General features: G+C 37.3%; 15 protein-coding genes, 1 long non-coding RNA gene and 1 pseudogene across 31 annotated transcripts; 8 read left to right on the top strand and 9 right to left on the bottom strand.

The window, feature by feature from the left end:
* Positions 1-4,282: 4,282 nt before the first annotated feature.
* LOC111783582 (iron-sulfur assembly protein IscA-like 2, mitochondrial) lies at positions 4,283-9,920 on the bottom strand. Of its 7 annotated transcripts, none has more exons than XR_015414736.1 (7): positions 9,724-9,920; positions 7,941-8,158; positions 7,509-7,630; positions 7,309-7,417; positions 5,998-6,117; positions 5,049-5,227; positions 4,283-4,603 (listed from the first exon to the last, which is right to left on the bottom strand). XR_015414736.1 is itself a non-coding variant. In XM_023664508.2 (5 exons), exons 2-5 carry the CDS (start codon positions 8,121-8,123, stop codon positions 6,052-6,054), a joined length of 480 nt encoding a protein of 159 aa, XP_023520276.1. In that variant the 5' UTR covers positions 8,124-8,158; positions 9,724-9,919; the 3' UTR covers positions 5,726-6,051. The 7 variants fall into 7 exon arrangements, 1 of the variants encoding a protein (XP_023520276.1); XR_015414737.1 differs by having other exon boundaries at positions 4,283-4,586; XR_015414738.1 differs by lacking the exon at positions 5,049-5,227.
* Positions 9,921-14,831: 4,911 nt separating this feature from the next.
* LOC111782952 (kinesin-like protein KIN-5D) lies at positions 14,832-22,226 on the top strand. The gene is made up of 22 exons (XM_087120649.1): positions 14,832-15,708; positions 15,787-15,916; positions 16,130-16,285; positions 16,357-16,833; positions 16,963-17,060; positions 17,151-17,307; positions 17,426-17,495; positions 18,160-18,236; positions 18,327-18,380; positions 18,469-18,549; positions 18,651-18,762; positions 18,947-19,033; positions 19,132-19,307; positions 19,385-19,546; positions 19,613-19,720; positions 19,802-19,960; positions 20,040-20,123; positions 20,806-21,011; positions 21,099-21,200; positions 21,288-21,397; positions 21,474-21,625; positions 21,708-22,226. Exons 1-22 carry the CDS (start codon positions 15,536-15,538, stop codon positions 21,930-21,932), a joined length of 3,156 nt encoding a protein of 1,051 aa, XP_086976775.1. The 5' UTR covers positions 14,832-15,535; the 3' UTR covers positions 21,933-22,226.
* Positions 22,227-23,891: 1,665 nt separating this feature from the next.
* LOC111783242 (uncharacterized) lies at positions 23,892-25,544 on the top strand. Its single transcript, XM_023664151.2, has 3 exons — positions 23,892-24,025; positions 24,137-24,253; positions 25,240-25,544. The coding sequence occupies exons 1-3, from the start codon at positions 24,005-24,007 to the stop codon at positions 25,354-25,356; spliced, it is 255 nt and encodes an 84-aa protein (XP_023519919.2). The 5' UTR covers positions 23,892-24,004; the 3' UTR covers positions 25,357-25,544.
* A 2,210-nt stretch (positions 25,545-27,754) lies between these two features.
* LOC147786541 (uncharacterized) lies at positions 27,755-28,402 on the bottom strand. The gene has a single exon (XM_087120842.1). It carries the CDS (start codon positions 28,400-28,402, stop codon positions 27,989-27,991), a length of 414 nt encoding a protein of 137 aa, XP_086976968.1. The 3' UTR covers positions 27,755-27,988.
* An 11,631-nt stretch (positions 28,403-40,033) lies between these two features.
* Positions 40,034-40,954, top strand: LOC111783453 (uncharacterized). The gene is made up of 2 exons (XM_023664382.2): positions 40,034-40,166; positions 40,291-40,954. Exons 1-2 carry the CDS (start codon positions 40,131-40,133, stop codon positions 40,840-40,842), a joined length of 588 nt encoding a protein of 195 aa, XP_023520150.1. The 5' UTR covers positions 40,034-40,130; the 3' UTR covers positions 40,843-40,954.
* A 21,344-nt stretch (positions 40,955-62,298) lies between these two features.
* LOC111782525 (transcription factor MYB59) lies at positions 62,299-63,401 on the top strand. The gene is made up of 3 exons (XM_023663287.2): positions 62,299-62,486; positions 62,598-62,727; positions 62,801-63,401. Exons 1-3 carry the CDS (start codon positions 62,366-62,368, stop codon positions 63,177-63,179), a joined length of 630 nt encoding a protein of 209 aa, XP_023519055.2. The 5' UTR covers positions 62,299-62,365; the 3' UTR covers positions 63,180-63,401.
* A 4,757-nt stretch (positions 63,402-68,158) lies between these two features.
* On the top strand, positions 68,159-71,329 carry LOC111782523 (protein SOSEKI 5). Of its 2 annotated transcripts, XM_023663286.2 has the most exons (4): positions 68,163-68,486; positions 68,613-68,682; positions 68,762-69,628; positions 70,686-71,329. In XM_023663286.2, the coding sequence occupies exons 1-4, from the start codon at positions 68,264-68,266 to the stop codon at positions 70,873-70,875; spliced, it is 1,350 nt and encodes a 449-aa protein (XP_023519054.2). In that variant the 5' UTR covers positions 68,163-68,263; the 3' UTR covers positions 70,876-71,329. The 2 variants fall into 2 exon arrangements, with proteins under 2 accessions (XP_086976527.1, XP_023519054.2); XM_087120401.1 differs by lacking the exon at positions 70,686-71,329 and having other exon boundaries at positions 68,159-68,486; positions 68,762-69,632.
* Positions 71,330-78,370: 7,041 nt separating this feature from the next.
* Positions 78,371-80,125, bottom strand: LOC111783629 (small ribosomal subunit protein uS8z/uS8w). Of its 2 annotated transcripts, none has more exons than XM_023664545.2 (4): positions 79,990-80,125; positions 79,486-79,637; positions 79,231-79,391; positions 78,371-78,669 (listed from the first exon to the last, which is right to left on the bottom strand). In XM_023664545.2, the coding sequence occupies exons 2-4, from the start codon at positions 79,616-79,618 to the stop codon at positions 78,571-78,573; spliced, it is 393 nt and encodes a 130-aa protein (XP_023520313.1). In that variant the 5' UTR covers positions 79,619-79,637; positions 79,990-80,125; the 3' UTR covers positions 78,371-78,570. The 2 variants fall into 2 exon arrangements, with proteins under 2 accessions (XP_023520313.1, XP_023520314.1); XM_023664546.2 differs by having other exon boundaries at positions 79,486-79,633; positions 79,990-80,109.
* Positions 80,126-83,412: 3,287 nt separating this feature from the next.
* On the top strand, positions 83,413-85,349 carry LOC147786540 (uncharacterized). Its single transcript, XM_087120502.1, has 2 exons — positions 83,413-83,584; positions 84,817-85,349. The coding sequence occupies exons 1-2, from the start codon at positions 83,413-83,415 to the stop codon at positions 85,347-85,349; spliced, it is 705 nt and encodes a 234-aa protein (XP_086976628.1).
* Positions 85,350-92,273: 6,924 nt separating this feature from the next.
* LOC111783660 (histone H2A) lies at positions 92,274-93,450 on the top strand. Its single transcript, XM_023664577.2, has 2 exons — positions 92,274-92,595; positions 93,026-93,450. Exons 1-2 carry the CDS (start codon positions 92,386-92,388, stop codon positions 93,275-93,277), a joined length of 462 nt encoding a protein of 153 aa, XP_023520345.1. The 5' UTR covers positions 92,274-92,385; the 3' UTR covers positions 93,278-93,450.
* Positions 93,451-95,726: 2,276 nt separating this feature from the next.
* On the bottom strand, positions 95,727-97,952 carry LOC111783145 (exocyst complex component EXO70H1 pseudogene; annotated as a pseudogene).
* A 1,318-nt stretch (positions 97,953-99,270) lies between these two features.
* LOC147786539 (uncharacterized) lies at positions 99,271-101,121 on the bottom strand. Its single transcript, XR_015414733.1, has 3 exons — positions 100,496-101,121; positions 100,319-100,376; positions 99,271-99,518 (listed from the first exon to the last, which is right to left on the bottom strand). It is a non-coding gene; the product is annotated as an uncharacterized LOC147786539 (long non-coding RNA).
* Positions 101,122-104,245: 3,124 nt separating this feature from the next.
* Positions 104,246-112,437, top strand: LOC111782602 (uncharacterized). 6 transcript variants are annotated; one of them, XM_087120366.1, is made up of 14 exons: positions 104,248-104,623; positions 107,121-107,356; positions 107,453-107,850; positions 107,932-108,078; positions 108,387-108,471; positions 109,236-109,432; positions 109,769-109,854; positions 110,794-110,839; positions 110,924-110,980; positions 111,174-111,228; positions 111,346-111,446; positions 111,631-111,694; positions 111,769-111,902; positions 112,057-112,437. In XM_087120366.1, exons 4-14 carry the CDS (start codon positions 108,025-108,027, stop codon positions 112,222-112,224), a joined length of 1,047 nt encoding a protein of 348 aa, XP_086976492.1. In that variant the 5' UTR covers positions 104,248-104,623; positions 107,121-107,356; positions 107,453-107,850; positions 107,932-108,024; the 3' UTR covers positions 112,225-112,437. The 6 variants fall into 6 exon arrangements, with proteins under 6 accessions (XP_023519153.2, XP_086976492.1, XP_086976491.1 ...); XM_087120365.1 differs by having other exon boundaries at positions 107,121-107,850; XM_087120367.1 differs by lacking the exons at positions 107,121-107,356; positions 107,453-107,850.
* A 3,784-nt stretch (positions 112,438-116,221) lies between these two features.
* Positions 116,222-119,343, bottom strand: LOC111783402 (THO complex subunit 4A). 2 transcript variants are annotated; one of them, XM_023664328.2, is made up of 5 exons: positions 119,006-119,327; positions 118,672-118,818; positions 118,518-118,586; positions 118,251-118,432; positions 116,222-116,620 (listed from the first exon to the last, which is right to left on the bottom strand). In XM_023664328.2, the coding sequence occupies exons 1-5, from the start codon at positions 119,168-119,170 to the stop codon at positions 116,458-116,460; spliced, it is 726 nt and encodes a 241-aa protein (XP_023520096.2). In that variant the 5' UTR covers positions 119,171-119,327; the 3' UTR covers positions 116,222-116,457. The 2 variants fall into 2 exon arrangements, with proteins under 2 accessions (XP_023520096.2, XP_086976930.1); XM_087120804.1 differs by lacking the exon at positions 116,222-116,620 and adding an exon at positions 117,245-117,386 and having other exon boundaries at positions 119,006-119,343.
* A 2,924-nt stretch (positions 119,344-122,267) lies between these two features.
* Positions 122,268-124,333, bottom strand: LOC111782838 (actin-depolymerizing factor 2). The gene is made up of 3 exons (XM_023663656.2): positions 124,155-124,333; positions 122,770-123,035; positions 122,268-122,648 (listed from the first exon to the last, which is right to left on the bottom strand). The coding sequence occupies exons 1-3, from the start codon at positions 124,155-124,157 to the stop codon at positions 122,498-122,500; spliced, it is 420 nt and encodes a 139-aa protein (XP_023519424.1). The 5' UTR covers positions 124,158-124,333; the 3' UTR covers positions 122,268-122,497.
* A 2,988-nt stretch (positions 124,334-127,321) lies between these two features.
* LOC111782836 (protein NRT1/ PTR FAMILY 2.7) lies at positions 127,322-131,589 on the bottom strand. Its single transcript, XM_023663654.2, has 4 exons — positions 131,492-131,589; positions 131,189-131,406; positions 129,270-129,835; positions 127,322-128,332 (listed from the first exon to the last, which is right to left on the bottom strand). Exons 1-4 carry the CDS (start codon positions 131,568-131,570, stop codon positions 127,486-127,488), a joined length of 1,710 nt encoding a protein of 569 aa, XP_023519422.2. The 5' UTR covers positions 131,571-131,589; the 3' UTR covers positions 127,322-127,485.
* A 3,685-nt stretch (positions 131,590-135,274) lies between these two features.
* Positions 135,275-140,453, bottom strand: LOC111782837 (L-ascorbate peroxidase, cytosolic). Of its 2 annotated transcripts, XM_087120632.1 has the most exons (10): positions 140,297-140,453; positions 140,041-140,169; positions 139,773-139,947; positions 138,271-138,336; positions 138,135-138,183; positions 137,977-138,059; positions 135,935-136,014; positions 135,754-135,856; positions 135,601-135,659; positions 135,275-135,517 (listed from the first exon to the last, which is right to left on the bottom strand). In XM_087120632.1, the coding sequence occupies exons 2-10, from the start codon at positions 140,157-140,159 to the stop codon at positions 135,502-135,504; spliced, it is 750 nt and encodes a 249-aa protein (XP_086976758.1). In that variant the 5' UTR covers positions 140,160-140,169; positions 140,297-140,453; the 3' UTR covers positions 135,275-135,501. The 2 variants fall into 2 exon arrangements, with proteins under 2 accessions (XP_086976758.1, XP_086976759.1); XM_087120633.1 differs by lacking the exon at positions 135,275-135,517 and having other exon boundaries at positions 135,597-135,659.
* Positions 140,454-140,837: the final 384 nt, after the last annotated feature.

Below are 140,837 nucleotides of genomic sequence, written 5' to 3'. Positions count from 1 at the left end.
GAATTTTCTCTCTCTAAACGTTTTTATTGTGATGAATTTCTTTATTGTCTCTAAAAAAATATCAATATCTCTATCCCTTTCAATATAACTTGAAAAGGTTCTTCCTTCCCAATTCTTTTGGCATCCAATTTGTTCAAAACGGTCCAACTACATCGACTCAACGTCATGCACGAATAAAATCTAACACGACCGTTAAGGAATAACGTTGTTTAAAGAAGTCATCACTAGTAAAGAAGTCATCACTCGAGCCTTAGATTTGGAACCAAACTAGCATCACCAGCCATGCTTGTAGCTCAGTTCACGAACTAGCCTAGTATGTGCTTCAGTCTTCTCCTATAGCATCAAATCGAACGTGTGTGCTCTTAGTTGACCACACAAGGGTGTAGACGAGTGTCATGATGCGATTGAGGAGAACGGTGCATCATCTAACACATTATACAAAGTGGGCATTGAAGAGAAGAGAGGCATAAGTAAGTGAAGGGCAATGAGTAGACAAGATTTAAGAGATAGACTTGTTAAAGAGTCAAGTAGGGACTCGAACCTTAACCTCGAAAGTCAGAGATCTTGAGGGAATTTGGGAATGCAGTTCTGGAGTCAAGTCTGTCCATATGAAATATGAATGCTCACCAATGCTCCACGATACCTTTGCCAAAATGACGTTTACCGGAGGAGTATTAAAAATGACTTAAAATGTACTATAGGTGGAGGCATGGTGTCATCTCTTCACCACCCCTGGGCCCTATGGCCTAAGCTAACTACCCTGTAGCATATGTGTGTGTCACAGTAAAGGCGAGTGTTGTGAGACGAGTGTCTCGAGCGACTTCATTTGAAATGGGTCTTTCAAGAATAGTATCGGACGCCATGGGTGTGCCGGTATTGCACCTTAGCCCAAGTGTCAGAAGTTGGATTTTGCACCCACTATTTGGTAAGGTATTCGTAAATAACATGACATGGGCACAGGAGGGCCAATGCCTCGATTGAACTCGGATGGATGGATGTTCAAAATATCCTGAGATTATGAACGACACGTGGACCCGTTCTCAACGACATGACATATGGACTATGTTAATTGGGAACCAAGATGAGATGATGGGATGGGACGTTGCACACAAGAGACCTTGATCCCGAGTAAAGGCAAGGTCGAGCCGTATCACTTGGCCTAGTGTAGAGGCAAGTCGGTTGTGTCGTAGATGACTGAACATGCACGTGCAGGTGGCGTGTAGAGCCGAACAAGTTTAGATTCCGCAAAAGTAATGTTTAATGAGAAAAAAACTAATCTCGCCTAATTTCAGATGAAGCCACAAAACTGAGGCAAAATATGAAAATGGAGCTTGGGTTCTCCTTAAGGTTGGTCACGAGTGTGTCAAGATCATGACGTTGTACGGTTGAAAAAGTACGACTGTGACACCTGACATACGCTATAACGCCTCATATCCAAGATTTGGATCATGATTCGAAATCTGGATTCGATATTTGATGGCCCCGACATTTTCTTACAACATGATCACGTTACCTACTTCTCACTTCTTAAGTGTGAAAACTATCCCCACATACCAACACGATTTCTTCCGGCATGCTTAGCCCAAACTCACATGCATCCCAGAAAAATTCCTAAGAGGTCATTCAATATAGAATTGCTCCAAGTAAAGCACGTTTAATCATGAAGTTCTTATGATTGAGCCACCGAAAAGGAAGGCGCACCTTATTAGCATAGGTAGTGACTTCATTTTCTTTAAGCATTTCTTAATCATTTTATCTTCAGAACCTCTTTTATTCAAATGTAATCTCGGTTCATTCATGTATTCCTACTTTATTCGGGTCTTACTTATATGCACTCCCTCCAACCGTGACTTGCACCTAGCCACCTCCCTCGCACTCAACTCGACGTCTCCAAACATCTTTTCATTGGTTCGACTAGGCTTAAACGACTCTTCACTTTAATTCTTGCCATTTTCAATATTCAATTTTTTATCTTAATTTAAAAATATTCCAAAAAAAAAATGATCTAAATTAAATTGATAAATTACTCGAGATAATTAGATCGGTGTTAGCCAAAGATTAACGTGTGTTATCATGTGCTTCTATATGTACGAGTGTTCAAAAGACTCAGTAACCTAAAAAATTGAATCGACCCAACCCAATTGATACCGTTTGAGTTAGATTATCAATTTCATAATTATTATTTATGGTTTGAAAACAAATAAATATTTTACCTATTACCATTTTACTTTTATTACAAGAAAATTGAATAATGACTTGAGGAGCCCGACCCAGCCCGACTCAATATTTTATAATTGAGTTTGGTTCATTATTTAATAAAACTATTCGAATAGGAAAAATATCTTAATCCGACTGAACCCCAACTCATGAACACAAATAACTCTGACCTTTTCCTCGAGTTGGGTGTAGGCGCCAATCAAGTATTTTTGGGACAAGATACCATTTTCTTTTGTTCGTGGAGATAATGTACTTTTGGTCGTGGATAGGAGTTTCTTTTTTTAGGTAATTTTTATGAGCCTAAATAATTGATCTCGATCATTTTAAATCAGATACCACAGTAGTAACATTTTTTACAATACTCGATCATATTTACGATGTCTAGACACCAGCATAATCATCTGAAGGTTGATCCTATTCATCTAGTTGGTCATTTTTGTTTCACCATCTTTTTGACATGTTAGAGACATTCAAGAACATTGACTTAAAACGTTGTAAAAAGTCTACGATAGCATTCTGACTTACGTTAGTCTTGCACTTAAAAAAAAGCTTTATACACATGCGAAAGTGTGCACGACCTACTTTAAAATGAAATTCGAGAATTAATAAATAACATTTATAAATTATAAAGATTAAGAATTTTGAAAAAAAAAAAAAAAAAAAATTCTAGAAAGTGGTTCTTGAAGTGATATAGGTGATTTTGATGGGCCTACTTAGTGAGTTGGGGAAAGATGCTGTTTGAAGGTCCCCTCCCAATCTCTTTGCACCTCATTGCCAATTTGCATACAATTAGTATCAATTCATTTTAAACCCTATATTCAAATGTATATTCAAATGATAATCATCATGATTTGATATTTCCTCACTACCACATCTTAACATTTTATTACTAAATATCGTTCATTACTAATCTCTCATTTTATGTTATTCGAAAATGCTTTCTGTGATTTGAACTCTTATCGTTACAGACGCGTACTCCAAAATGAACTTTTGGAGAGAACCTTTAATTACAAGTTTAGTTCATTCATCATACTCAAAGTTGAAGTTACAATCAACATGGGAGCTTGAAAAAATAACGAGAATCGATGTCATGGTGGAAATACCATATGGTGATTATCATATAGAATAATAGGTTTGCAAACGTGTTGATTGACTATAAATGCGAAGATTATCTAAGAGTTCTATCATTCAAGGGCAAGGGAAAAACATGATCTCCTATTTCCCATGCATGATAGATTTTTGTCCTATACTATTCTAAAAAAATCAGGCTCGGAAGTAACACAAAAATACAGTTCTCCTCCAAAATCATCATTTTTTATGAAAGTACAATGCAATATAAAGTGATTTCTTGCACCTAAGCACAGGTTTTACGGCCCTTAAAACAGGAGTCTCAAACATAACATTCATTACTTAACTAAACCAAAGATTTCATTAACGTTTTCTTTACGAGTAGGTTTAAATGATCGAAATCTTCACTTAAAAACACTTATCTTTTCAAAATTCTTCATCTAAAACTAAGACTTATGATTGAAGTATGTGAGGGTCACATGGGGATATGTATTAAACTAATAGGGAAGTGGTGGTGGTGGGGCAAATCCTGTCTTTGTTTTTGGTTATCAAAAGCAAAAGGGCGGTAAGATTTGACATCATCATAAGCATATTCATACTCATGTTCATGTTCATGGTGGTAAGTGGAATACAATATTAATTTAACAAGGGAACTACCTGGCTAAGCTAGACCTATTACAAGGGAAAATCAATGAATTAATGGGAAAGGGCCCCCTCTCAAAGTTTATGCCTAAAAAATAATAATTATCCTACTATTTCCACTCCTCGTTGACCAAATCCTACATGGTTATGTGGCGATTTTTGTATCACAAGTTTTGATTTCTAGGGGTTTGTAAATTCTTTAAACTCGAGTTGTACTTGCTTTCCACTGTAATCGACTATAATCGAATGAGAGTGGATAAGAAGTTTGTGTGATTGATGTGAGGAAAACAAAAAAAAGCCTAATATAATCAATTGATGCATGTAATCAAGTTCTATACTCAACCCGTGCTTGATCTAACATCCTACTAAAAAAAAGCCTCACATTTACCTTAAGATTCAATGTGCACTAAAAGTACGTATACATGTTGGTGGAGATTTAATACCTTTTTTGATGGCAGCACAAGGGAGAGTCATGAAACGTTGGAAACTCCAATAGTGAAAAAACGGTAGCTATCAAAGTCAATAGAAAACGATGAAAGAAAGTGAAACTCTTCTACATTTGGGTTAATGGGAACCTCACAAATTTTGACGTCGTTAAACTCAGCTCCGGTGTATTCTATAAACACATGCACCGACGCCATCACAATGTGCGACAGAAGCTGTAGAAGAAAAAGCACTTACAAAAGACAGGAGTTAAGCTTTTGATTTTGTGTCTTAGACCAGCCATCAAACAAGAGCTAAGTTTATGATTTGATGTCTAATAAGCTTGCAAGAAAAAAGGCTCGAGAATGCTTAAAAATAATCATTTCACTACATGAGAGAAGAGAATATAGTTTAGTAGGTCACTTTTTTGCTAATCTAATCGTGAGAAGCAAAGGCATGCCATTTGAAGGTCCATACAAAATGTAATAATAATGGCATATTGAACCAGGTATTCCAAATAATCTCACAATATCTTCTAAGTAGTCATTACACATGTTTATAATATTCAAAATTAACCTAGAACAGCGTATATTGCTTGAAATGATATCCTCTTTTATGATAATATTAATCATTTTCATGATATAATATCAATATTAACCCCCCCAAATTCCAAACTCACATTTATATCACTGGCTTACCATAAAGTTCCCATTTTTACCAAATGAGAAAGTGAAAGTTCTAATGTAACTTCATAATGTGATACTATTTTGTTTTGCAGCATGTGCTTTGCCATCATGGCTTGCACCTTTGTTGTCCATAAATTCAGACCTTAGGGCATGTTCTTTTCATATCAGAGGACCCTATAAATTTCTCTGTCCTTGCAAAACAAATCATTGTTAATGTATAGAAAAAAAACATACCAATGTCAATATTTGCTTAATGACTCAAATACTCAAGGCGATGCCTAGGAAGAGTACACGGAGAAACGATAGAAATTCAATTGTCAACGACAAGCTCCCGCACCTCCTATCATTAGAAATCTAAATTGATTGTTCAATAGTAGAAATTCAACATCCATCGTATTAACATACCTTGTAATAGAGATAAATGTGGGATCGGGATTCTTAACAATTACAATATTGACAAACCTTTAATGAAGGTAAAGGTAAAAATATATTTTGATGCTTTTGGAGTAAAAGGATTGCTCCAAATTTTACCCATATAAGATTTGAAGCTATGATGCTAGCAACTAAATGCTCGATTAATAAGCTTCTAAGAAACAATGGGTTTAATTAAGATTCTTGAATAAAATAAGAATATACAGTCATTTATCCCCCAAATATAGTGATACTAATGGCCATAGGACAATTATAAGTGATAACAAAATTGGGAATGATTTTTTCAGTAGATGAATCCAATATCCAGAACATTTTCTATTTTCACAATGTAATAAATTATTGCCGACTCATCCTCAGAACAAGAGGAAAGTTTTAGATCAAGGACGATTACAATCAATAAGGTTATTTTTTGCTTAACGCTGCAATAATGATTGAAGTTCTCAGATGATAAAGAAGTGGAAGATGTACATGAAAATATAAAATGGCCTTATTATCAGAAGCAACCAAGTGATAAACATACTCATCATACCTTCAGGTTTTGATAACTACTTCTATGCCTTATAGGAAGCAAGCTTTGAGGTGATTATTGTTTGACCATGAAAGAACTTTTACAACTACACCCACCAACGGCACTTGGATTTGTACTCACCTGCACGTAATACAAGAATTCAACTTCTGCAATACTACTTATTCTATTATGATGGGATATCTAAGATTGCATAGGAAACTTTTGGTAAAATGTGGCTTGTAGGGCGTATTACTGCTCAAGGGTACATCACTTTATTTTTGATAGATTATAGATGATGCTTAGAGGAAAAATGTGAGATCCCACATCAGTTGGGGAGGAGAACGAAACACCGAAGGGTGTGAAAACCTCTCCCTAGTAGACGTGTTTTAAAAACCTCAAGGGGAAGCCTGAAAGGGAAAGCCTAAAGAGGACAATATCTGCTAGCGGTGGACTTGAGTTGTTACAAATTGTATCAGAGCTAGACACCGGGCGATGTGCCAGCAAGGAGGCTGAGCCCCGAAGGGGGTGGACACGAGGCGGTGTGTTAACAAGGACACTAGGCCCCAAAGGGGGTGGATTGGGGGGTCTCACATCAATTGGAGAAGGGAATGAGTGCTAGCGAGGACGCTGGGATCTGAAGGAAGGTGGATTGTGAGATCCCACATCAGTTGAGGAGAAGAACAAAACACCCTTTATAAGGGTGTGGAACCTCTCCCTAGCAGACGCATTTTAAAACCCTTGAGGGGAAGCCAGAAAGGGAAAGCACAAAGAAGATAATATCTACTTGCAGTAGTTGTTACAGAAAATTCCTAGAAATTCTAAGGTATCTACTTCCTCTGTTCACACAGTAAATTTTCCTTTCTATGTTATACCCCTATAGTTCACATATATTCAAAGGTAAAATGGTGAATGCCAACTCCAACAGTTAGAAGTCCAAGCGCATACATATGGGGAAGGATAGATGGGAGTGGACATGGTGTGTCTTTTCAGGTAGGGATCTACCGTATGGAGTGTTTCCCAGCCCAGGGCTGAAGGATTCGCACCTCTCAGTATACTTCTCAACGTAAATAATACTCTGGACACCAAACAGTAATTATGAAGGGAAAGAGACTCTGTAAATGGCATGATGCAACAGTCAAATGATAGATATTCTAAGTATGACATTAATGGAAGTTGGTATTTCAGTATTTCAATTTCTTTATCATGACTCCATTGATTGAATAGATGTCATAGAACTATAATTTGCAATGGTCTACACACTGCTATGGAAATAATAAACAAATCTAAGAAAAAGTGGTGAGCCAGCAATAATGAGAGATAAGTTTCACTTACAACAAAAGCAGAACGAATCAGCTCCTCGACATAATCAATTGTTGCTCCTTTTACAAAATCGTATGAGATATTATCGACAACCAATCGAACTCCCTCCTTCTCATACACCCTGCAAATATGAAAAGAGAGAAGAGTAAAAAAAAAATTAGGAAGTAAAATCAAACCAGTGACAGTCTTTAAGTGGATAATAATTGTTGAACCTATCATCAGGATTGGTTTTGTCATCCAAATCGAAAACATATTGAAATCCAGAACATCCCCCAGTTTCTACACTCAAGCGAAGCATCTTTTCTTCCTTCGGCGCTTGCAATTCTTTCATTCTCTACAAGATATGTCAAGAGTAAGCAAAAAAGTAAATCAAAACAGTTCTATGAACCCCAATATAGGCTGAAGTGGTAACAAGAGAAATGCTCAAAATTCAAATGCTTTACTCAAATTTCAAGAATCCAAAGAGCACAATAATGGATTAGCATCCTAAACCCAGAAACTATAGTCCCAAATGGTGCACAATAAGAGAATAGTCCAAAATCAAGAACTAAAACTAGAGGATGACAGTGAAATGGATGAAGAATTCCTAAGTTATACCATATGGTACTTGTACAAAAAAGGATAACATTATATGTATAGAATACCCGAATGCAATTATCAGTCATTTGAATGGTATCAATAGGCCCAGATGAAGATGGAGATGGAGATGCCAACAAAGAAGATGCTTCTTGATGAGCTGAAACAGAAGAGCTAAGAAGCCTCTGATTCTCTCGAATACGTGCCACCAAGAATGGTGTTAACCGCTGAATTAGCAATCTAGGGGCCATGCCTTTGCTCTCTCCTCTCAAATTTTGATCCTTATCTGCCCAAAAATCCATGTGATAATGGCATTAATATGACTAGTGAGGAAAATGCTTATCATAATTTACTTGATACCACATAGATGTAACATTCAATATGATAAGAGGAAAAGATTAAAAAAAATTATACAAATGAAAGCCTTCGGGACTTGTATAAAATTACAGTTTCCCAAGAAACTTCCCAAATTCCTAACAGGTTACAAGATGATTCATCAATTAAGATTATAAAAATATGGGATAACCAAACCAACACTTAATATACAAGTTAATTAGAAGACGAGAAACCCACCCATATACCACACAAATAACTACAATTGGTCATTCAAAATATGAACAAAAAATTAAACTTTCTATATTCAAAATATGAACATAAGATTATAACTTCTAAATTCAAACTACGAACAAAAGATAAAACTATCTATAATGAAAAGATTTTGGGTTCAATAGTTATTTAACATAATTTTGAGCAGCAAGTCATATATTCAAATCACTATAACATTAATTCCATTCAATTAATATTGTTAATCACTCGTTGGCCCTCATACTAATTTCCAAGCCCACAATGAAGAGGATTGTTAAGGAATATGAATAAAAGATTAAATTTTAGTGTAACCTATCAGCTTATACTTTTAGGTTCATTTGCCCTTGCCGTTATCTCATGGATACTGAAAAACAACCAGCCACCCAACAACTTTTTTTTTTAACAAATGTTGCAGGTACGGAGAAATGAACCTTTGACCTCAAGAAAAGGGGTAGATGTGATATCAAATGCCGTTGAGTTATGCTCATATTAGCATCCATTCAGCAACGTGTGGCAACACCTCAATCCTCCAATGTTATCAAAGCAACAATAAGGATTCAAGCAGGAGCCTTGTTCTCTAATAAGCACCTAAACTCTTGTCTATCTATCATAATATATGAAAGTAACCTTTTTGAAGCTATCCTACAAGGTTTGAGGCTGAAAGTATACATCGTTGAGACTAAATCTTGCCCATCTAATCTTATCACTAGCACTAACTAGGATAACTACAGATCAAGCTTTATGAGGACCACAATTTGGCTCAATGGAAGTCATGTTATATTATAACAAACTATATCTAGAGGCATTTGAAAAGTCGTAGGAGGACGGTTCGGTCGTACAAGGAAGTATACTCCAAAATGGTGGACCATCTTCCTAGAAGGAAACAATTGGGTAACTCAGACCAGTTCAAGCAGAGTGAAAGCTCAATAATTGTATTTCCAAAACATAATAATTGCAACATAGCTATGATGGTCGAAACAACATTGATAACAAACACTACATGCCGAAAATCACAAAGTTCTTCCTTCCTAAGTTCTTATCAATAACCCTCGATTTTAACTATTGAGTTAACTTGTTCCAAAAATCATGCTTATGAACAGTTTTCTTCCTACGCATATCGAAATTAAACAATTTTTATCTCAAAACTATCTTTTCTAAGTGAAGATTGAAGTAAAAATAACCAATTAACTCATCTGAGTAACAAAAGAAATATCATATGAATTCACAATCAGGTCTTCTAAAACTATAGTATACACAATTTAATACCTGATACGAAAGGATGGCAGCCGACAAAAATCAGAGACGAGAAACAGAGCTGCGACGCGGCATGAAGAGAGGAAGGAGAAGCGGCACCGAGCGCGAAGGAGGAGAAGGGGCGGCGCGTGAAGGCTGCGATGGAAACTTGCGGAAGCTACGGAGAGGACGATTGGGCAATGGGATTGGGCTTTGATTTTATTTCTTTATCATATTTCTTTTTATTTTGAGGAGGAAAATAAGATAGTTTTTTGCTTAATTATCTCTTAATTTTAATTTAAAAAATAATCTAAAAATGTCTATAAAATTATGTTTTATACATAAATAAGTTTTATTATTGCAAAATTAATTATAATATAATTTAGTCAAAATTAAATTTAACTAATCATATCATTTTTCTTTAAAATTCTATCAATTCTATAGTTATTTATAATTTATTTGTAAATGCTGAGATCCCCGCTAGCCGATATTGTCCATTTTGGACTTTCCCGCCCGGGCTTTCCCTCAAGGCTTTAAAACACGTCTACTAGGGAAAAGTTTCCACACCCTTATAAATGGTGGTTTGTTCTCCTCCCCAACCAATGTGAGACATCACAATCCACCCCCTTTTGGGGTCTAGCGTCCTTATTGGCACACCGCCTCGTGTCTACCCCCCTTCGGGGAACAGCGAGAAGGCTGGCACATCGTTCGGTGTCTGGCTCTGATATCATTTGTAACGATTCAGGTCCACTGCTAGCAGATATTGTTCTCTTTGAGCTTTCCTTTACGGGCTTCCCCTCAAGGCTTTAAAACGCGTCTGCTAGAGGAAAGTTTTCTCACCCTTATAAATGGTGGTTTGTTCTCCTCCCCAACCAAACCACCATTTAAATCTGGGTCGTTACATTATTGAACATATATTATAATATTTTTTTTGTAACGAGTTTTTTAATGAAAACCTATCTCGAGTTCAAGTTTAAAATTGTAACAGTTATTTCTTATAAGGGTGTAAAAACCTCTCCATACTAACGTGTTTTAGAATTGTGAGGCTGACGGCAATACGTAACGGGTCAAAAGCGGACAATATCTGCTAGCAATGGGCTTTGACTCTAACAAATGGTATCAAAGCAAACACCGAGCAGTGTGCCAATGAGGATGCTAGACTCCCGGGGGGGATAGATTGTGAGATCTCACATCAATTAGAGAAGAGAACGAAACATTTCTTATAAGGGTGTGAAAACCTTTCGCAGTAGATGTGTTTTAAAACAGTGAGGATGTTGGACTCCCAAGAGAGGTGGATTATGAAATCCCACATTGGTTGGAGAGGGGAAGGACCTTATAAGAGAGTGGAAACCTCTCCACAGTACACGCGTTTTAAAACCGTGAAGCTAACAGCTATACGTAACGGACTAATATAGACAATATCTGCTAACATTAGGCTTGAATTGTTGCATACTATTTTTATGCATGCATTTTAAAATTATGAGGCTGACGGCTATACGTAATAAGCTAAATACCGAAAAAAAGTGGTTAAAATTTGGTAGAAAACGAGATGGTGGGTTGAGGGTCCTAAGTAAAGGTTTGAAGAACTAAAAAGCTGCAACCCCCACGTGCGAAAAATTCACAATTTAAACACTTTTCAGAAGAAAGGGGTAAAGTAAAGCAAACGTTGCATGTGAATTAAGTAAGTCCCAAGCAAGGTTTTAAATATGCACCTAATACAACAATCGACCGCTTCGAAATTATTCTTATAATTTACCCTTTTTGGAGGCCAACGTTTCCGTTCTCTTCTCTAAACGATGTGGGATCTCAGAATCTACTCCCCTTGATCACCTTGGCACACCATCGTTCCCCTCCCAAAAAGATGTGAGATCTCACAACTCACTCTCCTCGAGTGTCCAGTGTTTGTCCAGTATTGTTGCTGGTCCTCGTTTCCCTCTCCAAACAATGTGAGATCTCACAATCCACTCCCTCTTGAGTACCTTAGCACAACACCCGGGTCTTCATTCTCCTCTCAAAACGATGTGGGGTCTTACAATCCAGTCCCCTTAAGTACCCACCCTGTGCCCAATATCCTCATTGGCACACTGCCTAGTGTCTGACTCTGATACCATTTGTAATAGCTCAAGCTCACTACTAGTAGATATTGTCCTTTTTTGGTATTCACTTTTGACTTCCGCTCAAAGTTTTTAAAACGTGTATACTATAGAGATGTTTCTACATCTTTAAAAGGAATGTTTTGTTCCCCTCTTGTACCGATGTGGGATCTTACTAGTATTTTGTTTCTTTTATTTCTTAATCTCTAAAAGTTCCCCGATTTCTTCTCTTTTTTTTCTCTTCTTAAATGTAAGACCGATCTTGAAAATATAATAACTAAGAAAGACTTAAAGTAAATGAAAGTTTATACCAATAAGATGTACCTTTCTTTTTGGTAGCTCAATCATAAGAACTCCATAGGTAAACATGTTTTACTCTCATAAACCAAATAGGGACATTTTTCTATATATATATATATATATATATATATATAGCAGCAAAGAATTGATCTAAGACGAAACATTTTGTTTATAGATATTGTAGTAGAAAAAACAAAATATAACTTTAATCGTCTTCTCGATTTGCACCAGTACGATGGATCGAGAGGGTTCGACAGAAGGGACTTTTTCAACTTTCTGCTCGCTTTTTCGTTGTTTCTGAGAGGTGTATGGATTAGATTTCACTCGGCTCGTGCACGACCCGTCCCCATTATAATATATATTGTAGCTATGAAGTCTTTGTCTTATAACAATTTTTGTGTATATACGACTCCAAATATACGTATTGATATATTCTGCATGGATTAAGAGGAAATTTTTGTGTATACCCTTATAACGATCCATGCTCAAAATTGGGAATCCGAATTTGACACAGGATCGCCTTAGCATTACCCTACTCCTCGCTTTTGAAGAGTGAAAACTATCACCGCAACCCAACAAATCGTAAAAGTAAGGTAGGGTTAGGTTGGACTGTAACCCTATTTTCGGGTTGATATGATTGATCCGACTAAAAAAATGTGAACCCGAGTTTTTAGTTTTTTGAAAATTGAACCCAACCCAACTTTTATGATTTGGGTTGAGTAGTCTAGGTTGGTCGGATTGTATTACATTGTGTTGATCTGTTTGAATAATCTCAAAGACGGTAGGGGCATATGCGTAAATTTACATAGATGAAACTAAAATGAAAGGGTAATGCAATTGAAATGAAAAGTAGATAATAGAATAGAAGATGCAGCGTGAGGCATGTGCCTAACTCACGTCATCCGTCACGCTGGGTTAGTTTGTTACCACACATGCATAACCCCACTTCACGTTCCTTTTTGTTATATTATTTTTTTAATCACTATTTATTTTTATTTTTTTCTCCTTCATATATGTTTAATTACTAAAAAATATAAGGGATTAATTAAAAATTTCTAAATAATAAAAAATAAATTGAAAATGTATTCCAATATTACAAACTTAAATATATATTTAATTACCTTAATATTATTAGGAGTGGGCTTTGACTATTATAGATAGTATCAGAGCCAAATATGCCAGCTAGGGCGCTAAGCCAAGAAGGGGATGGACACAGAACAGTGAGATTCCACATCGATTGGAGAGAGGAACGAGTGTCAGCAAGGACACTGGCCCCAAAGGTGGGTGGATTGTGAGATACTAAATCCTTTTGTTATAAGGGTGTGTAAACCTCTCTCTATCACAACCATCCATTTTCAAATGTACTGGTTTCTTTTTATAAAAGAAAATAAATAATAAATAATTATATGACGTCACCATGATTATTTTAAGGAAATTAATAATCTTGCCCCCAAATGTCGATAATTTCGCAATGGCCCCATCCAGCTGTTGGTGGGAGTAACCTGTCTCCCTCTAATGGCGCTTCTTAAGTTACCTCTTTCCAAATTTAAAATCAATTTCTTATCATTATTATTTATTTCAAAAATTATATTATTTATTTCCATGAAATTATATTTTATTCATGTTTTTTATTTTTATTCTAAATTTTTAATTTCATATAAAAAAAATCTAATTTCTACCGCTAAACTTAATATTTTTTTTTAATTCTAAGCAACTTGTTTCGTAATTAAGAGGCTGTGAAGATAATAAAACGTCTTTCAAATCTTAGAACGAAGGTTCACGAATTTCGAACGTTTAAGTATTTTTACTGTGAATGATAGAGTGCAATTGGATGTAGATATCATGAACGGAATGAGCAAGATATTAGGTCGAGAAATCCGGGCAAGTCCATCACTTCAACTAAAATTCTTTCTTTCAAATAAGTTGAATTTTAATATTTTTTAAAAATTTAAAATCTCGTATAATATTATTACATAAATTTTAAAGTTTAAGAACTTACATAATAATAGTAAAAATTTAGAAAAAAAAAACAATTTTCAATCTATTAGATATGAATTGAAAAATTAAAAAAAATTAAAAATTATAATTTGAACAAATTAAAGCTAAATTATAAAATAAATATAAAAAAACACCCACAAAATTTTGTGATTAGTTTAAAATCTATCATTTTTTTAATTTTGTAATATTATCCTTTGGTAAATATTTTAAAATTATAGAATAAAAATTTAATGGTAATAGTATGATTTTTTTTTTAAAAAATAAAAGTATTTTTATTATATAGAAAGCACAAAATCTGGAATATTTTTATAATTTAGCAAAAAATTATTTTAAAATAGAGAATATTTGAATTAATTGAGATGGGAGAAGGGGCAATTTTGTAATATCATAAAAGTCCAAGGGATAATACCGGCGGGGATTTCGGTTTGAATAATTTGTTATAAAAACAAATAACTAAAAAAAAAAAAAAAAGGATTAATAAGCTTAGCTTTTTATGATTTTTGTCCGTTTTTAACGGTCGGAAGCAAAAATTAACGGTATTACAAAACGGAGCCTTTTTTCTTAGTTTTTATATTCAACGCCGTTAAGCCACACCGTCTAATGCCGTCCGCCGATTTTGAAACCGGCCGTCTGCCGATTTTCAAACTCCTCGTAACGTCTTTTAAATATTTCATTTTCCCAAATTTCCATTATTTATTTATTTTTTTAAAAAATGATATAATTATTATTATTATTTTTTAATTTTTCATATCCAACTACTGATCCACACTCCATCTTCTTCTTCCTCACACCTCCCCCCATCTCTCTCTCTCTCTCTCTCTTCAGCCATTGAACGAATCCTCCAAATCCAATTCGTTTTCTTCATCTTCAGTCAGTGTTCTTCACTTTCTCTCTCCAAAATCATCGCCACTGATTCAGAATCTTATTCTCCTGGGCGTTCGAACCAACTCTTCCTTTGCTCGGCCATTGATTCACTGTGTTTTTCTCTTGTGTTTCATCTTCCTTTGGGGTACTTTTTTGTTTCATTTCCTTCTTCTTCGCCTCTTTCTGATTTGATCACAGGATTTACGGGTTCGTTCCGTCATTTTCAATCCAGCTCAGATTCAACCCCATTTTTTTTTTGTCCGACTCTGTTTCAGTAATCTTTCCTACGCCGTACTTTTTTACAGTGTTCTTTTCGTTTATGTTCTTGTGTAATTGTGAATGTGAATGTAAATGTAGGAGGTTGAGTTTGAGATTGTTTAGCTGAAGTGATGGTGGTGGAGCTTCACTAGTTAGTGGAGCTTCTGATTCCGCTTAATTTTGGGTTTCTGTACTTATAATTATCGGCATTGCTATTCAACTTGAGGTTGATCGGATTATTGTCTTATGCTTGGTAAACTTAGTACGAGTTTTGCTGACTTTGTTCTTCCTGGTTTTCAAAGGTTTGAGATCCAAAGGACGGTTGTTTTGCGATGGAATCAGCGCAATCGCAGCAGAGAAAAGGAGGATTAGTGCCGATATCGCCATCTCAAACTCCTCGTTCGAACGACAAGGCGGCTCGAGATCTACGATCTGGGGATTCGAATTTGAGTAATAAGCATGATAAAGAAAAGGGTGTTAATGTGCAGGTTATTGTGCGTTGCAGGTGATTTAATGCGGAGAATCTGTTGATTTATTGTCATAATTTTTTTTGTTTCTGATTTGGGAATTGTTTCCTCTTTAGGCCATTGAGTGATGATGAAAGTCGATTGCATACTCCGGTGGTTGTATCCTGCCATGAAAGTAGAAGAGAAGTCTCTGCAATCCAGACTATAGCCAACAAGCAGATTGATAGAACATTTGCATTTGATAAGGTTTCCTGTTCACCTTTTTCAATTAATGGATTTGCTCATTCTGTTGAACAACTTTCTTTAGCAGATTAGCTTTGTGTTTCAATGCTTAAACTAGCTAATCCTTGGTCGTGTTCTTACTTTATTAAGCTCAATTGTCATGGGTTCAGCTGATATTGAAAATTCTTTTAATGTTCATTGATTTCCTTTCCTTTAATGTTTGATTATATGGTTTAGGTGTTTGGCCCTGCATCTCAACAAAGGGAATTGTACGAACTGGCTGTGTCTCCTATTGTATATGAAGTTCTTGAGGGTTATAACTGTACTATCTTCGCGTATGGTCAAACAGGAACTGGAAAAACATACACCATGGAAGGTGGAGCAAGGAAAAAGGTTGAAGCCCACCTAAGTTTCTTTTTATTTCTTCTATTTCAATGTCTAATTGACTTTATTGCTAAACCCAGAATGGAGAATTTCCAAGCGATGCTGGTGTAATTCCTAGAGCTGTGAAACAAATTTTTGATATTTTGGAATCCCAAAATGCGGAGTATAACATGAAAGTTACGTTTCTGGAGCTATACAATGAAGAGATTACAGATCTTTTGGCCCCTGAAGAGACTTCAAAGTTCATTGATGAAAAGTCCAAGAAACCAATTGCTCTCATGGAAGATGGAAAAGGGGGTGTTTTTGTGAGAGGTTTGGAAGAAGAGATAGTCTGTTCTGCAAATGAAATATATAAAATCTTGGAGCGGGGATCGGCGAAAAGGCGTACGGCAGAGACACTTCTGAATAAACAAAGCAGTCGGTCCCATTCCATATTTTCCATCACAATTCACATTAAAGAGTGCACTCCAGAGGGAGAGGAGATGATAAAATGTGGAAAGCTCAATCTTGTTGATCTTGCTGGCTCAGAGAATATTTCACGTTCTGGTGCACGAGAGGTGTTGTGTACTTAACACTTTTGTTTATATCACCAGGCCATGAATGATACTGAATGTACAATTAAAGCTGAAATTTCACTTGAGAAGTTCTTCCACAAGTTCTTGATTATACTTCAAATATATTTGCAGGGTAGAGCAAGAGAAGCTGGGGAGATAAACAAAAGTTTGCTGACACTTGGGCGTGTTATCAATGCCCTGGTAGAGCACTCGGGTCATGTTCCATATAGGTAAGAATCGTTTCTATTTTAGTTCATTTTGTCTTTGATGAAAGGAGGGATGATGAAGTTAACAGTGTTAATGGAATGATTGAATGTCAGGGATAGTAAATTAACAAGATTGTTGAGGGATTCGTTGGGAGGTAAAACAAAGACTTGCATCATTGCTACAATATCACCCTCTATCCACTGTCTGGAAGAAACACTCAGTACACTTGATTATGCACACCGTGCCAAAAACATAAAGAACAAACCAGAGGTTCAGTACTTGTTGCTTACACATTTTCAGTTGTTTATGTTCATTTTTTGGTTTGATCCATCATACTGCTTTCCTCCCTTCCTCATGTGCATATTTTAACTGGCTCCTGATCATTCAGATTAACCAGAAGATGATGAAATCTGCTTTGATCAAAGATTTATATTCTGAAATTGATCGGCTTAAACAAGGTATTTACTGTGCATCTCTCTCTCTCTCTCATTATTTGAAACAAGTCATGTATTGTAATGGTCCAAACCCACCATTAGCAAATATTGTCCTCTTTAGGCATTCCCTTTCGGGCTTCCCCTCAAGGTTTTTAAAATCGTATGGTAGGGAAAGGTTTCCACACCCTTTCTTGAAGAATGTTTCGTTCTTCTCCCCAACTGATGTTGGATTTCACAATCCACCCCTTTCGGGGCCAACGTCCTCGCTGGCACTCGTTCCCTTCTCCAGTCGATGTGGGACCCCCAATCCACCCCCAATGGGGCCTAGCTTCCTTTTTAGCGCACCACCTCGTGTCCACCCCCTTTGGAGCTTAGCCTCCTCGCTGGCACATCGCCCGGTGTCTGGCTCTAATACCATTTGTAATGGCTCAAGCCCACCGTTAACAAATATTGTCCTCTTTGGACTTTCCCTTTCGGGCATCCCCTCAAGGTTTTTCGGGCATCCCCTCAAGGTTTTTCGGGCATCCCCTCAAGGTTTTTAAAATGTGTCTGCCTCTTTCCACACCTTTCCTTATAAAGAATGCTTCGTTCTCCTCTCCGACCGATGTGAGATCTAACATTTATGTTCCTTTTTCCCTTTATTGGGCATTTAGCTTCTGAAAATTATCTTAACTTTTCTATATTACAGAGGTATATGCCGCAAGGGAGAAGAATGGAATCTATATACCACGTGATCGTTACCTTAATGAGGAAGCTGAGAAGAAGGTTAGTTTTTGGACTATTTTGGATTTTAGGAAAACTTTTGGCCGTGTTATTCATATTAATCATATCATGTTCATAAATTTTTAACCCCAGGCTATGGCTGAAAAAATAGAACGAATGGAACTCGATTCAGAATCGAAGGACAAGGTGTGCTGACAATCGGCTAGATTTTATTTCTGGAGGTTCCATTCATATTGCTTATTTGGAACCCTAATAGTTTTCTACTTGTGAGCAGCAAGTGATGGAGCTTCAGGAGCTTTATGATTCTCAGCAACTTTTGACAGAAGAATTAAGCGGTAAATTAGATAGAACAGAGGTATATCCATGAGCTGGACTATCATATCATCGTTCAGTAGAACAATATGCCTCACTTTTTTGGAAAATGGTCCTCATAACTGTTGTTGTTTGTAACTCCAGAAAAAGCTCGAGGAAACTGAACATGCTTTCTTTGATCTTGAGGAGAAACACCGCCAAGCAAATGCAACAATAAAAGAAAAGGAATTTCTGATAGTTAATCTTCTCAAATCTGGTAAGAAAAGTTCTTTCTGACCTTAGCACTTTTTTATGTGTCTAATTTGGGTTTTCTTGAAATAAGTTTCTATTTCTCAAACTTTCTACTCTCTAATCTTAGATTTCCTTTATAGATGTTAGACTTCTTAGTCTCTAACTTTTTGACTTTATGTATGACTGTTGTGCTTTGTCAATTCCTACAGAGAAAGCACTTATTGAGCGTGCATTTGAGTTGCGAGCAGAGCTGGAAAATGCTGCATCAGATGTGTCGGGTTTATTTGACAAAATTGGTTAGTTATACACTTAGTGTCTTCTAAGCTTACCCTTTTTTTCCCATATGGTTGATTCAGAAGTAATGATTATGCTGATTATCATCTGATCTATCCAGAGCGCAAGGATAAAATTGAAGATAGAAACAAATTACTTGTCAAGAAATTCCAATTTCAATTAACACAGCAGCTGGAGTTATTGCATAAAACTGTAGCTGCTTCAGTTACCCAACAAGAGCAGCAACTGAGGGACATGGAGGAAGACATGCAATCTTTTGTTTCAACAAAGGCTAAGGTAAGCTTTGACTAATACCATTTCTTGACTGGACTTGCTCATGCTATCTCCATATAATTTTCATTCTGCTTCTGAAGGCTACTGAAGAACTTAGAGAACGGATTGGGAATCTGAAAGAAACGTGTGGTTCTCGAGTTAAAGCTCTGAATGATATAACTGGAGAGCTTGAAGGAAACTTTCAATCAACCTTTGGTGATATAAATTCTGAAGTTTCAAAGCATTCATCTGCTCTTGAAAACGTAAGCATTTGATTCCTCTATTTTGGTCAACAAACTTTCTCCTTGGACTGATTTTGGTCGATTCAGCTTTTCAATGGTGTTGCTTCAGAAGCTGAGGCATTGCTCAGTGATCTTCAAAATAGCCTTCACAAGCAGGAAGAGAAGCTGACTGCATATGCTCAAAAGCAGCATCAGGTTTTTGATAAATAACACTTCTTTATGTCGACAATTTTAATGATATTTTGAAAACTGCTCGACTTATGAGGATTCATGTAGGCACATGCTAGAGCAGTGGAAACCACACGCTCAGTTTCCAAAATTACCTCAAACTTCATAGAGACTATGGATATGCATGCGTCGAAGCTCACCCACATTGTGGAAGATGCGCAATCAGTCAATGAACAGAAATTGTCCGAACTTGAAAAGAAATTTGAGGTAAATGCATAAGACTTTATAATAGATTTAATACTTACTGGAGTCTTGTATTGAGCTTCAAATCATTTGGAATCTACAGGAGTGTGCTGCCAATGAAGAAAAACAACTGCTGGCAAAAGTGGCTGAGTTGCTAGCAAGTTCAAATGCGAGAAAGAAACAATTGGTATTTCTTAATAACTTCAGTCTGTAACTAAATTATCGAGGATTGTTGGGAGGGAGTCCCACATTGGCTAATTTAGGGAATGACCATGGGTTTATAAGTAAGGAATACATCTCCATTGGTATGAGGTCCCAAAAGGAAAGCCATGAGAGTTTATGCTCAAAGTGGACGATATCATACCATTGTGGAGATCTGTGATTCCTAACATGGTATTATAGTCATGCCCTTAACTTAGCCATGACAATAGAATCCTCAAATGTGAACAAAGAAGTTGTGAGACTCGAAGGTGTAGTCAAAAAGTGACTCAAGTGTTGAACAAATGGTGTATACTTTGTTCAAGGGCTCCTAAGAAGGAGTTGAGCCTCAATTAAGGGGAGACTATTCGAGGGCTCCATAGCCTCAGGGGAGGATCTATGTTGTACTTTGTTCAAGGGGAGGATTGTTGGGAGGGAGTCCCACGTTGGCTAACTTAGGGAATGATCATGAGTTTATAAGTAAGGAATATATCTCCATGGGTATGAGGAGGCCTTTTGGGGAAGTCCAAACCAAAACCATGAGAGCTGATGCTCAAAGTGGACAATATACGATTGTGGAGAGTTGTTATTCCTCACATAAATTGCATTGCATGCTGGAATGTACACAGATTCTTTTGGGGGTCTAAAAGGTTAATGGTTCATTTTCATAGGTTCAAACAGCAATCAGTGACCTGCGGGAGAGTGCTACAAGCAAAACCAACATGCTGCAGCAGGAGATGTCCACCATGCAGGAGTGTACTTCTTCAGTGAAAACTGAATGGGCGTTGCACCTGGAAAAAGCAGAGTCACACTACCACGAAGATACTTCTGCTGTTGAACACGGAAAGAGAGACATGGAGGAGGTTTTTCAAAATTGGTACGATCTAATTCAGCTAACTTATTTTGCTTGCAAATACTTTGTTGTTTGCCTCTCCAGTTAATAGGTGTTATTTGAACTGTTTAGCTTGAACAAGGCAAAAATGGGTGCTCAACAATGGAGGACTGCTCAAGAATCCTTACTCAGTTTGGAAAACAACAGTGTTGCTTCTGTGGACTCCATTTTTCGGTACACTTTTCGATACACTATTGATCTATGAAGAAACAAATGTTGTATTATGTTCAAGATCAGTCATTACTTTCTTATTTTTGTTAGAAATGGAACGGAATCGAATCAAGCGCTATGTTCTCGATTTTCCTCCTCTGCATCTGCTGCTCTTGAAGATGTTGATAATGCAAACAAGAACCTCCTCTCATCTATTGATCGTCAGTGTCCTACTTTATAGTAACTTCCATCTTTTTTATATCATCCCATCCACTTATGAATTGTCGACTCGTGCAGATTCGTTAGAACTCGACAACGAAGCATGTGGAAATCTCAATTCAATGATTACTCCTTGTTGTGGGGAGCTAAGAGATTTGAAAGGTGGCCACTACCACAAGATAGTAGAGATCACAGAACATGCAGGAACATGTCTGCTGACAGATTACACGGTATATAACCATCACAAACTGATACTATCCATTTTTTGTCAGCTTAGTTAGTTACTTCATTCATATTGAATTACTGGACCAGGTTGATGAACCATCATGTTCAACACCAAGAAAGCGACCATTCAACTTGCCAAGCATGGCATCGATTGAAGAACTTCGAACACCAGCGTTTGATGAGCTTCTCAAGTCATTCTGGGATTTGAAATACTCAAAGCAATCAAATGGAGATGTAAAACATTTAGCAGGAGCACATGAAGCCACACAATCAGTAAGAGACTCTAGACTTCCTCTCACTGCTATAAATTAAGGCTCATATATGTCTTGAAAAGATAATAGAGAAGAGACTGGCGATCTGTATGTATATATATAGGTTCATGTATGTCTTTGAGGGCAGTACTGCATTCATTAATTTTTTTCTTCTTCTTCTTCTTCTTCTTCTTCCACTTTTTCTTAGCAAAAATGAGAAGAAATATACCTTTTGAAGGCAGGAAATCAGGTTTTCCCCCAATTTAGTAACTAGTTTGTGCTACTTACCTGTTGATAATGTGTTTTTTGTTTAGAAAAATATACATGTTCTTCCACATCCTTGACGGATCCATTATTATTTTTTCCACTTGTTGACTTTTCCAGAAGCAGCTTGGCCTAAGATATGTTGTAGATTACACTGATTTTTCTCCACACTTGTGTTTGGTTTCAATTTGGAACCTATGATGTTAAGAATTTTGATTTGGTTTATATTAGTTTGGTTGGTTATATCTTCCAAAAAAAACCGAAACCCTTATTGGTCTGTTGGAAGCACGCTTGTGAAAAACTAAGTGAAGGTCGATATTTTTTGACATTGTTGCGAGGATCGTTCAAATTTGATGATTTCAACTCGTACGATTTGCAACCAACACCCAGAAAAGGTTTCACTCCAGCCAATTTTTGTTCGGTCGACGTCGAGGTGCAGTCAGCGGCTCTTGGGCAGTTCTCAAAAGCTATTTTCTCATTTCAATATCTCAATATTTCCTAAAAACAATACAAAGACTACACTGTACGGACGAGCATCTTTACTTCTCTTGCAAACTCTGTCATTTATTTTGAAAGTACTCTTACTCTTTCAAAGTTACAATATTGCATTTGATTTTCATAAACGTTTCAAAACTACTATTTGGAAGAGTGGGATTTTATGTCCAAATACCAAATAACCTTCTCCTCAAACTCGCATAAGAAATGCTAAACACGTTCTTGCACGATGATTCCCACAAGAAGAATGTGAAAGTATATATACAATATAGCAAGTGATAAATATATTGTTGTTTTCAATATCGACTAGGCTCTTTTATTTTTCTTTGTCTCATTTCTAAACTTCCATTTTAAGACTAATCTAAAGAAAATTTACGGACTCCATGTTCTAAATGGGATCCTTATCTCAATCCTTTGTTTACCGAGATGATTGATAATCTTAAGTCGTACTCAACAAGAGTTAACGTTGATTTGGACAATCGGTTCTCTCTCATTTTTTTCCAAAGCAGAAGAAAAAATACCAAGCATAACTCATGCTTTACGATTAGAATGTGGGATATGCATTTATGGATACATGAATTTGCAGGGATACATGCACATGAGAAATCCATGTACATGATTAATAATTGATGAGTCATGAAAGTTATCAATTTGATATATACATGTATTAGATTATTCATGTATCATCAGAATGATAGTAGATTCATTATTTAAGCTATGAAGAATGTTCCAAAAGGTACCATCAGAGTTTGATTTCATCGAGGAAATTACAAAAGTGAGAAAGTAATTTAGAAGAGTGATTCTTCATACAATGTAATGACCAAGTCATGGGAGAGTACTTATCAACAAATGTAATGAAATATCAAAGCTCGGTTCTCGATAAACTAGATAAGGACCTCAAATATCATAATAAACTAATTCAAAGAGAGAACTTGCTCGTTTAGCAACTCTAGAGCTCAAGCTAAGATGATGGCAATTGAAAAACTGATACGAATCACTATTTAATGAAGATAAATTATGACTGTCTTAGTATCGAGAAAGATGGGTGACTAAGATGACGATGAGCATCGACGGGAGAAACGACTCTCGGTACATAAAAGGTTTTATTTATTTATTTATTTATTTATAATTTTTAAGTTTTTGTTTTGAAACATTTGTGTTTAAGCTAATTTCAGCAATATTCCAACTTAAAAAGGGTATTTACCTAATTACCCCTGATAAAATGTTACATTAGAGAAACTATATTATCGGTGTTCTGGGTATTTTGGTCATTTTGCTCAGCCCTATTGTGGTCGACTCGTTTAATAATCTGTCCCCAAGAAGCCCTCTTTGTTTCTCTTCCGACGGAAATTCAGCCGTGAAGCTTATGTCACCATGATTTCCATTCTCGCTCAGGTAGCCAAGCTTCCTTGCTCCGATGAACTTTCAGACCTGATTCGATTTCCTTACCGATTTTTGGTGCGGTTTTATCTCACTTTCTTTTCATTTTTGGTGGTTTAATTGCAGGAGCGACTGCTTGGTGCTGCATTGGGGAGCGTGTTCGCCGGGGTTGTTGTTTTTGAGCAACGGAAAAGCTTATACGAGTCCGTTTCCAAAAACTATCCACCAACTACTCAATCTCCGGTAAGCGTAAATTTCCTTTTCTGTATCTGTAATGATCAACCGTTCCTTGTTTGTGTTTGACCATTGCTTTGAGACAATTACGATGGCCCTGAATTGAAATATATGTGAAAATGTGGATCTATGAACATTTGGAGGAATGAAATTGTCTAATTTTTCTAAATTAGTTTTACTTTTATAAATGTCTGACAATAATATTGATCTAATTATGGGTTGATTTATATAATTTTTTATGTTTTACTTTGTATATCAACTAGTTTTATCTTTTTAAGTTGGAATATTGCTGAAATTTATTGAAATTTTATCCAAACTTTGTATAAATGTCGACAATAACAGCCCAAACCCAGCTAGTACATATTGTCCTCTTTAGGCTTTTCGTTTCGAGCTTCCCTCAAGGTTTTTAAAACGCGTCTACTAAGGAGAGATTTTCACCCTAAGGAATGTTTTGTTTCTTTCTCCAACCGATGTGGGATCTCACAATCCATCCCCTTGGGGGCCAGTATCCTCGCTGACACACCACCCGGTGTCTGGCTCTCATACCATTTCTAACAAGCCAAAAACCGGACCATGTACCAGCGAGGAGGCTGAGGCCTAAGGGGAGTGGACATGAGGTGGTGTGATAGTAAGGACGCTGGGCCTCGAAGGGGGATGGATAGGGGGGTTCCACATCGATTGGAGAAGTGAACGAGTGCCTTCGAGGGCGCTAGTCCCGAAGGGGGGTGGATTGTGAGATCCTACATCGATTGGAAAGGAGAACGAAACATTCTTTATAAGAGTATGAAAACCTCTTCCTAGTAGACGCGTTTTAAAAACTTTGAGGGGAAGCCCGAAAGGAATAGCCCAAAGAGGACAATATCTACTAATGGTAGGATTGGGCTATTACAATAAATGTTGAATTCGTCGATGCAAGTTCTATCATCTCTGAATTTATACTTCCATCTAGCTGCTAATCCATTAATCTAATAGCATCCTCTTTGAAACTACTTTAGATGAGAAAACCTGTACTAGCAAAGAAATATGGTCCAGAGTTTTCGCACCTATGGAATAGCGCTGTAGACCAGACATTTGGACCTGTGATTCAGGCTCTCAGTTCACGGGGATGGTGATGCATCGAGAATGGTTTCGTTAGCAATGTATTTAAACACCAATTCATAAAACATGTAAGGAAACAGAATTTTAAATTCTCTCTTTTTAACATTCTAGATTATCAAAGAATTGATGTTATGACTGTGGAACAAAGCCATGAGTATGAAGGCCTTTAAAGCAATAAAAACAAATTATCTTTATTGCTAAACTGTACTTTCGTTTTTCCCATGTATTTCTATGAGAAGCCATGTGTTTAAATTTGTGGACTGCCAGCTCTGAACCCATCCTTTAGTTATCTTCTCTCCCTCCCCCTCACCCCCTATGTAGTCTTGCATTTCTTTAGAATCTGTGTATTCAAAATGGAATATCTGCACGAGTAATTTACCAATGCGTTGCATATTTACATGATGCATCAAGATTGAAGAATTCTGATGCAATGAAAATGCAACCAGTTATACAATGCTAATGCTCATGACTTGATGGCCAATTACTACTGTATAATAAACATTTAAAGGAGATGGTTAACTAGCACCTCTGATTTGTTGCTATGATGAAACACAGTCGTGCAAAAAAGTATCTAACCTTCTTCAGTTTCGTCAAGAACAGAAATCTAATTTCTCAAACTTCCATTTCACATTGGCAACTATGAATTTGATACTAAAGCTGCTATTAATTACTAATATTTCTAGGTTGGAATTTTTGGATTTTAGGTTGTGCTATTTACTAGCCAACAAGAGCAGATTTTTTTTTTACTTAATGTTGTTTGGCTAGTGGTTGGCTTAATTTGCTAGGCTATCTAAGATCATGTTATACATTATGTATGTATGAATGTAGGGCATCTATGCTAATGAACACCATGCATTCTTTGAAAAGCACTCTGATTAGGTTGATGAGTATTTTTGCTAGAATTTGGAAGGCTTCCTTTGAAGAGAGGCTTTGGAAATGCTACTATAAGATTGACCGAGGCTTTTTGGATGTGGTTATGGTGTCAAAGAAGTTCTGATATTATTGAAGGTGCTGGACAAGGGCTGCCTTGATTCTGCTGACTATTTTATCTTGATAAGTGGCAGGTTGAGACTTGAGAGGAAAAGTTGTAGCTTCTAGGGTTTAAGGTAGGGATCCACTTTCGGCTTCTCCTTTCGGGCTTCTGTTCAACGTTTTTAAAACGCGTCTGCTAGGAAAAGATTTCCACACCCTTATAAAGGATGTTTCGTTCTCCTCCCCAATCGATGTGGGATCTCACACTCACTCTAGTAGCAGACCCATTCAGTCATTTTATTTAGATTTGTAGACGAAAGAGCTTCATTTTATTTAGATTTGTAGACGAAAGAGCTTCATTTTATTTAGATTTGTAGACAAAAGAGCTTTATTGAGGGTTTTCTTAGTTGGGAAGAACTTTCAGATTGGAAGAGGTCGCATTGGTTTCTCTAGAAAGAGAGTAAAGGTTTGGGCAGAGAGAGCAAAGGGGTGTGTTGTCAACTCTGTATCCTCACAAAATCAATTGTTAAGGCCATTGCGTACTTTCCAATAGATTTTGGAAATTACAATCGGTTTAGCTTTCCAAATGTTTTTCCAAGGATCCTTGTAGGACTTCATTAATTGGTCATTTGGCCACCAATCTTAAGGGGAGGGGCGATCTTTGTTGAGGATGACTTTCATCTCCCTTCATGACGTTCTGCCTAATATTGGCTTAGATAGGGACAAGACTTTTACAAGCTTATTTTGGGAAGAATTCATCAAATGCCTATTACCTATAAACTCAGCTTAAAAGTAATATATCATATGATCTGTAAACTGATTGTTGAATGAAGATGGTGCATAAGGACTTCATAACTTATATTTGATGTTGTACCACAGGCACTCCCCAAGGGACCAGTGGTTGGCACGAGCTGAGTTTTTCTACTGTACATTTTTTTTTTTTTTTTTTTTACATAACTATTTGTCTGCTCTCTTGTTTGGTTTTCATTGTTCATTGCCCAATTGAAAAAACAATGGATATCACAGCTCTCCGATCTTTGATCGGGGAGTTTGAGTTTAGCTTGGGGAGGAAGGATGCTTGTTTTTCGAGTCCTAACCCCTTTGGGGACTTTTCTTATCCATGGAGGAGTCAACTTTCTTGATTAGCTGAGACAAATGCCTTCTTTGGTACAGCCGTTTTGTTGCATTCTTTGTCTGATGCAGAGAAATACTTAAGACCAAATCATTTGGAAACATTTTGTTTTCATCTTTTATCGCTTGGTTGTTGCGAACATTTTGGTTGTGATGGTAAATATATACTTTTTTTTTTCACTTTTTCTTCATTTGATTATTCCTTTGGCAGCATTGATTGTACGGCTTTAATTTCTCGAAGGTCTCATCGCAATGTTGTGAACTTTTTTTGACATTTGTTCATGTTTTCTTTATTAGTTGGACCAGAGCTAGAAACTTGGAAGGGGCAAAAAATTTTACAAACTAAATTTTACATGGGGGTAGAGGAGGGATGAATAGGAAACTTTTAGGGAGAATTTTGATGATAGCTCTAGATCAGCCTCTGCTTCCATGACAGAATAATAAACATGTAAAGCCATAGCAAGAAAGAGAGAGGAAACTGAACAGAAGAAGAGATGTGCCCAAGTTTTGTCTAATCTGATAAACATGTTGGCTTTGCACATGTCAAACGCTAGGTTGTGCTGACATAGCTCGGTTTGCGTTGGCTTGGCGAGTACGTAGTACATAGTATACTCCCATTGCCAAAAACACTGCAAATGTGATGCCAAACACAATTCCCAGAATCCCCCCAGCCCCGACACGGTGCGTGCCTTTCTGGATTGTTGTGGAGTATTTGCTTTCTTTTGCAGGAGTAGATTGCACTTGAGCTGCAAGGGGCAGTGGGGAGCATTTGGATGCACCACATGGATCTTTGGCATTGGGAGTCTGGGTGCTTGGATGGAAGAAATCATATGCCATTGGGGAGAAGGCGACCGGGCTCTCGTATACCAAACCGTGCGGGGCTCTGCCTTCAGCTCGGGCGATGGAAAGAAATGTGAAAGAAGAGAGACAGAACAGGAAAGTAAGCATTTGAGTCATGTTTATCGAGATTCCTCAACCAAGTGCCTTGAAGTAGAAGCAGAAGCAGAAGCAGAGGTAAGTTGTGATTATAGTTCCTTTTGAATACATTTATAGTGTCTTGGGAATTGGTTGTTGCTTGTACTTGAATTTTGTTGATGAAGTAAAAACAAAAGTGGTTTTAAAAGGAAGGGACACAATCATAAGAATGACAGTCTCTCCCTTCCATTGATGTCAATTTACCAAATTGCCCTAAAAATGACATGCTTGGTGGAGAAGCTACGTTTCTAATCCACCCTTGGGAAGGTCAAAAATGGTGGGACACCATCCCTCTCGGCCTCTCCTACCTCCTATCACAAACAATTGTGTAACCGCCTAAGTCCACCGCTAACAGATAATGTCCTCTTTGAGCTTTCTCTTTCGAGCTTTCCCTCAAAATTTTTAAAACGTGTTTGCTAGGGAGAGGTTTCCACACCCTTCCAAAGGATATTGTCCTCTTTGAGCTTTCCCTTTCGAGCTTCCCCTCAAAGTTTTTAAAACGTGTTTGCTAGGGAGAGGTTTCCACACCCTTCCAAAGAATGCTTTGTTACCTTCCCCAACCAATGTGGGATCTCACAATCCACCCTCCTTCGGGTCCCAGCGTCCTTGCTGGCACTCGTTCCCCTTTCCAATCGATGTAGGACCCCCCAATCCATTCCCCGAAGGGGCCCAATGTCCTTGTTAGCACATTGTCCAGTGTCTGGCTCTGATACCATTTGTAATAGCCCAAGTCCACCCCTAGCATTGAGCTTTTCCTTTCGAGCTTACTCTCAAAGTTTTTAAAACGCATCCACTAGAGAGAAGTTTCCACACCCGTCTAAAGAATACTTCGTTCTTCTCCCCAATCAACGTGGGATCTCACTAATTATGTCCCAGACTTGAGTGCTGGCCTATAGAATTCAATTTCTTCTATTCCAATAGAACATCCAATGAGTAAGATAATGCGTTGTTCCCGCATATATTTAGTTTTGATTACACGCTAATTCACTTCCTCCTTTGTTGAATCCCAAGCTTTTGTGTTAATCAAAGTGAAGCTAAAGCTACTCATCATTGACTCACATGCACAACCCAAAAGAGTGGTTTAACAAGTGACATTCTTTTTCCCTCTAGTTTTAATTAACCAAATCATAGGAAGGGATATGATAAAGGTTGCTTAGCTTTGAGGGTCAGCAAAAGTTCATTACTCTGTGTTAGTAGATGGATTACTTGGGCTATATTCATTATTGTTGAGGGCCACACGCATGCATTTCTTGAACTCAATACCCACAACCTTTCTTATTCTTGAATCTTCATTTCCACTGTCATGCTTTTCTTATTATCTCATTTACTTCCCTTTCTATCTTCTCAGCATTAGAATCTCTCCCTCTCTCTCTCTCTCTAAAAGGTCTATTCATTATTTTGCACAAGATCCCTGCTTGAGTCAGCATCTCATTTGGGGCTTCTTCACGAGAACAACCTTTATGATTAGTCAAGTTGCTTCATGTCAGCACCAAGTTCAGAGGACTTGTCATTTTTAAATATGAAGTTGGGCTTTGAATGAATGCCCATGATTGATATCTGGGCCTAATCCACTTTTTGAATGATCTACTGTTCTGCATTTTTTGGTGTTACAACTTCAGGTTTGGTATGCCATTTTTTGTGATCTGAAATCTATCCTTCATGGAGAAGAACTAGAATTGAACAGCAGTTGTTATTACCTGTTATGGTCTCTGTGTTCTCTGGGTTACCTTATTATTATGCATTTGATAGCCATTTTACCCGCCTCCCCCCGTTTCCATTCCACCACCTCTTAATTAGAAATGTTTATTTTATTTTTAGGGATACGCCCCAAACGGAAGGAGATTCCCCGTTTAGACGGAGAATGGGGAGGGAGTGGGAAACATTTTTTCCCCCTTGGATAAATGAGGCCAGAGAATGGATTATATTACCTTTCCTCACTCAAATTCTCGCTCTGCCCCGTTTAATATATATATATATATATATATATATATTAAATTAGTTAATTTTGAGGCACTAATGGTAGTATTTAAACTAAAGACTATGTTGTAATGTTAAAATTTGAATTTTTAGAAATTATGTTGGTAGAATATTATATATATGTTTGTTTATGAAATATATGGATAAACTTCCTTTTGTATCAAACAAGTTTTCAGATTATTTCGTTTCATCCAACCTTCCTTTTGACGTTAGGCAACACCCACTTCTTATTCTCGTATTTGATTTGATTATTATTTCCTAGACTCAAGAAGGAACTTCTAAATCTGTATACGACCAAATAAGTTGCAGGAGAACTGTATTAACCATTCATTGTTGTTGATATTAATGCAATAGTCTCGCCAATGGGGTTACCTCGTTTTAGTTACATAGGACTATGATCCTAGCTCTAGTAAGCCCTATAAGTAACTCACTTTGGTGTAATGTTATACCAGACGTTGATGATGCTTAAGTTAGTATTTAGATTGAAGTAATGCTAGTCTTATAATAAGTCAGTTGGAGAATCAAAGGGAGGAATATCGTGCTCCTCGATTTAAGTTTTCAGTAGCTAAATAGGTTGTGTCACCCTCTTCGCTATAATCTCCCTAGTTTTTCATATCTAAATTTACAGATTTATTTCATTTTCGTACATAGGATCTTATACCATTTGTTTTCATAGACCAAAACTTTGTTTTATAATTAGAAAAATTTGAAGAACAAAACTATAGCTTTAAAAGACATGATTATGATTATGAGTTTGGTGTCACAAACCTACCCACCAAACAGCCTCCCCATGCTTCAAATGTGGGTGATGAATCTTCAATAATGCATTAAATGCATGCCTTTAGTCTCTTTACCAACAAAAAATGGATATCATCCCCATCCCTTTCCCTTTGTCTTTGTCTTTCCTTTTCTCTTTTCAAACTTTTGACTCTTTTTTTTGTGAAATATCTTTTCCCAAACTCATTGGTCAATCTTTGTGCAGACCATGTGTTTTGCTTTGGTCAATTTTCTTTGTTCAAAATGGGTACCTTTTTTTCTTTCCCTAGTTGAATGATATAATGAAAAACGTTTAAATCGTATTTCTTTGTTGTTTAACTATGATTATGTTACCAATTGTCACAATCGTACTTTTTTTTTTCTTTTTGTACCAGACTCTTGCGATTGTGCGACACTTATTCACAATACCGAGTGAGTCAAGTCAATTTGGATTCACATCGCCTACGGCGGGGCGATGTATGCTCAAGCCTCTGACTCCATTTTGAGAAGAAGATTTTAGAAGACAGAAGAAGCAGAGAAATTTTTGAAAGAGAGTTTGGAAGTAAGGTTGAAAGATAGTTTGAAAGTCGTTATATGGCGATAAGCAAAGAAAAAATCACCACATGTTAAATATCATATAACTTGAGTAGTAAGAATTGACAATTAGCCACATCAGGTCTGACAAGCCTAGATATGATTTCGCCGTACAATCATTAACAAAAAAGACAGAAGTATGACAATACAATATGAAATCAAATAAAGGATTTGGCGTGACATGGGCATGCGGCCATGGACAACAAACCCTGAACGAGCATGATTGTGACACCAATCATCCGAGGAAGATACTAACTCTATCAAAAGAAACGTTTGTGCATGGGAAGAAAGATCATTGCTTTTTCAAATTATCCCAATTAGAAATACTATTTGTATCGTATATTAACTCGAGTTGTTACGTATTAATGATTTGGATTCAAAGTTTCTTAAATTTATGAGTATACCATGTGATTACAACATTGACTAATCTTTCACGTTAAAAAAGATTTCTAGACTTATCAAAATGAGTTACACTAATGTGAATAATGATGGTCCTTTACTTTGTCTCTCTTATCATTCTTAAAGAAAAAAGAATTCATCATATCATATTTTCTCATCCATAGATAACGGCTTAGTCGCAATTAAAAACATACATTGTAAGCCCATCACTAGTAAACATTGTCCGTTTTGACTCGTTACGTATCGTCATCAATCTCACGGTTTTAAAACGTGTCTATTAGAAAGAGGGTTTCCACACCCTAATAAGGAATATTTCATTCCCCTCTCCAACCGATATGGGATCTCACAATCCACCCTTTTAGGAGCTTAACGTTATCGCTCACACACCGTCCAATGTCTAACTCTGATACTATTTGTAACCGCTCAAGCCCACCACTATCAAATATTGTCTACTTTGGCATGTTACGTATCATTGTCAGCCTCACTATTTTAAAGTCTCACTAACCGTTCGTTGTGGCATTCATTTTAAATTTTAAATTTAGAATATAGTTGAAACGCTCTCTATAATTTACGGGTATTTTTTATAATTCAATTAATTATATACTTAGCTAATATATAAATAATATATATATATATATATATATATATATATATATATATATATATATATATAAACCACCGTCAAGGGAATGTGGATGTGAGACGGTGCCGTTTCAAAGCTGCTTTCTTGGCCAATTGCCAACCAAGAAGGGAAAAGCCCAAAAATTCCGAACATTTATAAATTTTCAAGAGCACGTGTAGTCGACGTGGCGTAATTGCACGTGCCACGTAACAAGGAATAACCGCCCACGTGTCGCACAGAAAGCAGTTGCGCGGCACGTGCTAGCGACCCAGTACGCGTGTCGATGATCCCATGGTCCCTACGTGGGGTCCACACACCATGTGCGTTTCGGCGGTTTGGATGACAAGACAAGCCACAGGTTTTCTGCCGCCATTGTATAATAGCTGTAACTAAATGACAAAGACGTGATTTTAATTATTATTAATTATTTTTCTTTTTGTCCACTTAGATTATAAAGTGCACACTCCTCCATTTAGGCATTGACATGTGGCACCGGCTTTTAATTGAGGTGGCGTTCATTTTTTTTTTTTTTTTTTTTTTAAAGTTTAATTATCATGGTCTATGGCGTGAAATCATGCTTGTATTAACATATTAGTATATATATATTTTAAACTATGTCGTTAATTTGTTAAAAATCAAATTAAAAATTCGAGCCAAAATAGACAAACTTAAGAATTTAAAGATAAAATTGAAATTTAGTATCGTCGTCAGCTTCACGGTTTTAGAACGCGTATTCTAGGGAGAGACTTTCACATATGCTTCATTTCTTTCTCCAACCGACGTGGGATCTCACAATCCACCCTTTTTGGGACCTAGCGTCCTTGTTGGCTCACCGCCCGATGTCTGGCTCTAAAATCATTTGTAACAGGTCAAACCCACCGTTAACAGATATTGTCCGCTTTAATCCGTTACGTATCGTCATGTCTCATGATTTTTAAAACGCGTCTACTAGGAAGAGATTTCTACATTCTTATAATGAATGTTTTGTTTCTCTCTCCAACTGATGTAGGATCTTACAAGAGTGATTTGAATGTTATCGAGCATAGTTTAATAGATAAAACATTTGAAAAAAATTAATGATTCGATCACGTACTGATCGATCTAAAAAAACGAAAGATGAAGTAGAAAAATATTAAATAATCGTAAAATGATGCAAGTCGACGAGTTTCCATAGTGATTGACAAGATATGGTGAGATTCTCGTCATCTTGGTTGCCAAATCGAGTCTAGACAAACTAATTGAACGACTATTCAAGCATTGAAACCCTTGTTCAAGTGCCCACATTTCAATGGAATGACGTTGAAGGAAATGCTGGAATCAAACGAATCATGACTTTCATTGGTACGAGAGATTTTTCATTTTCTTTTCTTTTACTATTTTTCTAGGAATATAGTAATACTTTCTCGATCTTCCCTCGATGATCGTAGATATTTGTCATAATCTTGATAGCTTTGACTCGATAGGACCCATTATAGTTGCATACCTGTAGAAATTAATAACTTATTCAAAAGTTTTTTCTTGGATCGTCAATGTCATCTGAATATTTTAACTGTCTATGAAACCAACATCGGTAGAAAGGGTTAATTGATACTTTACTATACAGTAAAAGCATCGATGCATGAAACAAGCCGTTTCGATCGGTATCAACAAAGGTAGGTAAACCCGATTACAATATGATACAAATATAATCAATAACATTACTCCAAAGTCCAATGTATAAAATAAAAGATAAATGATGATTAATTTTACATATTATCCAAATCTTAAAAAATTAAAACATTTAAAGTAACATTTGGGAATCAAGATCACATGAACATGTCTACCTTAATTTATAAAATATTGTGAATAAAACCAAACACACATGTATCATAAAGTGAGATTGTTTGTAACATTATTCCATTTAAATCATTAATCATTTAAGGTTAAAGTGTTTCCATAGATTGCAATACATACTTTTGTTTGGTCTCTCCTTTTGTATTTATATGAATTTTTTTTATCATTTTAAATTACACTAATTATTATTAGAATTGGTATTTTAATTCGTGTTTGATTAGGTCTTAATTGATATTATATCTATACTTTTCTTTTATCAAAGATAAAATTTGAATTTCGATCGAGATTTGTAATGATAAATTCTAGAATATGATATATTGCAACAACATTTCAAACAAAATTTACCCTAGAGCTCGAGAAGAGCCTATTAGTTCTGTTTTTTCCGTTGTAGAAAAGTTGTGAGATTCCACATTAGTTGGAGAGAGAAACAAAACATTCCTTGTAAAGGCGTGGAAACCTCTCCTTGGCAGACGTGTTTTACAACCTTAAGGGAAAGCCCAGAAGGAAAAGCCGAAAATAGACAATATCTACTAGCGATGAGCTTGGACTGTTACAAATGATATCAAAGCCAGACACTAGGTAGTGAGCCGTCGAGGATGTTGGGCTCCCAAGGGATGGATTGTGAAATCCCACGTTGGTTGGGGAGGGGAACGAAACATTTCTTATAAGAGAGCTTAGACTATTACAATTGGTATCAGATCCAAACACCAGTAAGCCAGACACCAGGCGATGCACAAACGAAGACGCTGGGTGTCACAGTCATGCTCGTCCAAGGCGTGTTGCCTATGGCCTTATGCCCATGACAAGTCAAACCCTTTATGTCTTTCCATGTTCTAGTGTTTTACTTTTGTATTTCTAGAAAGTATGACGTTTCGGAAAAACCATGTCTAGGGTTGCCAGACATGAAAGACCTATAGGGGGATATGACTAGTTGTTAACTTCTCCCTACCAAAAATTATATATTGTGAGCCATTGTTGTTACTCTCTTACTTGCTTATATAACGTCTCTTTCAAAATTTCTCTTTCGAAAATCTTTCTCTGCCCTTGTTTTCCAAAACATTCTTCTTAAACCGAGGCCAGAGGCTCGAGCATACGTCACTTGGCCGTAGGAGACGTAAGAACGAATTGGCTTAGCTCACTTGTCGTTGGAAAGTGAGTGCGGCACAATCGCAAGTCCGCTGCCATCAAGAGTGCGATTGTGACACTAGGCTCCCAAGGGATGGATTGTGAGATCCCACATTGGTTAGAGAGAGGAACGAAACATTTATTCTAAGAGTGTACACTAGGCTCCCAAGAGATGGACTGTGAGATCCCTCATTGGTGAAAGAGGGAAACAAAACATTTCTTATAAGAGTGTGGAAGCGCGAGAGAAATACAATAAAAATTTAGAAAAGTATAATTTATTAGTTGAATCTAAAAATTCAAATATTTTTAATAAAAAATATATTTTTTAATATTTATAAAGTAACAAAATTGAAAATCAACAACTTTATATTAAGAAAATATATTTAATTATGTAACAAATTGAAGTATGTTTCAAAACAAAGCCAATGATGATGAAATCAATCCATGTTCTAAGCTTATATTATATAGTAAGGTATTAGATTCATTGAACATTGAACCCCTAAAAAGCATATTCTATATTTAATTTAATTACCCATTTTGTCTTAACCCACCAACAATAAATAATATTAAGCATAACATAATTTCATTTTGACTTATTCCCTAAACCAAGCCCACAATTTTAAGCATAACATAATGTAATTAAATATTTATATTCAAATGTATTTATTCTATTTTTAATTCAAACCCTTTTCTTTAATTAAACAACACTTTACCATATATATATATATATCATAGCCTCATTGGTAGATAACATCATGAAAAGTAATTTTAAAATATATACACAAAAATTTGTAAATCTTTATAATTGTTTAATTGGTGTCTTCATAATTAATTAATAACCCATTTCATTAGTAAATGTTAATTCCAATAAAAAAAAAAAATTAGCATTGCTACACGGGTTAGCAGATATTGTTTGTTTTAGCTCGTTAGTATCGTTGTCAGCCTCACAGTTTTAAGCCGTGTCTAATAACGAAAGTTTCATACCGTTGTAAAGAATGATTTGTTCCCCTCTCCAATCGATTTGAAATCTCTCAAAACTCATGTTATATGTTGTTCGTACGTAACTTAGTAGGTATTAATTATTATTATCGGTAAGATCAATAATTCAATTATCATAATTTTTATATATATATAATTTTAGTGTCGAAAGAAATTTAAATTTTTATAATATGGAAAAACTTTTACGTCCTTGTCTCATGTTTCTCTGTTTCCGTCTCATCGACAATTAAATTTAAATTTAAAATATATTATTATGAGTACAGAGACTAAAATAATATTCAAATAAATGTCCGAGATAAAAGAGAGAAATATTCAATTTAATAATTAATTAGGGTAAAATAGAATCTAGTCGCCCATGTTTTTGTGGCTGTCGGATGATTCGGAAAAAACCATGTAACTTTTTTTTTTTTTTTTTTTTTTTTTTTTCATAATTAAATCGTTTTCTTAATGTTTTTTCATCAAAGAAAAAGAAAATGATTTACTTAAAATTAAACCTCAATTTCTCTAAATATTCAAACCTTTTTTGTTTTCTCTAATGTTTTAACTTTTTTTTTTAAAAAAATAAAATGTTATTTTTATTTTTCTATAGGTCAGATTCTTAAGCATAAAATTAAAACATTATAATATTATTTTATAAAAAATATATTAAATTTTTAGTCATTTAAATATATAGTTAGAAATTTAAAATCTATTAAATATTTTACATTGCTGTAAAAAAAGTACAAGACAATCTTTAACAATATACCCAAAATACCCTTTTTAAAAATTTTAAATTACAGAATTGTGAGGTTTGTATGTCGGTTTAGTCTCTGAAATTCTAAAATTACAAAATTACCCTCTCACTTTTAAAAATTTATATCTAATAAATCAATTATTTTTTTTAGAATTTCACATTTTTTCAATAACAATCTTACAGAGTATAAATTAAAGGATTAAAATAAGACGAGATTTAAAAGAATAGATTTGAATATAATTTATTGGGGAAAGGATAAAATGGAGGGAATAAAAAATAGGATAATAAGTCAAACTATAATATGGTTGGAAGTCAGTTTTCTTGGGCAGTTCACAAGGAGCAATCTAGGGCTACCCCTCCTTACAAATATATTTAATTTTATATAATTATACTCTGTCGCTCATTCTTTTTTTTTTTTAAAAGAGGTGTTCATATGACTCGAGAATTCAACTAATTCACACTACTCAACGAGTTAGATTTTTTTTTTCAATTTTTGGGTTGGATTGAGAATGAAACATTGAAAATTCGGGTGGGTTCGCAGATTGATATTTTTTTTATTACGTGAACAAGACCAATCCAAAAATAGGGTTACAATCCAATCCAACCCTACTTAAAAAATAAAACGTTGTGAACTCTATTATGGTTGATTAGATCATCAATCCAACCAACCCGAAATTTTTTTGTTGATCCAAAAGGTTTTTTTTTTTTTTTTTTCAAACTCGACTTGTAAGAAACAAAGTTTGATTTTTATTTTCTTCCACAAATATATATTTCAAAAAGAAAAAGTAAAAAAAAAAAAAAAAAAAAACATGAAAGGTGTAAATTTGATATATTTTTTAAACGTGGTTAATTGGATTTTGGAGAATTAGAATATAGCTTCTGTTGGATGATGAAGGTTCCACATTGGCTAATTTAGGGAATGATCATGAGTTTATAAGTGAGGGATACTAACTTCATTGGTATGAGGCCTTACTCAAAGCAAAACCATGAGAGCTTAAGCTTAAAGTGGACAATATCATACCATTGTGGAGAGTCGTGTTCGTCTAACAGCTTGATACCTTAAAAGTTGAAATTTTGAGTTGCTAACAAAAGAAGAGTACATAAATAAATAAAATGATTAAAGTTTTTTAATTTTTTGAAATTTCAACTAAACTTTATAAAAGTATTTCAAATAGTCCAACCACGTTTAAGGGGCGTTTGTTTTAAGGAAAAAAAAATTAATTAATTAAGGGAACACATTTAATTTTTTTTAAACTCCAAAAATAATTTTTTTATTTTTTATTTTTTTTTTACATTTTCGAGCTTTTAAAAATAACATTAAAAAATTTAAAATAATTTATGAGATATAAATAAACGGTTTCGTTCATATATTAATGGTTTGAATATTTTCACTCGTATTTTTTAAATAGAGCACTAACAGTAAAAATATTTTTAATTTTTTTTTAAAAAAGTTAACCGATATTAGTAATATTTTAAAATTTAAAGGTATTTTTTGAAATATTATTAAATATTTAAAGATATTTTTAAAACAAAATATTTATTGAGGATTTTTTTTAATATAAAGATATTATTGAAACCTTTTGAGACAAAATACAAAATATAAGAATATTTTTATTAATTTAATTTTTTTAAAATGTTTTGAAAAACTCGAAAGAGTTTATCTACCTCTTATAGATTACTTTTCTCTTTGTTCCAATCTATAACTTAAAATTTTTATATTTCTCATACGTTTTTTCCTCAGCTCTTCAATACGCTCTTAATCTCTTTCTTCCGTTTCTCAATCTCTAAAACGTCATCAATTCATCATTTCATTTCTTTTATCAACATCAAAACTTTAAGTAAAACGTGATTAACTTAAAAGACCAAACGATTGAATCCCAAAATATTTCTAACAGAACCTCTCGAGGTTAGAAAACCACGCTAATCATCGAGAGTATTTTTAAACATTAAGAAATCAAAATGTTATTTAAAAACATTAAATAAAATATATTTTGGTTGAATAATTTTTTTATTTTTAATAATAATATTTTATTTGTGTGTTTACTAAAAGTTCTTCCATAGTTGACTTTTATAAGTAATCTATTTTACAGAGTAATTATAGCAGAACATAAAAATATTTTAATACTAATTTTAAGTACAAAAATTATTTAAACAAAAAAAAATTAAAAAAAAAAAGAAAAAAAAATCATTAAAGATATAAAATTCCAAAAAATAATAATAACATAAATAAATAAATAAATAAATCATGAAAAGGCGTTGAAAATTGTCCAATTAACACAACCATACCCTTATCATTTGCAATCACCCCCCCAACCCTAGAAATTTTGACTCTTGTAAGGGTATTTCCGTAATTTCACCACCCCTGAATCCGCGTCACCCATTTACCGAAAATAAAAATAAAAAAAAAATTTACTCAACTGGAAAAAAGTAGCCGTTAAATATTCAATATAGGATGAGGAAAAAAAAAAAAAGGAAATTGCAGCCGAATTTTAATTAATTATTTAATTTTGTTTCCATTTGAGTATGAGACAAAAATGCAAGAAAAAGGGAAATGCTTTGATTATTATAAATAAATAAATAAATAAATAATTATGTTTTAATTTTGTTGCTCTATAAATGAATGAAAATTCCAGAATTCCCCATTCTTCAATTTCTCCTTCAAGCATTCATCAATGGAAGATTTGGGCTATCTCTGGAGCTACCAAGAGGTTCTTCCCATCTTTTTCTCTCTATTTTTCGTCTCTAAATTGCATTTTCGTTCATGGGTTCGAACAAATTCGAAACAAAAACAAGTTTTTTTCATCTGGGTTTTTCTTTGATCTGAATCTACAGGGCATTGATGAGCTAAAACAGAGGCTTCTCTACACAACAATTGAGCTCGAATCAGTAAAAATGGCGGCCAATCAAGAAATGACAGAAAACAAACAGAATCTAAAGAATCTCTTCAATCTTCTTCAAATTGCTTATAAAGAAAGAGACGAAGCAAAGAATCAGCTTCAGAAAGTGTTGAATAAAGCAAATTCCGGCATTACTGAGTCTAATAGCCTCTCCGGCGGCGGCTCCGACGCCGCCGTTTCGTCGCCGGATTTCTCGAGCGTTGGGGATCCGGTGATTGAGAATTTTGTGAAGGGGAAGAAGCTGCCGGAGAAGGGGAGGTTGTTGCAGGCTGTGATGGAGGCAGGGCCGTTGCTTCAGACGCTGCTTGTGGCGGGGCCGCTACCTCGGTGGCGGAATCCGCCGCCGGTGCAGTCGTTGAAGGTTGTTCCTCCGCCTGTTTTGATTAATAATAGTCCAAGAATATGTTCGAATTCTATGATGAATTTCTCTGATTCTTACAGTTTTGGGTCTCAGTTTCAGTCTACGAAGAGACAGAGATTACATTGATGTTCATATCATTGCTTATATTCTATTGTAAAAATTACTTAATTTTTTTTCTACATAATGTATTTTTGTTTTACAAAATATTGTTTAATAGTCTACACGTTTTTACCTTCAACTTTATTCGATTTGGAATCTTACCTACTCGGATAGATGAGAATCGCTCTAAAATGATCATGTAGCTATTAAGAACGAGAGATGTCCACGAGATAGAACAGGGACAAGGAAGTCTTTTGTTTTTTCGTCCCCATTTCATATTTCAATCTCTGTTCTCATAAAAAAAAACGCAAATCTCAAAATTGATTACTAAACTTGTAATTTAACCCATTCAAAATTATGAACTTTAGTCTAGACGTTTGTAATTATTGTATGAACATGGTCGGCCAAATCCCATAATTTTAATGTCTTAGGGATTGATTTAGCGCGTTGATTTTATTAAATGAATTGATTACGAGTAATGTTTCAACCATTGAATAGGAAGTGTTTTGTTTAAGAGAAGTGTCCTCGTTGTTAATAGATAAAGTTTAGAAAATATATTCTCCCCAGAGTTGTTATTTTTGTTTCAGTTATTTGTTTTGGTGTATTTCAATCAAGAATCAAAACCAACATTGGTATGAGAGGTAGGATGCCGAACAAAATATCGTCACCACAAAACGTCTTCAGAGGAGATGTAACAATGATAAAGAGTTGAAAGGAGGGGAGTGTAATTTTCCAATACCGTTACTCACGAAGAGTAACTACAAAGCAAGTTCGATACAGATGCGTGTTAATATACAGGCACAAGGTGACTGGGAGGGTATCGAGCATGGTGACAAATCGAGGAGCTTTTGCACATCTCTTTGTGTGTTAGATGATGCACCATCCTCCTTAGTTGCATTATGACACTTGTCTATCTTGGCCCTCTCGTGGCTAGATGGGCGCCAGTTGAGGGTCACTCCTTTGCTTGTCACTACATGAGGGTCACAACCTACTCCTTTTGTCATAGTCATGCTTGTCCAAGGCATGTCGCCCATGGCCGCATGCCCGTGACACGCCGAAACATTTGCCTTGTACTACTTTATTGCTTTCTTTTACCGCTTTCATGTTGTATTATTTCTTTCTTGTTTTCTTTAAGAGTATGGCCTTTCGGCGATGTCATGGCTACGCCTGGTAGACATCGAAATGCCTTACAATGTACTGTAGGGGATGCGACTAGTTGTCAGATTCTCCCTACCCGAAATAGTTATATATTGTTTAAGCCGTTGTTGTTGCATTTTTGCTTACATGCTATATAACACCTCTCTTTCTCTCTCTCTCTTTCAAAATTCTTTTTCCAAAACCTCGAATTAGGCTTGTATTCACATTGCCCGACCGTAGGCAACGTAACTCGAAGTAGGCTTGACTCACTTAGTGTAGAGAGTGGGTGCTGCACAATCACCAAATCCGCTACCTAGAAACCGCGATTGTGACACTTTTCATAGTATGGTTGTGACATCATGCACACTATGTTAGCATGATTACTTTAGGACTATGAAACACTTATACACCACAAATATATTCATGAAAGTTTTGTTTATGAAAGAGCAAATGTACGACATGCATCATACATTTATGTCATGATTTTGAGCTATGGGGACCTCATGCATCTTGTATGTTCACGTGCATCAGGATAATTTTCGTTATGATGAATACGGGCGTGTACATTACGATATCTATGTACACGATGATATCTAAATACAACATGAGCATGCGCTAGGTGAAAGGTAGGCTCAAGAGGTATGTATACACTTGCCTAGTGGGTCCATGTGCGCGTACATGGCCATGTGTGGAGAAGTACTACACATCTAATTTTAGCCCGGCCTAGAGAGCAGAATTGAAGGCCATGAAATGTCTTTATGAAAGGATAAGTCCTACCATCACTACTTGTGTATGCATTTCCCGACCCCAATAGTGGAGTTGCTTAATTAGTATTTCTTAAAACACCCTAGCCATGTATGTTAAGAAATTATTGGGATTTGATGGAATAGAAGAAAGAAACCTCTAGATCTAAATTATCTAGAAACACCAAAAACGATAAGGAATCAACACAAGAGAAAGTTTTGGAATGGATTACCTTTATGATCAAGATCAATAGTAAAGGAAATTCATTTTTAAACTCGTGATTCGAATTATTCCACAAGATAGCTTAATCAAGACTACTTGAATGACTCTAGCATGCAAATCTAAACACGAAAAATGTAAAGAAAGAAGCTCATGACTTAAAAGAAACATAATATGCCAAACTTCATTTTTAATAAGAAGATTGAGTCGTTGATATGTTTTTTTTTGTTTTCCTAAGCAGTCTCATTCAATGAAAATGATGTTCTTTACTTAAAATCTCACGATTTTTTTCCTTAATTAGCCAATATGAGACTATTACTCCCAATAATCCTCAACAATCCTCCACTCCAATAAAGTACACTATAGAGCCTCCGGTGTGAAGTCTCTGAAGCCTTCAAACAACCTTCCCTTAATGGAGACTCGACTCCTTCTCTAGAGCACTCGTATCTTTTATTTGACACTTGAGTCACTTTAGACTACACCTTTAAAACTCACAACTTCTTTGTTCAAAACTAGAGGATTCTATTAACATAACTAAGTTAAGGACATGACTCTCCCACTATGTTAGGAACCACGACCCTCCACAATAGCATGATATTTTCTACTCTGAGCAAAAACTCTCGTGACTTTGTTTTTAGTTTTCGCCGGCTTCAACCAATGGAGATAGTGTTCCTTATAAACTCATTATCTTTCCCCTTAATTAGCTATATAGACTACTCCTTGATCAATAAAGCCTCAATTAATGGAGATGATGTTCCTTACTTATAAACTCATAATCTTCCTCTCCTTAATTAGCCAATATGAGAATATTCCTCTCAATAGTTCTCAACAATCTTTCACTCGAACAAAGTACACCATAGAGCCTGAGACCTTTGGAGCCCTCGAACAATCTCCCCTTAATCAACTCCAATAGCATGTTAGGAACCACGACACTCTAATATGGTATGATATTATCCATTCTAAGCAAAATTTCTCACGACTTTGATTTTGGTTTTAGTTTTTCTAAAATATTGATAGTATTCCTTACTTATAAACTTATAATCATTCCTTTAATTAGCCAATATGGGTTATTCCTCCCTATAATCCTCGATAATTTTGTTATATCTGTTTGGGTGTGTTTGTAATAGTTTTGAAGTTTATTTGACATTTGTTATTCATATAATTGGAAGAGATGTTCATGTTTGTTATCTCAGATGGAGTTGGGTAGCTGCTAATCTCATATGTGCAATGAATGGTTCATCCTACAACGGAGGAGCAATAGGAGTTTTAATATTAGACAAAGGGTTGGGTAGACAAAGCAGCAAAACATTAGTTTTTACAAATTTCAATGTTTTAGAAACCTGTTGTGTTGTGTGTCGGAAAATATGTTGAATTGAATATGTTGAACATCAAGACAGAAGAATTATTGGAGCGTGAACGTGTGGAGTTCGAGGGCCGATAATTGTCATCGCTCCATCGCTGTGCTAGTCGTCGTTGCGTTGCCCGTCATCTTCGACGTTGCCTAGCTCTTTGCTAACCATCATCTCCACGCCTCTTCAGTTCAGCCGTCAACCTCAAGGCTATATAGTTCTACAAAATTTTGTTGTTGCTAAACTTGCTTCTCTTGTGTTATTCAGCCCATCGATTGAGAAATGAATGAATTGGGGTTTTTGGGAGAGAATGGTGTTTTATACCTTGTGGATTCGACTCGACCCGACCCGACCTAAAATTCAAGCGGTTGGGTTGCTCTCTTGAACAAAGATAATCGAGTTGGGGAACTATAAATGAAAGAATGCATCACTCGGACCAAACAGTTAAAAACAGTTTGAAGAGAAAGAATCTATGGTCTACATATTTTTATCATTAGATTGTGATATTTTATTTTTATGGAGTAGATCAAACCCAATTCCACGTGAACTTGATTATTTATTCAAACATATCTCCACCGTTAGATCAAGATGTTAGAAGACGATCCAATCCGACCTATCAACTCGAGACCGCATTTACTCCGCCTGTGCCTATGACCTGAACTAGCAACCCGAATCAATCACCCATGCCTCAACCCAACCTAGATTATTAGCGTGACTTCACTTCTAGAGACGTGTCGTACTCGGGTATGAGCCATGCACATGTAAGACCCATTTTGCCTTGTTCTACCTCCATTTGAATATTTTTCATCTTGGTTTCGATACTACCCTGTTATGACTTGAACTAGGAAAATCTTAGAAAATTTGGAGCTCCTAACACATGAAAAAGCATGCTCGGAAAGACACGCATCATCCATATAAGTAGCCACTTGAACTTTTCTCAAGTAGTACTTATAGGGATCGATAGGATGAGCTAGCATGCAAACTTATCTCACATTAAGTGGTTAGAATATGTATGATAAGGGCTCGGAATGGGCAATTTGGTAGAGAATGATATGTGTGTTATGGAAGATTACTAAAATACTCATAGGATGAGAATTTAAGTTGCTCGACTATTTTAATGTTTTGGACTGTGTAAGAAAGGGTGATCTATGCACTGAGTGTTTGATGAATGTCATCACCCCGTTGAGTTTGCATGAATGTTTAGAATAAAAGCCGCCTTGAAAGGGGATCGGGGACTATATAAGTAAATAACATGAGAAACCATTATTGTCTGTGGAATATAACCCACCTTGAGAGCAGAAAAGGGACTATATAAGTAGATAACATGAGGAACCACTACTACGTATAGAATAAACCAGCCTTAAGAGAGAACAACGGACTACATAAGTAGATAACATGAGAAACTACAACTATGTAGAATAAACTCAGGGGACGAGGGACTACATAAGTAGATAACACGAGGAACTGCTGTAAGTATAAATAAATTTCTTGTTTAGCTCATGTTAGGTGTCACTATCATACATTGTAAAAGTCGAGGGAATTCTTGGACTGAACCCAAACTTCTTAGAGCCCAAAAAAGAGCTCGTGCAAACTTACTGAATATTTTTCTGCTAACCCCTTTTCTCTTCTTTTTTTTTTTAGGTGTCTGTAGGCTACCAGTTGGGGTAAGGGAACATTTGAGAGTTGTATAGTCACAAAGCGGTCATTCTGGAGCATTAGCCCTTTTTTGTATTTTGAGTCTCTTCAAACTCGTTTCACCGAATGATAAATTTGAATACCATCGTCATGTAATTGGATTTCATTTGATATTTAAATGTGGTGCTATTTGTTGATCTTAAATTTAAATTTAATTTTACCATATTTTTATCTTTTATTTATTTGCTTTTGGTCTTTGTCTTTGAAAAATTGAGTCATGACAAATTGATTTCGAAACTTAAAACAACTAAACCCCACTCTCTCTCTTTCTAGAGAGGTAATTTGTATATGATGTTAGGATCGATATCAGTTAGCTCTAATACTAATTGTTAGAATCGCTCAACAACGCACACACTCGATCAAGATGAACACAAAAAACAGGAGAGAGAAAATACAAAGATGAATATTGGCTAAAGGTTTTATTATGAATGACTACAGGTATGTACAACAAGATATAACATAGAGAACGAAGAAAAGTACATTCCCACATAATTAATGAGAGGTATATATATGGTTTCAATTTACTAAATATAGCTTCATTTAAACCAAATATAATCTAACAAATATATCTCTATCAAATCTTTACGTAATATTTTCCAAATATATCTCTACCATATCTAGCATGAAGCTCCATATCCCAACAATCTCCCACTTGTAATCAAGCTCCATGTCCCAACAATCTCCCAATTGGAGACTGATCCATTCAACCCCAACAATCTCTCACTTGAGACTGATCTAGTCTACCAAGAATTTTATTCTCAATCTGTACCATATCACTCGAGGCTTTGCACAACCTCAATGTTACAACATCAACACAAGATGTTTGTTGGATTCCTTGCATCCTCTATCTTCTCCAAACATATCACCATCTTCCACTAACCTCCGAGTGAAATGGTATCACCTTCTGTGTTTTGTCTTTGAATGATAGACCGGGTTCCTCGCCAACTGCATGACACTCTAACTATCTACCTCAAGAATCTTCTTGCGCTGCTTCTTGCCTAATTCTTCTAGATAGTCTGTCATCCATATCATCTCCTTTCTAGCTTCAGCTATTGTCACGTACTCAGCCTCAGCAGAGGAAAGAGCAATGCATTTCTGAAGCCTAGACGTCCCATCATCCCTGGCTTGCTCCCACTTAGTTTTATCCTCCAACTGTAGGGCCTCATCAAGAGGCTTTCGTTCCCCTTCATCAGTCACCAACCGATAGTGTAAAGGAACATATCTATCTGGTACTCTGATGGCTCTGGATGATCTTTTCAACACTTGCTCAGGTGTCACTTGATCTGCTTCTAGTTTCTCAGCAACAGTCTCATGAGGTTCTTGAGTATCTGCTACACCATCACTAGGTGAATCCTTTAGCAACTCAACCTCAACTCCCACTTGTTTCGTTGTCCCGATACTTTTCTTCAATTCTCTAGCAGTCTTTGTGAAGCTAACTCATTTCTGTTTACTCATAGTGCAGTTCTCACAAGGACTCATATCAACAGATTTCAGACCTTCCAAAACTCCTTCTGCAGTCGGCATCTTCATTCCTTTAACGCTCATATGTCCAAGTCTATTGTGTCATATACTTGAATTTGAAGCATTCTTAGCAACAGCAGCTCTGTTCATACACCCTGCAGTGGTGTATAAAGTTCTAGATTTTGTGCCACGTGTTACCACCATAGCACCCTTCACAATCTTCCACGAACTCTTACCAAACATTGTTGCATAACCTGTGCTATCCAACTGACCAATAGAGATCAGGTTCTTCTTAAAACTAGAAATATATCTGACATTCTTTAATGTCCACTGATTTCCTGCCGGAGTTTTCATGCAGACATCCCCTTTTCCTTTGATCTTCAAATCTTTGTTGTTGGCAAGATACACCTTCTCGAAACTTCTAGACTTGAAATTTCGAAACAACTCTTTATTTGGAAACGAATGAAAAGATGCACCTAAATCCAAAATTCAGGATTCAATCGGATTGTCCACCCTGAGGATTAGAGCATCCCCAATGTCTTCTGCTGAATGTATCGAATAATCGTCATTCTCTGATTTGTGATTCTGCTTCCTCTTTGTACAATCTGCCCGAAAGTGACATTTTTCTCCACAACTCCAACACTCTACATTTGGTTTGTTTGGAGATTTTCCTTGGTTCATTGATTTTGATCACCCATTGCTTGGACCCTTTGATTTACTTCTTCCTCTTCAATCAACACTGAGAGCATTGCCTGATGAATCTCCGATTTTTCGTTTGCGAATACTTTCGCTAAGAACTACATCTCGAATTTCATCGAACTTTATTTTATTAGATCCTCGTGAACTGCTGATCACAGCAACAACAGTATCCCACGACTCGGGTAAAGATAACATCAAAATCAATGCCTCAATTTCATCTTCGAAATTAATATGCACCGAACTCAGTTGACTTGTAATTATATTGAATTCGTTTATATGACCAACAACAGATCCACCTTCAAACATTTGTAGATTAAACAGCCTCCGCATCAAATACACATTATTCATAGTCGACGATTTCTCGTACATATTCGACAGCGCCTTCAACAAATCTGACCTTGTCTTCTCCTTGATAATATTGAACGTCACGTTTTTTGACAGCGTCAATAGGATCAATCCTAAGGCCTGACGATCCTTGAGCTTCCACTACTCGGTGGTTATAGTATCCGGCTTCACCCCCAACAGGGGTTCGTGAAGACCTTTCTGGTACAGACAATCTTTAATCTGCATCTTCCAGAAACTGAAATCAGATCCATAAAACTTTTCAATTCCAATCTTTGAAATTTTCATCTTTACAGATCGTAGTGAATTTTGCCTCGCTTTGATACCAATTGTTAGCTCTTATACCAATTGTTAGAATCGCTCAACAACACACACACTCGATCAAGATGAACACAAAAAATAGGAGAGAAAAAATACGAGGAGGAATATTGGCTAAAAGTTTTATTATTGATGACTTCCAACAAGATAGAATATAGAGAAGGAAGAAAAGTACATTTTGAGAGCACTACGTCATGGGTATATATATGGTTTCAATTTACTAAATGTAACGGATCGGATAAAAAAAAAAAAGAAAAAAATTCGTCGGCAGAACCGAAAACTCCGGCAAATGCCGAAGTTTTCGTTGGCACACGACCCACAAAGGGTGGCCGAAGGCTGGGATGCCACAGAACTCGACCCCAACCTTCAGACACCTCAAAACAACCTGCAAAGAACAAAAAATAGAGAAAAACGAAGAGGAACAGAAAAATCCGACGAAACTCCAGCGTGGCCAAACCATACGAAATCGACGTCAAAACCTCCATTTTACGCAACAAAAGTAATCCCAGAACCTTTTACACACATCAGGAGTAGATTTAGACGAATCCTATACGTTGAACACCGTCGGTAAAGGAGACGGAACGTCGAATTTTCGAACTTCTCCAGATCCGGGAGTGTGAGACCTTTACAAACCAGATCTATACCAAAAACGGGGTTAGGGGGAAGAAGAGACTCGGGAACGGAGGAAAAAGGAGGGAAAAAGGACATCAAAATGACGTTAACGAGGAGAGAGGAAAGTCGCCTGAAAAACGCGCAAGCAACTGGGTGAAGAAGACGAAGTCCGACCCGAGGGCCGGATCCCGCAACCCGAACCGAACTCAATCACCTTAGGTCAGCCCAGTACCCGACGGTTCCCGCGGCCTAGTTGCTTCAGCCCAAAACGTGTAAGCCCAGTTACGGACCAACCCGACAGGCTCGACCCGAGACCCGTAAGCCCAGTCCAACGCCGACACGCCCAGCCCAGCCCACCTGCATTTTTCCTTCAGCCGGGCCGGCCTGTCACCCGCGAACAACCCGTCACCCGCGAACGGCTCGAAACCCAAGAGCGATCCGATAACCCGCGCCTCGACCTGAGCCCCTACACACGTGTCACCCTCTGGTTGTGCCACATGGCACGTCTGCAACGCGGCTCCCCTCGACTCCGGCGGCTTATTCGGCTCGGTAAACCTATTTCCAGCCCGTTTGTCACCATTTCGACCCTCTCGGACTTAGTTTCGGCCCTGTTTAAGGTAAAATAGATCATTTTAAGGTCGTATTTCACAAATTCAAGTTGAGAATTAATTATGTTTGTGAATAGGAACCAACCACCAACGGAAGGGTCGAAACGGTGACAAACGGGCTTCCGTTGGTGGTTGGTTCCGTTGGTGACGAATGAACCAATAGGAACCAACCACCAACGGAAGCGTAGAACGTTCACGAGGAGCTAGGAGCTTACGTTATATTCTAGGGAGTACTTCGGCTAAGGACTACCAAGTAAGTGGCTCACCCGTCGTAGGTTACGCGTTATTTCTTGTATGTTGGCACGTGCCCGTGGATTTGTACGTGTCATTAAATTGTATGCTAGTTTAATGTGCTTAAGTACGTACTCAAGTGAACGTGAATGTATGCTATGTATGCTGCTTAGTTTGATGTGATATGTTATGCATGTGACGATATGTTATTCTTGAATGATTATGGCATAATTGTATGGTATATTTGAATGTAAACAGCATGAATTGTATGACATGAAACACGGTAAGCTGTCTGGAATCATAATTTCGATAGGAATATGTATGAAATGTAAATTGAAAATGAGAATGACATGAAGCATGGAACGTGACAGGGGGGTTATGTTCATTAATGATAAATGTAGAAGTAGGGGGGACCTCATGCATTATGTGTATTCATGCATCTGGGGGATACTTCTATCCCATCACGAGGGTACGGACGCGTACATTCAATGGCAGGACAACGATCGTTATGCTTTGCATAGAGCTGCTGTGACGGTTACTAGTTTTAACGGGTCCCGGCATAAGGGGCTCCCAGAGTATGCCCACCGGATAAGGAAAGTGGCCCAGCGGTGTGCGAACTAGCTGGTGAGCCCATACTCGCACGTATGGGCTGTGTGTAGAGTATATGGTACACGTCCACGATTACCCGTTAGGACAACATCGTAGGAAAAACGAAACGAAACGAAAGATAGATCCCATCATTTTGTTGCATGTGATTGTTGCATAACCCCGATAGGGGTCACTTACAGAGTATTCTAGAAATACTCAAGCCTCGTGCTACTTTACTTTTTCAGATAAGGGCAAGGCACCCATGTGACATCGACGGTGGCATCGTACACCCCGGGACCGCGGCACATGCGTAGGGGTAGTTATTTTTTCATTTCATAGTCTAGGTTGAATTCGGTTTGCTATCATTAGTATAGGTTAGTATAGGTTGAATTGTATTTGCATAATAAACCATGGGGTAGTATAAGACATTCATTTCGGTTTTGTTCCTTTTCCTTTATTTCAATAATGTTCTTTTCCCTTCTTTCCCTTGTAAGCATCTTCTCTTTCACGAGGTAATAAGAGGTGAGTGTAAGTCCGATTTATGAACATGGCCCATTTAATGTATATTCCGCATTTCAAGGTAGAGTAATGACCTTAAATTAAATAGGTAAAATTTAGGGTCGTTAAAATATAGCTTCCAAAGATTTAAACCTACCAAATATAATCTAACCAATATATCTCTATTAAATCTTTACTAAATATCTACCATATATATCTATCATATCTTTACGAAATATCTAGGCATTAGGCTCCATATCCCAACATATGATTGGATCATAAGAAAATAGTTGAACTCATGGTGTAGCCTTCATATCCTAACATATGATTGGATCATAAGAAAATGGTTGAACTAAAGGTGTAGCCTTTCAAATGCCCCTCGATAAGATGATTGAGATATTGTAGTTCATACAATCATAACCTAAAAAGTTATCTAGGTTAAGAAACACTTCTTAGATCTAATTGTGATCTTTCATTACGAGACTAGTATGATCATGATTGGGTGAGTTGTCCCTTAACTCGTTGTTCTCTCCCACGTTGACCGGTCTTTCTCGATAGTTTCCCTACCTCTTGGAGAGCTAAAATGGAGCCAATAGTTTCTCGCTCGTCAACCGAGATGGAGTCCTAGTCTATGGGCCTCTATTACGCTTGAACTCACGTAGCTTAAAGCATTACTCGAGAGTCTTAGGATGGACCATCCAAAATCTAATTTTTTACGAACGCACAAAACATATTGAGATGGACTGCCATCGTTCGAATCAATTTGCGTGCAATTCAACTAATCTTTATTATATGTATGTAAAGATGACAATGATGACGCGATCGAGGTGGAAAGAATCTTGAATTAAATAGAATTTAAGTAAAGTTGAGAGAATTTTAAAATGGAATATGAGCAACAAAAATTCATTTCATAATGGACAGTTCAACTATTCCACTCCATTAAAAGGTCGCTATCTCTCTTTACCACCATTGCCCACTCACCTGATTGACAAAGACTACAATTGCCCACTCAGAGAAACACGTGTACTAGGGAAACTATCGAGACGGGGAAACTATCGATTGATAAATACTACAGCTAACGTTTAGTAGACGTGTTTTAAAACCTACTCACTTGATTGACAAAGATTTGCAGAACGAGGTAAGGGATTATAGAGTCATGATCGAACATTTTTAACCATGTGACGTCATGATATTGACACGCTCATGACAACTCTAAAGAAAAAATCAAGCTCCATTTTGGATCTTAGGCAAGGTTCTCTTTTGCCAACCGAATATAACATATGCAGAAACTAAACTTGTTTAGCCATACACACTGCTCGTGCGTGCACGTTCGCTTGCTTACTGCTCTAGCTGACTTGCCTCTACTCTAGGTTAAGTTTTTCTGTTCAACCCTGTCTTTACTCTAAGTGAAGTTCTTTCAAATGTAATGTCACATCTCATTTTGTTATCATGGTTTCAAACAATACGGTTCATGTTTCATGATGTCATTCCAAGGCTAGAGATGTCATCCACTTTCGCTTCTCGCTCGAATACATTTATCGAGAACTAACCCATAAGTCAATTTTATCATTAGAACATCCCGAACATCGCTATACGAATTAGGGTTTCTTGGGTGTGGGATTTGCATACTCTAAGATAAAAGAGACCACAACCCATGGCTTGCCCGGACCCAATCGAGTCTCGATTGAAGACATTAATCATATTATATGTTTACAAATTTGGAGTTGGAATATAAATCAAAAAGATAATTACAATTAATATCCATCCAAATGAATCTCATCAATAAAGAATTCATTGAAATAAATAATCAAAATATCTTTATAATCATACATTAAATATACTTTAGGTTTTAAATAGTGAAATCAATCTATTTATACAACATACGTCTACCAATGATTCATTTGGCAAAGTTCATTTTCTAGAAACTAATTAAAATGATTTATTAAACAATAGAATTCAAATTCCCCATGTGCTAATTTTATCTACCTAGTTATTTCATCCCAATAAATAAAACGGCACGGGGAGAAATTAGGAAAATCGAACTTCTAACCTCTTGAATCAATGGTATATCTGAGGTCCAACATCGGTGGGAGAGGGAAACGTATCATTCCTTACCAGAGTGTGGAAATCTCTCCCTATTAGTCACGTTTTAAAACCTTGAGGCTGATAGTAATATGTAACGGGCCAAAGCGAACAATATCTGCTCGTGGTAGCTTTGGCTATTACAAATGATATCATAACCAGACACGGTATGCCAGCAAGGAAGCTGGCTCAAGGGGAGTGTGAATTGTGAGGTCTCACATCGGTTGTAGAGAGGAACGAAGCATTTCTTATAAGGGTGTGGAAGTCTCTTCACACCGAGCGATATGCCAGCAAGGACATTGGCTCAAGGGGAGTGTGGACTGTGAGGTCTCACATCGGTTGGAGAGAGGAACGAAGGCCTCTTCCAAGTAGACGTATTTTAAAACTGTGAGGCTGACGGCGATACATAATGGGCCAAAGCGAACGAAATCTGCTAACGGTGAGCTTGAGCTGTTACATATATATATATATATATGTATACTAGTTGCACAAAAATCAAACACGAGATAACAAATCCAACTTTTCACTAAGATTTTGAATAGTTGTCTCAAATTCAATTTGATTGAGCGTTTCCGAAGAAAAACAATTAATCAACTCCCAATCATAGTTCTTATGGATCTGATCATCCATTAAAAATATATATATATATATATATATATATATATATATATATATATATATATATATATATATATGTATATATATATATATATATAAAATCCTGTTTTTTGGGATCTAGTTCTACCTCTATGAATCTTAGTTAGATTCAAGTATGCCCTCTTTTTCCTGATCTAGTTCTTCCACCTCGACGAACCCTAGTTAGCAGGTATGCCGCTCTTTTCTCTGATCTAGTTATTCCACCTCTACAAACCCTAATTAGATTTAGGTATGCCTCTCTTTTTTCAATCTCGTTCGTCTACCTCTACGAACTCCAGTTAGATTCAGGTATGGTATCGTTGTTGAAATGGTTTAATGGAGGCATGCTCATGAGGATGTTGACTTGTTTATGCCTATCAACATTATTATTAATATTATCAGCAAGTATGAGTTAGGTGAGAAAATGGGGAAAAGAAGTCCCCACACGCCATTTTATTGTGCGTTTTATCTCTAAACATTTCATGCATTCGTAAGCATTGCCACTATAATTCCCCACTTGCCTTATGCTTCTCTCTCTTGTCTCCATTTTCAAATATCTATTCTCTTTTCCTTTTGTCTTCTTCACAATTTCCATTAATAATTCTTTAACTTTCCTCTTCTATATACTAATTTATCACCTTTCAAAAGATATAACCCTTTTTTTGTTTTGAATCACCCTCTTAGATCATACTCATGAACGATGAATTAGGTCAAATATTACGACGCTTTCTCGATCCTTACTATATACTTCATCTAAATTACGTTATGATTTGAAGAAGATTCTTTTCGATTTGGTACTTATGTTTTGAAATGTTTCAGAGTAGAAATTGTGGCAGTCAAGTAAATGAGAGATATATGAATGAATCGATACCACATATGAATGAGAGAGGTCTTAAAGATAGGATGACTATGAAATGTTTAAAAGAATTGAATATTACTTCTTATACCAATCGCTCGATAATAGAAACTCTTAAATTAAGTGTATTTTATGTTGGATGAAAGGACTCATGTCGGCGTGTGGAGATAGCTTCTATAACAACCCAAACTCACCGCTAGCAGATATTTTTCACTTTGGCCCGTTACATATCGCTATCAGCCTCACATTTTTAAAATGCATCTCTGAGGGAGAGGTTTCCACACCTTATAAGGAATGTTTCCTCTCCAACTGATGTGGGATTTCACAATCTACCCCATTGGGAACCCATAGTCATCGTTGGCACATCGCTCGATGTCTGGATTTGACATCATTTGTAATAACTCAAACCCACTATTAGCAGAAAATGTTCGCTTTGGCCCGTTACGTTTGGTCGTTAGTCTCACAAATTTAAAACGCGTCTGTTTGGGAAAGGTTTCCACAACCTTATAAGAAATCTTTCGTTTTCTCTCCAACCGATATGGGATCTCACAGCTTCAATCTTAAAAGCAGGAGTAAGTAACCTAACCATGTCGCATGAGATGTAGGGGAATGTTGAGACCATCAGGTGCCGAATCAAAATTTTGAATCCTAAACATAGGTCGTTACAATAACAATGTTCCTCGAAACGACACTTTGTGAATCTTCACTTCATGCCACTCTTTTCCTTTATACTCTACCTAAAAAGGTCTCGTCTATAGAACTTAAAGCTTTAATTCGTGACGTCTGAATATAGTAACGATATTAATCGATGCCAACAAAGGCTACTCGTTGATAATCTATATATAGAACCACTTCACAAAGGTAATTCTAGATGCAATAATGTATTAGTGATATAGTTCCTTTGCCTTCAAGTTTGGGTTAAAGAACACCAAGAAAAGTGGGAAATGATGAAAGCCAATCATTCCAAATTTTGTGGGCTAAAACCCTTAAGACATCCTACTCCCTTCATTACCCCTAAAATAAGAGCCAATATTTCCCAATCTCACTAGATATGATTTAGGGTTTTTTTTTTTTTTCATAGTCTATTTCAAAGATGATGCAATTTGGCCTGTTTTCTTTCTATCTTTAGCCACCCAAATAGCTTTATTCCAAAGTGCTTACTCCATAACCAACAAAGACATCCAAGTCTTCCAAAATCCCTATTTGTATATTAGGGTGAAGCAATATAATAATGATTCCAAGGGTCGAGAGGGAGTCATTTCGAGTCGATTAAGCTATTTTAGGTCTTGTCGATGTGTCAGTATCGCAAGTTTGGCCTATTGTTTTATCAAATTAATTAAAATATATAAGATATTTCAAATCGTTCATTAAAATATATTTTAATGTCACACATATTTCGAATATTAATTTATGATACCGGAGTAAATGAGTACGTGAATGAACCAAAAACTACATCCAATGAGAGCGATTATTAAGACACGATGACTAAGAAAAACTTAAAAGAATTAAAAGTTACATAAGGATAGAATAAGAGTAAGTAATGTGACCATGTTGCAGGAGAATGTCAGAACCATTAGATGTCGAATAGAGGTTTCCACACCCTTATAAGAAATGTTTCGTGGCCATCTCCAACCGATGTGGCATTTCACAATCCACCCCCTTGGGGGCCAACGTTCTCACTACCACACCGCCCATGTCTGGTTTTGATACCATTTACAATGGTTCAAGACCACCATTAGCAGATATTGTCCACTTTGGCCCGTTACATATCGTCGTCAGTTTCACAGTTTTTAAAACGTGTCTGTCAGAGTGAGATTTCCATACACTTATAAGAAATATTTTATTCTTTTCTCGAGATCTCACAAAAATTGTATTTATTTTTACCACAAAAAAAATGCATATTCAATATAATCTAAAAGACAAAAGTAGAGCTTGGTTTTATAGAATCTTGATAAGATAAACAAAGATTATGATCATAATTAATTATTTTGTGTGGTAATGCACTAGGGTTCATAAGTGGGTACCCATTGGTAACGTTATGACCACAAGAATTTTTGGCAAGCTTTTGTTGGGCCATGCAATATTTTGGACACATTCTTCTTTATATTTTTATTTTTGTGACACTAATAATTGCATGGAATGAAAGTCTTTAGTGGACAAAGGGTTTTAGGCTCCCAAGATTTAAAACCATTTAGGAGACAAATAAAGGGAATTGTCCTCCAACAACAACCTATAGTTACGATCTCGATTCAGTAAGTAACTCCACTGTAGACGTGGTTTTATACCATCTTAAGACCTAAAAAACAAGAGTAACACGTGGCTTGAGTATTTTAAAAAATACTTAGTAAGTGACTCCACTGTTGGGGTCGAGAAATGCAATCACATGCAAAACGGTGAAACCTATTCTTTTATAAAAACATCATGGTATGGCTTTGGACTCCACTTTTCCTACACATGACCCCACACACGTGCATATGTTCCCACCAAGAGGGCTCATATATGTACCTCCTAGGCGTGGTTCGTTGGGCTAGTGCACATTCACGCTACCGAACACCACGAAAGGAAAGGGTCTGCATAATATCATGACAAACATAAATACTGTAAGGTACGCGTCCATACTAATCATAACGGAGAAGTATCTCGATGCATATCATACACAAAAATGCATGAGGTTCTCATGACTTAAAATCATGACATAAGTTAATGATACAAATCAACCTCCATTCATTTATAACATAACGAGCCTCATGCGTTTATCACATAACGAGCCTATGAAATATGTAGACATAATTCTTGTCGAATTTTTCATACTTAACCTAGCTTACATTGCATGGTGTATGGAGATTTATGCATCATCGATTATCAATATCATAAATATGGTTCTACAACATGACATAATCACTTTATAGCATAACTTATAACATGACATGACATAATATGGCATAGCATAGAATAACATAACAATGATAATCATAACACGTCTAGGGGCCACAAGGCACGAGTTATCATATGTCATACAATTCATCCAACCAAGCCAATAATAACTTGATTAATCTAAGTCACGGTCACTAATTTATTCTTAGTGCTAGCTTGGATCTGCCCCTAAATGTCTAACTCAACCTGCGTGGGTCTACGACATTGGATTAGAAAATGTTATCGAACTTAACTCACCAAAAGATATCAAATAATCCAATTTTCAGCTAAAAAATAATTTAAATTGAGAAAACATAGGTCATATTAACTTCAAATGCTTCCAATAATGTCAAAACGATTTCTGAAGGGTAAAATATGGTAGGAAATGATCTAAAAACATCGAACGTTGCTCAAAGCAAATAATTCGAGCCAAATGAGCTATCAGACCTAAGTTGAGCCGCCGGAGCTGAGCTTATCCATCACTAGAGAAGGGCGTGAGTCGAGATGGCAAGTCGGGTCGAGTAACAGGGTTAGGGCACGTGCGAGTCAAGTTTCGGATCGAGTGCACTGATTGGAGAAGGAAGAACACGAAATTGGGAGGAGCTCGTGGGTGGTTGTTTGGAGTTACGAAAACTCCGATGCCTCGTTAGAGTTCTCGCAATTCTCGTGGTAGATTTTTTTTTATTATTATTTTAACATAACTGATGTTACACATGTGATGCCAAATTCCACTATATCCTTTATTATAATATATGACCCATTCAAGTTGTCAGTCAAATCAGCGGTAAATAAAATAAAAAAAAATTAAATTAAAAATATTGTCTTAATTTTAATTTAAATTGGATATTAATGGTGTGTCTGTGTCTGTGTGGTCCAATAAATTCTTAATAAAGCAAAACCAAATCCCCATTAAATTAAATTAATTTCTCCTTTTAGTTCATTAAATTAATTTAATTTTTTAAAACAAAATATTTAATTGATTTCAATTAAAATACCATAATTTTTTTTTTTTTTTTTTTTTACTATCCTAATTTAGGTCATAGAAAGTGATTGCGACATTTCTAAGCTTTTTCTCGTTTAAATTTAAATTAGTTTCGATAATTCTAATGGTAAACGCAGAGTTGTTGATCAGTTTAGATAGCACTTTTTCGTTACAAATTTCTTGTTCCAGACTTGGAAAGATCGAAACAGATACAACACAAAGATTCAGTTGTGTTGATATTGATGTAGTAGATTTCTGTGATATTGAGTCTACTTTATCTGTTTTTTCTAATAAGTCGACAACGTTATACCATTACGAGATACTTCAAATAAACTAAAGTATTGTGACGCTCGAGTAAATAAAGGATACAAAATGAATTGAACTGTATCCAAATGAGAGTAATCTTGACAATATAAAATTACTCGTCTATATTCAACTTATTTAACCATAAAAAAAATGTAGTTATAAAAAATAATTTTTAAAAATATAATTTTTAGTTCGAGTTTTGAGCATGGTTTCGAGTCAGGAATATATTATTTATAAAATATATTTTAAATATTATATCTTATTGATTTATAATATATTTTATTTTATTCTTAATATTTAATTAACTTATATTTTTATCGGTAGATATTAGTTGATAGCTTGTATCCTATTTCTATTTCTGATTCTTAACCGGTCCTTAAATTTCAAAATATTACATTTTTTACCCTTGAATTTTAAACTTAGTTTCTACTCGATCCACGGAGTTCATGATTTTACACTTTTACCATTGAGTTTTCGTTAATGACGATTCCTAATTTTTCTGATAATTAATTTAAAATAACTAACTTAATTTGATTACTACTAAAATTAACTCAAAAATCCACATCATAACTATTTTAAAGCAATTAATTCAAAAATTAACACCAAAGACCAAAACGAGCTCGAGACATAAAGGATAAAAGTGTATTAGCGTTTTCTACTGCGGTTTGTGTGGCAAATAGTGTGTCCCTCTTCTCAGACCTTTGAATCCACAAGTACCAGCGGAAGACCTACCACCAACGTTCATCTTGAGCCAGGATCAACCCAGTAGCAACCCGTCGAAAAGAAACTAATTCTAGGACCCGTTATGCCAAAAACGAGAAACCTCATTACTCTCTTTTAAAATTGGCCGTTCAACAAGGCTAAAAGACATATATTGATTAATAAAGATAGAAACTAAGTAAATTGTATATTATAATTAAAAAAATAATAAATAAATAAAAAAGTAATGAATTAAATTATGAAAATATTCCGTTTGATCCAAATTGTGGGTGAGCTAATTCCGTTTGTCCTTTTCGCATAATATTAATTTATTCCTTATGCTTTTAGATATATATATACTTTTATTGAATCCCACAAAAACATTGCTCCAACCTGTTTAAGATAAGCACAATGCTCTCTCTCTTCTAATCAACATGATATCTCCTTTCACACTCTCACATATGTCCATCTCATTTTAACCTATGCTTCGTTTCTACGCTAAATTAATAATAAAAGTCCGTTACGTATTGTCGTCAGCCTCACAGTTTTAAAAAAGTTTCTACACCCAGATAAGAAATGTTTTGTTCCTCTCTCCAACCGATATGGGATCTCACAATCCATCTCCCTTAGAGACCTAGCGTCCTCGCTATGTAAACCGTCCAAGCCCACTACTAACCGATATTATCTATTATAGCTCGTTATGTATCACTGTCAGTCTCACAGTTTTAAAATGATCTACTAGGGAGAGGGTTCCACACCATATAAAGAATGTTTTGTTCTCCTCTCCAATCGATATGGGATCTCACAATCCATCTCTCTTAGAGTCCCAACGTCCTCGCTAGCACACTGCTCGTGTCTGAATCTGATACCATTTGTAACAGTTCAAGCCCACTGCTAGCAAGTATCATCTATTATAGCCCGTTACGTATCACTGTCAGCCTTATAGTTTTAAAACACGTCTACTAGGGAGAGGTTTCCACACCATATAAAGAATGCTTTGTTCTCCTATTCAATCGATGTGGGATCTCACAAATACCATTACTGTTACTTTTAGATGAAAACGTTTATACTTTGTTTATGAATATCTTTGAAATAGTAGGAACAATTTCGTCTATATATTGGTAAATGCTTTTTTTTACTTATAGAAAAAGTTAAAAAGGATATTATGTAGATTTTAAAAATTTTAAGGGTATTAATGAAATTTTGAAAGTCCATGGTTGGTTCATTTTTTCTTGAAATAAAGAAACACGATCTCTTTCTCCCTCTTTATTTTTCAACCGTGCACATTATGATCTTGATTTACTCATAACAAGCCTTAACAGGAACTCAAGCCTTAACGAATCAGACACAACTCAGGTAGAAACTAAGAAAATATACTACAGAAGAAGTCATGGTGTCACCTCTCTGCCACCCTCAAACCCTACAACCTAAGACGATAACCCCATGACACATAAGCTACACGTGTCCATCTCAAAATGTACTATAGAATGAGGCATGATGTCATCTCTCTACCACCCTGGAACCCTACAGTCTAAAGCTACAACCCCACGACACATAAGCTACGCGTTTCCGTCTCAAAATGTACTATATTAGGAGGCATGATATCATCTCTCCACCACCTTCGAACCCTACCGCCTAAAGCTACAACCCCACGACACATAAGCTACGCGTGTCCATCTCAAAATGTACTATAAGAGAAGGCATGATGTCATCTCTCCACCACCCTCGAACCCTACAGCCTAAAGCTACAACCCCACGACCCACAAGCTACGCTTGTCTGTCTCAAAATGTACTATAAGAGGAGGCATGATGTCATCTCTCCACCACCCTCGAACCTTACCACCTAAAGCTACAACCCCATGACACATAAGCTACACATATTCATCTCAAAATGTACTATAGAAGCTGGCATGATGTCATCTCTCTACCACTCTCGAACCCTACAGCCTAAAGCTACAACCCCACGACACATAAGCTACGCGTGTCCATCTCAAAATGTACTATAAGAGGAGGCATGATGTCATCTCTCCACCACCCTCAAACCCTACAACCTAAGACTACAACCCCATGACACATAAGCTACTCGTGTCCATCTCAAAATCTACTATAGAAGGAGGCATGATGTCATCTCTCAACCTCCCACGAACCCTACAGCCTAAAGCTACAACCCCACGACACATAAGTTACGCGTGTCCATCTCAAAATGTACTATAAGAGGAGGTATGATGTTATCTCTCCACCACCCTCAAACCCTACCACGTACGACTACAACCCCATGACACATCCGCTCGAATATATATATATATTTTAAGCATAAGATAGAAAGAGATATGGAAGGCCACACTATTATTATATTGACAAGGAGAGAGAGAGAGAGAGAGAGAGAGAGAGAGAGAGAGAGAGAGAGAGAGAGAGAGAGAGAGAGAGAGAGAGAGAGAGAGAGAGAGAGAGAGAGAGAGAGAGAGAGAGAGAGATTATGGCTATACACCTTTCCACCAAGGCTTATATAAATGCCACTACTACATACCCAAATTCCCCCATCATTAACAACAAGAAAGAGAGAAAAAAACAAAGAATGGTATTGCAAGAGGAAAGTATGAGAAAAGGGCCATGGACCGAACAAGAGGACTTCCAACTCGTCTGCTTTGTGGGTTTATTCGGTGACCGGCGATGGGATTTCATCGCCAAAGTATCAGGTTTGAAGGTGGCGGGAGATAACAAGTACTCCTAGGTAGGCCTTATTAGGACACACCATCTTAAAAACATCACCTTTTTCCTCTCTTTCTCATCTCTTTACCTCCTTCTAGGCTTGAAAAGAACCGGCAAAAGCTGCCGTCTCCGGTGGGTTAACTACCTCCACCCTGGTCTTAAGCGTGGCAAGATTACTCCCCACGAGGAGCGTCTCATTCTCGACCTCCACTCCAAGTGGGGAAACAGGTCAATTCTTCTTCCCTCCCTACTCGACTCGTTCATCCAATCTCGGGTTTTCATCATCTCTTTCAATTTTCAGATGGTCGAGGATTGCTAGGAAGCTTCCTGGTCGAACCGATAATGAAATAAAGAATTTTTGGCGAACCCACATGAGGAAAGTGGCCAAAGCCGCCGGTCATGATCATGTAGTGGTATCGCCGTCGTCCTCGGCTCAGATCATAGAGATCGGAGAAGAACTATTAGATCGTCGGGAGGAGGAGGACGGTTATTCGATGGATGATATTTGGAGAGACATTGATGATCAAAGTAATGTTATAAACCAAGTTTGTGATCAAAGTAACTTCGAGTGTGGACCGATGTCGATGCCGCCGTGGGATTACGGGGAGTACTCGCCGTGGACGGTGGTTGAGGAAGAGAACAAGGTGTTTGACTATGGAGAGGGTGTGGCTCTAAGTTGAAACTAAAGGATTTGATTCATTTAAATTTGTGAATAGAGTTTCAAGTTATGTTATAAAGCTGTGCTGTGATGGAGGATAAGGGAAAGCTGTGATTTGTGTAGCAATGGAGCTTCCTTGGCCCACTTTCTAAGCCACTGTTCTAGTTTTGTGTAATATCTTTCCACTTTTTAGCTGAAAGACAACATTTTAGACATCTAATAATAGTTATGTTTGTTGTGTTTTTCTAAGAATGAAGCATACTATTTGGTCTTGTCTAAGGTATGAATCGGCTTAAGTTTACGGTTAGTAGATATTGTTCCTTTTAGGTTTTTTGGGGTTACTTTCATGGTTTTCATATTTTTATAAAGAATGATTCATTCCCATCTCCAACCGAGGTAGGATCTCACAATTCACTACCTTTAGGTCCCAGCATCTTCGTCGGCATACCACCTCATGTCCATCCCTCTGGGGACACGGCATCCTCGCTGGCATACCGCCCTCTTGTCCATTCCCCTTCGGGGCTCAGCCTCCTCGCTAGCACATCATTCAGTGTCTAGCTCTAATACCATTTATAATAGCTGAAGTCCATCATTAGCAAACATTGTCCTCTTTGAGCTTTCTCTTTCTGACTTCGCCTCAAGGTTCTTTAAACATATCTGCTGGGTAGAAGCTTCCACATCCTTAGAAAAAAATGTTTCGTTCTCCTCCCCAACCGATGTGGGATCTCATAATTCATCTCTATTCAGGACCCACACTCTTATAAAGAAGGAGAGTGGATTGGAGGGTCCCACATCGATTGGAGAAGGAAACGAGTGTCAGCGAGGACGCTGGGCCACGAAGGGGATAGATTGTGAGATCCCACATTAGTTGAGGAGAAGAATGAATGATTCTTTATAAGGGTATGGAAACCTCTTCCTAGCAAACGCATTTTAAAAATCTTAAAAGGAAAGCCCAAATAGAAAATTTCAAATAGAACAATATCTGCTAGCGGTGAGCTTGAGCCGTTACAAGGTCAACTTTGGACTCTCGTGTAAATACAATTCATGTATAGCCATGACAATGGCCTTCATTCCCAAGTTGATGGTCGTGGTTTGGCCCTTGACTCTTCAAAGTTGAACATTCGAAGTCTAGTTTAGGAGTGTTATCTTATGTTTGGAGGCGTGTTTATGTATCACGGTCATGCTCATTTTGATAGGTTCGTGTTAGATTAAGCCCTTGTGTTTGGCTCAACTCAATTTTCGAGTTCATGTCCTTCACTTTGAACCAGGGTTCATGTGACATGGTTATGTTGAGTCTTGATGGGACTTGCTTGGGTGAATTAAGCTGGGCCTATCTCAAGGGGAACCTCAGATTTGGGCCTATCTCAAGGTGAATTAAACTGTCCATGGGACATGGTTGGGCTTATAATTGGGCTCCTCAATTTTCTAGCTCAAATATAAACTACCCTCCTCATTGCTACGATATTGTCTTACTTTGAGCATAAACTTTCGTAGTTTTACTTTTTGGTTTCTCCAATTAGTCTCGTGCCAATAAAGACAGTGTCCCTCACTTATATACTCATGATCTTCTCCTTAGTTAATCAACGTGGGATTCTACCAACCCTCAACAAATCAATCTTCTGTACATCTTATTCTCAACAACAGTGTTCATGGGTAGGGTCGAGTTGGGACAATTTTTTAGACCCAATTCAATTGTTCGAGTTATAAATTTTTTTAATTCAACCCAATCCGACCTAACCATAAATTTTTTGGTTAGGTTGGTTCGAGTCGTCCATGTAAAATTTTTTATAAAATTTTAAGATTATTTTTATTAATTTAGCCCCGGAAAAGTAGGTGGGGTAGAAATATATTAAAACAAAATTAAAAAAAAATAGGGGAGCGCCTGCCGGCCCTCTGCGCCTCAAATAGTCGTACTTGGTGGCTAATTCGACGTCGTTTCACATTGCCACGTACACCTCCCACGTGTGAATTCAATCCAATTTTCAACGCCCAATTTGAAAAAGTCGGATTTATCTTGCCACGTGTGTAGTGGGGGCCCACGAAGAGTACAACGTTTGTCAGATCAGAAAACCGGGTTTTAAAGGCTATGATAATGATTGATTACTATATTAGCTATTTTAGTCAAAGTTTGGTACGGCAAATATTAAACGACCGTTTAGTCAACTCACCTTCTTCTTTTTTTCAACTATATTAGATTTTTTTAAAAAAAAAACAATGAGACTTTTAGTTCCCTTTTCCACACACATTTCTACGATATTGTCGATTAAATAAATATTTATCATCGTCTCACGTTCAAAATTCGAAATTTTAATTTCATATTCCGCCCGTTTCAAATGACCCAACTAAAATTTTCAAATTCTGGTTCATGTTTAAACTCATACATGTCGAGTACCGAAATATTAAGATATTAGAAAGAGAAAGTAGCTTCTCGAAACTGCCTTAAAACACAAGATAAAGTTGTCAATGGTACATGGATGAAAGACGAACCGAACCTTGACGGCTCCAACATTTTCCTACGTCCATTACAACATAGTCATATTACTTACTCGTTGCTTCTAAGAGGAACAACTATTCCCACTGACCAACACGAGTAATTTCAGTATGATTTGTTCTTGCTCACTCATAGCTCTAAGTAAAACACGTTTAACTTTAAAGTTCTTATGATTAAAACTACTGAAAATGAATGTGCACTTTGTTGGTATAGATAGTAACTTTCAATTCTTTTAAGTCTTTCTTAGTCATCTTATCCTTAAGATTATTCCCATTTGAATGTAGTTCTCGCTTCATTCATGTATATCTCCGAGTGTCACAATAACATATGTGTTAGGTCATGATTTTAAGTCATGCATGCCTTCCAATAATATATGTTCGGGATAATGATAAATATGGTAACAATGTTCGACTATTAACCTTAATTTTTTTTAAAAAAAACGATAATAACAATTATAAAATAAAAACATAAATAGAAAAAGAAAATCCACTCCAACTAGAAAATAAATAGAAAATTTCACGAGAATGAATATTGAAATTTGTGGTAGAGATAGAGACGGAAAACCTTTCTTGTCATGTTCTCGTCCTCTCTCCTAGACATCTATTATCAAATGTTACCTATCTCGTTATTACCTGTCTTCGGTGCAACTTTTCTCTCTCCAAGGAATAGGGTTGAGATGTATAAAAAGAAATTAGGATACTCGGGGGATTTCGTCACCTTCCTTTATGTCGTACTTAGCTTATTGACGTGTAACGCCCATACCCAAGATACAAAATCCTAAATTCGGCACCTGTTGGCCTTGAAATTTCCTTGCAACATGATCACGTTATTTACTTCTCGCTTTTTAAGAGTGAAGACTATCCCCACAAACCAACCAAAGTCATTTGAGCCTGTTTTGTCCTCACTCACATGCATCTTGGAAAAATTTCCAACAAAACAGCTTAATTTTGAAGTTTATATGATCAAGCTACCGAAAAGAAAGATGCACCTTGTTTGGTATAGGTAGTAACTTTCAATTCTTTCAAGTGTTTCTCATTGGAACGTGATCTCGGTTCGTTCATTTACTCCTCTTTTACTTGGGTATCACAGGACAGGTCTTGTATTAAATACATACAACATTTTCTTTGACCGTTCTTGTTTGAGTTCGAAGTCGTTACATTTTAAACACAGACCGTTTTTCTTTGATTCTACATTTGTATTCGGAAGCAATGAATTGAGTTAGGTGTTTATTATTATTTTATATACATGGGGGTATTCACTGATTGACAACTAAGGAAGTGTAAAAAATAATGATTTATTTAATGTGAAAAATAGGAAGAGAAATTAAAAAATATTTTTGTAATCAGAATTTTAATTATTTAAAAAAAAGAATTTAAAAATGGTATATCCGAATCTTGTTTTTTCCGTTAAGTTCTCCAATCTATTTCACGGGATCCATCATAAGCTTATGCTAAAACCAAAACATAACTGAACATTTAAATATTAAATTATATATATTATATATATATATATATATATTAGAGAGAGAGAGGGTGTGGCACGTGAGGAGGAGAAGGTCGGTGCTTTGAAAATCAGATTTCATTTGAATTTTAAATTAGCTAAATTACTAATTTACCCTTCTCATTTCACCCACGTGTCATATAAGTTCGGACTAAATTTTTAATTTTGTGTTGAATAAATTTATTAGACGTGTATACCAGAGTTGGAATAGACAAATCATTTGAATTAGGATCGGTCGAGTTGGTGACTCGAGCAACTACAATAGAATCCACAATTCAACACAATTTTTTAAACTGGGTTGTCAGGTTGGTGACTCGAACAACTTGACACGTTTGGATTAGTCGAATCGTGTTAGGTTGTCACGATCAATGGTATTTAAAAATATTAAGAAAGTTACTAAATTTTCATTTTTTTTCTGTGTAATAAATTTTCTAAGAGCGGACATGAATTGAGAAATTATTTGGACTGGATGAATCAAGTTGGTAACCCGAACAACTAGCATAGAGTTTGCAATGTAACCCAACTTTTCGAGTTGGGATGTCAGGATATTCTAATTCTTATTATTATTATTTTAAAAAAATATATTATTCCTTATACATATTACATTAATAAATAAAATCTCATAAAATTCAAATATTAAACTTTTATAAGTCACGGTACATTATTAATATTCAGGCTGGTTGGGTTGACCCAATAAAAAAGTCAACCCATGAAGGAAATTAACAACAAAAAAAAAAAAAAAAAAAAAAAATCTAACCTAACCTAACTCAATCTTAGTTAAGTTTGAATTGGTCCGGGTATGGATGCTATGAACCCTAAAATAAAAAATAAAAAATAAAAAATAAAAAATAAATAGAAAATAATTTTTAATATTGTATTTACATTTTGTTATAAAAATAATTTATTTAAAAATAAATAATAATGATAAATTTAATTTTTGAAAAAAGAAAAAGAAAATAGAAATTGACATTTCAAGTCCTGAAATCAAAACGGCGGTGTTTTGTTACGTAGCTGTTTGTCCGTCGGATCTCTCCCTCCTTCCCTCTTCAACTCTCTCTATAAAACTCAAAATCCTTCCCCTTCTTCTTCTTCATTCTCCTCCCTTCTCCTCAACAATGGCGGTCGCTTCCAGAGACAGGCTCACTGACCTTCAAATCCCCAGGCTATGGAAGGACAGAGACGCCACCAGCCCTGACCGCACCAAGGTCTGGACTGAACCCAAGCTCCGCTCCGATAGAAAGGTTCCCGTCGTTTACTATCTCGCCCGAAATGGCCACCTCCAACACCCTCATTTCATGGAGGTTCCTCTTTCCTCCTCCGAAGGCCTCTATCTCAGAGGTTGTTCACAATCCTCTTCTTCATTTTCATTTTCATTTTCGTTTTTTTGTGTTTTTTCGATTTCTCCTGCTTCTTTGACTTTGATTCTCACATTTCACTTTCTTTTCGAATGTTTCTGTTCTTCAGATGTTATCAATCGTCTCAATCTTCTTCGTGGAAATGGAATGGCCACTGCGTACTCGTGGTCGTCTAAGAGGTGAATTAATGGCGGTTTTCGTTTTTTTTCGTTTCGATTTTGTTCATATTCTGATTTCTAGGGTTTTAATTGGTTTTAGGAGCTACAAGAATGGGTTCGTATGGCACGATTTGTCGGAGAATGATTTCATTTATCCATTGCATGGTAAAGAGTATGTTCTCAAAGGATCGGAGATTCTTCATTCCTCTTTAGAGAGCCGTGTTCAAGGCTCGGAATCTTCGAGGTCTTTGAGGCCGCCGGAGATTCATAAACTCGACGGCGAGGAGTCCGATTCCCCGATCCTCTCTCGCCGACGGAACCAGTCATGGAGTTCCGTCGACTTCCATGAGTACAAAGTCTATAAGACCGATTCGAGCTTTGACTCGTCGGCTAAAGCCGCCGCTGCCGATGCTTCGACTCAGACTGACGAGAAGCATCGGCGGAGGAGACGAGCGGTGAGGGAGGAAGAGAAGGAGGAAGAGAAAGAAACAGAGGAGGTTCATGGTGAATCAAACCCTACGCCGAGTACAGAGCTCAATACGGAAGAAATTTCTCCTCCGCTCTCGGATTCAAGCCCCGAAACTCTAGAATCTCTGATGAAAGCCGACGGACGTTTGATCATTTCCGAAGCCGCCAACGCTAATCGGACGGCGGAGAGTTTTCCGAGCGGGAGGATGAGGGCATCGGCGGTTCTAATGCAATTAATTTCATGTGGATCGATGTCGTTCAAGGACTGTGCAGCACCATCAATTGGGGATCAAGAATTTGCGCTCGTTGGTCACTGTAAATCCAGAGTACCTCGCATAGGCGGGAAAGAAACAGCAGCAGCGACATCGACGGAAATTATGGGTTTCTCCGGCGTACGGTTGGAAGACAAGGAATACTTCAGTGGAAGCCTAATCGAAACCCAGAAAGTAAAGAACGCTCCAGCGGCTCTGAAAAGATCATCTTCTTACAATGCAGATAGGTAAGGTTTCTTGTTTCTTGTTTCTTGTTTCTGTGATTGATTGATTACTTTTCAAGTCTGAAATATTTTTGATTCTCTGCCTGAGGCCTTCTGGGCCACCATTGGATTTGCCTGTAAGATTCGTACGGGACTGGGAAAAAGAAAAGATAAAAAGTAGACTAAAATCAACATTCATTTTGTTTGTAGCACTGCTATAGTTGATTCAGAAATGTACTGTTTTGATCCCATTTGAACTGTTTGTTTCCTCATCTAGCAAAACAAGGACTGTAGACTGCCCACCATCTACCTTCGTTCAGTCCATTTCATTTCATTCAATTTTCTGTCCCACAGTTCACAGATGATCTGATAATTTGATTGAATGCTCTGTTTCTGTTTGGTTTTGGGTCTTAAGTAGGAAGATGAATCCACCCAACTAGGGGAGTCTGCCTTCCATCTGTTTGTTTCTATATTCCAAAGAGAAGAGACTTTGATTGAAGAATACCATACCCAACTCCCAATCTAACATCACCATACGGCCTTTCATCCATTCTTCGATATTGTTTGCTTTAGCCCATTACGCATAGCAGTCAACCTCATGGTTTTAAAACGCCTTTGCTAGGGAGAGGTTTTCACACCTTTGTAAATGCTTCTTTTCCCCTATCCAATCGATGTGAGATCTCACAATCCACCCCCTTGGGGGTCCAGTGTTCTTACCGGCACACCGCCTGGTGTGTAACAACTCTGGTGTGTAACAACTCTGATACCATTTGTAACAGCTCAAGCCTACCTCTAGTAGATATTGTCCGTTTTAGCCCGTTGTGTATAACCGTCAGTGTATAACCGTCAGCCTCACAGTTTTAAAACGCATCTGCTAGTGAGAGTTTTCCACTCCTTCAAAAATGCTTCGTTCCCTACCTAACCTACGTGGGATCTCACACTTTTTGCTTTTGCTGCTTGCTTTGTATGGTTGTTTATAAATGTTCTTTAGCTAGTAACTACAGAAGCCCTGAATGATTGGGGAATGGTGAAGAAAGTCGAAACTCAAAATCGGTGAACGAATCATGTGTTTGAATTGCAGGGCATCACAGCTGCAAATGTCGGAGAAGGAGATCGATGCAGCAGCACGTGCAAAATGCATACCGAGAAAGCACAGGTCATCCGGCCAGGCAACAAAGAAGGAGACTAACAACATAACCGACGGCCCTTCCATCACCACCAGCAATACACAACATGGAAGCAAAAGACTCACACAGAACAACAATGAATAAGACAGACCACCCAATACACACAATCCTTCTGAAAATCTCATCAAACAAGGAGAAGAAGAACAAGCATCCGGCCCGCCCGCCCGCCCGCCCGCCCGCACCGGGCACCGTCCAAAGCAGACAAGAAAAAAGGTGCATTGTAAACTGAGAAATTTGATTTAGTTTTTTGCGTAGAGAGAGTCAACTTAGTGTTAGTGGGGGTTGAATTTTTTGCATGAATGTTGATGAAATAGAGGCATTAAGGCTCCCAATGTGACAACTTTTGTTTGACCAAGGCTACAATGGAGCGTTGGAATTGGGAAAGGATAGGTGGTGATAGGTGGTCACGGGTAACGAGTAGGGTAGGGGCGTCGGCAGTGGAAGGGCCGACAGTTGCCATATTGGAGAAGAGAAGACGTGACTTGTAAAATGGACATTTGTAATGTACTTGCTATTATAAATTATTGAGCATTGCTAATTGTTGTGGCTGTTTTCACAAGTGGTGCGAGTTTTTGCACCAAAATACAACAGCCGTGGAGAATAGGGACTTGCTCACTTGTCGAGGCTCGCTCGCTCTCTCTCGACCGTTGATCGAAACTTTATGCCCACATTCACTGCCTTATTAGGAATTTTTCTTCGAGGATGGAGAATAACTAGATAAGAACAAAATAGCAATATTGATAAGAATGTTGAGAAATGTCGATGATTTTTAGATATGATGGAAATGTCAATTTTGAACCTGTGAGATCCCACATCGGTAGGAGAAACGAACTAAACATTCCTTGCAAGTGTGGATATAACGATAAAAAAAATGCAAATTTTTTTGGAGATTTGCTGAATTTTTCGCATTTTCAACCTACGCGCAAAGCCCACGTTCGTTAACACTTCTCAACACCTCCAACGAAGTCACAATAGAGAAAAATACCCACGAAACCCTCCCTAGGACTGAATCTCCGACGAGATCGAAAGGTCCACATTTGAAACAAACGATGAGCAAGCTTATAGAGGAAGGTGAGCTCATGAGTTGCATGTGTTTGCATTTCATGACCATTGTTCTGTGAAGAGGAGGGTGAGCTCATGAGTTGCGTGTGTTTGCATTTCATGACCATTGTTCCGTGCAGAGGAGGGTGAGCTCAATGAGTTTAGTATGATTTCGGAATGTGTAATAACAGCGTTGACAAGTATGGGTTTAAGAAAAACGATAACGTCGGAAAAAATTCATGTTTTGTATGTGGATAAGGTATTACGATGCCGTAAAGGAGAGGAGGAAATAAATCGAGATGTTGGGCAACCTGATCTGGAAAGAAAAGGGATACTTCCCCATTTCTTATGATGAGTATCGATGCGTACGCTATGATGATGATGATCATCATCATGCCTCGCATGACAGTAAGGGGTCTGCTGACCTCCAGACGTCACTACGAAAAGCTAACTCGACTATGATGGGTCCAGGGAGGTGCGAACTGCTTGGGGGTCCACACTCGAACGTGTGGGTCATGTGTAGGAAAGTACTACACATCCAATTTTTGTTCGGATTGGAGGCTACTCCTACGATAGTTCTTAAATGATAGGTCGCTTAGATCATGAGTTGCACATGTTTGCATTTTCTGACCCTAATAGGGTTACTTATTAAGTATTTCTTAAAATACTCAAGTCGTGTGCTACTTTTTTTCAGGTAAAGGCAAGACATTCGTGTATGGCTGACAACAACATCCTAATTCGAGACCATGCTACATGCATAGGGTAGTTGTACTTGTTTTCATAAACTTAGATTAGAATATGGTCTTTTAATTTTAACGTTATTTATTTTATTTAACTTTTCATGTGTCATTTAAAAGATGTTTTCGAACACGTAAGTTCATGACAGTGTTTTAAGAGGAAGGTTATGTTTCATGATGAAGTTTTTAAATGTTTAATTCTGCATATGAGTATAGATGATGACGGTAGACTCTAAGTGAAAATTTAGGGTCGTTATAGTGGAAACCTCTCGAAATCCTTCCAGGAAAACCCAACTAAGACAATATACACGAGTGATAGGTTTAGATTGTCACAGAACTGATGGTCAAATAAAAATATCGAAAGAAATTTAAAACCTGCTCGAGATAAAGAACACGCTTAATTGCTCTTATTGTATCAAATTTTCAACCTAAACTTTTCAATTGATTAATTCACTTGTAATCTTTTAATGCCTTAAATTTCTCCATCTACCTTTCTCAAAAAGGGAATTTAAAAACAATTAATTAATAAAAGGAATCCAAAGAAAATAGTGAAAATTACTTAACTAACCGGACATCACAAATCAAACCGTAAACCCTAAACCTTAAAATAAGACAGAAATTGACGTTAGGAAATGCAACCACATACAATCATGTTTGAGATCTATCACTAAACATCATTTCATGGCCTTGTCTCAATTTTCAGTCCGGGCAGTAATGAATGCGTTATACTTCTCTAAACACGATCCACGCACATGAATCTCTATATGAGCTCGTATACATACTCCTAGACTTAGCTTTCAGCTAGCATACACTCACACTGTTGGTATACCATGGAGGGAAGGGAGGGAGCGTGCAGAGTATCATGGTGTACATATATCATATCGTAACATCATAACGAACATAAATGTCGTAAGGTACATGTCTGGACCGATCATAATGGAAAAGTATCCCCAATGCACGTAAACACACAATATGCATGAGGTCCCTACAGTTTAAATTCATGACATATATTTGTGGTGCAATATATATCTTCGTTCTTTTCATACATTACATAAGATAAAAATACTCTAAGGTACCTTACTTTCATAAATGATAACATAATGAGTAAACATGACAATCCGTGACATGACATTTATCATCATAACAACACATCATAACATATTAAGCAAACATAATAATTAACAACGCGTACAACGGCTACAGGACATTGCGCCACTCATGCTTCAAACAACTAATCCAACTCGAGCAATACTGAAGTCACTTACATAGTATGAAAGGTACTGCATTGTATTCTTTACTAGAATATTAGAGTTTGAATCTCCACCCCACTTTAAGGATGTTTCGGGATTAATTTAACACAGGTTGAAACTTTTTTAAACCTAACCCCATTGTTCGGGTTGTAAATTTTTTCAATCAAAATAATTTTTATTTTTTAAATTGTTTGGTTTAGGTTGTTCGGGTTGTTTACAATTTTGTTAGTAAAATAAAACACTAGTTCCTAAAATATATATTTATTTATTTTCAAACATTTAATTAAGATTTACGGCTTAATTTCAACTTATACCTTAAAAATTTCCTTCTAAATATTTAAAAATTATTTTAAGAGCTGTCAAAAATAAATAACCAAAAAAATAATTATGACAGTAAATAAAAAAAATTATTTGTCGTAAACAAAAATGTATTAAATTAACAATAAATTTGAGTTGGCTCGGTTTAACCCAATCTAGTTTGAGAACACATGAACCAATCCTATCTATGAAATTTTCATTTATTTGAACTCAATCGAACCCAAATCAGTTCATAACTCAACCTAAACCGTACAAATTAGGTTGGACCGATAGAATTTCTCAGTTGTTTTAGTTGTATGACTATTATTTCTTATGTCCTTGTATACATAGGATTAAAGTAGGGGTGTACATGGTCCGGGTTGGGTTGGGTTGGGTTGAGGGATTTTTTTGACCCAACCCAAAAGTTCGGGTTGGTTGGATTAGTAACCCAACCCAACTCAAAAATTTTCACAACCCAACTCAAGCCAACCTCTATTTTCAGGTTGGGTTTGAGTTGGGTTGTCTTAAAAAAAATTATTTTTACAAAAAAATTATTGATCTACAATTTATAATTATTCGGATACAATCTTAGATAAAAGATAATTAAAAGTTCAGAAATCAGTCTATAATTATTCACAAAAAAAAAAAAAAAAAAAAAAAACAATCAGAGCGAAAATAGTAACATATTAACATAGTTCAACATTGTCATAAAACTAAAAACAACTAAAATATCGACATTGGTTGAGAATGAGTTAAAGCAAGAAAAATATAAAGATAGATCATAAAATTAAAAAAATAAAATAAAATAAAAATGATTATATATAACAAAAATAAAAAATATGTTATATATTGTTATTTGGCTCGGATCAACTCGAGGGTTTTATCCCATGAACCCGAAACCGAACTGAGTCAATTTGGGTTCAGAAAAATGAACCCAACCCAACCCAACCCTTATAGTTCGGGTTGAGTTGGCCCAGGTTGTCGGGTTGAATGTATACCCCTAGATTAAACTGTCAGCTTAAGTATAGCTTAATAACTCAGGATATATACTCTCAACCAAATGTCAGCTCGAGACCCTCGATGCTTGTTATAAACCCAAAATAATTCTAAATAATTATGCATTAATTTATGAAATTGGGGTTTATTGAATTATTTAATGTTAAGGTTTACAACTTTAGGCACATAAATGCATGTGATTAATAATTAAATAAACAAAAAAGTTAGTATAAAGTGGAAAGAAAATGGACCAACTAGTTATTGCTTGAAGCATATGCTTAGAAGATCCTCTTCTCCCACAACATCATAAACCAACCCCCCACCACCTCCCATTAGAAGATCCTCTTTCCTCTTGGGACCTTTCAAAATCCATCCATGGCTTCCCCCTCGACCCCTTTTCCTCGGTCCGAGCTCGAGTTCTCGGTGGCTTCTCGGACGTTCTTCTTTGGGGAGATCAGTAGCTACGATGTAAAGAAACGAGAACGTGGGTTCTGATCGTTACACAACGATGGTGCAGCCACGTGCATCATTTTGGGCAACGACTACTCTTTGGCATATTAGAAAACTATATGAGTCAGACGACAAAATAACGAAGTCAACGTGTACAAGAAAAGCTACTTTTGTCCGAGATTTGGTATTTTGTTTTCCTTCTTCCTAGATGACTTTCTGCATTTTGTTATTTATCTTATTAACTATTTATATGTTCACGATTCTTCGTTGAGTTGAATCTCTATCGTTTTGATGGAATTGTTTGATTACTATATCGAGAGATTCTGGAATTGTGTTTATAATATTTCTTTGTAGCTTTTTCTAATTTGAAACGCCTATGAAAGAGGCTTTTTATTGTGGAATAATGATACATCTAGGAAGTTTCGTTATAATAATCTTAGATTTGTGTACAAAATTTTTTGAAAAGGACTTTTACCTATGCTTACTCATCTACCTTTTTGGTTATTTTCTATTGAACGTAACCTAGTTTATGATCCGACTTTGTAGGGTTATTGTAAAAGTATGAAACCATTCTTGTTCGTTTGGTTTAAGGTATTATACGTTTGTAATTCATATCGTTTATGCTATAAGTTTAACTGTTGTAATATGGGGATCGAATCATCTATTCAGGATGGTAATTTTTTACTTATTCACTGAGTTATGCTCGAATTGATTTTTTGGTAGAGGTTATGTCATTTTTTTTCAAGAAGGATAATATTGTACTGAGAAATTCGACATTAAAATTTTTGGGAAATATCAAATATCTACAAATGCATTTTCCTCTCACATCGATTTCCCCTCTTCGAATCAAAGTTCTCTAACTGTACGTAGATTCATCCTTATGTAAAGACGAATACATCAGGGAAGTCATTAGTGATAAGTCCTTCCCAGTTCACATTTTTCCCTCATCGTCAATGTTCACTATTATTTTTCCCAATTGTATTAAAGAGGGTACCAACTCTTTCTATGATTAGGAAACCTCTTACTCGAAGTCATCATCAAAAGTAGTCGAGTAGCGTGATTAAAAAGTGGCCATAATCACAAAGGAGAAAGAAAATAAATTGGAGAAGAAACTAGGTCAGAAATCATTCTCGAATATAGGCTTCAAGCTCGAAAACTTAACCAAACTCTAAACCTCAGCCTCGATGGCCCCACCATCCAAATCGCAAGCTCAAAACTAAACCACATCAGGCTCGGACTACCCATGCGATCAACTCATGAGAACACAACCATAGGTCACTCTCTCAAGCTGCAGCTAGTGTAACACGCCGACTCCCTTCTTCTCCAACTCGACTTAAACGACTTTGTATTGACATTTTGGACCCCGTTCTATCATTTTAGACCATTCTTAAGCTAATAAGGTAAATGAGCTTATTATTGAAATGTCCTCGAAATAGGTTGGGTGATGTATAGTGTATGATAACACATGCTATGTGGCTTCCCTACGTGTTATTTCTTGTAGTATTTTATATTTATGAACTTTCTATAGTGCCGATGTTATAAGATCTCACTTTAGTTGGAGAGGGAACGAAACATTTCTTATAAAGACGTAGAAACCTCTCCCTAATAGATGCATTGCAAAACCATGAAGTTAATGGCAATACGTAACAGGGGATAATATCTACTAACAATGGACTTGGGCTATTAGATTCCAGATGGTGTGCCAACTAGGACACTAGACCCCTAAGGAGAGTAGATTGTGCGATCCCACATCGATTGTGAACTTGATGTTGATTTATGTTTGCTATGATATCATATGATATCATGTTCACGTTATGCCCTATAAGACACTTGATGAATCATAGATATCATATGATATCATATTCACGTTATGCCCTATAAGACACATGATGAGTCATATATGATAAAAATGAAAGATATACCATGCACATGTATGTACATCTCATAAGGAGATTTGTCATGAAAAGTAAATCTAGTTAGATGCATTTCACCCGGGGTTACTTATTAAGCATTTTCAAAGTAAACGCAATTTACCGAATGCTAAATATTTTTAAATACTCAAACTATGTTTAACATTTTTCGAAGGACAAAGGCCCCATCACGAATCACGAATGACACTGAGAAGAAGATGATGGAATCAAATCATAACTAGATTTCTGAATTTAAGTTATAACTTTTATGCAAGACTTATCAATTGCGTTGTTCCTAAACTTTGATAGGAATTTTTTTTTACTATGTTATTTTTATGGTGCTATCAGGACATCTAAACCAAAATATTTTAATAACAGCCTTTAAGTTCATTATCATAGACTTGTTAAATTGTATCAATATCAAACCTAAACATGCAATTTCATCAAATTCAACCCCAAACTTAAATAAGTAATACAGTTTCTACTCTCCATTCAAATTTCACTAATTTTAGCTAATAAAAACTATACAAATCTTCATTTATTAGTTTCAATAGAATAAAGTTGCACAAAAATAAGTTCGAACGAATTACAAATTATTCATAAATTTTATTAAAAGGGAAAAAAGAAAAGGGAATTTGTCGATGGCAGCCATGGGAGGGTGTTGAAGGTTGAAGGATGAAAGATGAAGAGAGTGAGGAAGAAGCAAAAAAGAAATAATAGAAAGAAAATCAAAATCAAACTTGAAAAGAAACCCAAACCTTCAAATCAGAGAAAAAAGTGTAATTTCTCGTTTTATAAGGAAAAATTGGTCTCAAAGAGATCTATTATTGAACTTCAAATTGAAGTGAGAGATATCAAAGTTGTAGTAGTGCGTACCATATAGCAAGAAACTCAGAAGGAATAAAAAAGCACTAGTTCTCTTCCAATATAACTAAAAACCAAAATGTCTTCACCAAAACAATAAAAATTCTCTTGGAATTAACTTAAGAGACGACCAAAATCTAATCATTACAGAATAACATCATTCTTTACCGACAAAATGTAGAGTAGTATTTGAAAGCTATGTCAAAACTCCACAATGGATACTCAAAACCATGTTCAGTAGAAGAAACCAAGAACTTTACCTCCAACATTCTTCCTTCTAGCTTCTTCATGATCCATAATTCCCGCAGATGTTGTCAGCACGATGAATCCAAACTGCAGATTTCAATTTCATCAAACAGATCATTAACAAGTTTTCGAAGGCCACGTTACTCAACAAATCTCTATACAGTCAATACCCACATGTGAAAATAGAAGATATATTAAAAAGCTCTACGACTCTATTCATGTATTCAACACAAGTAGCTGATTTAGCATCTAAGAAAATGAAGGTCCCATGTTCGGACGGTTAGTGTCTGTTCTACATGACTCATGTTCGGACGGTTAGTGTCTGTTCTACATGACTCTGGAACGTTATAGCTAAGGAGCGGGTTTCAGGGTCCCTTGACTTTGTCCGTATCGACAAAGAATTCGAAATGCCTCAACTTCTATGGAACAAGTACGGGTTCACTAAAAATGATTCAAAGCACTGATTTTGACACTATTTAAGAAACCCAACGAGAATTGATTTCCAACCCTAGCAGGAAAGGGAGGGAAACAGAGACTCAATTTCGGTCATTGGCATCAACCAAATTACTGAACTTTCAATACGGGTAAATTTCGAATGACGAACTTCAAGATCACATTTAACAAAAGTAACAGGGATCGAACACTAACCTGTCTGGATGGGAGCAGCCTAGCAGTCCAGCCTTCAATTTCCTTAACACCGACATCAAAACGAGGACTAATAACCCCACATTTGTTCAGCCTGCCGTTCAGTTCAACAACAATTTTCCCAGATCTATGATCATCAACATACTCAAATTCCCCAATGTATCCTAAATATTAAAGCAAAAAAGATAAAATTAGATAACCTCCGTAGAAATTGTTTAAAATGAAGTCAAACCATAGAGGTGAAGAAAACAAACGAACCATGCTTCTGCATCACCATCAGAAACTTTATGATCACTTTGGAGGACGGCCTGATCATGACCTGTCGTTTCCCCCTCTTCTCTGCATTGTACATGCTCTTAAGAGCATCGTTCAAAACACTAATTCTGACCATCCTTCAAAATTAAAGCTTCCTGTAGTTTCCGGCGAGAGAAAAAGATAGACAAAACCAGACGAAATCAACAACTATGATAAAGAAATTCATACAATTTACCACAAAAGCTCGAAAAACTCAAATCCACTAACAGTCGGTTGCTATAAAATATATTAAAATTCCAGTAAGAACTCACTCCCACTCCACTAAAACCTAAACACCATTTCATTTGAAATCATTCAACAATCAAATGGAATCCCCATCGACGAACTTGTGATTGCGAAGATCATTCAACAGCTTAATCAATCCAAAAACAAAACAAAAAAGTACAGAAACATATTCATTCAGTACTGGTTGATCTGAAAGGAGAGGAAGAGATGGAGGAGGTGTACCTGAATCGCAGAAGGAGGCGTCCGTCAGCTTCAACTATGAGAAGAAAGAAAGGGCGCTAGGGTTTGAGGCTAAAGAAGTTTATAAATCCTGGAGACGAAAACCCTCGCTCTCTCACTTGGGCCTAAACGAGCCCTGAGTACAAATTGGGCCTTCTTCTTGGGCTGGGCTTTTCTCCAATAAGATGCATTTGTAATTATTCTATTTCAAAAATAAATAAAAAATTTAATCACATTTTTTAACTTTTATAAAAATTTAAAAAATATTTTATAAAATTAAAGGTTTGGAGATTTTTTTTTTAAAAAAAAATTGGACTGTATTCTCATTCAATTTTGAAATTTTTATTCATTTAATATAAAAAAACAGTTAATTTTGGAGCAGGTTGGATTTGTCGAATTAGGGTTGGAGATTTTTTTTTTTTTTGGTTTATTGGTCGTAGGTTGAGGGTTTGATTTGGTCAATGACGATTTAGGGTTAGCTTAAAACAATGCATTAAGGAGGTATTTGTTGATCGCACTTGTCTTAGTGGGTGACTTGTCGCAGCAAATTACGATATATCATACTACTTCTGTTGAATTCAGCACCTTTGGTAATCTACAGAAGGTAGTTGAACGTTGTGTGCACCTTTCTTGAAGTCGTTTTCTTTTGTCGACCACGACATCAATCTCTACCTTGATCGCAAATCGGGTTTAACCTCACTAGTCTGTTCGAGTTGTTGTTGTACCACGATCGTTATCGTCCTGATGAAATTCATCACCTGACACCACGGGAGACTTGTTACAACAAATCACAACATACACGCCCACACTACTTTTGTTGAGTTTAGCACATTTGGTAATTTATAGAAGGTAGTTGAATGTTGCGCACACCTTTCCAGAAGTCGTTTTCTCTCGTCGGCCACGACATCATTCTCTATGTTGATCACAAATCGGGTCAACGTCACTAGTCTGTTCAAGTTGTTGTTGTGCCACGATCGCTGTCATCGTAACGAAATTCATCACTGGACACCGTGGGTGACTTGTAGCAGCAAATCACGATGTACGAGCACATACTACTTCGTTGAGTTTAGCACCTTTGGTTATTTACAGAAGGTAGTTGAATGTTGTATGCACCTTTCGAAAAGTCGTTTTCTCTCGTTGACCACAACATTAATGTTACGCTAAAAAAAAAAAGTTGGTCAAAGTCAGAGGGGCAAAAGGGGTATTCTGCCCTTCAGCCCATACGGGTCTTGAGGAGATTTCGTGAGGAAAATCACACGAAACGTTGAGATTTGAGAATCTTTCCAAGAACGGTAAGGATGAACGGACAATTCCAACACTCATAACTCGTCGTATGATTAAGTAAAAATCAAGAAAAAAATATTGGCACGTAGGTTGTAGTATGATCAAAAACTTTCTTGAATAAGTTATTTTGATTTGGATTAAAAATCGAGAGATAGAAAAATGAGAAGAACATCAGAAAACTAATCTGAAACCTCATTTTTCTGCTAGTCGGAGAGAGAAGGCAACGACGCGCCATGTGTCAACCGGCAAGAGGTTCGCGTGCACCGATAGCCACCAGACACACGTCGAACACCGTATGGAGCAACGTAGTTCCAGTCTTCCAGCGACACCCGACCCGCGTTACTCAGTCGATCGGGCACTTGCGCGATGAGACGAACCGCAACGACCCGCGGTCCACCCGAATCGAACCGACGACCCGCGGCTGCAGCAAAAGCGTGCGCGCGTGGCACTCGCGCGTGGAACCTGTGAGTGAGCTTGTTCCAGCGGGTGGAAGCGCGTGTAAGCCCATTTCATCCCGTTCGACTCCTGTTTTCCCTATTTTCCTCCTGAATCCAATCCTAACTATTTTATATGAAATAGGATCTAATTGGGGAATAATCAGTACTTTTAGACATGCTATTTGTCTTGAAATGCTAACATAAGGGCAAGCGTTGACCAAGTAAGTCATCACACGGAACTTTAGGAAGAAATACTTGTAAGAGTCGCTTGGTTATGCATGCATGCTAGTTTAATTACCTTAAGTGGTAGCTTTCCATGTTTGAATGTAGGTAATTTGTTTGTTAAGAATATGGATGTATTATGTGAAGTATTTTGAGAATTATCTGAGTGTTACAATTATGTTTTAAGCTTCCGCTTTATATGTATATGTTTGATTCATGGTGAAAGAAGGAAGGGAACTTGTGAAATCTGCGTTCCGGGAGCTTGATGGTTATATCTCCCCGTTGAGCATGTCTGTTTATAGTTGCATGAATGTTGTATGATAATGCTAGTTATAATGGCTACACTCTATTAGCTTTCATGATTCAGTTCAACGATAAAACTAGGGTTTTATGGTTAGAGTGACAAGTTCCTAAGTGAAGACCTAACCCTCCCCTAGGAGAATAAGAAATTACCACGGTAAACGAACTGCCCCTAGAGTACCCTTAGGTTACTTGTGTGCGATTGGTCTTACAGCTTCGTGGGAGACCAGGGGGTTCCTAATCAGGACTCGTCTGCTCTAAAGCCGTTTTAGCATGGAAAACAGGAGACCCACGTTGTAACGGACCATTTAGCTGGATGGGAATGGGGGAGGTAGCCCTCCCCGAAAAAAGAGGGATTACCATGGGACTAGGGGGTTGCAACCCACTTCCTATGTAAGACACCAGGTAGTCTCATAGTCATGTCGAGATAGCTACTCGCAAGGCACCAGTCAAACACAGGTTGGCATAAGGGAACTCTTATGGTTTAAATGAAAGGATGAAGAACCAAAGAAGCCCCAAGGAGCTAAGACCGAAACTAGGCGATCTAGAGCCAAAGAAAAGACCGTGGAAGTTTACTAAAATTAGGATGCGATAAGTGCTTACAAGTGAGTGGCTTACTGAGTATAATTTTTATACTTATCCTTGTTATATCTTTTTTTTTTCAAGTACATGAGGCGTTGTGTCAAGAGAAAGCGCGTTGAGGGATGTGGATTGTCACAGAGGAAGCGTGTCCCGGGGCGTCAGTCCGGTCTTACCTTTTAGTACACTTTGTCCTTCATGTTTTCTTTCTTTGTTAAAAATAGTCACCTATGAAATAAATGATTGATTTTTTTTTTTTTTGAAATGATGTTTTTCTTTGAATTTCTTGCATACACACTACACGTCATAGTCATTGTAAGTCACAACTTGATGTTAAATATTGGGTCGTGACAAATTTGGTATCAGAGCACCAAGACATAGGTCCTGTAGACACTTAGGTTAAAGAGTCGAATCCTCTATGACACGCCCATCAATCACGTGCCGCTCGCGACCAGACAATCTCACGGATTTGAATTGCAAAGTCATGAGCTAAGTTGTTAGTGTAGGGAATTTATCATGACTGTTTGTTGAGTTACAGTTGCACATTTACTAGAGGATGTGCTTTGAATGAATTGTAACCACAATTTTTCTATTGTGGTAGCTAATGGCACAAAAGAGACGTGGACCCTATCTCGGGCCTGGACCTAGAAGGGGAAGAAGAAGAGTCGCTCAGGACACTGATGTTCCATCACCTGAGGTGGAACAACCTGAACCTGTTGATGAAATGCCTCAATGGTTCGAGAGTCCTATACCACGGGCACCAAGATCAAGAATGAGTTGAAGGAGAGCGTCGACCCAAAGACTTACCTGACGCAGACTCTACCGCCCTTTTCCCACCAGTGCCCACTAATAATATAGAGGTTCCACCTAGCCAGCCAACAACTAATCTCACTACGGATGTGCTACAGGCATTAAAGTTAACCTTTATGAAAAATCAGACTTAGATGACTCAGATGATGCAGACATTTGTGGCTAACTAGGCGACAATGCAACAGCCAATACAACAGACAACAATGCAACAGGCAATGCAACAGACAACATTGCAAGGGATCAGATATAGAGTCTTGTTATCTGAAAGACTTCCAGAGGCATAACCCGCCTTCCTTTAACAGTGGTAAAATAGATCCCGTCGCAGCAGAAACCTGGTCGAGGCTATGGAAACAACCTTCTTTTTCATGAATTGCCCGCCGGAATATCAAGTTCATTGCGGAACTTATATGTTGAAGGGATAGGCTCATTTCTAGTGGAAGGGTACTCAAAAAATTATTGCACCGCATGGAAAGTCTATCACTTGGTGTCAGTTCAAAGAAGCTTACTTCCACAAATACTATCCGGTCACTGCTAGAATAAAATTTCAGACAGCATTCCTTGAACTCAAGCAGGGTGACAAATCTGTGGAGGATTATGATTTGGGAATTCAATAGATTGGCAAAATTATCTCCTATATTTGTTAGCACTGAAGAGCTTAAGACTGAATGTTTTATCGTTGATTTAAGGGAGGACATTAGAGGTTATGTGGCATCTCAGGCATCCACAGATCATACATAAGCCCTCAAAATGACGATCCTCATTGATATGCCTCGTATTAACAAATTACATCAGGGTCAGCCCAAAAATCCCACATCGCAGTTCAAGGGAAACAGATAAACCGAAACCTTCCCAAAACTGGCAGACCACTCTGTGGAGGCATTACTGATCGAGGGAGAGCCCCAATACAGAACAAGGACCCATGTCTCAAGTGTCAGCGCCCTCACCTGGGGGAATGTCGACAAGTAACTGATGTATGCTACAGTTGTGGCCAAACAGGACACTTTGTAGCAAACTGTTCTCATAGGAGAGATCATAATACTAACCAACCTACAATAAAGAATCAAAGAGGCCGGGGTGCCCAACAGCAGCAGGGCTGTAGCCCATGCAACCACAGGCAGGCAAGCCGACGTGCCTGACGCAGTTGTTACAGGTACACTACCCATCTTTGGTCATTTGACTTTTGTATTGTTTGATTCAGGTTCTACCCACTCGTTTGTGTCTGAGGAATTCGTTGAGTTAACGCACCTAGAAAAAGAACCCTTAAAGATCATCCCATCGGTGTCCACCCTTGCTCACGAGCTATTAATGGTTACTCATAGAGTTAAGGGAGGCAGTGTGACAGTGTCAGGACGTGTCATAGAAGCTGCTTTAATAATGTTAAGTATGCAAGACTTTGATGTCATTTTGGGTATGGATTTGCTAGGCGAGAATTGCGCTCTAATAGATTGTGAAACTCGAATAGTTACTCTCAGACTTCCTTCAGGGGATAGTTTTACATATAAGGGAGACACTTCCAAAAGAACCCCAAGCATCACAACAGCACTAAAGGCTAGGAAGATGATTTGTAGTGGTGCAAGCACATTTTTAGCCAGTGTGACCCTAGACAGCTGTAATGAACAGACAGTCTCGTCAGTACACATTGTCAGGGAATTCGTTGATGTTTTCCTAGAGGATTTGCCAAGTTTGCCCCCAGTTAGAGAAGTTGACTTCGGGATCGACCTAGAACCATGAACTGCGCCGATCTCCAAGGCACCCTACAAAATAGCACCTACAGAACTCAGGGAATTGAAGGAACAGTTACAGAAGCTGTTGGATAAGGGTTTCATACGACCCAGTGTATCGCCCTGGGGAGCCCCTCTTCTGTTTGTCAAGAAGAAGGATGGATCCCTGCGTCTGTGTATAGACAATAAAGAGCTGAACAAGGTCGCCATAAAGAATAAGTACCCCCTCTCGAGAATGGACGATTTGTTTGATCAATTACAAGGAGCAACGATCTTCTCCAAAATTGACTTGAGGTCAGGGTATCATCAATTGAGAATAAGGGAAGAAGATATACCCAAAACGACCTTCAGAAGTCGCTATGGACATTACGAGTTTCTCGTCATGTCCTTTGGCTTACCAATGCACCAGTTGTCTTCATGGAACTAATGAAGAGAGTGTTTAAGAAATTCTTGAACACTTTTGTTATAGTGTTTATTGACGACATTCTGGTATACTCTAAGTCAAAGGTAGAGCACGAAAAGCATTTGAGGAAAGTTCTGACCGTATTGAGAACCCAACGACTATACGCCAAGTTTTCCAAGTGCGAGTTTTGGCTATCTGAGGCAGCATTTTTGGGTCATGTGGTGTTAAGTAGAGGAATCACAATGGACCCAGCTAAGATAGAGGCAGTTATGAAGTGGTCAAGGCCGACTACAGTCACTGAAGTACGGAGTTTTCTGGGACTAGTTGGATATTACAGAAGGTTTGTCCAGGATTTCTCCAAAATATCTTCGACGCTAACACAGTTAACCAAGAAGGGCAAACCCTTTGTGTGGACATCAGCTTGTGAATAGAGTTTCCAAGAACTCAAGGAGAGGCTGGTGACAGCACCAGTCCTCACAGTTTCAGATGGATCAGGGAATCTAGTGGTGTACAGCGATGCATCAAGAAAAGTTCTAGGATGCGTGCTCATGCAGAAGGGTAAAGTAATAGCTTACGCTTCTAGACAGCTGAAGGAATATGAACAAAACTATCCCACTCTTGACCTTGAGTTAGCAGCAGTGGTGTTCGTACTGAAAACATGGCGACATTATCTATATGGAGAGAAGATGGTTAATATGAGTCAGAGGAGGTGGTTGGAACAAGTAAAGGATTATGACATCGAGATCCTGTATCATCCAGGCAAGGTCAATGTTGTAGCGGACGCATTGAGCAAAAAGGTTGTTCATACTTCCGCAATGATCACCAAGCAGGAAAGAATACATGATGAGATGAAGAGGGCTAGAATCGATGTTGTAATTAGAGGTGGTACTACTCAGATAACACAGATGACCATGCAACCCACCCTACGAAAACAAATTATTGACGCCCGGAAGTCTGATGAACATCTTAGGAAAGTGTGGAGTCAAACACAAACAGGAAGACCAGCGGGGTACTCTATCTCTTCAGACGGGAACTTATTGTGGAAAAATCGCATGTGTGTTTCCCGTGACAAGAAGATCCTGAAGGATATTATGACGGAAGCCCATGATACTTCTTACACGTTCCACCCTAGAAGTACAAAGATGTATCAAGATCTTAAGGGATGTTATTGGTGGCCAGGGATGAAGAAGGACATAGCAGATTTTGAAACCGATGCTTGACCTGTCAGCAGGTGAAGGCCCCGAGACAACGCCCAGCAGGACTGCTACAACCCTTGAAAGTCCCCAGTGGAAATGAGAAGCAGTTTGTATGGATTTTATCTCGGATTTGCTCAAGACCAAGCAGAGCTTCAACGTAATCAGGGTAGTTGTTGACAGACTTACCAAAATTTCGAGAAAGGTGTATCTTACCAACAACAAAGATTTGGAGATTAAAGGAAAAGGAGATGTCTGCATAAAAACTCCGGCAGGAAATCAGTGGACATTAAAGGATGTCAGATATATTCCTGGTCTCAAAAGAAACCTGATCTCTATTGGTCAGTTGGACAGCACAGGTTATGCAACAGAGTTAGGGAAGAGTTCGTGGAAGATTATGAAGGGTGCTACGGTGGTAGCACATGGCTCAAAATCTGGAACCTTATACACCACTGCAGGGTGTATGAACATAGCTGCTGTTGCTGAGAGTGCTTCAAATTCAAGTCTACGGCACAATAGACTTGAACTTATGAGCGCGAAAGGAATGAAGAGGCTGGCTGCGAAAGGAGTTTTAGAAAGTCTGAAATCTGTTGATGTGGGTCGTTGTGAGAACTACGTTATGAGCAAGCAGAAACGAGTTAGCTTCACAAGAACCGCTAGAGAATGGAAGAAAGTGCGGTTGGAAATGGAACCAGATGTGGAGCAAGGTTCCAAGACCACGAAGCAAGTGGGAGTTGAGCTTGAGTTTCAGGGAAACTCACCTAGTGATGTTGTAGCAGATACTCAAGAAACTCCTGAGACTACTGCTGAGGAACCAGATATGGAGCAAGGTTCCAAGACAACAAAGCAAGTGGGAGTTGAGGTTGAGTTGCGGAGAAAATCAGTAAGTGATCTTGTAGTAGATACTCAACAAACTCCTGAGGTTGTTGCGGAGGAATCAGTAGTGGAGCAAGTGACACCTGAACTGGTGTTGAGAAGATCATCCTATACTATCAGAGTACCAGATATGTATGTACCTTCATTACACTATCTATTGTTGATGAAAGGGAACCACAACCCTTTGATGAGGCCCTACAGTTGGAGGATACAACCAAGTAGGAGCAAGCCATGGATGATGAAACGCCTAGGCTTCAAAAATGCGTTGTACTGAGGCTGAGTACGTGGCAATAGTTGAAGCTGGAAAGAAGACGATATGGATGACTGACTATCTGGAAGAATGGGCAAGAAGTAGCACGAAGATATTCTTTACAGAGATAGTCAGAGTGTCATACAGTTGGCGAAGGAACTCGGTCTATCATTTAAAGAGAAAACACAGAAGACTATACCATTTCACTTGCAGGTTAGTGAAAGATGGTGATGTGTTTGGAGAAGATAGAGGGTGCAAAGAATCCAACAAACATGTTGACAAAATGTGTTGATGTTGGAATATTGAGGTTGTGTAAAACCTCAATTGATATGGTGCCATGAAGATGCTCATGGTCATTTGAGAATGAAATTCTTGGTTGACTAGATCAGTCTCCAAGTGGGAGAATTATTAGATTATGGAGCCTGCTGCTTATTTATAGCTTGGTCAACGGTTATATCCGATAAAGCTATATCCGGTAAAGCTATATATGGTAAATAACTATATATAGTAGATGGTTAAATCGGGTAAAGCTATATATAGTAAATAGCTATATATAGTAGATGGTTAAATCTGGTAAAGCTATATATAGTAAACTAAACTATATATATATCCGGTGCGGTAGAGCTTTGAAATGTACTTTTTATTCTCTGTAATTCTCTCTTACTGTACATACTTGAAGAAGTCATCAATACAAATCCTTTTAGCCAGAGTTCTCCTTGCACTTTTCTCTATCCTGTTCTTTGTGTTCATCTAGATCGAGTGTGTACGTTGTTGTGCGATCCTAACAATAGGATTGCTCTACCACCAAACCTCGCTGCCGTTCACAACGTGTTCTACGTGTCTATGTTGCGAAAGTACACCCCATACCCTACTCATGTGATTGAACACGAAACTCTTCCTCTTCAGGAAGATCTATCCTACGAGGAAAGACCCAGTAGAATTTTGGATTGAGACACTAGCGACTGCGCAACAAAGTTATTCCTTGGTGAAAGTCGCATGAGGTAACCATCGAGACGAGGAGGCGACTTGGGAACAGGAAGATTATGTAAGGAGAGCCTATCCCGAACTCTTTCAAGAGATACCAACTTTCGGAGACGAAAGTTTCTAAGGAGGGGAGAGTTTGTAAGGCTAAAAAGAAAGTTAGTCAAAGTTAGAAGGGCAAAAGGGGTAATTTGCCCCTCAGCCCATTAGGGGTCTTGAGGATTTTACACAGAGCACCTGCAAAAGAGAAAAGTGTGAGGAAGAAAGTTGAGAGAAAAGAAACTTGAGGGGGAAAGCAAACTGCCGGACTTCTCGTCGGAGAACCATCATCGAAGTTCATTCTCGACCAAGACTTACATGCTGAAGTTTCTTCTTGAAAAAAAGGACTCGGTTGTTGAGGTTCCATTTTTCGTCAAGATCTGAGAGAAATCCATGAGGTAAGATCTAAAATGTTCCTCTTCAGATCTGAGATCTTCGTTTAGGAATGGAGTGCTAAAGTTTGCTACCTTCATCAAGCGAAGATCCGCCGCTGATTTCGTGAGGAAAATCGGACGAACCGTTGAGATCTGAGAATCTTTCCAAGAACGATAAGGATGTTAACGAACCTCCTTCCGACGCTCATAACTCGTTGTATGATTAAGTAAAAATTAAGAAAAAAAATAGTGGCACGTAGGTTGTAGTATGATCTAAAACTTTGTGAAAAAGTCATTTCGATTTTGATTAAGAATCGAGAGATAGAAAAATGAGAAGAATGTCGGAAACCTCACTTTTCTGCTAGGAGGAGAGAGAAGATGACGGTGCGCCACGTGTCAACCGACAAGAGGCCCGCGTGCACCGATATCCACTAGACATGTGTCAAACACCGTATGGAGCGACACGGTTCCATTCTTCCAGCGACACACGTTCCCGGCAGCGACACCCGACTCACATTCCTCAGCCGATCCGGCACCCGTGCAATGAGATGAACCGCAACGACCCGCAGTCCACTCGAACCCCCGCACCCGAACCGAACCGACGACCCGCGGCTACAGCAAAAGTGTGCGTGCGTGGCACTCGCGTGTGGAACCTGCGAGTGAGCTTGTTCCAATGCGTGGCTAGCGCGTGTAAGCCCGTTTTCGTCCCGTTCGGCTCCTGTTTTCCCTATTTTCCTCCTGAATCTAATCCTAACTCTATTTTATATGAAATAGGATGTAATAGGGAAAAAATCAGTACTTTTGGACACGCTATTTGTGTTGAAACGCTAACGTAAGGGTACGCGTCAACCAAGTAAGTCACCACATGGAACTTTAGGAAGAAATACTTGTAGGAGTCGCTTCGTTATGCATGCATGCTTGTTTAATTACCTTAGGTGGTAGCTTTCCATGTTTGAATGTAGGTAAGTTATTTGTTAAGAATATGGATGTATTATGTGAAGTATTTTGAGAATTATCTGATTGTTGCAATTATGTTTTAAGCTTCTGCTTTATATGTATATGTTTGATTCATGGTGAAAGAAGGGAACTTGTGAAATCTGCGCTCCGGGAGCTTGATAGTTATATCGCCCCGTTGAGCATGTATGTTTATAGTTGCATGAATGTTGTACGATGATGCTAGTTATAATGGGTACATTCTATTAGCTTTCATGATTCAGTTTAACGATAAAACTAGGGTTTTGTGGTTAGAGTGACAAGTTCCTAAGTGAAGACCTAACCCTCCCCTAGGAGCATAAGAAATTACCACGGTAAATGAACTATCCCTAGAGTACCCTTAGGTTACTTGTGTACGATTGGGGTTACAGCTTCGTGGGAGACCAGGGGGTTCCTAATCAGGACTCGTCTACTCTAAAGTCGTTTTAGCATGGGAAATGGGAGACCTACATTGTAACGGACCATTTAGCTGGATGGGAATGGGGGAGGTAGCCCTCCCCGAATAAAGGGGGATTACCATGGGACTAGGGGGTTGCAGCCCACTTCCTATGTAAGACACCAGGTAGTCTCATAGCCATGCCGAGGTAGCTACTCGCAGGGCACCAGTCAAAGACAGGTTGGCATAAGGAAACTCTTATGGTTTAAATGAAAGGATGAAGAACCAAAGAAGCCCCAAGGAGCTAAGACCGAAACTAGGCGATCTAGAGCCAAAGAAAAGACCGTGGAAGTTTACTAAAATTAGGATGCGATAAGTGCTTACAAGTGAGTGGCTTAGTGAGTATAATTTTTATACTTATCCTTGTTATATATATATATATATATATTTTTTTTTTTCAAGTACATGAGGCGTTGTGTCAAGAGAAAGCGCGTTGAGGGATGTGGATTGTCACAGAGGAAGCGTGTCCCGGAGCGTCAGTCCAGTCTTACCTTCTACTACACTTTGTCTTTCATGTTTTCTTCCTTTGTCTAAAAATTTTCACTTATGTTCTTTTTGTAATGAAACGTTCTTCCTACGAAATAAATGATTGATTTTTTTTTAAATGATGTTTTTCTTTGAATTTCTTGCATACACACTACACGTTATAGTCATTGTAAGTCACGACTTGATGTTAAATATTAGGCCGTGACAATTAATCTCTACCTTAATCGCAAATCGGGCTCAACGTCACTAGTCTGTTTGAGTTGTTGGTTATAATCTTCGGTCTCTATTGTGTTTAGGATTGAACGGATCGAGAAATCTAGATAAGTAATGATTTCGGTAAATTTTCTAAACCCTTCAATTATTCGGATACAATCTTAGATAAAATATATTAAAAGTTCACAAACAAACACAAATCGATCAATACTTGGGCATGAGTATTCCTAAAGAGGCCGAGGTACCACTCTGAAAAACTTATTAATACGTATTCTTCATATAATTTATATATTTTATTTGGCTTAGATCAACCCAAAGGTTTTATCTACGAACCCGAAACTGAACCAATTCAATTCGGGTTCAAAAAAAATGAACACAACCCTACCCAAAATGCTAATCCAACTCAACCCTTATCCTTCGGGTTGAGTTGGTCCGAGTTGTCGGGTTGTCGGGTTGAATGTACACCCCTATTAGATTGTTCGGGTGAGTCATATTATCAACATTTTTTAACATTAAAAAAATTGAAAAACAAAAAATATCCTCTCTTCTAATTGGTCCATTTTGAATAACGCGGATCGCTCTACAGTTCATCCACACCCGTCGATTGAACTGTATCGTACGGTCTAACGTGCACCCATTTCTGAGTTCGTCTCCATCCTCAAATGCTCGTTGTTTCATACCGCTCTATAAAAACATTACCTCAATTTCAGAGCTTCTCATCGTCATATCCACTGATCCAAATCTGTTTTCCTGTAATCTCTGCAACTGCCTTTGATTTTCCGGCGACCAGGGTCAAGTTCCGATGGATTCTAGCGCCAAGTTAAAGAAGGGAGCAGGTGGAAGAAAGGGCGGCGGTCCGAAGAAGAAGCCAGTTTCCCGCTCCGTTAAGGCTGGTCTCCAGTTCCCCGTCGGTAGAATTGGTCGGTACTTGAAGAATGGCCGGTATGCTCGACGTGTCGGTACCGGAGCTCCGGTCTACTTGGCCGCCGTTCTTGAATATCTCGCCGCCGAGGTACTTGCTGAACTCCTTCTGCTTTCTAGATCTGTGTTTCTTTCTGTTGGATGTGGATAGTTAGGGATTCGAATTTAATTCTGGAACTAGATTCTTAACTCATCGATTGGCTGTTGTTACGTTGAATTTTGCTAGATCATTAGAACTATTTGATTTGAGGAAAAGATTAGGAAATTCAAAGAACTGATGAATTTGAAATGAAATATCTCGTGAATTTTAGCTTAGGTTGACTAATTATTGCTTTTGACATGTGTTTGCTGTAGCTTGGAACATAATTATTGATTGGAATGTTGAATTCAACTTGATTTCCTTATTGGATTTGGTGAGCATGAATATGATTGAATCCTTGGGTATATAGATCTTAGATTTCAAATAAACATCGAATCCTATGCTTTTGATCTCTAATCTATCACGAACGGGGGCAAATTAGGTGTTGGAATTGGCTGGAAATGCAGCCCGAGACAACAAGAAGAACAGAATAATTCCTAGGCATGTATTGTTGGCCATAAGAAACGATGAAGAGCTTGGGAAATTGCTAGCCGGCGTAACGATTGCACATGGTGGTGTTCTTCCAAACATAAACCCAGTTCTGTTGCCTAAGAAGAGTGAAAAAGCAGCCACTAAAGAACCTAAATCTCCATCAAAGGCCTCTAAGGCTACAAAATCCCCAAAAAAGGCTTAGGTTCTTTTGTTCAATCTGAAAAACTGACTTGTTCTTTGCCCATTTGTATGTACTTTGTTGCCTTTTTAGAGTCGTCTTCTGTGTTGTTTATTAATGTAAGCTCAAACCTGATGAATTTGAACACTCTGTATCACTCCCATCATCATCTTAATGATCAATCCTTGTACTGGTTATATGATTGTTTAGCCATCAATTCTTTTTCTTCATTTTGCTAATCTTTGATTGACTTGTATGGATATGAGATAGTGAGTTTGGAATCACGGACCTTTACAATATATCAATGAAGATGTGTTCCTTATATATAAACCTATGATCACCTCCTTAGTTATCCAACGTGGGACTCCCTTTCATTGATTCTTCAATCATCCTCTTATTGGACAAAGTACACCATAGAACTTTCTTTTAGGCCTATGGAGCTCTTGAATAGTCTCCCTTTGATTGAGGTTTGACTCATTTTCTGGAGCTTTCGAACAAAGTATACCTTTTGTTCGACACTTGTTGTGTCACTTTTGACTACACATTCGAGACTCACAACTTGATTGTTCGACACTTGAAGACTTATTGAACAAAGTACGCCATAGAACTTCCTCTCAGGCCTAGGGAGTTCTTGTATAGTCTCCCTTTAATTGAGGTTTGACTCCTTTTTTGGAGCTTTCGAACAAAGTATACCTTTTGTTCGACACTTGTGTCATTTTTTACTACACATTCGAGACTCACAATTTGATTGTTCGACACTTGAAGATTTTATCGACATAACTAAGAGCACAACTTTGATACCATGTTAGAAATCACTTACTTCCACAATGATTGATATTGTCCACTTTGAGCATAAACTTTCATGACTTTGTTTTTGGTTATCAATTGTGTGCGAACTAGTCACGATCATGTGTCCACAGTCCACAATTGAACACCATTTGAGCGTTGAATTGCCTCTCGTGAGTTTCTACAGTTTCACCATTGACTTGAACTCCACATGTAGAACACACTACGTTTGTGAAATTTCATGTTGATAAGCCTTGATTCATGTTGATATCCCTCGAACTTGCTAGTTTTGAGTCTCCTTCTATTCACTTAAGATTTCTCTTTTTCTTGCTTCATTGTGTGTTTTGCAAGTCTAGGGGAACAAAACAATCTTTTTAAGGGTGTGGAAACCTCTCTCTAACAGACGTATTTTAAAACGTGAGATTGACGACAATATGTAACGAGTCAAAGCAAACAATATTTGCGAGCAAAAGATTTTAAATGATTATTGAGAACTTCACATACATATGGGCTAAAACACACCATATCTACTCGAATGAAATGAATTGGTGTTTTGCATTAAATGGGCACATGGTAAGAACAAAATATGGAAGTGTTGTTTTTGAGTATTAGGGAACATATAATTGAGGGATATAATGAATATCACCTACTCAAACCCCACTTGTTTTTGAGTATTCATTTTCAAAACATCCAAATTGTTTAACTTCTCAAACAGGGAGGTTGTAGCTACTTTGAATTTTCCATCGTATTTACTCTTATTTCATTAAAAATCGTGACGAACGAGAACATAGTTCAACGATTAAGATATAGATCTCAATCAAATGGTCAAACGTTCTAACAAAAATAATTGTTAGATAGAAATTAAACTGAGAATCTTAATAGCTTCGTGGAAGAAAAGCCTATTATCATATAAATTCAGATAGTTCAATCTTTTTCCCAACAATTATTAATCTTAAAAAATTACGACCTTTTTTATTTTTATTTTTTATAGACGTTATGGTTAGGTGGAGCCTATTTTCTTGATTGATTTCATCTATTAAGAGTTAGTTTGATCATAAATAAATTTAAAGCCTATAGATGAACCATTTCTTAAGAATTCATTTCATAGCGGTATATGTATAGTTAATGTGAACGTAACTCTATACATAATTTTTTGAAATTTTTTTGGGATGCATGTCAGTGGGGACAAAACTGGCTGGAAGGACTCGTATTGGTTTATGAGGATATTCTTCACTCTTAAAAAGGGAGAAATAGGTAACGTGACCATATCGTTCGAGATGCACGAAAATGCTGGAGCAAACAGATGGAGAATCCAGATTCTAAATCTTAAGCATGAGTCGTTACATAACTTATATAACATATATATATAAGCTAAGAATTTTGTGGGAAACCCGATCTTAGCACCCAGCTTCAACTTCATAAAAAATAAACTAAGAATTTTGCTGAGATAGAAATAGAAATATGAGGTGGAGATGACTTCTCGGTCCTTGCCCCCACACGTGGACGTCTCTAATTGTGTGTAGAAAATGAAAAGTTAAAAATATGATTTAACGATAGACCCGAGAATTAAGCAATAATCTAAACGTAGCTCGGTAGACAAGGCTGTTGTTATCGTATCAAAATACGTTAATAAATAAATAAATAATTTCATACCGTTATTCAGTTTAAAAAATGACAAAATAAAAGATTAAACACAATATGATAGTTTAGATTAAGATCACGAAGATTCAACAAAAAGCGACTGCGACTACATACTAACCTGGTGGTCCCCATACGTTTGAGGTTTAAACGGAATTTACATTTCGTTCATATCCAATCCATACAAAATAATTTTTTAAAAAAATTAAATTAAAATAAATTTGCTTTATACACGTCTCGAAGATTATATCCTCACACATCACTTCTTAAGTTTGTCCTTATCTGCCGCCGTCCACCGCCGCCTCATCCACTTCGCCGACCACCATGAAAGTGATACGGCGACGACGATAACGACGACGTTGAAGAAACACTCGCTCCCGAATTCCCATCGGCGTGAAGCAAATCCGACAAGTAGTTTCCCAAATCATCCGGTGCAAATCTCACCTCCGAATCATTTCCGTAAAGATTCTCCAATCGCGCACGGTAGTTGATGTAGAACTCACCGTAGAGCGTCCCGAGTTTCTTCCCCAGCGTGATCTTGATGTGCTCACGCAGCTTTGAATCCATCACGATCCATGACGCTTGATGCTTGTAGGCTTCTTCGAATGCGATATTGAAATCGTGGAAGTGTTTTCTTGCTCTCTCCGGCGAGATCTCCGCCATCGGATTCTCCGGTAGTGATAAGAACACTCTGCTCCATCCCATCCGTATGTAGCTTGATGCGTACTGCTTCACCTTCGCTTCGTGGCTCTCGATCCACTCGTCTCCTAGAACGGATTTCAGATTTGAGGTTCGTACCTTCACGACGATGTACTCGAGGTTGTTCGCTAGGAAGATGTAGGACAGAGGCGCGTCGTGGTACACCTCCGCTTTGCTGTCGAGCTTCGAGAGGAGGACTAAAATCAACCAGGCCAAGCGTAAGGCGAGAGGATTTTCTTCCGAATCGTTTCCGCCAAAGAAGGATTCCGGCAATGGAGAGTGAAGCATCAACGGCCAATCCGCGACTATTCCTGGGAGGATTCCGCTGTAGTCGCTGAGGAATGCGATGTAGTTCATCACGTAGCGAGTGAGTGGATGAACTCCGCCGCCTGGTACTGGCGTTCTGGAGGAATCTTTCTGGATGTGAGATTCGAAATCGACGAGCATGGAGCGGATGCTTTCCGCGATTTTCGTTAGCGAATGGTCGATTAGAGATCGGACGGAGGCTGTGGATTCGCAGGCGAACATTGATTCGATATCCGGCCAGAGATTGAAGATCGCTTCGTACAGATCGAGAATCAGGAATATTTTCTCGGGAGATTTCTTCGATTTCACCGCCATTTCCGGGAAGCCAAACAGAGTTAGAGCGCTCTCTTTGGTAATTTCAGAGAAAACAGACTCTCTAATCGAAGCGGAACTCCAAAAAACTCGATCGCAGAGGTATTTCTCCGCTTCGAAGAAAGTTTTAACAGCAATTTTAACAGCATTCAACCAGTTCTTGATCTTCACTTCCAAAACCTCCCACTCCATCCTATGAACATGATGATAACTCGTCTTCGCAACTCCAAGATTATACAGTCCTTCCTCAACAATCGATTTCCGATTAACAGTATAAATCTTCACACACTCTTTACCATAACCAGCAGAAATCATACCTTCCGCAATCGATTTCAAATCCGCAATAGCCGATCTCGACATCCGCTCCTCCTCGGAAACATTCTCGTTCGCAAATCGCAAATCGTCCTCAGAATCATCCTCCAAATCAGAGTTACCAGTGAGAACCGAATTCCTAGACGACCGATTCGAAATAGATTCCGGATCCAGATGCGTCCGATTCTCCGCCAAAATCCTGTGGAACTCCCTCTGCAACCTCTTCATCGCGGTCTGCATCAGACGCTGAGCGCGAACAAGATGTTGAGAGTTCGTATGCTCGGTGCCGAAATAATCCATCGCCGTCTGCAAATCCTTGACAGCCTTCAGGTACTGTTTAGCCTCGTAGCGGTCATCTTGGAACAGAGGAGTGATATCGGCATAAGACGAAGAAGCAGAGTCCCATTTCGTAATTAGGGTTTCTGCAACTTCAATATTCTCCTCCATTAGAGACTCGCAGAGGCCGTGCGACGGCGTGGTTCTAGCAGGGGAATGAGACGGCGTGGTTCTGGCAGGAGAATGCGAAGGCGTTAAAGACTTGAAGAAATGGTTCCTCATCTTCAAGAGACAAAGAAAAAAGCTCGAGTTTGGTAATGGCTATGGCGGCAAAGAGAAACCGTAGGGGAATTTATAGAGAGAATAAATGAGGGGAGGAACGGGGAAGGTTCCAAGATTGAAGCTCTTTTGACCTTTTGACTGAGTTCGCTTGTATTTATGAACCAACTCGAACGAGTCAACTCAGTCTTTATTTTTATTATTATTTATTATTTTCTTTTTGGGTCAATTGCCTACCGTTGCTGATTTTTGTCCTATTTGACCAAAACGATTCGTATTGGTCAAAAACGGAGACATATGGATAAAACATACCCACTTTTTTATTTATTAAATCCATTAAATTAATCCATGTTTTTTAAAAATATTTTTTAAATTTTTAATATTGTTTTTAATTAAAAGGTCATATTATTGTAGGTGGAAGAAATTAATATATTGTTTTTTTTGTCTTCAAGGTCACCAATTCTATATTTTAATTCGCGTGGAGTAAGTAAATAATAATAAAATGTTATTCGCATTAATTTTGTATTTAATTAATTAAATTTAATTGTTGACTTACTCACGGTCATTAAATTTAATTCTAAAATACCTTGAATAAAATTTTAAATTTTCAATCCCTATTTTAAAATTTTATTAATATTATTTTAAACGTACGTAAATAATTAATCAAGTAGAAGTACGATAAATATAAAATTAGAGATGTGTTTGGTCCTGCAAGAACCCGTCTTGAATGAGGTGAAAAAATTGGGTCGGAAATAGGGATTATATTCTCCGTTCCCGACTTCGCTAAATCTCCACCCCTCCTGTTCCTAATGTACGAATAATATTATATTATAATATTGATGATATTATTGTTTATAAAATATTATTGAATTTATAAGAAAGTTTTTCATTAATATAATTTTTTTTAATTAATATTAATATATATATATATATATAAATGAAAAATAATTTTTTGTGTGAACTGTGTTAAATGAACACAAGTCTGACAGTAGTATGCTATTGTCTACTTTACTTTGAGCATAAGCTCTTGGGCTCTCGTGAAAGGCCTCGTACCAATCCTAATAGAGAGAGTATTTCTTGATTATAAACTCATGATCATTCCCTAAATTAGCAGTTTATCCAATACCTCCCATCGAACAAAATACGCCTCCCCTTAATCGAGGCTCGACTCCTTTCCTTTTTCGAGTCTTAGTCATTTTTTACTATGCCTTCGAGGAGCCTCAACTCCTTTTTCTTTTAGAGTGCTTTGTTCGACATTTGAGGATTCTATTAACATGGCTAAGTTTAGAGCATGACTCTGATACCATCTTACATGAATACGACTCTCCACAACGGTATGATATTATCCACTTTGTAACGCCCCTAATTTTCTTTAACCTAATTAGTGACCTCACCCATGCATACTTATCTCATTAGGCGGAAGCTCATCATAAATAACCTTGAAATAGTCTTTCATAAAAATTCATGAATCCAAAACAAAACCTAAACTCCGAAAATAAACCTTCAATACTGAATTCAAAATAAATCCAAATAAAACGATACTCAATCCTATAACTTAAAACAGTCTAATAAAGTAAACTCCTAAAAATATCCCGTCTCCAACTTCCATGGTGGCCTTAGCTCCGCCGTCAACCGTACATTGGCGCCTTGCCTTTACCTGAAAAATGTAGGTAGCACGTGGCTTGAGTATTTTATGAAATACTCAGTAAGTCACCCCACTGTTGGGGTTAGGAATGCAAACACATGCAACATATGAGCGGGACCTAACTTTTCATAAACGTTTCATAGCCTTGGGCGCTTTTCTATTCCGGGTAGGGTTGGATGTGTGGTACTCCTTCACACATGGCCCATGTACGTGTACATGAACCCACCAGGCGAGCTCTTATACGTACCCCCTGGGCCTGACTTGGTCGGGCACAACGTGTTACACGTAGCCGGACACCACAGAACAGAAAAGGGCCCGCATGATATCATGGCGAACATAAATATCGTATTTCATTCTTTCGTATCATAAAGGGGAAGAATCCCGATGCACGTGACATACATATATGCATGAGGTCCCTTAACATATTTAACATGGCATTACATAAGCAGTGCTAACATCGCATTTACGTTTCTTACATCACATGGCATCTCACATGACTTACATTACATGGCATATTACATAAACATTCCAGTTGCATAAACATCTCATGACATGACTCGATAATTCTACGTGTATCTATGGCATCAACCAACATATTCATGGCATACAATACTAACATCTCATTCATGACATAACATAAACAGTTAACAGTCAACACAAGTTCATACATCACATAACATACACAATCTACAGTCAACACAATCTATACATCACATAAACATATCACATAAAATATGGTGCATGCAGGGCCCACAGGACACGCACCATCATACAACACGTAGTAAGCTAACTCCAACAGTAAGGTCACTTACCTCGATGGTCTTGGTTGAAGTCACTCACAACGAGCTAATCCCCGCGGTTAAATATGTCCTATGATAACCACATAAAAATTTAGAACCTTTCATAAGGTACCCTAACTAAACCTCATGCTATTTATCAAAATAAACCCTCGACCTAATCTGTCTTTAACGTTTAGGAGCCATACTGACCTCGGATGGTAAAACTAAGGGCAGAAACGGCTTCGGAAGGGCCAAAAACCTTGGAATCGATATATTATAGTGATACCGATTCACCAAGCCGAGCTGCCGAGCCGACCAATTAAGCCGCCAAGCTGAGCTGCGGGATTTGACGGAGCCGAGCTGCGGGTTTTGACGGAGCCGAGCCGCCGTACACGTCAAGCTGAGCCGAGAGCACGCGTGCGGAGCCGAGACCAAGGCTGCAGCGCGCGTCCGCGTTGGGCCGAAACGCAGGGCCCGCATTCGTTCCGTGGGCTGGTCCAGAGGCCAAACGTGAACCCAACCCGTTTTCCTTCGTCTTCCTTACCCGAAATCTCGCAAAAACCCTAATCGTCGCTGCGCCGCCAACGACGTCGTCACAACCCCGATTCTGACGACGCGACGACACCCTTCGCCTATTCCGACCGACGCGCAACGATATTCAACACCGATAGCCTCGGTCGCTTCTCCCTCCGGCCACTCACCGAAGAAAATCCAGCGAACCACCTCACACGTTTTTCCTGGCTAACCCTCTCAATTTTTCCGTACTCTCAAACACCCTCGAAAACCCTAAACGTTTGGAGAGCAAAAGTTGTTTTCAATGAAGGAGGAGAGTTGTATATGGGAATATAAAAGGTCTTTATGACTTTTCCATTAACGCAGTAATTTCCTTGCTAGAAATCATACCTTTTCCAGCGACAATAAATGCAGCATAATATCTTTTCGTTTTTTGGCATCAAAAATAAAATCTTAGCATAAAATGTAAAATAAATAAAACAAAAATTCGAATCCTTACAATCCACTTTGAGCATAAGCTCTTATAACTTTGTTTCGGGCTTCCCCGAAACGTCTCCTACCAATGGAGAGAGTATTTGTTGATTATAAACTCATGATCATTCCCTAAATTAGTCGTTCATCCAACAAACCCAATATCTACCGACCCAAAAAATAATAATAATAAATAATATTTATATTTAAAAATTTTAAAATAATAATGTAATATATTATTTTATTTTTCTATTAAAAATAATATAAAATTTAATATAACACGTGGGCATGCAATAAATTATATTATTTTATTAAGAAAAATGGAGACCAAGACAAAAGTTGAGAAGGACAAATAAAGGAAAATAAATAGAAAATAGAAATACCCATTGTTTTTTTCCTTTCTTTATTGGTTAAATTATTTTTAGAATTTTAGATTTATTAAAAAAAATACCATTTAAATTATTTATATAATTAATTTGTACACGTCATCTACTACATTAATTTATGTAAATTATGATGTAAATTACGTCATTTATGCTTTTTATTAAAAGATACAATTTTTTTTGGTAGACGTTAACAAATATTTGTATATTAAAATTTCGGATCAACTTAAAATTTTTGGATCAACTTAAAATTTCGAGTTAGTTGGGTTGGTGACAAGAACAACCCGAATAGAATTCACAACCCAGCCCTCTATTTTCGAGTTGGATTGGGTTGTTGGGTTGTTATTTATAATACATGTTATATTAATAACTAAAATCTTATAAAGTTCAAATATCAAACATTTACAAGTCAGAACATATCACTAACATTGGTAACAAACGTCAAATATTCTTAATCTTCATAATAATCTTAAAAGTAAGATAGGATGCTCGATAACGTACCATAGAAAATTGAAAGTTTAGAGATTTATTAGATAATTTTAAAGTTTATGAACCTACTGGTTTGATGCTCGAGAATAAAACATAGGTGAGACCTGGGTGTGCTCGAGATGCCCTTAATAATAAATGAAGGCAAGTATTCTTCCTCGTGTGGATCCTATTTTAGTGGAAACTTAATGAGTTAATCCACCTACACGTCTTGCCTTTACTGCTATATCGAGAATTACTACACGTACAGCTGCTTTTGTCCGCTCGATTACTCTTCCGATCTCAGGCCGAGACCCTAAAAAATACTCGATGGTTAATAACCATATTAATACTTGTAGACATGCAAAATTAGTATTTATAAATTATTATCATAATGTTTAAATAATTTGAAGATTCCCACTTGGATATATTTCTATTTTTAAATAATAAATAATTATTATTATAATAATAAAAGAATACCTTTAATTATTTTTTAGAATCTAGTCCAAATTGTTTTGTCCCTTTTAATAATAATTATTATTATAATATGGTTTCTGAATATTTTATTAACTAATATCTTTTTCCAAAGGTTATGTCGGGTTGAATGTGACATGTGAGATGCTGTCATTTGTTTAATATTTTGCATATAATAATGTATACAAATTAGAATTGAATTGTTTTAAATGTAGAGCAAGCCGACTTAGGGACGTCCGTGCGTTAGGTTGAGATTGTGATATCCGAATAAATGAGGAGTATATGAATGAACCGAGACCACATTCGAATGAGAGCGATCTTGAGGATCGAATGACTAAGAAAAACTTAAATGAATTGAAAGTCGCTACTTATACCAATAACGTGCACATTCTTCTTCAGTGGTTCAATCATAGGAACCCTATGGTTTAACCTGGTTTATTTGGAGTAATTCACTGTTGAAAAAAGATCCAAAAAGTAGTTACATGCTTTATCTAGGGAATGTCGGGGACATCCGGTGTCGAATCTGGATTATGAATCTTGATCTAAGTCGTGGGCGTGGGTCGTGACCGGAATATTTTTAAGACCCAATCCAATTGTTTGGATTGTAATTTAGACCCAAACCATGATTTTCTTTTGGGTTGGGTTGATTTGTATCGTTCCGATAATTTCTTCCGATAATTTGTTCTATGAGGTGTAGATAAACGGTTTCCATTCATGTATTAACAGTAAGAATTTTTTAAAATACTTGTTTTAAAGGTCAGCGGTATCAATGCTATTTTTGAAAATTCACAGGTGTTTTCGCAACGTGACGGGACATACGCTGCAAAGCCATGGGAATACCTTGAGTCCACATCGTAAGCTAGTTTACATAATTTGTCAGCCTAAAGCTCTGATAACAACATTAACGACCATCTATTTTTACTACTGAAATAAAGTCGCTACTACATGACATAATATGAAATGAAAAAAAAAATTTAAAACATTTTAAAACGGTGCCATGGACTTATATGTTCAAAAAAATCATTAAACAACTATAGCGGAGACAGCAACGTGAAATTTAAATAAAAATATTGTAAAGAACAAAACAATGTTACGCATCTACCCTACCTTTAGTCTCATGGTCGTCACCACGATACTGTCATCTATGCAGAGGTGTCTTGCCTTTACTGAAAAGTAAGAGTAGCAGTGACTTGAGTATTTTAAGAAATACTCAGTAAGTAATTATGCTGTCCGGATCAGGAAATACAATCATGCGGGGGAACTATCATTTCATGGTAGAATTGGATGTGTAGTATTTCTCTACACACGACCCACGCACGTGCACATGAACCCCTAGGCGAGCTCGTATACTCCCTAGACTTAGCATTCGACTAGCATGCACTCACGCAGTTAGTATACCACGAAAGGGAAGGGAGTGCACATAGTATTGTGGTGTATACAATACCGTATATCATAACATCATGACGAGCATAAATGTCGTAAGGTACATGTTCGTACTAACCACATGTTCGTGCGCAAGGTTGCTGGAAAGTCACTAGATATTTACTTTTATTAATATTATTTTAAAATAGTATCTGAATTGGGTCGGATCAGGTTGAGACATTCGAGTGAGACGGGCGTGTCGGCAAGGAGTGTGGCACTAACCCAAATAGCTACTCATTGGGGGTCTTTCATGTCCAAGCTCCACGGTGTTGCCTCCATTGGGCGCCAAATCAACCATCCCCTCTCTTCCCTTTCCATTTTCCCTTTCTTTCAAATTTATCCTCGTATTTCTCTCCATGCCGAAGCATCCTCTGGATCTTCTCACGTATTCTTTTCCAATGTCTTGTCATTTCTTGTTGGTGGACATCCAGTCTTCATCCACGAGCTGAGTATTCTCGTTCATCTTTATTTACCATTTGTCGGATTGATCGAGATTCGGTTCTTGAATGATTTTGTATGATTTATGATCAGAATGTCGCGGACGTTGACGCCTCGGAGCTCTGCTTATCTTAGCGCTTTGTCCCTGCAGATTGAGAAGAAACTGCAGCGGGTTCGTCTTTCTTCACTTTTTTTTTTTTGTTTTGTTTGAATACCTGAATATGTTTCTTATGTTTTGTTGCTGCTGAAATATTGTCCTGGATGGGGGAAACAATTGGAAATGGATTCGGATAATCCGTAGTGTATTGTTTGTTGAGGATTATTGGGACGGAGTGCCAAATTGGCTAATGAAGGGGATGATCGTTTATAAGTAATGAATACATCTCCATTGGTGTGAGGCCTTTTGGGTAAACCAAACGTAAAGTCATGAGAGCTATTGTTCAAAGTGGATAATATTGTACCATTGTGGAGTTCCGTGATTTGTTCAGATAATAGACACTCCTCCTCATTACACGTTAAAACCATCGTTGCCTGTTCTGCTAACTTAAGAATTGATGTATTTAAACCAAGTTCTGCTATTGCGACAAAATCTGGCATTTATGAGCTTGTGAATTCAAGTGGCATTTGTTCTTCTCGATTGAGAGAAGAACCGTGAATGAAGACAAGATCATAATGTTAGGCCTCCCGCTGTACTAACTTGCTAAAAAGTGAATTGTTTGGACGTACAGTTTGTTTGAGCGGAGAGTGTTCTTTGTCAAGGATGAGGAGTGCATTTTGGCAGGGTGTTGAAATTGTGGGTTTTGTGAAGGGTGAGTAGAGAATGCAGGGAAAGGCAGAGGTAGTCTTTTTATTTTGGAATAAAGTGCTTAATTTTCCTTGAGAAGGGGATACAAAAGATAAACCCCAAACAAAAGGAGCAAAACTGAAACAAAAAGAGGTTTCAATCAAGCAAAATGATACCTAAAGGATAATTGCTAAAAAAAACTTTACAACATTAGCCAAAAAAGAGACATGGAACCTAACAAGAGCTGCATTCTCGTGGTCCTCTCCACCCCGCTAAACACTTTCTCGTTCTTGTCCAACCAAGCACCCCACAGTCCATATAATCCAACCCTTCTCATGAAGAAGGCAGGTGAGAAAGGAACTCTCGCACCTCTGCAAAGGATGCAACACTACGAACCCGTCAAGCTAGACAGCGTGGAAATATGAAGTCAGTTATTGAATGGCTTCTTGATTTAAGGGAGCATTTGAACACATAACATGTAATGTTGTTAGCTGTTTGATACACAGGAAACTTAATATGCTACTTTGATTTAGGCTATTTTGATGAAGAAGAATGTAATGGGAGAGATTTTTTGGATAGGAAGGGAATGAGGAACCAGATTTGATATGCTATGATCAACATGGTAGATATCAAGGAATATAGGTTGGAAGAAATGGCATTGTTGGCTATGGATTGGCAGATATAAGATTCAGTGCGTTAGAGGCCCAAGTCAAAACTCATGATGTATTAGCATTAAATACATGAGTAAACTTTTATATTTTCTAAAAATATTATTCTTTTAACATTACAAATTTACACTTGAGTGTGTTCTCATAGAGGTGCAAGGCTCTTTTGATCCAAAGATGCATAAAGCTTTAAGACAAAAAGTTTTATCAACATTGTGGGTCTAATCATCAAACACGCTCGGACCAAAATTTAAGCTCGAGGAAAGTCTGTTAAAGCCTAGGCTGAAGGTTTTTAGGCTTTGGCATTGAGCATGCACAAAGGTTTATGAATGGCACATGGGGCAATACTAGGGAGTTCACATTGTAGTAGAAGAAGAATATTAAGAGAGAGGCAGTGAGGGCTTACAACTCATGACAAGAGAAAGTAGAAACGTTTTCTTTCTTGTTGGGACACAAGGGCCATGCGCCACACTTGAGCAATATACAAATTTCTCTTAGCTTTAATCTCTTGGGTATCTTTATGTATGTCCAGATCTTTTTCCTATTAATAGAGGCATTTAGCAGCCATTTGATGCATCCTTGTAAGGAATCAGGGGGTATTCAGGAATAGATGTTAGCACTCTGTAGGGGTCTTAGGGCTTGAATTGAGAGAAAATATAGTTGGAAAATTGCCTCAAGTGTGATTTTTACAAAGGTCAGACATATTCTTATAGTGAGTGTATTCCATTCCCAAACTGGCCTTAACAGAATTTTTCATTCAATGTACATTGCAGACACACCACCTAAAGAAACTGCTCCCATTTCAATCTAAAGTAAAAAGTGGAAGATTTAATCACCAACTGAGCTCGAGAAGGGAGTCAAATTTCCAACTTCGACTATTAAAATCCAGGGAAACTCTCAGGTCTTCTTCACCATTGGGAAACTCTCAGGTCTTCTTCACCATTTTCTTTGAGAAATGGGCGAGATATTTTCACCGAGAGATTAAGTCTTGCTTATGCTCCAGGATGTTCCTTCAAATCCTTACCACATCGAGCATGAATAGACCTACTGATGCACTTTCTAGAGTTGTCTCTTTGGCTCAACAGGGTTGCTATCCATGATTGGAAATCTTTTAGTAGACCAGATTCTTAGCTTCTGTATTTTGTACGTTATAAAAGGATCACCTAGTATTTTGTTCTTTGGTCATGCCTCTCAAATCAACTTACTTCAAATCTTTTCAGGCAGCACTGTTGGGGGTTATTTATATGAAGATTGCATGAGAGTAATATTGACGGCAAGATGTGTAGAGGCTAGTGTAAGAATGTTTGATTTGGCAACAAAATAATAACTTTGTCCTCAGCTGGCTCCCTCTTAACTACTTCCATCCCTGCTAAATTTGGGAAAACATAAGGTGGTGGATAGATTAAGGAAATCCACTCATTTCATACCATCACAACTCCCTTTATTTCCTAAGGTGGTGGCTCTCTTTTGAAATCATGTCTTACTCCGAAACTTTGCTAGATCCATTACATCTGAGTGTAACAAAGTTTCCGTGGGTCATATTTGGGTGTAGTTTGGTTACAAGAGACATCCCTCCTTGGAAGTATGACACATTACCATAAATGGATGACCAATCTGAAGTCAACTGCGCTGTTTCTGCTATGACAAACTGAATGGTGACATTTTTGGTTGGTATGGTGTAATATCAAAATTAATTTCTCGATTGAAAGTATGTGGATGAGCACCACCTTCCTCAGTTGTACAGTTTAGACAATTGGCAAGCACTAATTCGGTATAAGGTCAACTAATTAAGATTGACACCATGCTTTTTTGTGAACTTGAGGCTTATTTATTATGGGGCATAGTTTCAGATGAAGCACCTTGTGGTCAGTAAACCTAGAGAGATTGAATCCACATGATTTGGTTTATTTGAAACTTCTGCCATATATATTGTTCTCCTTAGCTCAAAAGGTGAATAAAATTTTTCTCGAAGAGGTTTTTGTCCTTATCGGCTGCTCGTATGAATATATAAAATGCTTATTGGCTTACCAGCGAAGTACACCACTGGACATTTTTGTCCAACAATTGATGGGTTCCCTGGATTCCGACTCAGAATGAAACCTTGAGACAAATCATGTATTGGGAATGCGACATACTGAAGAAGAGGCCCACATTCAATGGAAAGGCTTAGTGGACTTGGTAAGTTTTGTGGGAGCCTTAGATTCTATTAAAACTCAATTTCTCGGGGGTAAGTGTTGGGCCTTCCTTGTATATATAAGGAAGGGTGAAAAGGGAAATTGTGAGACTTTCAAAGAGATTATTCTGTTCTAGAGGGAATATGCATTTGGCTGGATATTGCAATTATGTAATTTGTAAAGCGTGAGTAGACAGTGTAGGGTAAGGCTGAGGTAAGAATTCTCCTTGCTTATACTATTTGGTGTTTTTTTCCTGTAGTGAATTGGATCATTACCTTTAAGATTTATCATTATTATTATTTTTAAATATAGGCATTAGCTTCTTCATCACAGAGGCGAGACGTACTGCGAGAATTGTTTGCTGACATAGCATTAGAAGTCGATGACCGAGCCAAAGGTGAGTTGTCGGAATGTAAAAACTTATATTCGACAAACAGGAATAGCGTGTGGATGAATGTTTTTGTCTTATAAGTCTTGTTTATTTCTAGAAAGTTATTAAATTATCTCATGCTTGTTGAGATCAAATGTGTATTTACTAACTTGATCCATAGCTAAAGGCTAAACTACAAAAAGTACCGTTGAACTTTGGCTTTTGTTTAAAAAATATCCATGTTCTTCTCAATGTTTCATCTTTCATAAAACAGTTTAATACTACCTTCTTCGTAGAAATTTGTTAATATGTAGGATGAAAATTGGGTTTGGAACGGTGTGGCAATAACTTGGAACAAAAACTGGGACTCAAAACACTGTCACACGATTCTAGGTCATTGCCACATCTATACCAAGTCTGAATTTCCATCTATATTCTATGGATTTGAGTCCAATGATGGTTTTGAAATATTTATGATAGGTAATATTTTAACTTGTAATAGAATAGGGGTATATTTGAAATCTTTGCCCTGATCGTCTATGCTAATGGTTTCTATTAAGACCTCTAAGTTATAATTTTGCATCAATATTCATAAAATGGAGAATGGTCTTTTGTTTCGCCTTTAATGAAATAGAGTCACTCTATTAGAGTTGATTAATTGAATACTTCCACCTAGCTTGTCAAAGCTCGTACTAGCTGCATCTTCTTACATAGCCTTAGATCAGATGAAGACTTGATGGTGTTACATATTGTTATAGAACTACCCACTCATGTTCTGCTTTATAAATCAGAAATAATTCTCAGCACAGAGGAAGATGCGATTGCACCTGTGGCGCATGGAATGGATAATCCGTTATGCTTTTACGATGTGCTTGCTGATTATTATGTTCAGGTGCCAGAAGGCGGGAAACCAATCCTTGATTTGATTGTCAAACTGTGGAGCCAATCATTTACATGTCATATTTTCACCCTCTTATTCCACAAATGGGTGGGTGAACTTGCACAATGCATTTTCTTAAAGCCGATATGATTTTCACTTTCTATTACTGTTATTATTATTTCTTTGTTGTTTGATGATGGAATAGTTTGACATTTTCTGAGCGTTTGCTCGTCCATCGTCTGGTTTCCTGGGTACTAACTACTCTGTGTTGAAATGAATTCTACTTTTCTTACTACTTGCAAAGAAAACTTTCTTTTTAATTCGTCTTGAAGGCAGTGATCGTTCTTGAATGTTATCCAAACGTATGTTCCATTGGAGTTATTGTCTTCTTTTTCTTCTATTTTATTAGAAATATTTGGTGCCTGATGCTGATCTATCTTGCAGCTCTTTGAAATTGAAATTGAAAATTCTGATGAAGCCCACCTCCGTAATTCATCTGCTCTTGTTCAAGGTGCCACCAATATCTTCTGGTATGGATTTAGCAATTTGTTGTGAATATCCATTTCATTCAAGTGGAAGTTTTCAATTTTTTTGAACAGCATCCGATCTTGATGTACTGCATACTTTTTTTCATGCATTCTTAGTGGTTAATGATATTGAAATCTTATTTTAAAAGAAGCATGGATGCAAGGCATTTTATACTCGTTATGTCTGTTGAAATATTTATATTTTAAAATATATATGATGAATCTTAATTTACATATCAATGATTTCATGCTGAAAATTTGTTTTAGATTATGATATTTCACATGAAAAGCAATGTAAAAAAAAAAGATAAAACTAGGTGCCTACTACTATACAGCACGCCTCTCATCAAAATATAAGATAACTGGGAGTTGGAGCTTGGCTTCCCTATAACCGGGGCACCCACGCTAGCCTCAAGGCGTGGACGTGGGAGACATCAAGGATTTTTGGCATTAAGCTCACCCAAAGATTCGAACTTGGGACCTGTAAGCCAATGTGACCGAGAGACTTCAAGCCCTTGCGAATGGGGTTGCCCCTTGGGGGATAGCCTCTTATTAAATATTTTACAAAAGCGGAGAAGATTAAGATGACGAAAAAACTTAGGTGCTCATCTCTAATGAGACAATATGGTGTGAATCAAAATAGTTGAAAAACATCGAGAACAACTCGTTATATTTCTAAAAGATAATATCTTATTAAAAAGGAAATTTAAAAGGGTGTGAGGGCATTTGCTTCACTGTGATTAATGACCGTTTGGTGCATTTGATCATTAGTTGAATTGAAACTTTCAAACTGGAATTAGCATCTTATGCACGGGTATATCAGATAGCGTGTTAGCCTTGTTTCATACAGCTGCTGGCTACATATTTATGATCATCCTCATTTTAGACATAATGAGAATGCTATTTTAGTATGATTGCAATGACCTTTGTTTGCTGATTCAGGCTTGATATTCAGGCGAACACTAGTCGATTTAAATCTCTCTTTCATGTAAGAGTTCAGTCAAGAATATTTTCCTCTCTTTTGGTGACATGTGAATTCTCAGTAACCTGTGCTAATCCCCTTGATGTTCAGTATCTTCTTGGAGAAGTTGCATTTCAACCTGCCAGATTGAACAAAATCCCCATACAGGTTAGAGTTGAATGGTTTCCTTAATTTTGCATGATTAAAGTAAGCTATTATGTTTATTCTTTTATGAATATTATACAATCTAGATTGTCTTACAATTGTACTTGTGTACCATCTTTAATGCAGCTATTTTCAAGAGAATTGTTCTGAAATTGGCTCCTTTCTTTGTTTTTCCTCATCTTTTTCTCAATTGCAGGTTCAAAGAGATCTTTTTCTTTTACTTTCAAGGTTCTTAATTTTCTATGATTCAGGTGAGCTTTTGCTATAAATGCCATTTGGAAATCTATTCAATTTAAGATGACTTTTTCCCCCACTAAGGTTTTAGTACTTGGGTGCCCATCTGTATATAATAATCTGCTGTGTTTCAGATGATAAGCTTAAAAGTTTTTTAAAGCAATTTCCTCCTTTCCCAAATGCCATACTGATAGGTGGTCCAGCTGACTTGTTTGTGATTGAACTTACTGATCAGGTAAATTGTCGTGTAGCATCGCAAAATGTTCTATTAACACGTATTTTGTTTCGATGGACTTATATTATTAAATTACGATCGTTTTCTGTAATATTTTTATATCATGAAATAGCTTGTTTTGCTACTTTCATGCTTAAATACATCCGCAAGTTCAATATTGGTATCAAAATATTACATTGGTCAGATTCAAAAGCTGAAGGTGGAACCTGTACTGCTGCATTATTTTTCACACCTGATTGTTCTCCAAGGTAATTGGCTGACTCATTGAGATTCAACAGTTGCTATTCTAACTGTTCTAATCAATGCTTTTAATTTATATAAGGTTTGGAACTCAGAATGACCACAAGTACAAGGCTAAAAACTTGTTTGTATAGCTTCACCCCTCCGGGTGGCCCCATGTATCCAACCAGAGCTGTTCGACACGCTGCATGGGATGCTCTAGATTTGCTATTTCCAGTAAGTATCGATTAAACCGAATGTCGTTGCTCAATGAAAGAACTATTAAGCATGTTCCTTTTATGTAATTTGATACCTTAGCCGGGTGCCACTACAATAGTAATATTGTTATGCTAAGAAAATTAGAAAGTTTGATGAAGGATTTTTGGTACAGGTTGGACGATATCCTAGGCATCTTATAAGCCTATTTTTCAGATTATTGTACCCATGGTACTGGCCTTCATCTTGTTGGAACTTTGTATTATCATGTATAAGGGCAGTATTTCATTCCTTGTTTCGGTTCGTCTTTTCGAGATATGAGAATCCTAAACAGCACAAATAATTGGCGTAGAAACTAAGTTTGTATATGTACACAAAAGACATTTTTTACCCTCATGCCATGCTGTCGTCCCTCGTTTTTTCTGGGGGCTGTGTGTATGTATCTTTTACTGATTCAAACCCGTCTTGTGTTGACTATCACTGATAAGTGTCCCAGAGGAAACAAGAAAAGAAAGAACATATGTTTGATTAAATGGAAATTTCCCTTGTTCTATTTCTTCATTAGAACACCAAGGAATAGGTCTTTTTAGAGGTCGTTTCTAGTGTTTTAGTCACCTTTCAATGGCTCCGCCTTCCCCTACCTTGGGGGTTCTTATTTCCAAGTAAGAATAAATGATGAAGTTGATATCTATGCTTCTGTTTTCTGTGTGGTCTCCATCAAGTTCTAAAAAGAGCTTGAAAATGTCTTCGAGACAAGAAGCAATAAATGAATGATGAATGTTTGAACATGGAGATGATTCAAGAGAAAAGAGTAGTTTGAGTTGGTCTTTGATGCTTATTGAATGTTGACTTGGTAATGTGATGAACTATGAGTAATAAATTTGCTAGGCTTTCTACCAGAAAAAGTTGTCAAACCATTGTTTGACTTGGTAATGTGATGAACTAATAATATGTTGTGTTTAGAGTTATCCATAGGACGGGGACGGGGACGGGGACGGGGACGGGGACGGGGACGGGGACGGGGACGGGGACGGGGACGGGGACGGGGACGGGGACGGGGACGGGGACGGGGACGGGGACGGGGCCTCCGTTCTCATCTCCACCATCATTGCATTTCTCTTATATGAAAGAATTGTCTGCATAATTCTAGGAGATCGAGTTATTTGTGGTGAATTTTTTCTATTTTTTTAAAACAAAATCATTTCAATTTTTTTATTAAAAGAATAAAAAGAAAAAACCTAATAATCAATACTATTTTAGATGGAAAAAAAAATTAATGTATTATTGAATCTAATTTTTAAAAATTTTAATTTTAGTCTTCATAATATATAATATATGTAATTTTCGTTCGGATTTAATTTAGCTAGCTGAAAGAAATTTCTTTATGCATCTTTTCTTATTCACTATTTAAATGGGAATTTTTTTTTATTTATACGAGGTGATTTTTTGCGAGGAAAATTAATATTTCTAATTATGTTGAAGGTCAAAAGGTTGAATTTCAATAATTAAAAAAGTAATAAAATGTGAAATATAACAGGTATGACTAATGATATCTAGGTGATTTGTGAGAGAAAAATAGTGAATAGAAAATCACATTTTTTTAATCATGGTTCGAATGTGCGCTCCTAAAACTTATTTACGGTTTATATATTTATTTATTATTCTTAATATAATAAATGTAGCGATATAAAATTTTGAATCTCTAACTTTTAAAGAGTACAATTTACCGTTAAATTGTATTTGTATTGACAGTATAAGTTCAGTTATATATCTCGATATTTTTTTACATATTTGTTTCTTTTCATACAAATATTGAATATCATATTTTATTACATTTTAATATTAATTTTCAGGTAGGTTTAAAAGTTTTAATTTTAGAAATATCAATAAAAAAATTTAATAAAATGTCAATAGATATATCTAAAAAAAAAAATTATTAATAAATAAATAATTTATGTTTTTTCAAACAAATTAAATTACTCCTTATTCATATTATTAACATTTATTGCTATTTTTCTTTATGTTTCATTGTAAATATTGAATCACCTTGTACGTTGACGTTGAATTCGTGCAAATAAAAATTTAATAACCTCATTCTAATTGCCCATGGTTTGAATCATTGATGGTTGAATTTTTTTTTTCCTTCTTTATTTTTTTTAATTTCAAATCTATAATTACTTTCTATTGGGTATTTAAATTTCAACTAATCTTAATATACGCCCAACATGAATTATTCGATCAAATATTACTTAATCTGTTGAGGTATATTTGAGTTAATTCTCTAATCCAAAGACGTGCTCATAATTCAGATCATTACAAAGTTCCAAATGATCAAAACATTCGTACCCTTGATTTGAACCGTAATACTTAAAAGCAAAACGAAAAAATTAGTCTAGAAGATCAATTAAAGTAGGAAGTTCCAATATGTGAAACTATTAATATCATCGAGACATGGATAACCAACAAAGAAATACCTTCAATTAGTTCTAAGCCATTGGAAGCACCTGATGCTCTATGGAACAAAACGTTAAGAGTCAAATCTTGGCTCAGTGAGTCTTTTCATCCGTGATAAACTGTTTGCACCCGTTCTCCATTTTTGTTTATGTGGAACGAGGAGAAAAGGGGCTTGCTACAAATAAAGCTCCTACAAGGCACAGCTACCTACACCATCTGTAAGAGACGCAAAATGGAAGTTCTAGGCATTTCTAGGCTGCAAAAACAGCACAGCTTCTACACTTCTCAATTCGTCACTTTTGGCTAAGCTGCAAGTTCATGTGAATGAACGAGCCATATCAAGCCATATTCCTAAAAGGAGTGACCCTCTTTATTTTATTCCCTTCTCCTATTCTTTCAAAGCCCATAGGTTAGGTGCTCCCACTTGACTAAGAGTTTCGAAAGTCATACTCTTCTGCTAAACGAAGCTACGAGTCTACCCTACACAACCCCAACTCATAGTGTCCTTCCTTGAGAGCTTCAAATAGATCTGATGAGCTTTATCAGAAATTGTTACAAGCTTTGTGTACATGAAAGGACGCTCCAACATCTGCACTATCATTCTCAAACAGCCCCTTTCCTACAAAGCTGTTTCATTTGGCATGAACATTTTCCTTCCGATTTTCATATGCAATATGAGCTTGTATCAAATATTTCCACCTTCCTATTGATACTAAAATCAAAACCTATTGCAAAAGGTCCGGGAGTAAAATCATTTTTTACCTCCATGATTGATATGGCAAACGAAAGTCGACTTGATCTTTCGATTGATTACGACCCTAGTAATGATCGATCATCAACTCCATTTCTTCATCAACTACGAACAAACTAATCTAAGATTGAATTTCAAAAGGCTTCAAACATAAGTGACAAGGTAGAAATCTGAATGATAACCATAATATAGAAGCAAAAATACAAATCTGAACTATGTTATAGAAAGCAAAAAACTAACTAAAATGGACCAGTTTTGTAAAATCTAAATTGAATCTCAGATATATCGGTGCACTTCGACCAACTGCAATCGAGTTTCTACGCTAGGAGTTCAAATGACACTTGACAGAGTAGCATAATTCCCCTACTTTTTTTGGCTTTCTTAAGATACAGAAGAAACTCAACATTATTGCATGGTATATGCCTGGTCTTCTAATTATTGAATGCAAAATTCTGGAATATTTTCAAACAAAATATGCTGAAGAAACGAGACTGCAGCCTATAATAGTCATTACTACAACCACATGATAGTAAAAGGCATACACAATACTGAAATAAACGGAAATAAATGTAAGTGTTGTTGAATTCTAACTGCATACCAATTGTGTGAGATCCCACATCGGTTGGAGAGGGGAACGAAACATTCCTCATAAGGGTGTGAAAACCTCTTTCTAGTAGATGCGTTTTAAAACTGTAAGGCTGACGATGATACATAACAGGTTAAAGTGAACAGTATCTGCTAGCGGTGGCCTTGAACACTTACTTGGTAATCATCTCCACACCCTTTCCTTCCTCTCCATGCCAACAAGTAGAAGATCTTAACACATTACTTTTAATTCATAAAACCAAACGCTGCAAAGCAATATAAGTAGAAATTCTGCAGTCAGAACCCAATAATCAACATATTCAGAATAGATTGTCGGCTATATCTATCATTCCATCAAGGAAATATTATGATTTAGAAACGGTGTACCAGAACTTTGGCCTCAACACCAGAAGATGTGGTTGATTATGTTATAACCAATACTTCCCATGTCAAGCGCCCAAATCCTTCCATGTCGACAAGGAGTGTGCGCGACTTTCCCAGTTCCAGTGCAACTTTCATGGAAAATAAATAGGATTGGAGAAGATTAAGAAACAGATAAGTAACGGGAGATTACAGATTCAAGCATATATAACACCTCATTGTAGTTTACTGCAACAAATAACAATTGAAGCCCAAACTCCACATCCTAGCAAGGTCTAGTGGTTCTCTCAAGGTCGGGCTTCATGATATGACTCGCAAAATAGAAAATGGTATCCTTATCACATTTATCATCAAGCACCTAACGAAGTTGGGAATATCAAGCCCCAGGAAATCACACCAAATGATTTAATTGATCTGCATGGCTTCTTCATGATATTTCTCCAAATCAGCATCTAGATCTTCGGCAGATAATTTCTCCCCACGACCTCTGCTACTCCCACGTCCACGCCCTCCTCTTCCAGGACCACGTCCTCGTCCACCACCCCGGTTTCGGCCCAGTACATGTCCACTGTTAAAATCAAATGAAAATTTATTAAGTGCATGCTGATTAAGAGAATCAATAATAGCAATCAAAATCAGATCAAAAGTCTAGATGTCAGCAATTTCAATTAAAATACATAAAACATAATTATCAGCCTCATACTTAAGCACCAACTGAAGCATAAAAAGAACAACGTAATGCATGATCATGTACACAAATAACTACCAGAACTGTTCAGAGGCAGGCAGAAGTCATACGGGTACCAAAGTAAAGAAAGAACGGCTTCTATCAACATCGCACAATTAAAATATCTGTGTGATAAATGTTAATAAGGCAGGCTTCGTAAACAGTTTACCCTTTTCATATAATTCATCATCAATATGGAAAAGCTTAAATATCAAAACTTACAGAATCATATGATCAAAACATAAGCTGATTCTGGACCCACAAAGAGATGATGAACCTAATAAGGGGTCAAACCAAAGACCACTCAAGCCCTCTAATGAGCCTGCCATTACTCCCTCCCCAAAGGCTCCACAGGCTCCACATAATAACATACACCTCAACAATGACACACAAACTTCTTGCAACTTGGAATCTTTCATCTACAATTCAATAATCTTGGTCATTAAACTATCCAAGTTATCATTAACTAGACTCTTTTCTAAAAGGATTGACGCGCAAAAGAAGGAACCCATATTAAGTTTTTTCTTGCATAAAATGTGGCAGAACTGGATCCCTTAATGTCGTTTGTTTATTGGAGAACTTGAATAGAAATCTTGTAAGCTTTAACCTACAACAAATTCAGTTAGTGGTCAAATAGACAATTTGTACACTCAAATACCCAATGAAAATAACACCCAGCATTCCAACACCAAATGAAGTAGGTTCATGTGGTTTTTTGACAATACTAGCCAAGGTGTGAAAAACTTGGTCAGATACCCACAGTTGTTAAAAAATATTAATAAACATTAGGAAGCAGCTAATTATATGCGATCAAACGCAAATTTGAGAAATAAAAGTTGTTGAATGCAATTGCTCCTAGAAACACATTGTCATCATAAACAAAATTGACAATAAATTATGGATACAATTTTGCCTCCGTTAGTGAGTCTTTTATATGCCCTAATATTCTTTCAAGTTTTCTCAATGAAGGTTCGGCTACTTATCATTTATCATAATATATATATAGATAGATAGATATTTAGATATATATAATCCCTAAGTTTCTCATACAAGTGTAACAATTTTTCTTCGATTAACATCATATGGGTTACCATTTACTATGTCCATAGTGTCAAACGAGAAATACCTCCCTTTAAGTACACATATCTTAACGAGTTGTTGAAATTAAATATTTTTATGTTCAATTTAATCCTCTCAAAACTTTCAGCGGACATGTCAAAAAGCAATGAAAAATGATTTTACTATGAACTAAGTCAGAATAACAAGAAAATGTTGAAAAATCTACATCAAAATCCAATACAACTCTAAAAACAATTACTTCAATCATGGGCTTACAGAAGTATTATAAAGCAAATAAAATTCATATCTACTTCTGAACACATACCATTAGCTGCGTTAATAGATGATTGCAATTGTAAACGCAAATGGAAAAAATCAGAAATAAGGACAAGTGAAGAGAGAAAATGTATACCCTCTTCGAAATCCATTTGGATTCCCAAAATTTCCATTTGCAGAAGCAGGAACAGCAGGTGTCACGATGTTATTTCCTACAATCTCCAACTTCATGTGCTTCCCATCTAGCTGAACATTGTTGTACCTCTTTATAGCAGCAAGCGCATCTGCTTGTCGTGAAAAAACAATCTCTGCTGTTCCCTACGAAGAACAAAAACTCAAACCAAAGCCAGAATATTGCTAAAAAGAAACAAAAGCTCTTGTGTTCTTCACACTTTAAACATACCTTTGACCTCCCACTTTTATCATAATTGATAGAATATCGTTTGAGATCACCAACTTCTGAAAACAGTTCCTGCATATACAATTTCAATAAAATCTTAGCAATACATACAAAAAAAATTCTCATGTTCAAGCCCTCAAATCCAAAATTGAAATACCTTGATATCCTCGTTGGAAACACCATAATCCAAATTAGAAACATAAAGCTTGGTGCCGGTTTCGATAGCAGAGGCCCGTGCAGGCTGTGAAGGATATGCCGCACCGTGATCTACAAACATGTCGTGTGACCAAGCCGTCTCCGGCGCCTAAACCCCCAATGTTTTTCAGAACATTAAAAACAAAATACCCGAAGTCCGTTTTGAAAAGAACGAGAAACTGGTAGAAGTAGTAGTAGTAGAAGAAGAAGAACAACAACAACAACAACAAGAGCTAGAGGATGGCGATGGTAGTAAGATTCATCGAAAGCGGGATGTTAAAACCCAAATCCTTCACCTGGGCAGTAGAATAGGGCGCTGCTCTATTAAGACCGCGATTGCGAAAGCGGCGAGAGGGACCTGGTCCAGAAGAAGCTCCGCCACGACCCCTGAAGTTCGAGGATCCGGATTTCTTGTTGTTCTTGATGATATCATCTAAGCTCATATCGAGAGGCTCTGCCATTGATGAGCGGAGGAGTGGTGGTCGTGGATCGGAGAGAGAATTCCTAGGGTTTCAACAATGGACAAAGGTAGAGGAAGATCCAGCGCAATATGCTAAATCAAACCCCATTAAAATTACTTCTTTGTTAGATCGGTTTGAATATTCAAAAATTATTTAGCAACAATCTAACGACTCAAGAACCTTATGCCAAATCCAAATCTAAATTTTGGTTATGAACTATGCCGAGTTTGAGTAGACCGGAATCTAAATGTAGGCTAAGTAAATGTTTGATGTAGTAAGATGAGTATTTCTGAACCCTTTAGACCATCTTCACGGGAATGGTGAAGGGAACCCATTAGAGCTATCTGGTCACTTGTTCGTTGTGTCTAAGTTGTGAGGGTTTTTATTTTGCTAATTATGTCGTTGCAAATCAACAACTGAGGCCGGCTCAAGAGGGGCCAACACTGATGGAAGTTCCGCATTGCGATCCTCCTCCCCTGAGGCACTTCTTAGAGAAACTCACACGTATAGACAGTGCAGAGTCTCACTGGATGGATAAATCAATGGGCTCGTCGGTGTCTAATCCTAAGGTGTGGAATATCAAAGACACGTTGACATGGAATATCAAAAACCGATCTTCTCACGAGAATAGATGGGACGATTTATATGAGATCCAACTTTTTTATGACTCGTGGAACCATGAAAGCTGGGAGACAACCTCGATTTCTCCATTTTCGAGAATCCATACATCCCTTATCATTATATGGACAACTATCTCTCAAGAGCACAATTTGAGGTGCTCGTCTTAATGAAAAAAATAGTACATAGAGCCGAACATATCTTCACATACCAAAAAGTTACGAGATTGCCCCTTTCATTCTAGGGTGATGGAAGGATCGTATCCAAGTTGGGCTACGAGAATCTCTTAATGCCCTATTCTTTCTTCCCATCTGAGTTATTTTACAAAAACTTTCCACAGCAAGGAAGAAGGGAGAACAAGTACATTTGGAGAATCTAGTACAACCGAGAGTAGTAACTGGTTTATGGATTATTACTCCGGGGGTAGTTGATATAGTTTTGAACCTACAAGCCAATGAATTTGTTTCTTACGCAGTTCATGCAATGAAATATTTTAAATTTGAAACATTAAAGGTATTCGTGGTTGAATGAATGACAACTCAAAATTAGATTCATAAAAACCTTATATTTCTTGAGGAGATTTTACTTAACGTAGTCACTCATTAATGGAACTTTAGCTAGTCGTGATAAAAAAGTTATCGATTTCACTTGGTGGGTCTATAATGCTTACATATTAATTTATACGATAAACTAGAGATGTTCGTTTAACCCGTAGAGCCAAATCTAGCAAATATTGATCCAAAACAAAGCAAAAAGTTGTCATTTAAATAGAGAATAAGAACAGAAGTGTTAGTAATTCCTCTCAATTAGCTAAAGGAAGTTAGAGATAAGGACAAGGAAAGTTTCCTTATTCTCTCGTGCCATCTACACAATGAATAGGTGGAGGCTCTTATACCCCATATCTAATAAATCGCATTTTGAGCTAGACGAATAAACTTTTATCATTAAGGGCATCATTTTAAATTTTAAAATTGTTTTGAAATAGTCTTTACTATCAAATTTCTACAATAACACAAAGTTAAAAATGTGAGAAAATAATAAATTTTGTCTAACAAATCTAATTACATTCAAAATGATGCTATTCGAGTTAGAACAAAATATCAAAATAATTCAGAAGAAACAAAATTTTCGAAGGGGTAAGCAAACCACAACATATGGGACGGTGAACAACATTTTGAGCATCCTCCTCTCACGGTTAATTGACAAAAATCATGGTTAAGACGTGAACAAATGAGAGAGAAGAGACGAAACAAAACAAGATCAAAACAATCGAACTTAAATGCCACTATTGTTCGATAAGTTTCTTAATACCTCCTTTTTCTTACGCAACATTTCTTATAATGAAGCTAGACAACAAATTGAACTCGAAAATCAAGTCACTAGCAGAGAATCTTCAGAAGTGCAATTGGTTGTTAAGGAATAAGATGTTGAACATCAGATGAAGTGGGAATATGTGGGCAGTGCCTTTCGTGTATAGAAGACAAGCTCACACAAATTGCTCAACCTTGGGCATATAGCTGATGATAATCCTTATCCACAGATACTTTGCAAGTTGCCCAAATTTATAGATAAAATTTTGGAGTTCACCCAGAAGACAAGATACCACGTTTAAACTCAAACGTGAAAGTGGTGCAGATTATTGAGATGAGTAGTCTCACATTAGCTAATTAAGAGGAAGATCACGAATTTATAAAAAAGGAACGCTATCTTTATGGTACGAGATCTTTCGGGGAATCCAAAAGCAAAATCACGAGAGCTTATGCTCAAAGTGGACAATATCATATCATTTGTAAAGGTCCGTAGTTCCTAACAGAAGGCCATTATATAGTCTCCTAAGTGAAAGATTCAAGGTTTATGAAGCCTAAACTTGGCTAGAGATGTGTTGGAGGCCTATTTGAACACCTGGATTTCCATGTGAACACTTCGCAAAGGCCTATTTGAACACCTGGATTTCCATGTGAACACTTCTCAAACATATATACCTACAATTTAGCCTATCTTCCATTATTTGATCCTTTAAAAAAGGTTTGAAGCTTGGCCAAACTGAATAAACCTTCAAATCCAACACTAGAAGCTGGGAAAATAGAGGCATATTGTAGAAATGGTTAAACCCTATTGCCCAAAAAAAGAAAAAAAAGAAAAAAAAAGATATCAAATAGATCATAGCCTTCTAAAGAAGATGGATCAATCTTTATTGTAGTCCTAGAATATCATGGATTCTTCTACTTCACTGTTGCAAAATGCTAATGAAATCTAAATTCTTCAATAATTTTGATAATAAGGATCAAAGAAGAGAGGAGCTACCAAATGAGAATCGAGTCAACCCGGTTAGAAAGCCTATGCTGCTGTGCCGTCTAGCAAGCGTTGACATTGCAACCATTCAGCTCAGAAGCATCCTTGGATCTAGAAAAAAAAAGGTCAACATTATCTTTAAATGTGCTGTGCATGATAAAAGATGTAAATCCAGACCAAAATCATGTAGCGTTACATAAGGAGATATTGCATTAATTCCACACGATAAATCATAGAATATAAGGTGGGGGGGGGGAAAAATGACCGAAGATTGTTCCAGATGGACATAATTCTATAAGACAAAACTTAGAAAACAACCCAATATGTAATCAAAGCACATTCATAAACCCAGCAATTAATAACATCATTTCACAATGTAAAACAGACACCACAAGAAGTTCATAACGAAGAAGCTTCTTATTTCGCACGGCTCTTAAAAACATCGAGATCCATTTCAGATGGGTCAGTAGCTTGCAGCTCAATTTGAATGCCATCCAATTCTCTTCTAAACTTGTCCTTTGAGCTTGCATAGATCATCTTGCTTCTTACCTTCGACACGTCGGGAGACCTTTGCAACAAGAAAAGAGAATAATGATGATTAGTGATGGAAGTTTAATACGCGGTCGGGTCCGGTGAGGAACAGAGAATAACACAGAATTTGCTTGTTTTTTCATTTATCATGACATTACCAAGCAATGAAGAAAATTCTGCTCTTCTGAACATTCTCCTTAGTCAGAAAGTCAAAATCATAAACCGCATATCGGCATTCATCAGCAGGAAGGCAGGCTGTGAAATCTTCATAGCTTTGACCTGGCTCGCCAACCTTTTCCACAATGACTTGCTTCTGCTTCTCTTCAATCTTATATACAATGAATCTGTAAGTTCTCTTGGTCTTCAACTCCAAGAACTTAAGCTTACAGTCATCGTGCACAGCCATACCCGATGCCGCGTTAGCCTGCAGGAAAAAAAATGTAAGTAATTGAAAATATAAATTAAGGGCAATGAGCCAAAGCTCTGAAAAGTATGCAAAATCAAATGTCTGAATGAGTAATTCAAACTTCCCTTCATCACTTTTAGTAAAATTCCCCTTAGAGTTGGATATTTATAGAATCTGCTTGGTTACCAGTATGATCTCCACATGGTTCTTTAGAGTCTATTCTCACAATCATTGAGATAACATTCATTGTTTTTGGCATAACCGAGTAGTTGCCTATAAATATCCATAGGCAATCCAAACCCAAGCAGTCTCAATTAAAGCAAAGTGTAGTATTTTACCGAGTGTATTGTAATCTCTTCTCGATTGATATTAATAAAGAGTGCGAGTGTTTCCCACAAAGAGTTGTGTTCAACAGCTTATTGGCTATAGCGTTACATTTTCACTCTCAAGAGAGCAGTATAAACTTTCAAATTTGAAGCAATACTGAAAATTGAAAGTGAGCATCATCATGATTAAATATAAAAAATCCATTTCATTCCCAATTCTTCCCTCTATTTCTCAGAGTCTGTTAGGGACTCATTTGAGGGCACCCCGCTCCGCCCCAGCCGAGAAATTATCATGTACCTGATTATCAAACAGTAATACACGCACTCCATTCACTTCACAAGATTACCATCCTGATGATATACGCGAAGTATCACCATCTTTCCACCAACTACCAAAACATCATCTCAATCACCAAAACATCTAAATCCACAGAACCAAGCACAACAAGACACCGAAACCCAGCTCCCAGCCCGATTAAAACACAAACGATCAATTTTGAGAGACTACTAAACCACGGTAATCAGAGATCAGTCACGATCACATCCAAGTACTTCCGATGATACTGAAATCAATCCTAAACAAATTTAAAATCAACCAAATCCGATCCCGAGGCAAATCGGACAAAAAAACTCAAACAATCTAGATCAAAACAAGAACAGAATATAGATCCACAGCAAGCAGGTCCTAAAAGCACATCCACAAGCATCAGAGATCAAAATCAAGCAAAAAGAAAAGAAATCGAGTACAAAATCAAGAAACAAATGAAGTAGAAATCAGCAAAAGAACAGGAATCAGTGAAAAGCGGCTTACCATGGCTGAAGCTTGAGTAGGGAAATTGAATCAGAAGATCTAGGAAGAGAAACGGAAGAAGAGGAAGAACAATCTTTAGCTGTGAGATGGGTAGAAAAGAAATCGCGAAATGTTTTTGAGATATTCTTCTCTCTCTCTCTCTCTCTCTCTCTCTCCCCTTCGATTCTTGCTCTCTTGGTAAGCGGTGGCTTTACTTTTTCCACAATATCATGATGGCGGTCATGCGCGACAGCGGAGTTGGAGCGGGTATCTCCAATCAAATGCCACCACGTGTCTATTCCTGAAATGACTCTTTTACCCCCGAATTGACCAGCTTGGACAAAGGTATAGAATTTTTTTTTTTTTTTTTTTTTTTTTTTTTTTTGGATACAATGTACTATTTAGTTTTAATGTGACAAAATCACACCTTAATTACCATATTTAGAGAGATTCCACTCTTGGTCGGATATCTTTATAAGGGTGTGGAAAATTTCTCCCTACCAGACATATTTTAAAACCGTGAGATTGACTACAATACGAGCGGATCAAAACGAACAACATCTGGTAGCAATGGGCTTCGGCTATTACAAATGGTATAAGAGTTAGACACCGAGCGATGTGCCAATGAGGACGATGGGTCCTGAAGGGTGTGGAAACCTCTCCCTAATAGACACGTTTTTTAAATTTGTGAGATTGATGGTGATACATAACGGGCCAAATGGACAAATATCTACTAGCTATGAGTTTGGAATGTTACACAATAACATACTAATATCGCTACAATAGAATGATGTGACAATTTTACTTATTTGGACCGTTCACGTGGTCGGTCATCTTCTTCATCAACTTGCTCTCTCTTTTTTCCCTTCTTTTCTAGCCCTTCTTGTCATCTAACACTTACTACTGTTATCTCGAAGTTCAATAGTTGATATGAACGATGAATGAATTACTCATTATCTAATTTCAACTAACTTTTGGGTAGGGGTGTATATTCAACCCAACAACCTAGACCAACCCAACCCGAACTGTAAGGATTGAGTTGTGTTGAATTAGCATTTCGGATAGGATTGAGTTTATTTTTCTGAACCCGAACTTAATCGGTTCGATTTCGGGTTCGTGGGACAAAACCTTCGCATAACAAAATAAAAATATATAAAATACATTACTCATTCTTGAAGTAAGCATATTTCAATTAAAATGCTGTATTTAATTCTATGACAATGTTGAACTATATTAATACGTAGAGAATTCTTAAAGTAAACATATTTCAATTAAAACGTTGTCTTTAATTTTATGACAACGTTGAATGTTTTAACTTGTTTTTTTATTTATTTGTATTTGATTGTGAACTTCAAATATATTTTACCTAAGATTATATCCTAATAATCATAAATTGTAGATAAATAAAAATTTTAATTTTTTTGACAACCCAAAACTAAAAAATTTTCGAGTTGGGGAACCCAACCCGGACCATGTACACCCCTACGTTTGGGCTTGGGTTCTTAAACTTATAAGGAGTTACGCATAGGTCACGTTGTGCTTTAGGCTAACATTGACGTGTTTAAGTTTTAACCCATCATTAGGTCTACGTCGAATTTTGGGGTCAAATCAATGGTCGAGCTATTGACATCCGTTAGTAACAGCCGTTAAAGGAAAGGAAGGAATTGGGTCGCTTTCGTTTGGGGAAGGCCCATGCATGAATGAAATGAGGCTGCTCAACAAGCAGAAGCAAGCACTAAGTAAGTTCGGAAAGTCTCAGGCGGAGCATTATTACTGTCATTCTATATTTCAATACCAGCTCTAGACAGAAGAAAAGAGAGTATTCTATCTGACTTTCTTTCTGTCTTTCCACAGAAGTCACTACAGTACTATATCGGACAAAGCAGAGTGGATAAGGGTGAGACAAGAACAAGAGCATTACTAAGTAAGAAAGAAAGACCGAGCTAGCATCTTCTAACTAAGGAATAACCAACAATTTTCAACAAGTCTAGCCTTCAAGGCTCGTGTTTACTGCTTTCGAACGAAAGAGAAGAATAAGCTAGGAAGAGGGCCCTAAGCTCGGGAGAAGGAGAAGGACTAAAACATATAGACAAGACGTGGTAGAGAGAGGCACTAACAAGATAAGGTGCAACACTCTAGCACTAGAATCATGCCACGTTTTGGTCAACCTTGTTAGGCTTGCTATGACATGTTTAATTGACCATCGAGGTGGGCCTCAAATTTAGGCTTGGTTGGACTCAAAATGGCTTGTTTTGAGGGGTTCAAATTTTGGGCTTTTTTTTTTTTTTTTTGCTACTTCGGCCCTATAATGCTCTCACTAGATGGTGTTATAACTCGGAAAGGTGTTCATATAACTCGAGAACACAATTTAACCCAGCGAACCAACCTAAATCACAAAGGTAAGATTGGGTTGGGTTAGATTTTTTTTTTTTTTTTAGGTTGGTTGAATTTGTGAAAAATAAAAAATCTGGATCAGTTCATATAACTGAACGACCCAGATACCAGATCCACCGCTAGCATATATTGTCCTCTTTGGGCTCTCCCTTTCGAGCTACCGCTAGCATATATTGTCCTCTTTGGGCTCTCCCTTTCGAGCTTTTTTTCTAGCTAAAACGCGTCTGCTAGGGAAAGGTTTCCACACCCTTATAAATGGTGGTTTATGGTGGTTTGTTCTCCTCCCCAATCAATGTGGGACATCACAATCCACCACCCATCGGGGCCCAGCGTCCTCGTTGGCACTCTTTCCTTCCTCCAATCGACGTGGGACCGCCCCCAAATCCACCCTTTTGGGGCCAGTGTCCTTACTGGCACACCACCTCGTGTCAACCCCCCTTCGGGGAACAGCGAGAAGGCTGACACATCGTCCGGTGTCTGGCTCTAATACCATTTATAACGACCCAGATCCACCGCTAGCAGATATTGTCCTCTTTGGACTCTCCCTTTCGAGCTTTCCCCCAAGGCTTTAAAACGCGTCTGCTAGGGAAAAGTTTCCATACCCTTATAAATGGTGGTTTGTTCTCCTCTCCAACCAATGTGGGACATCACAATTCAAGTTGATATTTTTTTTGGTCGCTACTCTTAAAATTATTATGAAAATACAAAAATATTTAACATTTGTAACCGATGTTATTGATGTGTTGGTATTAGACCGCTCAAAGTGGACAATATCATATCATTTTAGATGTTCATAATTTCTAACACATGTTATCGAAGAAAAATTTTCAACGAAGTGCATTTCATATATAACGAGTAAGGGTAAAAGAGTAATAACAATTACATATTGCCACAAACCAGGTACTTTATTCTTATAAATTTAACTTAGATCTCGATTCTTCGACACAAACCCGTGCTCTTAGTCTTCAGTTATAGAATCATCCTCCACAGCGATTTCAACATTTTGATACTTATACCACGTAGCACAAACTAAATAATACCCAAAATTAATGACACCAATCACAGATACGAGCCAATAAACATTGTCAAGTCTCCCTTGATTGATATCATCAGGCAACCATTTCGTAACCTTATGAAGTAGATCAATCAAAGCCGTGCCAAGATAATACGAAATGGCGATCACCAACGAGATCATTGCCGTGGCCGTGCTACGCAACGACGTCGGGAATTCTTGATAGTACAATCCAACTTGACCCGGAAAATGAAAAGCTTCTCCAATGCCAACCAAAACTAGCTGTGGGAAAAGCCACAAGGCTGACATTGGCACTATAGCCTCAGGCTGGCCATCAAGGTGGTGTGCATGGGCATGGGCAACTTTTAGCCTCTTGGATTCTACCAATGCTGATACCATCATCCCACCAAAATTGAAAACATGACCGAGACCGACTCGTTGGAGGGGTCGGGGAAGTCGTCCGACCAACTTCTGCCAAATCGGGTAGAGAAACCGATCGATTATGGCTAGAAAGACAGTGGTGGAGATGAAGACGACGACAATGAAAGACCCAGCAGGGATTTTGAAGCTCGGGCCGAGGTGACGGTCCATGGTTAGGGCTTGAAGGATGGTTAAGCTTCCTTGCATTACTATAGGGACCGAGAGGAAAATACTCGTTGACCATAGAGGGAAGATTCTAAGTAGGGTTTTGAAGTCTTCCACCTCTTTTACTTTACATAACCTCCAAGGTTTTGCAATCGAGCCATCCAAATGAACATCCCCATCAGTTATTAGAGCCGCTCGATTCAAACACCTATCAAAGCTTTTCGTTAGTGAAAAATTATATCAAAGCTAAGCTCTACGCTTCTTCTCTCGACACGTAGAACTTAACTATGTGTTACAACAGTAAAAAAACTGAATCATCGATAAGAATTAATTATTAAATAAAATACAAAATATACCAGATATTTATAAGAATATATATATATATTAATCATAACATGTGACACATTCCTACTTTAATATATGCTATTGATAGTGGTTGGCACTCATCAATCTATTCACATTTCATTTATGCAACCAATTCAATTATTGATCCATTGGCGTTTCTATGAAGTTGACTCGAAATCACGAACACTTTTTTTTTTCTCCTTTTCCTAATGGGACAAGATTAGTTAATTTTGGTTGTCGATTCTAACTCCAATAATAAAGTTTTCGAGATCTCTACAGATAATCTATTTAATCTGTGGGGTCAGGTTCGAGGTCAGGTTCGTGGAAAATTCTTATTTAAACAGGAAACGGAAAAAGGGGGGGAAATTTCTTCCTATTAGTTAAACGAGGTCGAGCACGAAGATTATATTCATTGTCCCCATCAAATTTCATAAAGACACAAAACATACATACGTACGTGTTTCTTGTTTCTATTCCTTTGGTAGAACTTAATATTATATTTTTATTTTGAAATATTATTGAATTTATTAGAATATTTTACATTTTTAATAGAAAAATAAAAAAATGAATAAAGTTTTCCCGAGAAATAAATAGAGAATTTAACGTAAGAGAATGAAACAGGTAATAGGGACATGAACAAAGGAGCGTCCTCGTCCCCGCCCCCGCCCGATAAACATATCTAATTGTATTATTATTATTTTTATTATTTTTGTAGTTATTATTCATTATTATTCTTTTTGTAAACTAGGCCCACAATCCAAATAAAAAAGAAAAGTGAAGTGATTGAAGCTTTGACATACCTAAAACTCTTTGTGAGCACTCCATCCACAACCACCTTCCCCACATGATGCTCCTCACCATAATAGTAACCATCATCATTCCCCGCGGTGGTCGAGAGCGGTGTCGTCAGCCTTTTCCGAGAGGCGGCGACAAGAACTCGAGCGAGCGTGGTGAAGGGGCTTCCTCTCGGCTTATCGAGGCGATAGAAGCGAGTTCCGAGCAAGAAAATGGCTAGGCCAATGGCGTTAGATGCAAGGGAGATGCCGAAGCCCCATCCCCAGCTGATATTGTCCTGAATGTAGACAATGGCGGTGGAGCTAACTAGAAACGCACCGTAGAGAGTGACGAAAAACCAATTGAAGAAAATGTTTTGGTCTTTAATGTTGTCGTGTTGGTTTGCTCCTAAGGTTGCTGTGGTGTAACGAGAGCCACCAGCTCCAAGAGCTGCGAGGATAAGGCTTAAGTATAGAATTGAGTATTGGAGCTTTGAAGGTGATGAAGAACATGGGATTATGGCATTGTTGTGGTCGCATGGTTGAGGCCTTAGAGATTGGATTGTTGATGTTAATGTTAGTGAAATCATGCCCTGCAAAACCCAATCATATTTTATCATTTGAAATAAAAAAACAAGAACTTTGATGCTTGTCTAAATAAGATCATAATCAAGTTAATAATGATGCAAAATTACCAACATGGGTATACGTTGAATCTCTAAATAAGTATGTAAAACTCACCGCTAACAGATATTGTTTGTTTTGAACCGTTACGTATTGTCGTAAGGCTCTCGGTTTTAAAACACGTCTACTATGGAGAGGGTATAGCCCTATACTTCGACTAGTGCCTCGCACCGTCCGGTGGTTGGCTCTAATACCATTTGTAAAAGCCCAAGCCCACTGCTAGTAGATATTGTCCGTTTTGGCCCGTTACGTATTGTCGTAAGCCTCATGGTTTTAAAATGCGTCTACTATGGAGAGGGTCTAGCCCTATTCTGACCAGTGCCTTGCACCGCCGGTGGCTGGCTTTGATACAATTTGTAACAGCCCAAGCCCACTGCTAGTAGATATTGTCCGTTTTGGCCCGTTACGTATTGTCGTAAGCCTCACGGTTTTAAAATGCGTCTACTATGGAGAGGGTCTAGCTCTATTCCGATCAGTGCCTTGCACTGTCCGATGGCTGGCTCTAATACTATTCGTAACAACCCAAGCCCACCGCTAGTCGATATTGTCTGCTTTGGCCCGTTACAGATCGTCGTCAGCCTTATGATTTTAAAACGCGTCTACTATGAAGAGGTCTAGACCTACTCCAACTAGTGTCTCACACTGTCCGGTGGCTAACTCTGATACCATTTGTAACAAACCAAGCCCACCACTAGCAGATATTGTCTGCTTTCACCCGTTATATATCGTCATCAGCCTCACGATTTTAAAACGCATCTACTATGGAGAGGATCTAGCTCTACTCCGACCAGTTCCTCACACCGTCTAATGGCTAGCTCTAATATCATTTGTAACAATCCAACCCCACCACTAACCGATATTGTCCACTTTGACCCGTTACGTATTGCCGTCAGCCTCACGATTTTAAAACGTATCTCCTAGAAAGATGTTTCTATACTCTTATAAAGAATATTTAATTTCCTTCTCCAACCAATGTAACACCTCAAAAAATATCCATCAAACCATGGAAGTAGGAATGGAACACAAAAAACCATAAACTTAACAATAAAATATTCAACCAAACATAGACAAAAACATGTTTTATGTCTAAATGAAGCATCCTCCAATTAAAAAATAAAAAGTAGGAGACCAACCTAATATTTTAATTTCTATAAAAAAAACAAACTAAATAATTATCATGAACATAAAGAAATGAAGTTCTTGGCATAAACTTCAAAGCATGAACTCATGAAAAAAAAAGTTGTATGAGATGAAGAAATTACCAAAAGAGAAATGGAAGTGGAAATAGCTACAACAGAGAAAGATCCCAAGAAAGAGTCAGCAATAACAGCTCCCACGACAGGAAACACACTGAAACAGCCACTAACAACGTTGGAAATCAAAGTGGCATCGATGTTCTTAACGTTGTACTCTTGAATCAAATACACCACCAAGTTTGTAAGCCATCCACCACTGGCCAGCGACGTGCAACCAAAAGATCCTGTTTTTATTCACCATTTTCATCAACAAAATTGCTCTCATCTCATCATAAAAACAACCAAAGAAGAGAGAGAAAAACAATGAACCTATGATGAAGGGGAAGGTGATCCAACCACCATGTTTCCTCGGACTTTGAGCTTCTTCTCTGTCTCCTCTTCTTTCCATGTTCGTGAGCTTAGAGAAATGTAAGAAGTCAACTGCCAAGGCTGGAAGGCAGCTTCTCTATACTTATACTAAAGCCTATGGATTTATGGTGTTTTCTTTTGTCAATTTTGTCATCATTCATAACCTAATAACTCTTCATTAAGTTTATTAAAATGGAATTAAGATAAACAAATAGCACTATCATTTAAAAAACAAGACGAATACTAATAGTACAAATCGGTGTCGTTCAAGTTTATTACAAATGGGAAAACAGTTTAGAATACAAATTTCAAAATAAAATATGCGAGACCCTAGAATTCATAGACGAGCTGACGCTTTGGGATGACCTTCTCTATTTCTACGTAACTCTTGAACGCTCTTCCATCTCGATCGGTAGCATGTGAACATTGAAAAAAGTAAAGGGGTGAGTATAAAATACTTAATAAGTAGTCTACTTGTAGGTTCTTATCAGATCCAATCCCAGTAAGTTACCATGAATTTTTCTATGGGTTTTAGGAAGTTTTACCCTGATTCTACGACTATCTGAGCTTCTGGGAAGGCTTTGGAATTTTGAACGGTTCTCTTATATGTCATAGACCCTATTGCGGTTCTGGAAGTTGTTCATCTCATCTTGAGGTGAGCCAACTTTATTTTCTCGTACTTACTAAGCTTGCATAGCCACAACTTTATTTTCTCGAGGTACGAAAAATTCATTTAAAGCATTTCATTACGAGGTTATAGATTTACAATTAAGTCATTAAAACAATGTGACAGAAAATAAATAAACAAAAATTTAAATAAAATAAAGAGGGTAAAGTATTTGTCTTGATCAAACTTAAAGGCTACGAAAGAAAAACAACATGAATGCTTCTGCCCTAACTTTAGTCTAATGGCCGTCAAACTAAGTGTTAATCTTATTTTTTAGGTAAAGGTAAGACACCTCTGTTATGAATAATGATGTCACAGTGACGATCATGAGATTGAAGCTAGAGTAGATGTGTTCATATTGTTTGTAATTCTTAGATTAGATCGGACATTATTTTATTTTCACTTTTATTTAATCTTCACATTATTGGTTTTCCACTATGTTAAATGTTTAAATCCATAGCATTGCTTATAAAATATTTTAAGTAATCGTCATGTTATGCATACATTAACGATCTTATTTTTAATCGAAAAATAGGGTCGTTACACTCCACTATAAAGTAGCCTTTCAACACGAATTCAGACATATCCACGTCTATGGGAGCCTTGCAATCATTGGTGCACAATCTAAGAGGGACCCTCAACTACTCGACAAGTTATCGAAAGACGTGGTAGTAGGTGAATTATTGTTGTTTGTAGTAAAGAAAATATTTCATCATATGAACGGTTAGGAATCAGACTAGCATAAAATATTTCACGTATGAACTATTAGGAATTAGCAAAAGACCTCCTCCCTTTAATCGAGGCTCAACTCCTTTCTCTCGAGCCCTCGGACAAAGTAACACTCTTTGTTCAATACTTGAGTTACTTTTGACTACACCTTCGAAGCTAGCAACTTCTTTGTCCGACACTTGAGGATTCTATTGACATGGCTAAGTTAAGGGCATGAATTTGATACCATGCTAGGAATCAGGACTCTCCACAATGGTATGATATTGTCCACTTTGAGCATAAGCTCTCCTAGGTTTGCTTTGAGCTTCCCCAAAAGACTTCACATCAATAACCCTAGTAACAGATGCAATCCTCGACATGAACAACTCAAAGAATCGCAAAGCATTAGCGACTTTTTGGTTCGAGGTCCAATAACCCTAGTAACAAATCAATCACTAGTACCATAGTATATAAAATAGTTCGAAGTTTTTGCAAGTTCAATAGAGAAACAGGACTATTGACGAGTACGAGAGGGATCATACGCTTGTTCGATTTCAACTCAGAGATAGTAGAAACAAAATCAAAGAAGGTCAGACGTATTATCATGGACTTAAAGGCTGATGTTCGAGGTTTTGTTACCGAACATATGCACAAGCACGTGTAGATATGACAACTAAAAAACAAAACTAAGGGACAAATCAAAAGCTAATTGGAAATCTTTGACTAGATTTATTGTTTTTTTCACCAAAAGTTAGATATGTTCTTCTCTCTCTCTCAATTTATGCTTTGAGTACAAGTAACATTATTATCACGCGCAGCATTTGAAGATTGTTCGTAAAGGATAAGCCAAGTGGTTTCAGTATTTCATCATCAAGCAACGTTCTTGAATTGTGTACTCATTGTAAGAAGAACATAGCCAATAGCTCAATTATTGTGGATGGAAGGATTTAGGAGTTGAATAACACAATTGATGAAAACCATTAACAAAAAAATAATATTTTTTACCCATTACAATCGAAAACGTGTGATGTTTAAACAATGTCCGGATCTAATTTAAGGGCTACAAATAACATGAATACTTTTACCTTAGTTTCAATCTCATGGCCATCACCATGACGTCGTTATCCGTGTAGAGGTACCTTACCTTTATTTGAAAAGTAAGAGTAGCACGTGACTGGAGTATTTTGTTGACTGAGTTCAAGAAATGCTATCACATGCAATCGTGTTTTGGACCTATCATGAAACATCATTTCATGGCATGAGCCTCAACTTCCAGTCCGAACAACATTAGGTATGTAGTACTTCTCTACACACTGCCCATACATGAGCACATGGACCGAGGCGAACTTGTATATATACCCCTTAGAGACATGACCTTTAGCTAGCATACACTCATCCTACTGGTCTACCATGAAAGGAAGGGAGCACACATAGTATCATAGTGTATATAATACCGTATCATAACATCATGTTGAACATAAACATTGTAAGGTACGTGTTCGTACCGATCATAAAGGGAAGTATCCTAATGCTTGTGAACACATAGTATGCATGAGGTCCCATAATTTCAAATCATGACATGTATTTGTGGTGCAATACATATCTTTGTTCTTTTCGTACATTACAAATCATTTCATATCATTACATAAGGTAAATTTACTATAAAGTACCATACTTTCATAATATGTCACATTCATCAATTAGCATATCGAGTAAACATGACAATCCATAATATGACACTTCTCATCATAGCAGCACGCCATAACATTTAAGCAAACATAACAATTACAAGGTACGACGCATGTAAAGACCACAAGACACGTGCTGCTCATGCTTCAAACAATTCATCCAATACAAACAATAGTGAAGTCACTTACCTATAACTTAAGTTGAAGTCACTAATTAAAGTCATAAATGAGTCCATAAAAAATTTATTAACACTGGGTCTTCTAGAATTTTGAAAACATCTCAGAATTCCTATAAGGGTATATTGGTCATTTACCACCCAAAATCTTGATTTAAATCCTCGACATATTCCAATGGTCTTGCAACTTTTAGAGATCACTTTGGTCATAATAGTACATAATTTTAGGGGCATTTTGGTCATTTTATGTCTACTCTTAATTATGTTGATAAAATATCGATAGGTTAAAATCTTGGCACTCGATGAGCCAGTAGTACATAATTTTAGGGGCATTTTGGTCATTTTATGTCTACTCTTAATTATGTTGATAAAATATCGATAGGTCAAAATTTTGGCACTCGATGAGCCAGTAGTACATAATTTTAGAGGCATTTTGGTCATTTTATGTCTACTCTTAATTATGTTGATAGAAATATCGATAGGTTAAAATCTTGGCACTTGATGATTGACCTATAAAAAACACGAAAATTTCATAAGTTTTCCAGCAAAATTATTCAAGTCCAAAGAGACAGGGAGACCAAACATTACATTCTGCTCAAAGTTTTCCAACAAGACAGCCCAAATTCAAACATGTCCCAAAAAAACAGCCACCCAACCCCACCAACCCATTTCATTACAAATCAAAGCCAACATAAACAATAGCCAGCACCCTCATCTCCCCATGCCACTAGCTCAAGCATCAGCAAATCTGCACAATACAACAGGTTATGAAACGATCCTTAGCGATGACCGATACGAGAAAACACGAACACAGAGGTCGGAAAATCTTACCCTAGCTCGGAAAGCTTCTGGTGAGCTTCAGCATAATCAGCAAAGAAAGCATCCTCATCCTGTGAAATGTGAACATAACCATTCATCATCAGCAAAGATAGTCCTTTTGTGTACAATCATAAATCCTATTGATCCCGAGATTGGAAACCGTACCGCAGCGTATTTCTCGACAAGGGGACGGAAGACGGGATCGCTAAGGAGTGCCTTGTCTGATACTAACTGCAGAAGACCTTCCTTCTCCCCGGCCAAGAGTTCCCTGTTGAAACCAATGGATCTTTTAATATTACATCACATCATCAATAAACTATCATAGTATAAAATGGTTCTAACTCACTTGAAGTACGAATTGTCGAAGATGAGAGGGTTCGAAGTCCATGGCCCCTCGAAACCGGATCGTTCCTTGTGTGCTCTACCCTGTCGAGTTAAATCAACATCATCTATAAAAACTCGAACTTCTTGACTATAGTGAATTAAGCTTCCTTGATTCATTATTTAGCCCTTCTTATTACTTATGTTGTTAAATCAACCGACGTGTTTTAAGGAAAAAGCCCAAAGAGAACAATATCGGCTAATGGTAGGCTTGGGCTATTACAAATGGTATCAGAGCTAGACACCAGGCAATGTGTCAGCTAGGAGACTGTGCCCCAAAGGGGTGGGCATGGGGCGGTGTATCAATAAGGACGCTGGACCCTAAAGAGGGGTGGACTGGTCAAATGAATGTTTCCTTAATCCACCACACCTAAATGGTGTGAAAGTTATCTTATTTATAATCAAATAAATTACAAGGATATGGAAATAGTAATAAATAGAAATAACAATAAATGGAAAGATATCTATGGTAATAAGGCAAATATTAGATATTTACCTTATAATAAAATATCAAATATAATATATATGGTAAACTATAATTTATTACAAAATATCCTTAACACCCCACCGCAAGCTGAGCGTCGGATTTGAACGAACGTGAAGCTTGGATCTGAAAAATTCAAAGTGGTTGAGAAATACTTTTCGTGAAGATGTCAACAACCTGGTTCAGAGGAGGCGTAGAGAAACACTTTCTTGGCCATCGAAAATTGCAGAGGGATCGCCGCTCAGCGGCGACGCTGCCTTGGCTTCGACGAGAATATGTCTAACCCATGAAGAGGGATTGTCGCTTAGCGATGATGCTACCTTGGCTCTAGTGAGAATATGTCTAACCCCAAGAAGTAGAAGGGGAAACCTAGAGCAAGGGACAAAGACAATGTTGAAGTCGGAAGAGTCGCCACATTGGGCGAAGGAGCTAATTTTGGCGAGAAGGACGGCGGCAACTTGGTTGGCGAAGAGGCCAGTGCGGCGCCCAATTCCAAAGGTAAATCTCTGCCTAAGGTCGATGGGCTTATCAAGATTCTATATATTTCTAAAGAGGAATGTTGATGAAGATTCTAAGATTAGGGTTTCTGTGAAGGATGAAGGATGAATGGAAAATTGGGAAGAAAATGAGAGAGGCTATGTTTGGAAAAAGTGAGGTTGTATGTACAGAGTATGGCGAAGGGTGATTTGAAGGTCAAAAGAAAGGAGCCGAAGAGTAATCAATCGGCTCTCGGCTCTGCCTGCGGCAGCCATGGAGACTGCGCCTGCGGCATCAAAGCCAGCAGGGGTGGCGGAGAAGAATAGTAGATGATTCAGAAGCCATTGAAAACAAAGGATCAGGGTTGCTAAACCAAATTGGCTCTAATACCACGTGAATGTTTCCTTAATCCACCACACCTAAATGGTGTGAAAGTTATCTTATTTATAATCAAATAAATTAGAAGTATATAGAAATAGTAATAAGTGGAAATAACAATAAATGGAAAAATATCTATGGTAATAAGACAAATATTAGATATTTGCCTTGTAATAAAATATCAAATATAATATATATGGTAAACTATAATTTATTACTAAATATCTTTAACAGGTAGGCTTGGGCTATTACAAATGGTATCAGAGCTAGACACCAGGCAATGTGTCAGCTAGGAGATTGTGCCCCAAAGGGGGTGGACATGGGGCGGTGTATCAGTAAGGACGCTGGACCCTAAAGAGGGGTGGACTGGACAATCCTACATTGATTAGAAAAAGAAACGAGTGCCAGCAAGGACGCTGGGCCCCAAAAGTGAGTAGATTGTAAGATCCACATCGGTTGGAGAGGAGAACGAAACATTCTTTATAAGAGTGTGGAAACGTCTCTCTAGCAATCGCATTTTAAAACCTAACCTCGAGGGAAAGCACACAAGGAAAAAGACTAAAGATGACACTATCTGCTAGCGGTAGGTTTGAGCCGTTACATATGCACTTGGGGTGAAGCTCGAGATTCAAATTTAAACATACTTATAAGGAAGAGACGGAACGAACCAGTGTGTGACCACCGGAGAGGGCGACAATATCCTGGTCGGAAAGGCCCATGGTGTAGAAAACATCCCTCAGGTGATCAGAACCTGAACAGAACACAACTCATCAGTTCATTTTCTAGCTCAGAATATGAAAAGAACAAGATTGTCATGGAGACCAACCCTTGGTAGCATCAGGCAAGCGACCTTCTGGGGGTGGCTCAGGCTTGTCCTGAAGAACAGAGACCAACAATTTTCAATGTCTGATCATTTTGTAAGTTAATAAAGGGTTAAACTAAGATTAGTCTTCTTTACTGACCTCTCTACCAGGGTGAAAAGGAATCTCAGGCCCTCCAGTAATCTCAACAGCAACAACACCAGCCAACTACAACAAAACAAACCCACAAACCCAAAAAGTTAAACAACGTGAGATCCCATGTCGATTGGGGAGGAGAACGAAACATTCTTTATAAGAGTGTAGAAACCTCTATCTAATAGACGCGTTTTAAAAACCTTGAGGGAAAGCTCGAAAGAGAAAGTTCAAAAAGGACAATATCTACTAACGGTGGGCTTGAGCTGTTACAAATGATATTAGCCAAACACCGGGCGATATGACAACGAGGAGGCTGAGCCCCAAAGGGGGTGAACATGAGGCGGTGTACTAGCAAAGACGTTATACTCCAAAAGTGGTGGATTGGAAGTCCCACATTGATTGGAGAAAGGAACGAGTGCCAGCAAGGACGCTGGCCCCAAAGGGAGTGAATTGTGAGATCCACATCGGTTGGAGAGGAGAACGAAACATTTGTTATAAGGATGTGGAAACCTATCCCTAATAAACACCTTTTAAAAACCGTAAAGAGAAGCCCAAAAAAGAAAGCTCAAAGATGACAATGTTAGACGAACACGACTCTCCACAATGGTATGATATTGTCCACTTTGAGCATAAGCTCTCATGGCTTTGCTTTGGGCTTCCCCAAAAGGCCTCATTCCAATGGAGTTAGTATTCCTCACTTATAAACCCATGATCATTCCCTAAATTAGCCGATGTGGGACTTCCATCATCCAACACCTCCCCTCGAACAAAGTGCGCCTCCCCTTAATCGAGGCTCGACTCCTTTGGAGTCTTAGTCATTTTTGACTGCCTTCGAGGAGGGGCTTGACTCCTTTTCTTTAGGAGTTCTTTGTTCGATATTTGAGGATTTACCAATTTATTGGCACGACTAAGTTTAGGGCATGGCTCTGATACCATGTTAGACGAACACGACTCTCCACAATGGTATGATATTGTCCACTTTGAGCATAAGCTCTCATGGCTTTGCTTTGGGCTTCCCCAAAAGGCCTCATTCCAATGGAGTTAGTATTCCTCACTTATAAACCCATGATCATTCCCTAAATTAGCCGATGTGGGACTTCCATCATCCAACAGACAATATCTAGTTTGGACTATTACAAATGGTATAGAGTCAAACACCAGACAATGTGCTAGCAAGGAGGCTGAGCCCCAAAGGGAATGGACACGAGACGGTATGCGAGGAAGGAGCTCATAAAGGGATGAATTGGAGGAACATTCTTTATAAGGGTGTGAAAACTTCTCCCTAGGCACTTTGTCAACAAGGAGCTCCAAAGGGGTAGATTGGGGGACCCCACATCGATTGGAGAACGGAATGAGTGTCAATGAAGACACGGGATCCCAAAGGAGGTGAATTATGAGATCTCACATCGGTTGTATGGGAAAACCTTAAAACGCACAAACTTAAAGAGAACAATACAATCAAAACAAAACAAATCCCAAAAACAGATATGATCAAACAAACTAATCACCTGGTAAAAGTCAGCATATGAAAGGATAGGGAACTGTTCCTTGATGGGCTCCAAGAGCCTAACAGCAATGTCAAGGCCATTATTGGCACCATGAGCGAGCTCATTAGGGAACCTAATAGTTCCAAACGGACCACCAGTCCTAGATTTCTTATCAAAGGTTCCAGCAGAGTGCCATCTAAAAAAAACCCCACAAGAACAAGCAAATCCCTAAACAATCGCTCACAAACAACAAAAACAAAAGGGAAATCAAAGAACAAGAAGAACATACGCAAGACGAAGAATCAAAGGAGCACAATTCTTCTCAGCAATGAATCCCCTGAGTTTCCTCTTCGCCTTTTCAATGGCTTTCTGATACTCCTCACTCACAGATGGGTAGCACTTCACCATGATGATGACACTAAAACCCAACAAATCAATACCCACAAACCAAAAACAGCTAAAATTCACTTAGAAACTGATATCAATACCAAATTTGAACGAAATTGAAGCGAACCCACAATCAAAAATCATAAAAAGAAGAATACCTTGGAAGAAATGGACAAAGAAGAGGCGATTCGGGCACGAGTCGTACACGAGCAGCTCATTGGGAGGCAGAGATATAAATAATGGCAGTAGAGAAAACAAGAGAGTTCTGGAGGGTGAGTTCTGGCCGTCAGATATTGGAGCTACCTGAAATTGGACGGTCAGGATTGGATTTGGAAACAAAGGCGGTGACTAGGATTTATTTTTGTGGATTTATTCGGAGAAAAAACCGGACCAAAAGAAATGGAATGGACCGGCGAATAAGGAAATGACGAACGTACCCTTCTTCCGACAGTTATTGAGTTGTCCTTATTGGACATTCGTTCTTTGATTTCCACGTGCCCAAAACACGTTTTTTTTTTTTTTTTTTTTTTTTTTTTAAATATTACCTTAAAACTTTTTAAAAATTTTAAAAAAATATTTAATTTTAAAGGGAAATAGTCAATACTTTATTTTTAAATTACCGAACTTTGGATAGTATTTTAAATATACCATTTTCAATATATAGATAAAAAAATTCTTATTATCAAATATATAGACAGA

Source organism: Cucurbita pepo, chromosome 20 (assembly GCF_057944985.1).
Source record: "Cucurbita pepo subsp. pepo isolate OVF chromosome 20, ASM5794498v1, whole genome shotgun sequence".
Lineage (NCBI taxonomy): Eukaryota > Viridiplantae > Streptophyta > Magnoliopsida > Cucurbitales > Cucurbitaceae > Cucurbita > Cucurbita pepo.
This window is presented reverse-complemented; position numbering and strand designations above follow the sequence as displayed.

Coding starts and splice junctions, on each gene's coding strand:
- LOC111783582 (XM_023664508.2), bottom strand. CDS start 8,123: ATGGCCCCTAGATTGCTAATTCAGCGGTTAACACCATTCTTGGTGGCA. Junction 7,418..7,508: donor AAAACCAATCCTGATGATAG/GTTCAACAATTA, acceptor TCATATTTGCAG/GGTGTATGAGAAGGAGGGAG. Junction 6,118..7,308: donor TGATTCGTTCTGCTTTTGTT/GTAAGTGAAACT, acceptor TATTACGTGCAG/GTGAGTACAAATCCAAGTGC.
- LOC111782952 (XM_087120649.1), top strand. CDS start 15,536: ATGGAATCAGCGCAATCGCAGCAGAGAAAAGGAGGATTAGTGCCGATA. Junction 16,834..16,962: donor CACGTTCTGGTGCACGAGAG/GTGTTGTGTACT, acceptor ATATATTTGCAG/GGTAGAGCAAGAGAAGCTGG. Junction 21,012..21,098: donor GAGGAGGTTTTTCAAAATTG/GTACGATCTAAT, acceptor TGAACTGTTTAG/CTTGAACAAGGCAAAAATGG.
- LOC111783242 (XM_023664151.2), top strand. CDS start 24,005: ATGATTTCCATTCTCGCTCAG. Junction 24,026..24,136: donor TGATTTCCATTCTCGCTCAG/GTAGCCAAGCTT, acceptor GTTTAATTGCAG/GAGCGACTGCTTGGTGCTGC. Junction 24,254..25,239: donor CACCAACTACTCAATCTCCG/GTAAGCGTAAAT, acceptor AAACTACTTTAG/ATGAGAAAACCTGTACTAGC.
- LOC147786541 (XM_087120842.1), bottom strand. CDS start 28,402: ATGACTCAAATGCTTACTTTCCTGTTCTGTCTCTCTTCTTTCACATTT.
- LOC111783453 (XM_023664382.2), top strand. CDS start 40,131: ATGGAAGATTTGGGCTATCTCTGGAGCTACCAAGAG. Junction 40,167..40,290: donor ATCTCTGGAGCTACCAAGAG/GTTCTTCCCATC, acceptor CTGAATCTACAG/GGCATTGATGAGCTAAAACA.
- LOC111782525 (XM_023663287.2), top strand. CDS start 62,366: ATGGTATTGCAAGAGGAAAGTATGAGAAAAGGGCCATGGACCGAACAA. Junction 62,487..62,597: donor TTTCATCGCCAAAGTATCAG/GTTTGAAGGTGG, acceptor ACCTCCTTCTAG/GCTTGAAAAGAACCGGCAAA. Junction 62,728..62,800: donor CACTCCAAGTGGGGAAACAG/GTCAATTCTTCT, acceptor TTCAATTTTCAG/ATGGTCGAGGATTGCTAGGA.
- LOC111782523 (XM_023663286.2), top strand. CDS start 68,264: ATGGCGGTCGCTTCCAGAGACAGGCTCACTGACCTTCAAATCCCCAGG. Junction 68,487..68,612: donor CGAAGGCCTCTATCTCAGAG/GTTGTTCACAAT, acceptor TCTGTTCTTCAG/ATGTTATCAATCGTCTCAAT. Junction 68,683..68,761: donor TACTCGTGGTCGTCTAAGAG/GTGAATTAATGG, acceptor AATTGGTTTTAG/GAGCTACAAGAATGGGTTCG.
- LOC111783629 (XM_023664545.2), bottom strand. CDS start 79,618: ATGGTCAGAATTAGTGTTTTGAACGATGCTCTTAAGAGCATGTACAAT. Junction 79,392..79,485: donor GATGGTGATGCAGAAGCATG/GTTCGTTTGTTT, acceptor TTTAATATTTAG/GATACATTGGGGAATTTGAG. Junction 78,670..79,230: donor GGCTGCTCCCATCCAGACAG/GTTAGTGTTCGA, acceptor TGAAATCTGCAG/TTTGGATTCATCGTGCTGAC.
- LOC147786540 (XM_087120502.1), top strand. CDS start 83,413: ATGGCACAAAAGAGACGTGGACCCTATCTCGGGCCTGGACCTAGAAGG. Junction 83,585..84,816: donor GGCACCAAGATCAAGAATGA/GTTGAAGGAGAG, acceptor TGTTTGATTCAG/GTTCTACCCACTCGTTTGTG.
- LOC111783660 (XM_023664577.2), top strand. CDS start 92,386: ATGGATTCTAGCGCCAAGTTAAAGAAGGGAGCAGGTGGAAGAAAGGGC. Junction 92,596..93,025: donor TTGAATATCTCGCCGCCGAG/GTACTTGCTGAA, acceptor GGGGCAAATTAG/GTGTTGGAATTGGCTGGAAA.
- LOC111782602 (XM_023663383.2), top strand. CDS start 104,537: ATGATCAGAATGTCGCGGACGTTGACGCCTCGGAGCTCTGCTTATCTT. Junction 111,229..111,345: donor CTTAATTTTCTATGATTCAG/GTGAGCTTTTGC, acceptor GCTGTGTTTCAG/ATGATAAGCTTAAAAGTTTT. Junction 111,447..111,630: donor TGATTGAACTTACTGATCAG/GTAAATTGTCGT, acceptor TACATTGGTCAG/ATTCAAAAGCTGAAGGTGGA.
- LOC111783402 (XM_023664328.2), bottom strand. CDS start 119,170: ATGGCAGAGCCTCTCGATATGAGCTTAGATGATATCATCAAGAACAAC. Junction 118,819..119,005: donor CGCCCTATTCTACTGCCCAG/GTGAAGGATTTG, acceptor TTGGGGGTTTAG/GCGCCGGAGACGGCTTGGTC. Junction 118,587..118,671: donor TTTCCAACGAGGATATCAAG/GTATTTCAATTT, acceptor TTGTATATGCAG/GAACTGTTTTCAGAAGTTGG.
- LOC111782838 (XM_023663656.2), bottom strand. Junction 122,649..122,769: donor AGAATTTTCTTCATTGCTTG/GTAATGTCATGA, acceptor CTTGTTGCAAAG/GTCTCCCGACGTGTCGAAGG.
- LOC111782836 (XM_023663654.2), bottom strand. CDS start 131,570: ATGGAAAGAAGAGGAGACAGAGAAGAAGCTCAAAGTCCGAGGAAACAT. Junction 129,836..131,188: donor CCACTTCCATTTCTCTTTTG/GTAATTTCTTCA, acceptor TGGGTTTTGCAG/GGCATGATTTCACTAACATT. Junction 128,333..129,269: donor GTGCTCACAAAGAGTTTTAG/GTATGTCAAAGC, acceptor AAGCTTTGATAG/GTGTTTGAATCGAGCGGCTC.
- LOC111782837 (XM_087120632.1), bottom strand. CDS start 140,159: ATGGTGAAGTGCTACCCATCTGTGAGTGAGGAGTATCAGAAAGCCATT. Junction 138,337..139,772: donor CATATGCTGACTTTTACCAG/GTGATTAGTTTG, acceptor GTTTTGTTGTAG/TTGGCTGGTGTTGTTGCTGT. Junction 136,015..137,976: donor TCTCCGGTGGTCACACACTG/GTTCGTTCCGTC, acceptor TTAACTCGACAG/GGTAGAGCACACAAGGAACG.